This window comes from Puma concolor, chromosome A2, assembly GCF_028749965.1.
Source record: "Puma concolor isolate L17-30 chromosome A2, mPumCon1.1.hap2, whole genome shotgun sequence".
Taxonomy (NCBI): domain Eukaryota; kingdom Metazoa; phylum Chordata; class Mammalia; order Carnivora; family Felidae; genus Puma; species Puma concolor.
Window position 1 is genome coordinate 157,798,715 of NC_141668.1, and position 116,733 is coordinate 157,915,447.

Here is a 116,733-nt window from a genome sequence, read left to right on the forward strand (position 1 = left end):
AAAAAAGGTTTTTAATAAATAAATAAGTAAATAAACTTAAAAAAAAAAAAAGTGGCCCAAATGCCCCTGGTCCTCACCTCTGCTATATGGTCTCCTCTCGCCTGTAGCTGTATCTACGGCCTCATATGAAGTTCATTATGATCAGCTGGCAGAGCAAGTGGTATCGGGTCTGGATTATACAATTTGCAGGCACCACCTAAAGGGGACAGCTGCAACACTACCGTCCCTCTGGGACATCCCTTAAGGACAATGGTGAAGGGCAGTCTGCCCAGTGGCAAGACTTCAAGCAGTGTACTTAGTTGCTCATTTTGCTTGGAAGGGGAAAAGGCCAAACATGCAATTTTATGCTGATTTATGGGCCGTGCGAATGGTTTGCTTGGATGGTCAGAGAATTGGAAGGAAGACAATCGGAAAATTGGTGACAAAGAAATCTGGGAAAGAGGTATGTTAATAGGCCTCTTTGAACAGGGGACATGTGAAGATATTTACGTCCCACGTGAATGTTTACCAAAGGGTGACCTCAGCAGAGGAGGCTTTTATTTTGTTTTAAATGTTTATTTATCTATTTTTGAGAGAAAGAGAGAGTGAGCAGGGGAGGGGCAGAAAGAGAGAGAGGGAAAGAGATTCCTAAGCAGGTTCCACAATGTCAGCACAGAGACTGACGCAGGGCTCGATCTCATGAACCATGAGATGGCGACCCGAGCGGAAATCAAGAGTCAGATGCTTAACTGACTGAGTCACCCAGGAGCCCCAGCAGAGGAGGATTTTAATAATCAAGTGGATAGGATAACCTGTTCTGTGGATGCCAGGCAGCCTCCTTCCCCAGCCACCCCTGCCCGTTATCCAGCGGGCTCATGATCCTTGTGGCCATGTGGCAGGAATGGAGGTTATATATGGGCTCAACATGAACTTCCACTCACCAAGGCCGGTCTGGCTTTAGCCACCGCTGAGTGTCCCATCTGCCAGTAGCAGAGACCAACGCTGAGCCCCCGATATGGCACCATTCCCCGAGGTCATCAGCCAGCTACCTCGTGGTAGGTTGATTACAATGGTTCCATTAGAAAAAGGAGCATTTTGTCCTTACTGCAATGATACTTACTCTGGATACGGAATTGCTTTCCCTGCATGCAACGCTTCTGCCAAAACTACCATCTGTGGGCTTAACAGAATGCCTTATCCACCATCATGGTGTTCCACACAGCATCGCTTCTGACCAAGGAACTCACTTGCCAGCGTACAGAGTGCAGCGATGGACCCATGTGTATGAAATTCGTTGTTTTTTCCCATGCTCCCCACCACCGTGGAACAGCTGGTTTGGCAGAGCAGTAGTGGAACAGCCATTTGAAGACTTGGCGGGGGGGGGGGGGGGGGGGGGGTGCCAGCAAGGTAGCAATACATTTCCGGGCTGGGGCACGGTTCTCCAGGAGGCTGCATATGCTCTGAATCATCACCCAATATGCGGTGCTGCTTTTCCCACAGGCAGGATTCACGGATCTGGAACTCAAGGGGCGGAGATGGGAGTGGCACCACACATTTTCACCCCCGGTGTCACCCTCGCAAAGTTTTTGCTTCCTGTCCCCGTGACCTTCCGCTCTCCTGGCCTAGAGGTCTTCATTTCCCTTTTTTTTCTTTTAATGTATATTTATTTATTTTGAGAGAGAGAGTAGGGGAGGGACAGACAGAGAGAGACAGAGAATCCCAAGCAGGCTCCGTGCTGTCAGTCCAGAGCCTGACGCAGGGCTCGAACTCAGGAACTGCGAGCTCATGACCTTGAGCCGAAGTCGCAAGCTCAACTGACTGAGCCACCCAGGTGCCCCTAGAGGTCTTCATTTCAAAGGGAGGAATGCTTAGACCGGGAGAAACAACAATGATTCCACTGAACTTGAAGTTAAGATGACCACCCAGCCACTTGGGGTTCCCCGTGCCTTGGAGTTAATAGGTGAAGAAGGGAGTTACTCTCCTGGCTGGGTTATTGATCCTGACCACCAAGGGGAAACTGGCCAGCTACCTCACCATGCAGGTAAGGAAAAGTGTATATGGCATGTAGGAGATCGCTGAAGTTTTCTCTAAGTATGACCATGCCCTTAGGATCACCATTAAGGTCCATGGAAAATTACAACAACGCAGTTCAGCCAAGACTACTAATGGCCCAGACCTTTGAGGAATGAAGATTTGGCTCATCCCATGAAGTAAAGAACCATGCCCACTCAGGTGCTTGCTGAGAACAAAGGGAATATGGGATGGGTGGTGGAAGAAGGTAGTATATACCAGCTATGGCCACATGACCAGTTATAGAGATGAGGACTGTCATTGTCATGAGTATTTCTAACTTCTTTTGTTCTGCATGTGTGTGTATAATGTATACAGCAAATATCTTTGTTTTCTTCCTTATCTCCTCATCGTGTGATGTGATGTATTGACTTTATATCATAGTATTTACGTATGGTTAGCTTCGCATCATAGTAATCAACTTACAAGATATCGAGGTCAAGAATAAACATCCCCCAAAGACTTTGCATTCTTTCTGGAGGAAGGATTAGTTCATTCTCAGTTGTACTCAGGAGAATTGTATCATGTTTTGTGGTAACAGCCCAAGCAGACGAAGATAGCACCCTTCTTGAAAATCAACGGATCACGAACTTCAGGCTTTATTTCTGGATTCCCCAGCCTATTGCATTAATATATTTGTTTGTTCTCATGCTAGTACCCCTCCATCCCGATTACCGTGGTTTTTTAGTAATTTCCAAAATCAGGAAGTGTGAGTCCTCCAATTGTTTTTAAGGTTGTTTTCTGGAGGAGAAATGTCTATTCAAGTCCTTCGTCTCTTTTAAATTATTTATATTTTTATTAGCATTGTAAGAGTTCTTTCTGTATTCTGGATACAAGTCCCTTGTCAGACGTGTGCTTTGCAAATGTTTTCTCCCAGTCTGTGGCTTGTCTTTTTCACTCTCCTGACGGTATTTGTCATAGCAGAAATGTTTTAAATTTTGGTAAAGTCTACCCTACCTGTTTTCTGTTTTGTCGACTGTGCTTTTTATAACAACTAAGGGACTATTGCCTCATCCAAGGTCACAGATATCCAAGGTCTATATGGTAGGGGTCCAACCTCATTCTTTAGCATGTGGACATCCGGATGTCCCAGCACCATTTGTTGAAAAGATTGTTCTTTCCCCACTGAATTGTCTTGGCACCCTTATCAATGTTTTTTTTTTTTAGTGTAAGTATACGTGCCATGCAATATTTGGAATACGCTTAGGCTAAAAAAATTATTATATGTTCATCGGAAATTCAGATTTGCCCTGGGCGTCCTGTATTTGTATTTGCTGAGTCTGGCAACTCTATACTGGCATCTAGTGGGTAGAGGCCAGGGATGCTGCTAAGTGTCCTACAACCCACAGGTCAGTCCCCTCAACCTCAACATGAAATCTGGCCCCAAATGTGAAAAGTACTATTCTCCTGCTGTGAAACAAACATGGGGACAGCATCACCTGACGACCAGCGAGTTGGTGGCACTGGCCCGTTTTTCCGGGAGTAGAAACCGAGGCTCAGAGCAGTGAAACACACTGCTTTTGAAATCCAACGCTAGGGGAGTTGGGGGTGGGATTTGCCTGGATAGTCTTAAAAATGGTCCAGGAGAAATTGTCCCAGAAGGGAACCATGAGGCGTTTCAAAGGGGCTGGGTATCCCCCTTGCTGCAGGCATCTCAGATTTGAAGGACTCAATCTCCAAGGAGCCCACCCCCCCCCCACCAGGCACTCAGATTGAGAAGGTTCTGGATGGTCCTAGATACCTGCATTGTTAACACTGACCCCTCCGCGCCACCCCCCCCCACCCTATCTGTGATCTTAGGGACACTTACTCTTTCTCACGTGGTGATTCTATTTCTGAGCTGTGGCCATGTTGGTGCCCATTTCTCAAGGCTTCTGATGGCTTTCTGGTCTCCTCTAATCAGCATTGAGCCATGTTTGCCCAGCTGTGGACACCTCCAACATATCCAGCAACTTCTCTCGGCCAAATTGCAGGGCAGGTGAATATTCCACTGGAAGAGGGGGAACCGGCTCCTGGTTCAGCACGGCCACCGTAACACCAGCAACCCCTTCCGGCCCCATCTGTGAGGTTCCCCAGGACCCCCATTCTCACCACGCTGGGTATCATCTCACTTGGTCATTTTTTCCAAACAGCTGGATGCGAAGTGGTATCTCACTGAGATATTCAGGTTATTCTGACGCAACTTTTTAAAAGATTGAATTGAAAAAATTCACATAACATAAACTTTACCGCCTTAGCAATTCTAAAGTGGACAATTCAGTGGCATTTAGTGCATTCATGACGTTGTGCAACCATCGACTCTATCCAGTTCCAGAACATTTTCGTCACTTTAAAAGGAAACCCTGGGCCTTTCATGCAACTTTCAAGTAAAACTAAGCAGCTGTTCAATTGGCATTCAATCTTTGTTTGTTTTTCCTATTTGGGAGAAAACCAGGTTTGTGTGTATGAGACAGAGGGTCCCTGACTGTGAAAGTAGCATATATTTTTTTTAATTTTAATTTTAATAGTTTAACATTTGTTTGTTTATTTTGAGAGACAGAAAGCGAGCGGACATGTGAGCAGGGGAGGGGCAGAGAGAGAGAGAGGAAGAGAGAGAATCCCAAGCAGGCTCCACGCTGTCAGCACAGAGCCCAATTCAGGGCTCGATCACACACACTTTGAGATCACGACCTGAGCTGAAATCAGGAGTTGGACACTCAGCCGACAGCCACCCAGATGCCCCTAAAAGTCATTCTCAGTATATTCTTTTTTTTTTTTTTAATTTTTTTTTATTTAAGTTTTTTTTTTAACGTTTATTTATTCTTGAGACAGAGAGAGACAGAGCGTGAACGGGGGAGGGGCAGAGAGAGAGGGAGACACAGAATCGGAAACAGGCTCCAGGCTCTGAGCCATCAGCCCAGAGCCCGACACGGGGCTCAAACTCACAGACCGTGAGATCGTGACCCGGGCTGAAGTCGGACGCTCAACCGACTGAGCCACCCAGGCGCCCCTTTTTTTTTAATTTTTAAAAAATGTTTCTTTACTTTTGAGAGAGAGACAGAGCACAAGCAGGGGAGGAGCAGAGAGAGAGGGAGACACAGAATCTGAAACAGGCTCCAGGCTCCGAGCTGTCAGCACAGAGCCCGACGCGGGGCTCAAACTCACGGACCGCGAGATCATGACCTGAGCTGAAGTTGGACGCTTAACCTTCGACCAAACCACCCGGGTGCCTCCATTCTCAGCATGTTCTTGATGCTGACAAAGAAAGAAAAAATCAGACAACACAGAAGAGTGGAATATAAAACCACCTGGAGCCTCACAACCCAGGACACGAGGTCGACCCTGATCTCCTGCCCAGACGGTAACATGAAAAAAGCTGACACAAGGAAGTGATGGCAAGGATGAGGAGAAACCAGAACTCTCTGGCACGCGGGCTGCTAGAAACGCAAAACGGCCCAGTGGCTTGAAAAGGCAGGTTGGCAATTTCCGCAAAAGGTAGTGACGGACCCACCACGGGGCCCGACTCTTCCCTCCTTGGTGTCTCCCTGACAGAAACGAAAGCGGGTGCCCATCAGAGATCTGGGACATGAATGCCCACAGCATCGTCCCCTATGGGAACAAGCCCAATGTCCATCATCCGGGCAATGGATGAACCACAATGAACTAGGGACACTCACCACAGCGCAGATGTGCCTTCAGGGCATTACGCAGAATGAAAGAAGCCAGACCCAAAAGGTCACGTACTGCAAGGTTCCGTTTATTTGCCATTATAGAAAGTGGAACGTGATGTCAACTGCCAGAAAACAGGTCGGAGGTGGCCCGAGGAGAGGCGAGAGAGAGGCACGACAAAGGGCAGGAGGGAACGTTTGGGAGTGACGGCTGGGTTCACTGTCTTCGCCACGGGGACAGCTACGCCAAACGCATCGGATCGTTCACTTTGGCCACGGAGGGCAGCCCGTCGGTGAGCTAGCTAGAGCAGGCCCGGATTCACATCCCTGCCCCGCCACTGGCTTGCTGTGTGTGTGATCTCTCTCCGATGTCTCCGCCTCCCGATGCCTCACCTGTGAAATGGGATTCTAGTGGCCCCAACACCCCACGGAGTATAACTTAGGGCAGCACCCAGCCCGCAGCCATCAAGCACTGGCCCGTGGCGAATGCTCAGCTCTGCTTTGCTTTGTCCACATTTTAACAACTCATCATTGAAATTAAAAAAAAAAAAAAAAAATTCATTTCAGACCATGCCAAAGTCCCATCGGGTTTCCACCACGGGTGCGTATGGTGTCTCTCCCTCTCTTGACCCCTGGCTGGGTCCCCCCCGTAGGTCTTGGCCGGTCCGGGCCCATCCCACTTGGTGACTTAAGCCAGCGTGGGCTGCACTCCTGAATCCACCCGCCAGTCCCGAATTCAGAGCTCTGCCCCATATCCTGGTCCAGCCCCTCCTCGAGTTCCCTGCCAGCCTGCGAGTCCAGGAAACTGGAATTCTTCTCTCGCACCAAGAGAGGTCCCTCAAGGGTAAGCAGCGGCCGTGGCCACAGGGAAGTTCCACAACTCCGGGGGGAAGGCTACTTGGGACTGTAGCCGCTTCTCCCAGCCCAGCCGCCAGCCTTTTTTGCAAGCCCCTCTCGTTGGGGTCCCGGCTTCCGCAGATGTGGCCCTCACCCTGCCCTTGCTGAGACGGGGCCAGCTCCGGCAAACCTGGACCCCAATTAGGGCCCCCCCAAGAACAGTGGGCTCTTGTGGGTTTCTGTGGGCGCCCCTCTGGGGCCCCATTCTTGCTTCAAAGGAGTTCTTTGTGAAACATGGATGTGTGGCCAAGGCCCCAGCGATGCTGGTGGGGAAAATAAAAATAGGCATGTGTGTGTATTTTACAGCTCTTCTCTGCTCCCTGAACGGCCTCTTTGAAGGTGACGATGGGTCACAGCAGGCCTCGGGTGGGAGGACAGCTTGCGGCCACCTTGATTCTAATTTGACCATACGTTGCTTTTTTAGGGGATGTGCTGGGGTGTCTGGAGAGGTGGGTTTTGGCTTGGCCTCGAAGCTCGGTTCCCACAGAGACTCAAGGCTCCGATTGTGGGTGGCAAGGCTCCGAGGAGGAAAGGCAGTCCCTGGGGACCCCCTTCGAGCCTCGCACGAGGCTGCAGGCTGGGAAATGTCTGGGCTGGGATTCCGCTGTGGCCATTTTAGAAGGTGTTGGGGTGGGAAATTAGCCCCTTCTCATGGGTCCCGACGGCATGTCCCTGCCACCGGTCCCCAGAGAGCTGTGTGGCCTCTCCTAGCAGAGAGATGGATAAGCAGAGTCCTCAGAAGCCAGGAGCTGGGGTATTGTGTTTGAGGGGTTACCAAACGAATCAAAAGGAAAACGGACCACATCACACCCACTAGGACGATCATCATCTAAAGCGGAAAAGACCCAGCGTTGCCTCCCGGAAGTTTGTCTGTTGGTTGGTTGGTTTTAACATTTATTTATTTATTTATTTTTTAAAATTTTTTTTTTCAACATTTATTTATTTTTGGGACAGAGAGAGACAGAGCATGAACGGGGGAGGGGCAGAGAGAGAGGGAGACACAGAATCGGAAACAGGCTCCAGGCTCTGAGCCATCAGCCCAGAGCCCGACGCGGGGCTCGAACTCACGGACCGCGAGATCGTGACCTGGCTGAAGTCGGACGCTCAACCGACTGCGCCACCCAGGCGCCCCAAACATTTATTTATTTTTCAGAGACAGAGAGAGACAGAGCACGAGTGGGGGAGGGGCAGGGAGAGAGGGAGACACAGAATCGGAAGCAGGCTCCGGGCTCTGCGCCGTCAGCACAGAGCCCGACGAGGGGCTTGAAGTCACAAACGGTTAGATCATAACCTGAGCCGAACTCGGACGCTCGACCAGCTGGGCCACCCAGGCGCCCCTGAATCTTCTGCTTTAAAATGGTGAATTCTGGGGCGCCTGGGTGGCTCAGTCGGTCGAGCGTCTGACTTCGGCTCAGGTCACGATCTCACAGTTCGTGGGTTCAAGCTCCGCATCGGGCTCTGGGCCGACAGCTCAGAGCCCGGAGCCTGCTTCGGATTCTGTGTCTCCCTCTCTCTCTGCCCCTCCCCCACTCACGCTTTGTCTCACTCTGTTTCTCAAAACTAAATAAATGTAAAATTTAAAAAAAAATTGTAATGGTGAATTGGATGTTGTGTAAATATCATCTCAACAAAAAGAGGACAGAGAGTGCTCGGAGAATCGATAAGGTGTTACCTGCAGGATATGTTGTAAGTGAAAAAAGAGTCACGGCGCATGCCGGAATAGAGGAAGTGGCCCCCCGAGAACCCCATGTGCGCAGGCAGAGGTGTGAGAGGTGGACACGGGTCATTCCGAGAATGGATGATGTCTGTGGAAGGACCTTGTATCCAGATGCACCTAGAAGGGAGTAGATGTGCTAGAGGTTTGTGGGAGCTGATGGAGGCTGGCAGGGCCATCAGACCACTCAGCTGCCACCCCGAGAAGGAGGGGAGGAAGGGGGGTGGGGAGAAGCTTGGGGTGGGAGCCATGAGAAGGTTCAGGCCAGGTTGAAGGAGTGCTCCTATTCCGGCCCTGCTCTCTGTCGCTGATAAGCAGGACTATTCCAGAAGCAGTGGTAGCCGGATCATCATTGTAAGCGGGAGTGCCTGCTGCTGACCTATGCGTCGCCCGTTTCTGCCCCATGACCCCTCCGTTCATGAGCCTCTCACGTGACAAATGATAAAGGCAGCCAACATCACCTGGCTGAGTCATGTGGTCTGTGTGGTTGCTCCGAGCCCCTTCCTGGTGGATGCTTTCCGGAAGGTGTTGATGCTGATACGAAAATCCTCACGCCTGGTCCAGTCCCGTTCGCCCGTGGATGCCTCTACCCCTGACTTCCGTGTCTCTGTCCTTTTCCTTATGGCCCCGGCCCAGGAATCCATGTAAGCTCTCATCCTAGGTCACCTCCCCCTCCCACAAAGTGGGGGGCTCAGGGGCTCCCTCACAGGTCTGCTTACGGGGAAAGGTGACTTTCCACTGTCCTTCAGGCCCCCCTGCACGAGGCTGGACAGCAGCCACTGGCTTGTGCCTATGTGCTCAGAGCAGGCTCCAGGCTCTGAACTGTCAGCACAGGGCCCGACGTGGGGCTTGAACCCACAAACCGCAAGATCATGACCTGAGCCAAAGGCAGACGCTTAACCGACTGAGCCACCCAGAAGCCCCTCAATTTTTTAATTTTTATTTATTTATTTTTTTAATGTGTATTTATTTTTGACAGAGAGAGAGACCGAGTATGAGTCGGGGAGGAGCAGAGAGAGAGGAAGACACAGAATCTGAAGCAGGCTCCAGGCTCCGAGCGGTCAGCACAGAGCCCGACGCGGGGCTTGAACTCACAGACTGCGAGATCATGACCTGAGCCGAAGTCGGACGCGCAACCGACTGACCCACCCAGGCGCCCCTCAATTTTTTAATTTTAAAGGCTGCTCAAGGAACCAGCCCTTTGTTCCAGCAATACCCGAAGGCAAGCCCCGTCTCCCAGCCTCTGGGGGGTGTAGGAGCGAAACTTCAAGAAGCATCCCTTAGCAAACCCAGATGGGTTTCACAAGGACCAAGCCCTCCCTCCTGCCAGCTTTTTGCTCATTTCTCTGTCTATGAAGCCCACTTCCCTGTTCCCCCATTCTCCCTGTGAAAGCCAAATTGATGTTGGGTTCATGCCACACTGGGCCCTTTTCTTACTGCAAGAGTATGTCCTGACTTTAGCTAGGGTCTGGCTTCATCTTGGACAAGAGGGAAACTTCAGTTTTGCCCTTGAGACCTTTCAGCTTACTGGATGAGGCCCACCCCAATTCCTTAGGGCCAACTGGTGTGGATGTTAATCACATCTACCAAAATGTCTCCACGGCGACACCCAGGCCGGTGTTGACGACTTAACAGCTTAGCCACGTTGAGATGTAACAATGTCCATTGCACTGTCTTGGGATCGTCAAGGGCTCTGGCAGGATGAGTCCCTTCTTCTTCTTTTTTTTTTTTTTTAAGTTTATTTTATTTATTTTGAGAGAGAGAGAGGGAGAGAGAGAGAGAGAGAGAGGGAGAGCACAAGTGTGGAAGGGAAAGAGAAAAGGGGGAGAGAGAATCCCAAGCAGGCTCCGCACTGTCAGCGCTGAGACCTATGTGCGGCTCAAACTCCTGAACCATGAGATCGTGACCTTAGCTGAGATCAAGAGTCAGATGCCTAAGAGCCACCCAGGAGTCCCAGGACGGGGCCCTCTTGTTCCCACTGTGTCCCCAGCACCTGACAGGGACCGGTGCACAGCGGGAGAATAGCAGGTGTTTGTTGAGTGAATACACAATGGAAAATACAGCAGCTCCCGGCTTTAGCCCAAGCCTCTAGGGAATTGTTCCCCAGTCTGGGGGACAGGGGTGAGGGGGTTTGCTTAGCTGGAGAATCTGTAGAACCTGGGCCTCCGAGGAGGCCAAAGGAGGGCGGGTGGGGGTCTGAGCCACTCTGCAGAAGGAACAGTGGGGTGACAAGGCCTTTCCACTCTGCGGTCAGACTCCTGGCCTCGAGAGCCATAAAACAGCCCTGCTTGGGCTGGAAACATTTTCCTTTAATACGTTCCTGGAGGCGTTGGCAGGGCCTGCAAGGAAAATTCCAGGGGAATAAGGAGAGAGGTCTTCAGCATCCACTGAGGGCTGAGAGGTGGTGGCTAGACCCGGGGCTTTGGGGGGACCCAACTGGCCTGAGGGGAGTCCAAGGGACCCCGGGCAGAGCCAGGCAGCTGTCGGTGCGTTATCTGGGTTCTGGGAGGATCCCTCGGACTGACGGACCTCCCTGAGCCTTGTGGTGGCGGCGACGGCGGGTGGCCTCACCGGTGGGAGACAGCTCTCCGCAGGAATTTGCATAAGGCTGTTTGGAGATGTTCTCAGCAAGCATGAGCAAGTTGAACCCACAGGGTGCTGAGGTCTGGGGAGGGAGCCTCCCAGGGCCCGGCACAGGGCCACGGGGGTACGGGTCTTATGTGCCTTCTGCTCATTCACCTCCTATGGCTCCCCACTGCCCGGGGATGGAATCCAGACACCGTCATTCCGCGTGCTGCCAGACCATCCGGCTCCACCACCCCAGGCGAGCTGGGCCCCACCAGATCCAAGAACGCCTCCTTGTTCTCTGTCACCTCCAGGCCTCTGCTCACACTGGCGCCTACCACCCCAAGCACCCTCTGTGGCCTCTGACCTGGCTTACCTTTACCCTTCCTTCAAACTGGAGCTTACAGGTGCCTCTTCCTGGCCCCCCACGGCTACCTGTGTATTCCCCATCACAGCTGCACCCACCCTGGCAAGTACTGAGAGCAGTTCTTGGTTATAAATCCTGGGGTGTTGCTGCGGGGAGTGAGGGGACCTCGGAGGGGTAGATGCCTCTCCAACTTTGTCACTGGGACCGGTATGTCCCTTTGTGCCCAGGAAGACACAACCCCACCTACAACGTGCCAGGCACAACGGGATGCACTTGGGTGGGGGCGGTGGGGGGGGGGGACGGTAAAACACAGCGCGTGTCGGCATGAACATACAAAGATGACAATTTCAAAGATTGGAGAGTATTTGGAAGAAAGTTGGGTGGTGGTATTTATGCGCAGGGGTTGGCGGAGACCTCCTGAGGTGGTAACATTTAAGCTAAGATTTGAAGGATGATAGGAAAGTATCTTGTAAACATAGAGGATGAACATTCCAGATAGAAAGGATGACTGGCTCGTGGGGCCCCAGGGGCAGGAAAGGGCTCGGGAGCTGGAGGAACAGGGAGGGGGCTGGAATGGCTGGAGCAGAGTGAGTGAAGGCGGAGGAGACGGGCCAGAGGGATGGGCTGAGGCCACGTCACGTGGGGCCTTGCAGGCCACAGAGAGAAGGTGGGTTTTATTCTGAGAGAAATGGGGAACCATTTCTGTGAGCGGGAGGGAAACACGATCCGATTCATGATTTTGAGACATTCCCTGTGGCTGCTTCGGGGAGGGGGCTGGGGCAGCGTCCAGGCAGGAGTCAGGAGGGCAGACACCGGGGCCGGACGGCAGAGGAGAAGTGGTTGGATTTGTGTATTTTGGAAGCCGAGGGGACGAGAGCTATTGAAGCACTGGACAGAGGGGGCCAGGGAGGAGTCTCAGACGCCACCCAGGTCTCAGGCCCAGCACTGAGTGAATGGTGGGGTCGCTGCCTGAGACAGGAAGACTTGGAGAGGTGACGTCAGGGACCAACAGCCCCACCTTGGCCGTGAGCTTGTGGTGTCTGGTTGGACCCATGTGCCTGGGCTGGCTGGCCAGACTCCAGATGGAACCGTGGGCTTTGCAGGCAAAGAATGGCCTTTGATGTCTGGGCCTGGATGGCGTCCACCGGGGAGAAGCAGGCAGGGGGCACGGGCCAAGCCCTTTACGCCCAACTTTTGTGCAAGCAGGCAGGGCCCGCCCTGGGCCCTTTTATTCCAGCTGGAAACCGGGACCAAATTGAAAAGTCCAGATGTGGAGTTGGACGCAGTCCCGTGACCGTGCGGTCTGGGGAGGCCCAGCGGCCAGGCGTCCAGTGGGTCAGGCCTCCGTGTGGCCTCGCTGGCCACCGCCCGGCCGGGTGTGGGGGGCAGGATGGCTTCGCCCTGAGTCTCTGGCTGCAACAAAGGTTAAAAAAATAATCACCAGGCCCGAGACCTCGCCCCTCCCGTCATCAACCCCAGCGCCGGGTGGAAAACCGGGCCCCGGGACCCCCGCCAGCCCACAAGGCTTGAGACTTGCCCAGGGGCCTGTTCAGGAGCAGGGGCAGGGGTCAAGAGGGCAGAAAGCTGGATCCCAATCTTTCTGTACCCATGAGAGGTGATTCAGTTTTCCATCTGGAAAATGGGGCATTGTTCTAGAACCACATCATCCTCAAGTTCTGAAACACCTACTGTGCACTAAGCCCGGGGCCAAGTGCTGGGGACTTGAATGTTGGACAAGCCAAGGCCAGTTCTGCCCTCACAGCTTCCTAGGTGGGCTGTGGAGGATTCGTTGGGGCACCTGGGGGGCTCAGTCGGTTGAGCGTCCGACTTGGGCTCAGGTCATGATCTCAGGATTCGTGGGTTCGGGCCCCATGTTGGGCTCTGTGCTGACAGCTCAGAGCCTGGAGCCTGCTTTGGATTCTGTGTACCCCACCCCCCCCCCCCGACCCCTCTCTGCCCCTCCCCCACCTCTCAAAAGTAAATAAACATTAAAAAAAATTTTTTTTAAGATGAAGGATTTGCTGGACAAGGGCTGTCACACCCTTGGAACTTGGTTGTTCCATCTCTATGATAGGGATAAGAATAGCCGTCAGTCACCTCTGAGAGCCACCATTATTCCTGGGACAGCTTCTTCTTGCTGGACTGTGTATGACCCAGCTTGGAGCACCACGGTCAAGACCCCCATGGTCCCAAATGTTCCAGGCCAAGGGGGCAAGTTGACTGTTGAAAATCAGGTCTTCTGCGGTGCCCGGCTGGCTCAGTCAGTGAGCATGTGACTCCTGATCTCGGGGTTGTGAGTCCGAGTCCCATGTTAGTTATAACGATTACTTAATTTTTTTTTTTTAATTTTTAATGCTTATTTACTTCGAGAGAGACACAGACAGAGCGTGAGCGGGCAAGGAGCAGAGAGAGAGAGGGAGACACAGAATCCGAAGCAGGCTCCAGGCTCCAAGCTGTCAGTACAGAGCCCGACGCGGGGCTCGAACTCACGGACCGTGAGATCATGACCTGAGCCGAAGTCAGACCCTTAGCCGACTGAGCCACCCAGGCGCCCCAAAGCTAATTTTTTTTAAAAGGGCGGGGTGGGGTGGGGGTGGAAGGTAGAGATTGGAATCAGATCCGCCTCGTGTTGACTGTGTGGTCCTGGGCAAGTGTCTTACCCTCTCTGGGCTCCCTGCCTCCCTCCCTCCCAGCTCTGGATCATGGTCACCAACCTGATCTTAATGATTCCCTTCAATTGCACATTTTCCCATTTCAGCCCTTTGGAGCTTGAGGCAGGGCTGGGAGCAAGGGAGCCAAATATCATTTGAGCTGCCTTGGAACTGGTGATGGTGTGAGAAGGCCCCTCCTGTGGGCTCCTCCACTATTCGCCAGCCATTGGGAAATAACAGGCTGGCGGTGCAGCCGTTCTGGGCGAAGCCCGTTTCCGGTGATGTTCAAGGTTGCCTGGTACCCGGGAGAGGTCAAGAGGCCACCAGAGCAGGGAAGGGCCTTGACGGGGCCTGGAGCCGCCCTCAGCGGCACCCTTCCGGCACCCTTCACGGGTCAGATCTGGGACTGTCCCCCTTCCCAAGGGCAGAGGACAGCAAGAAGGGCCTCTGACAGCGATTGGAGATGGAGGTGGAGGACGAGGACTTGGCACACCGCCAGGGTCGTCCCCATTAAAGCAGGTCAAGGGGCGCCTGGGTGGCGCAGTCGGTTAAGCGTCCGACTTCAGCCAGGTCACGATCTCACGGTCTGTGAGTTCGAGCCCCGCGTCGGGCTCTGGGCTGATGGCTCGGAGCCTGGAGCCTGTTTCCGATTCTGTGTCTCCCTCTCTCTCTGCCCCTCCCCTGTTCATGCTCTGTCTCTCTCTGTCCCAAAAATAAATAAACGTTGAAAAAAAAAAATTAAAAAAAAAAAAAAAGCAGGTCAAGCCTAACAGCTTGGGATCCAGAAAGCCCACGGAGGCAAGAGTGAGGGGTGGGGGATCCAGTCTCTACCGTTTGCCTACTCAGAGTGGCGTCCAGGAGGGCTCACCGCCACCCCTAGGAACACACACTCCCACCTGGAGAGGCCGGCTCAGCCCAGACCACAGTGATTGGCTCGGGGAGGGGCATGGGACGCGAGCTGGGCCAATGAGAGTCAGCCCTGAGACCCGCTGGGCCTATCAGAGGAAAGATGCTCTGTTTCCTCCAGACCTTGGCTGGGACCAATGTAAGCCTGGCCCACCTTGCTGCCCCAAGGGGCCTGAAGAGCACCGACCAGGGAGGTGCAAATCAGAGCTACGAGGAGATACCACCTCACACCCGCTAGGATGGCCATAATCACAAGCCGGAAAGCGAGTGTTGGCAAGGAAGTGGATAAACTGGAACCCTCGCGAATGGCTGGCGGGGCTGGTCAAGTGGCGCGGCCACCGTGGAAAACAGTGTGGCAGCTCCTCAGAAAATTAAGCATCGCGTTGTAGAACCCAGGAAATCTCACGCTCAGGCAGGAGACTCAAGAGAACTGAAAACAGGTATCCAAACAAAACTTTGCACAGACACGTTCCGGGCATTCGTTATTCGCAATTGCAAAAAAAAAAAAAAAAAAAAGTCCAACAAACCCAGACGTCCATCAGCTGGAGAATGGATAAACAAAACGCGGTCTATGCGGAAGATCAAATGCTATTTAGGCATAAAAAGGAATGAGGCTCTGATACCTGCCGCAACACGGATGAATCTTGAGGACGTGCTCAGTGAGAGAAGCCAGACACAAAAGGACACATGTTGTATGATTCTGTTTATAGGAAATGTCTAGAACAGGCAAATCCATAGGGACAGAAAACAGATTAGAGGTTGCCAGGGGCTGGGAGAGGGGTATGGGGGGAGGGGTGCCTGCTAATGGGTACCAGGTTTCCTTTTGGGAGGAAATGAAAATGTTCTGAAATAGATAGAAGGGATTATCGCATGGCATCGTAGAGGTATTGTACACTTTAGAACGTCGAAATGATACATTTTACATCATGTGTATTTTACCGCAATTCTTTTTTTTTTTTTTTTTTTAAGGAAGAAGAAGGCAGCTGGCAGAGAGATCCTGGAGGCTTCGTTTGGGGCTCTAGATCCAGCCATGCCTGAAGGCAGCCCTGCCGTTGAGGTAAGGCAGCAAGAAATGGGCTCTCTCTCTGCCTAAAACTTGGCGTTTCAGAAAGTCGGCTGTGTTTCTTCTTGCCCACGTCCCCATCATGAGGAGAAGAGCCTCACCGAAGGTGCTGGGGGCCTCAGGAAGGGCCAAACCCCACTCCCTGGCCCTCTGCTGTCCCATCTATAAGAGGAGAGAGGGCAAGGTCCCGCCATGCCAGCAACAACAGGTCCCAGTATGGACTCACTATGGGGATGTTTCATTGCCCATCACAGGCCTGTGAGCAAGATGTTCTGAGCTCAGCGAAGGGAAGAAATGGAGGAGGCCCACGTTCCCGACTTCCATGCGGTGCCACTTTTGGAAGCACACTGCTGGGGCCTCAGGAGGAGGGTGGCTGGGGCCCCAAGAGGCAGCCCAGCTGGGTGCTGATGAGCTCGCACCTAGCCTCTGATAGCTGTGGGTTCAAGTCTTGGCTCCGGCCCTCTGTGATCCTGGTCCTGCGGTTTCTACTTCTGGGCCTCAGTTTCCCCTCTCCAAAACAGACTGGCTGTTCTGGGTATCAGGTGCAGCGTCTGCTGGGTGCATAGCTGCTGTCTCAGGGGAGCTCATTAATACATGGATGTGCCTGGTGGAATCCGAGCTGGGCTAGGACTGCTGGCATGGGCAGAGGCGGGTGCCGGGGGGGGGGGGGGGAGGGAGGGGGGACAGCTTACCAGTTTACTGCCACCCGGAGGGGGATGCAGCCAGGGTACAGGGTACAGCCTCCCCTCCGTGCCGTGTTGCTGTTGGCTTCCGAAAGGATATGGATGTAGAAGTCACTCCTTGACTCTTTTTCCACTTGTTGCCCAGCACTCAGCGTTCCGGCGCGCCTGGCCGGAGGCTGGCACTGTTTCTGGGCACCTGGACAGCCTCACTTGGCCCTGAGACAAGCACTCACTGAGTGGCGGCTGGCGGGCTCCGGGCGTCGGCAGTGGCGTGGCCCTTCTCTCCGGTGGCTGCTCCAGAGCTGGGGAAGAAAGGGCCTCGGAGCTCCCGTGGCCTCCCGGGGCATCCTTGGGCAGCCGACAGGTGAGGGTATGGCCAAGAGGGAGGTTCTGTTAGGGTCAACTCGGAGACTCCATCCTGTGGCACCTCAGATGTGGGATGCCCCAGTGCCATGTCTCAGCCTCCCTGGGGTCCTGTGGCTTCCTACGGCTCTGTGTTTTCATTGAATGGTAGCCACGTCACCCTAGGTCTGTGGCTTCGCACCATCATAGCCCCGTGGCTCGAGGGTCCCCACGATCCTACGGCTTTAGCAGACTGTGGTCCCACGGCCCCATCAACCCATGCTGTTGTGACTTCGTCCCTCCTTAGTTCTGTGTTTCCTTGTTCTGTGGTCCATGACTCTTGGATTATTTGCAACTTCATGGCTCTAGGAAAAGGTGAGTTATTCAACCCAGTGGGAAATAGACTCAGGAAGCCTCAAGGGGTGGGTGTTCCAGTGACCCCCCCCCCGCACTTAGCACCATGTGGACCAACAGCAACACTGACATCACCCCTTTTCCAGAGGGCTCCATGTGCTTGTCACCGTTCTACAACTCCCGCTCAGAGTATGCTGACGGTTGCTATGGTCTGGCCGTTCCTGGAGGGTTTTATTAAACCTCAGTCTCCCTCTGGGGCGCAGGAATATGGACACGCAGAGAGCCTGGTCTGGCCTAAAGGAGTGACCTTTAAGTCAGGGTAAGTAGGGGTCAGCCAGGTAAAGGAAGAGTGCTCCAGGCAGAAGGCACAGCCTATGCAAAGGTCCTGAGGTGGGGAAAAGCCTAAAAGTAAGAGGCACAGAGAGGCAGCCAGTGAGCCTGGGCTGAAGGCTAACTGTTCACCTCCCCTTTGTCTCATGTAAGGCAAAGGGGGCAGAGAATGGACAAAAAGCTCCTATTGTGTGCTTCAATTTCATTCTCTCATTGACTCAGAGTGATCTCTGAATGGGGTGGCCACAGAGCCAGAGAGGTTCCCGGGGGTCCAGCCCGCCAGCCACCCACCGACCCATCCAACTATTCACCCACCCACCCACCTATCCACTCACTCCTCCATGCATCTGCCCACCCATCTGTCTGGCAATCTATCCATCCACCCAGTCATTCCATCCATCCATCCATCCATCTACTCATCTACCCGCCCATCCACTCATCATCCTTCTATCTGTCCACCCATCCATCGATCTATCCATCTTTCCATCCATCCACCTATTCACCCATGGACTGCAAACATGGCTCCTGGCTCTGTCCCTGCACAGGGACACCACACCCCTTCCTGTGTTCCAGCCCTCCTCCCCCTCCACTGCTCCCTCACCCCTCTGTTCCAGCCACACCTGCCTCCTCCGTGAACCTCCAGTGCATCAGGCTCGTCCCACCTCTGGGCTTTTGCCTCTGCTGTGCCCTCTGCTGGGTGCCCCTCATCAGCCGGAACCCATTCATCTGCCCCGGCCTTGGCACCAACATCCCCCCACGGTGGCTTCCCTGACCCCTAGGCTCCGTTTCCTCCGGCCCAGCCGGCTCCTACTTCTGTGTGGCAAGCGCTCCGGGCCACTGTATGCACTTGTCCACCCTCAGGCCGCCCACCTCGGGGCCGAGAATCAGAGAGCACCTCCCCCCTGTTGGCTACGAGGCAAAGGGTCTGTATGGTGGATGAAATCATTTGCTTTCACCCCACGGATCGATAATCATTTATTTGGCCCCCATTGTGTGCCAGTCTTCCCACACTGGGGCTGGGGCTCCTCCCCTCCCAATAACCTCCCTCCCCCACTGGCCCATGCCCTGGTCTGGGCCTCTGCCTGCCAGGCAGCCGGTGAGTAAACACACCCCGCCCTCGGCCTCCTGCCCCATCCATCACTGACCTGAACAAGGGCCTCCTGTTAATGAGCTGGGGTGGGGGCCAGAGAGGGGCAGGAGGACGGAGAATGAAGAATCGGGATCAGGGCTCTGGTTCCTGTGCTCCCTGCTGCCCACCCACCCGTCATCCCCAGACAGCTGCAGAAACCTGGGTGGGGGACCCTCTCCCTACAGCCTTCACGGGGAGGGGAGCGTGTGACTTCCTTCTCTGAGCATCCAGTGCCCAAATCGAGGCGACAGGACAAACCTGCCTCTCTGAGCCTCCGTTTGCCCATCTGTAGAGTGGGGGCATTAATGACTGCCACCGTGGAAAAGTCTTCACTTTTTATGGAGTAACTTACTTCTGGTGACGACCCTAAGATGTGGGGGGCTCTTGTCCCCCCATCTCATCTGGGTTTTTACTGCTCCTGTTAAGGTGTGCAAAACTTTAGGTATTTCCATTCGCCACTTCATTAAACAGAGAGAGAGAGAGAAAGAACAAAACTTGTGTAGTTAGCCACACAGGCGGTCTCTCTCCCCGTAACACAGACACAGGTTTGTTTTACTATTACCTGCAAAACTCTCATTAAATGTCAGAGGAAAGGAGAGAAAGGCGGGGGGGTCATTTGCCCCTTCCACAGCTATCTCTGGAAACTTACGAAAATAACGCCTGTATAATTTCATTCTCTAAAATCAATACCCACTGAATGCCGCCATTGGTAAATTCCAGTAGGTTCTTAGTAACGCTCTTTCTCTCTTGTAGCAACTCTTCAGTACGCTGGCTGACCTTGAGACTTAAAAATTTACATTATTATTATTTTTTTTTTAACGTTTATTTATTATTTTGGGGACAGAGAGAGACAGAGCATGAACGGGGGAGGGGCAGAGAGAGAGGGAGACACAGAATCGGAAACAGGCTCCAGGCTCTGAGCCATCAGCCCAGAGCCCGACGCGGGGCTCGAACTCACGGACCGCGAGATCGTGACCTGGGTGAAGTCGGACGCTTAACCGACTGCGCCACCCAGGCGCCCCAAAAATTTACATTATAATAAGCGTTTGAATGTGGCTCTTCTCCCTCTCCCCCACCCCGCCTCCCCCCAAAAAAAGAAAAGGAAAAAGAAGAAACTGAGGCACAGGCAAGTTAAGCAACCTGCCTCAGGCCTCACAGCAGAGCTGGGGTATGAAACTCACGGTCCCCATGCCAGAACACAGGACCTTCATCACTGTGCCCTGCTGCCCCCTATGGTGATGAGTTCCTGCCTCCCGGGGCTGGGAAAGGGGGAGCAGAAAGGGGAACCCCACAAAAGTGGTATGGCAAGGCTTTTGAACGTTTGGCACCTGCTCAATAAAATTGTAGCCACTATGTTTATTGTTCTCTCCTTTCTCTATCGTCACCTTCCTGGGAACCTGGGATGGTATGGGGACAGGGTTGGGGCAGATGGAAAGTGGGAGTGTAGGCAGGGCTTCTTGAAGTTCACAGTGCAAGTCAGGGTGGGTCTGCCCGACTCCAGTGCCTGGATGTCCCCCTGGCGCCCATTCCCACGCCCCCAACTCTTTGGTCCTTCTGGAGAGATGGGTCCAGTGGGGCCGTCCGAGGCAGGCTGGGTCAGGCTCCTCAGTTATGGATGTAGCAGTGGCCAAATGGCTTCCCTCACTGCCCTGATGAATTCCCCAGACCCTGGGCCTGTGGCCGGGCCCGCCCAGGGCAGGGCAGCTGCCTTCCCGACATACTTTCCCTCTGGATTCACGAGGAGAGGCGGCTGGGTGAGCTGGGGGCGCCCGCATGTCTCCTGGCCCGGCAAACCCCCGCCGGGAAGGGCCCCGGGGCCCCATCACACAGGCACCAGCCCCTCTGCCCCAGCCTGGCCAGGCTCCCGGAACCACCGGGTCTGGTGTGATGGGAAGGGGAGCTGGCTGGGGCGCCAGCCAAAGAAAGGCTCGGGCCAGGAGGTCCTGGGCAGCAGAATCTTCACAGCTAATGAGGGGCCTGGGCCAGCATTTCTCGTCTGGATTCTGTGGCCAAGGGCAATGAGGGGGGGTGTGAAGGCCTCAGGGGTCCCGCCTTCCCCAGTTCTAATTCCTGCTGTGTGACCTCGAGCTGTCTCGTCTCTTTTCTACGGAAAATGTGAATAAGGACAATTTGAGGTATAAGTGACAGTGTGTAAGTTCCATAGTGTATGGCAAGGCTAATACCCTGTGCCCAGCCAACGTTTGAACCTAGACCGTGTGTCCCCCAAGTCTGTCCTAAAGTACAGTGGTGGCAGTTATAACTATTATTAATAGTAATGATGTTCCACTAATAAGGAATAAGAACATGATATGCTAATCCTAGTAGGTAACTTCACAGCTCACCAGCCCCTTCTCTCTCTGAACCGGGAGATCCCCAGGCTGTGAGAAACAGAACAAAACACCGTCAATCCCGGGGCGCCTGGGTGGCTCAGTTGGTTACGTGTCCAACTTCGGCTCAGGTCATGATCTCACGGTTCGGGAGTTCGAGCCCCACATTGGGCTCTGTGCTGACAGCTCAGAGCCTGCTTCAGATTCTGTGTCTCCCTGTCTCTCTGCTCCTCCCCAGCTTGGATTCTCTCTCTCTCTCTAAAAAAATAAACACTGAACACACACACACACACACACACACACACACAATCCCAGTTCCCAGAGTCAGGGCATCCCAACCTTCTCTGCCAAGAATAGTCTGCCAGGGGTCCCAGACGGCTGTCATACAGCCAGCCGCCAGCCCCTGAGCCCTGCCCAGGAAGAGCAGGGAGGGCTTCACGGAAGAGGGGGCATCAGAGCCCAGACTTGAAGGATGGAAGAAGGAGCCCAAGTGTCTTTTTTTTTTAATGTTTATTTATTTCTTTTTGAGAATGAGAGAGAGAGAGAGAGAGAGAGAGAGAGACTGAGCGTGAGTGGGGGAGGGGCAGAGAGAGGAGACACAGAATCCAAAGCAGGCTCCGGTCTCTGAGCTGTCAGCCCAGTGTCGGGTTCAAACTCGTGAACTGTGACATCATGACCTGAGCCAAAAGTCTGCCGCTCAACCGACTGAGCCGCCCAGGCGCCCCCGAAGGATGGAAGAAGGTATTTGGGGCCAGGGGGAACAGTAGGTACAAAGACTGGGAAGGACACGTAGAGAAAGTTATTCTGTAATGTGAGGCCGTGTGTGGTGTGCATGAGAGAAGGAGCCACTGCCGGACGGGGGATCTCAGGGTTGGTGAGATCCAGGAGGTAGGAGCACGAACCCAGACTGCTCGTCCCTGGGCCCCTGTTGTTTGATCTGCAGGCTGGGACATCCTCAGGACCTCTGCCTTTGCCGTTCCCCCTGCCCGGAATGCCCTTCCCCGCATTTGCCCGTGGCCTGGCCGTGAACAAGGCCACGTGTGTCCAAGTCTCAGCCCCGTGCCCAGCCTGTGGCAGGGGCCTGGCTTCCATGTGCTCTTGTCTCAGCTGCATGAGGCGCACGCAAGCCCACAGGCCCCGCCGGAGTTTGTGGTTTTCCCAAGAATTCCAGTGCCGGCCGGGAGCGGCCCCCAGGTGTGCTGGACGCCAAGGAAAACAGGAGGTGAGCTCATGGCCCGGCCGCAGGCAGCAGGCAAGGTGGGCACTGTCAGGGCACAGGCTTCACTAGAAATGCCCAGGTTGGGGCTGACTGTTCCCACCCAGCCTCCCCACCAGGCCCGCTCCTCCTCCCTCACCCTCTGTGGCTCCCTATTGCCCTTGAAGACAGCCTGAGCTCCACACCACTGGCACTGCATCTCCTGAGCCCCAACATCTCTCCACCCTGAGATCATTCCTGGTAACGGACCAGACTCCTCTCTGTCTCGGAATCTTCACATATTCTGTTCTACCTGGAATGCCTACCATCATTTTTTTTTTTTTTTTTGGCCTGGCCATGTTCTCCTCACCTTCCTGGTCCCAGTTTAGCATTCCCTCCTCCTCTGAGAAGCCTACCCAGATTCCCCCCCACACCGGGCTGGGTCCAGCACCTTGTTGGAGCTCCCACTGCTCTCTGTGTATCCCCATCACAGCTCTGGCCCCTTTGGGTGATTATGCAAGTGGCCTCCCCACCAACGTGGGTTCCCTTAGAGGAAGGGGCCAACTCTGGCTTGTTTGTCCTGTGTCAAGAGTCCAGCGCAGGACGTGACACACGGTAGGTGTTCACTGTGTGTTTGTGGAGTAAGTAGATGTGTCTGAAACTCCCCCCTCCCCAAGCCACACGTGCTTCACTATGTCAGAACTGTCTTCACTTCGCTCTGCTGATCTGAGTCCTTCTTTTCCTTTAGGCTTCCCTTCCACCTCCTCCGGGAAGCCCTTAGTGACTTCTCTGGAACCTCTCTGATTTCACCCTTGCCCCTTGCGGTGGCCTTGGGCTAGCCACTTCCCCTCTCTGGGCTTCAGTGTTCTGATCCATACGACAGAGGCTTTGAGCACTTGGAAAGCGGGTGGAGAGGGTTAACTCCAGAAAGTCAAAGTGTTTTGTAGCTCAGGAGCGAGGCTGAGCTGGGAGGGACGATTTTCCTGATTAGAAGTAATTTTTATTTTTATTACAGGCTGTTCCCACAGCAGCTGGAGCGGAGCTCGGAAGGTATGGCGAAGTCTCCGCAAACAGAAGTCCTGGCCACCCCCCTCAGACCTCCTCCAGCTGGAGCCCTTTAATTTGCGCACTCCTCTGCTGGGGATGGAAACAGGCACAGAGAGATGTCATTTGCCTCATTTTGAAGCAAGTGAAGAGGGAGTGGAGGGCCAGTCGGCCTGACTGAAAGCAGAGTCGGGGGTGGGGGTCCTAACTTTTAGCGTCTCTTGACTGGTTCCCCAGGTGTGAGCTGAGGGGAGCCGCTGTACAGATTGCTTCGTACTCAGTTAGGTCCCAATCTTGGCATACAGCAGGCACTCAATAGAGAAGTGAGAGAGAGGGCTGGAGGGTGGTCCCACTGGACTCCCTGCCCTATCGACCCCTACCCCGGCTCCCCGTGACTCAGTTTCCCCGCCGTGTCCGGGTTCAGCAATACCGGGCGGGGCCTCGAACGCAGAGGCCAGCGCCATCTGTTTACCTTGCGGCTGGACGCTGGGCAGGGCCGCGGGTGGGCCGTCCCCGGAGCCGACTGAGCCGCCGGGATAAATACGCCCCGCGGGCCTCGTGGGCAGCAGAGAGCGAGCTGCAGTCCAGCTCCCCGCCGCCGCCATGGTTCCTGCCGCCGCCTGCGTTCTCCTGCTCACCCTGGCAGCCCTCCGTGCGTCGGGCCAAGGCCAGATACAGATAGGTAAGCCGCCCCGTCCCCCACGCGTGGCCTCGACCCCCAACCGTACCGGAGGACCCGTGAGGCCTGGGGTCGCGGCTTCTTGGGGGCTCAGGGACTGCTCATCGGGGCATGCAGGTCGGAGAAACCAGGCAGCAGGGCGGACGCTCAAGGAATGAGGGAGTCCCAGGGCCCTGCCGCGGTAAGGACTGGTGTGGCGGGGGTCCCCAAACCCCGACGCCCCACCAGCGCCCCCTGTCGGCGCAGGTGCAGATCTGGGCCCGCAGATGCTTCGGGAACTTCAGGAAACCAACGCGGCTCTGCAGGATGTGCGGGAGCTGTTGCGGCAGCAGGTGCGGACGGGGGGGGGGGGGGGGGGGACGGGGAGTGCGGAGGAGGGGAGTGAGGCCTGGAAGAGAAGGAGAGGCAGGGGGATGGGAGAAGGAGGTGCCGGTGGAGATGGAGAGGATCGTGGGTACCAAGGTTCAGGGAGGAAGTTGTAGAAAAGAGGGAGAAGGGAGTCCCAGGGGTAGAAGGTTCCGCGGGAGATGACAGGGGTCGGGGGGGGGGGGCGGGGAAGGGAGTCCCAAGGAAGGAAGAGAGGTGCTGGGAGGATAGGGAGTCTGAGGGGGTGGAGGGAGGGTCCGAGGGGAGTGGGTGGGTCTGTGGGAAGGGAGTCTGGGGGAGGGGAGAGGAGACTCAAGGGAGGAAAAGAGGGATGGGGCCTCGCTGACTACACCCCGTCTCCCCCTGCACCGCAGGTCAAGGAGATCACGTTTCTGAAAAACACAGTGATGGAGTGTGACGCGTGCGGTGAGCACAGCTGGGGCGGCAGAGGCGCGGCAGGCGGGGAGATCGAGAAGAGTTGGGGAGACAAAGACGGAGACAGCGAAGGAAAGTCCGGGAGGAAAAGGGACAGGAAGAGACGGAGGCTGCCAGATGGAGAGATTGGATGAGGGATGGAGAGAGACGAACAAGGAGGGGGAGACAGAGACTATGGGAAGGGAGAGGGGGACACACGAAAAGAAGCAGAGGCCGTGCGAGAGATGGAGGGAGATGCAGAGACGCTCTGGGAGAAGCAGAAAACTGACGCGCGCGGAAATGCAGAGACTGGAAAAGCCTAGCGGGCTTGGAGCGGGGTCCCGGGCGGGGTCGCAGAAAGCCCGGGATCTCGCCACGCCCCCAGGGGCGGCCCTCCAGGAAGGGGCGTGCTCATGATAGACTCCGCCCCCGGGGCTGGGCCCTGACCAGCCCCACTTCACCACCCGCAGGGATGCAGCCAGCGCGCACCCCAGGTCTGAGCGTGCGGCCCCTCTCCCAGTGCGCGCCCGGCTTCTGCTACCCAGGCGTGGTTTGCACTCAGACGGCAAGCGGCGCGCGCTGTGGACCTTGCCCCGCGGGCTTCACTGGCAATGGCTCGCACTGTGTCGACGTCAACGAGGTGCGCCCGTCCCCCACCCCACCGACGACCCCCCTATAACACCGGTCCCTACAACTACCGACCTCCCCAACGATTTCTTCCCCGGCTGAAAGTGTTCACCCGGAGGCCCTCTTCACCTCCGGGGGCGCCCGTCCGGACGACCCCCTTGACGCCGGGAGGGGGGGGGGCACTCATCCAGACCACTTCCCTTACCACCAGTGACGCCGGTCCCGCCAACCCCCTCCGTAGCCAGTGACGGCCGCCCCGACCACTCTCCTACAGCCGAGAGTGGTCCGCCCCAAAGGCCCCCCTCACCTCCGGGGCTCGGAAGCCCCAACGACCCTTCAACCACCGCGAGGAGCCCGCTCGGACGACCCTCCCACGGCCGGGCACGCACGCCTCGACGGCCACTTCCCCCCTCTGCTGGGGACGCCCGCCCTCACAATTCCTTCCCCCGCCCTTGAGCACCCAGCCCATCGGCTCCCAGGAACAGCCCCTCTCTCCGCCAGGTCGCTCCCCTGCCCCCATCAAGGCGAAGTCGCGTCTGACCCCTGGGATAATGGCCTTTGCCCCACAAGCCCCCCCCCCCCAAGTGCTGGCTAATGGCCCTTGAATTTTCTAAGTTCAAGCCCCCAAAATCTTGAGGCGCCGCTCTCGACGGGGCTCTCCTCCTGCGTCCTCTGACCCTCCGTGGCCTTTCCTCTCCCAGTGCAACGCCCATCCCTGCTTCCCGCGCGTCCGCTGCATCAACACTAGCCCCGGCTTCCGCTGCGAGGCTTGCCCGCCCGGGTTCAGCGGCCCCGCCCACGAGGGCGTGGGGCTGGCCTTCGCCAAAGCCAACAAGCAGGTGAGGGCCGTGGAGGGGTGGGCTTCATCAGGGAAATGGTCCGCTAGCCTTGCGGCTATTTTCCTGCCTGGCTTCAGAGGGAAGGGGTGGAGCCCGGCGCCCGGGGGCCCGGGGGATGGATAGAGGAAGGGTCCTCATCAAGATGGTGGAGGTTGGGGGAGGAATGTAGGTAGGGGAGAGGTAGGGTGCAGAGGAGACGTGAACCGGGTGGGAGGTATGCGGGTTTTCTGCGCAGGGGCGGTGACCTCTGCGCTCCCTGCCATCCAGGTTTGCACGGACATTAACGAGTGTGAGACCGGACAGCATAACTGCGTCCCCAACTCCGTGTGCGTCAATACCCGGGTAAGGCACGGTAGGAGCGGGGAAGGATCGAGACACTGGGGGAGGGTGAGAAGTGGCAGGCAGCCCGAGCTCACTGCCCGCGGCCCGGGTCCAGGGCTCCTTCCAGTGCGGCCCTTGCCAGCCCGGCTTCGTGGGCGATCAGGCATCCGGCTGCCATCGGCGCTCACAGCGCTTCTGCCCCGACGGCACGCCCAGCCCGTGCCACGAGAAGGCCGACTGCATCCTGGAACGCGATGGCTCGAGGTCGTGCGTGGTGAGTGCGGGCGAGCAGAAACGACCTTGGCATGGGGTACGAGGGGTGGGGTGGGTGGCGAACACGCCGGGGCACCTACTCACCACCCCACCCGCAGTGCGCCGTTGGCTGGGCCGGCAACGGGCTCGTCTGCGGCCGAGACACGGATTTGGACGGCTTCCCCGACGAGAAGCTGCGCTGCCCGGAACGCCAGTGCCGCAAGGTGGGCGGGGTCTGAAGGGCCAGCACAGCGCGGTGGTGGGCGGGGCTCCCTAGCCACGCTCCTCACGCCGGCCGTGCCCTCCCCAGGACAACTGCGTGACGGTGCCCAACTCAGGGCAAGAGGACGTGGATCGCGACGGCATCGGAGACGCCTGCGACCCGGATGCCGACGGGGACGGGGTCCTCAACGAGCAGGTGGGGCCAAACGTCGGGGCCTAGGTTAGGCAAGGTGGGGCTGTGGCTTGGGTGAGGGAAGTGGCCTCAGAGGATGTGGACTGGGGGGGGGGGGAAGGGGCGGGGTCCAGGAAGGATGACCGCTGCTCTGCGGAGGAGGCGGGGCCTCGGAGCTGGTCTGGTCTGGGCAGTGACATTTGCCCCTCCAGGCCTGACCGGGCCCCCCCCTCCCCCCGGTAATCGGCCCTGTCCCCCAGGACAACTGTAAACTGGTGCGGAACCCAGACCAGCGCAATGCGGACGGCGATAAGTGGGGTGATGCGTGCGACAACTGCCGGTCCCAGAAGAACGATGACCAAAAGGACACAGATCAGGACGGCAAAGGCGACGCCTGCGACGACGACATCGACGGCGACCGTGAGAGCAGCAGAAGGGAGGGGGGAGGGAAGGGCAAGCACCGAGGGGCGCGGCTTGCCTGAGGGCGGAGCTCGGCTAGTTTTTGAAGCTACTGCGGGTGAGCTCGCTCCAGGGCTCCAGGGACCACCGACTGTGCTCCTGCGGGCAGAAAAATAAGGCAGGGACACGACGCGAAGGGGAAGCGGCAGGAACATTTGGAGGAGGGGAGGGGGGCCCTGTGTCAGATGCTGCAAGGAGTACGTAGTTGAACAGAGACGTGAGCCTGCCGTTTAGGGCCAGGGAGGTGCCAGGTTTTACACCTGGGGCAGACACTCAGCATGGTGCATTCCCAGGGCCAGCGGAGGGTCCAGCTGAGCTTCCTCTGTGAGTGAGAGCCAGTGCCTTCACCCGCCGTCCATCAAGTCTCTGAGGCTTGGGCCAATGCCCTACTTGATTTAACTTTGTAGAGCTGGGAGCCCCGAGAGGCGCACGACTGTGTCCCAGGCTAGCCCCAGGTTTGCTGCTGCCTTGCCGAAGTTAGCCTGGTCCCGCCCCCAACCTGGGATCCTGTGCTGTCCCCCTGCTTCTCGCAGGGATCCGAAATACGGTGGACAACTGCCCAAGGGTGCCGAACTCAGACCAGAAGGACAGCGACGGTGATGGTGTAGGGGATGCCTGTGACAACTGCCCCCAGAAGAGCAACGCAGACCAGGTGAGCGCCGGAGGCACCCCAGCTGGGTCAGATCCCTGAGGTGAGCTCCAGACTAGTTAAGGAGACTGAAGCGCGGTCTAAGCATGGTTCCTTGGGGTCAGGAGGACCTTGGTTCTGGAACTCGGGGTCGGTGGGAGGCTTCTGAATTCCTCTGCCTTGATTTCGGACTCCTGCATCCACCTTCCCTAGAGTGATGTGGACCACGACTTTGTGGGAGACGCTTGCGACAGCGACCAAGACCAGTAAGGAGGCCATCTGGGGTGGGGGTGGGGACCGAGGGTGGGCGACCCCGACGCAGCCCTCTGGGAAATCTCACTGTCTCTCTGTCCCACCCACCAATTCTAGGGATGGGGATGGGCACCAGGACTCACGGGACAACTGCCCTACAGTACCAAATAGTGCCCAGCAGGATTCAGATCACGATGGCCAGGGTGACGCCTGCGACGAGGATGATGACAACGACGGGGTCCCTGACAGTCGGGACAACTGCCGCCTGGTGCCCAACCCAAATCAGGAAGATGTAGACCGTAAGGGCAGGGGGCAGGGCCTGTGGTGGGTTAGAGGCTGTTGTGGAGACCTTGGCACGTATGGGAGGGGCTGGGACGTGGTATGGGCGGGACCTATAGCAGATGTGGGCGTGACTAGGCCCTGGGCGGGGCTGGCGCTGACTCCACCACGGGGGTCTCTCAGGGGACGGAGTGGGCGACGTGTGCCAGGGCGACTTCGACGCGGACAAAGTGGTGGACAAGATCGATGTGTGTCCGGAGAACGCCGAGGTCACCCTCACTGACTTCCGGGCCTTCCAGACGGTCGTGCTGGACCCCGAAGGCGACGCTCAGATAGATCCCAACTGGGTGGTGCTCAACCAGGTGGGGACAGGGCCCCGCGGAAGGTGGTGGGGTTGGGTCCTCAGCTGGGGGCGGGGGAACCGAGGACCCATGCGGCCGACCTGAGGCCCTTCTTCCTTTGACCCCATCAGGGTATGGAGATCGTGCAGACGATGAACAGCGACCCTGGCCTGGCTGTGGGTGAGACACGGAGAGGGGTCCAGGCCGTACAGCTAGCCGAATAGGGGGCGGGGCCAGGGGCGGGTCTGAAGTTAGGAAAGGCGGAGCCAGGTTGAGTCTGGGCTCTGGGGTCCAACAGTTCTGGACTCTGAAGGAGCGTGACCCAAGGCATGTCACAGGCCCAGGGATGTGGTCGTGGCTGGACTCGGCCGGTAGGGATGGGGCGGGTATATGGTTGGGGATCTGGGCCTAGGGGCAAGTTGGACTCCAGAGGGGCGGGGGCGGGGGGGAGGCAGGGCCCCAATGGGGAGAGCCCCACTGCTCCCTTCTCTTCCCCAGGTTACACGGCCTTCAATGGCGTGGACTTTGAAGGCACGTTCCACGTGAACACGGTCACGGATGACGACTACGCAGGCTTCATCTTTGGCTACCAGGACAGCTCCAGCTTTTATGTGGTTATGTGGAAGCAGATGGAACAGACGTACTGGCAGGCGAATCCTTTCCGTGCAGTGGCTGAACCCGGCATTCAGCTCAAGGTGTCCGCGGCCCTGCCTGACCTCCCTCAGTCCTTGAGCTCTCTAGGAGGCCCCAAATCCTCCCAAGGTCTCCCAAAGCCTTTACAGCCCCCTAGTGTCATCCTGTGGACCTTAGAGTCCTTTCAGCACCCCCTGGATTCCTACAGGCCCTCAAACACTCCTCTAGGGCCCCCAAACTTCCTTTGGGCCCCGAAACCTCACAGAGCCCTAAACTTCCCCTCGGGTTCCAAATCCTCCTGCAGAACCCCTAGACCCCAGTAAGTCACTGAAACCCTCCAGCAAATTCCCCAAATCCTATAGAGCCCAGTTTATCCCATGGACACCCAAAACTTTCTATGGGTCACTAAGTCATCTCGCAGACCCCTCCAAATCCTCAGACTCCAAACCTGTCCACGGACTCCCAAATCCTCACATGAGCTCCCAGACCATCCCTGCCCCCCCCCCCATACCCGACCCGCAAATCTCCATGTGGCCCCCAAGAAGGCTTCCTTGCAGGTATCCCATCCAGGCACCCGAGAGCCTCCCACCACTGCCAAAACCTGTCCCACCAGGCAGGGTTCTGCAGGGCTCCGATAGCCTGGGCAGTCTCTGACTCTGTTCCCCTGTCCCTGGGCATGGCAGGCTGTGAAGTCCTCCACAGGCCCCGGGGAGCAGCTGCGGAATGCACTCTGGCACACGGGGGACACAGCGTCGCAGGTGCGGCTGCTGTGGAAGGACCCCCGCAACGTGGGTTGGAAGGACAAGACGTCCTACCGCTGGTTCCTGCAGCACCGGCCTCAAGTGGGCTACATCAGGTGGGGACCTCGCCCCTTGCCAATGGACCAGAAGTCCCTTGCTCTGTCCTGGCTCCTGGAGGTTCAGGGGACCTCGGTACCCTTACCTGTAAAATGGGAATGATACGGGCAGGTAGAATTAACTGTGTTTGGCTCTGGGACATGACACTTCTCCTAGGACGCAGGACACAGCAGGTCCTCAGACGGTGGGGTCCTACTTGTTTCTCAGTCCCCACTGCACTGCCAGGAAGTCCATCCTGTCACGCAGGGAAGCTGAGGCTCAGGTCAGAAGCCCCACCTGCCCTGAGAGTGGCCCAGGCAGGGGGGGGGGGGGGGACACACGGCCTCCACTCCCAGAGAGGAGGGGACTCGTCTTCCAGGGCAGACGCCAAGGCCTCAGAGGGGAGGGCCTAGCCCAGGGCCCCACCTCGCTGTCCCATCCTCCCCCCAGAGTGCGGTTCTACGAGGGCCCTGAGCTGGTGGCTGACAGCAACGTGGTCCTGGACACGACCATGAGGGGTGGCCGCCTGGGGGTCTTTTGCTTCTCCCAAGAGAACATCATCTGGGCCAATCTGCGTTACCGCTGCAATGGTGAGGGGAGAGCCCTGCTTGGGGGGCGGGGGTGGGAGTCCATCCTGCCCAACCTCACCCCCTCTCACTCGCTGGCCCTTTCTCCACAGACACCATCCCTGAGGACTACGAGACTCAGAGGCTGCTGCAGGCCTAGGGGCGGGCGTGGGGATCCACTGCTGGAAGAAGGTCACCCCCAGGGCTGCCCTCAGCACGCCAAGCAGGGAGCTCAGTGCCCGGCTCCGAGGGGTGGCTGGACTGGGGGAGGGAAGGCTGAGGGGCTCAGAGAGGACAAAATAAAGTGTGTGCGGTGGAGTGGCTGGCTGTGGTCTCTGCTTCAGGGAGATCGTGGGGTGGGGCCAGGAAAGGCTGGGCCGGGGACCCCAGACCTGCTAATGACTACCCGTGCCCTTGCCCCGAGTGGCTGGGGACCAGCGGCCTGACTAGGAGTGTCCAACACTGACTGGGGAGGCCCCGGGCCTGCCACTGCATCCTACCCACTTGAGGTCACAGGGCTGGATCCCCACCACTGAGTGCCTGCCCCCCAGGATCCTGGGGTCCTTCCCCTTCCAGGCAATAGGCCCAACTAGCTGGCTAGGGGTGGGGGTGAGGGGCTCACACCTGGGTGTCCACGTTCATGTGTGTGTGTGTGTGTGTGTGTGTGTGTGTGTGTGTGGCGGGGGGCCTGTGTGTGGCTCCCACTTGATACACCTACTGGCCCACGTTCCATCCCCAGTGTAGGGGAAGGGGCAGGAAAAAAGAGGAGGCAGGGACGAAAACATTGGATTTTTATTATGTTTCATTACAAAGGATGCAAAGGTACAAAGACAAAAGCGTCCACGCCAGAGAGGATGGGCAGGGGCCGGCCGAGTGCGCCCTGAGCCGCCCGCCCCCACCCACCGTGGGCACCCGACCCACGGCCCACGGACATCCACAGCAGAGTGTACATGCTGGGGGCAGGGGCAGAGCCAGCCTGGGGACAGAGGGAAACAGGTGGAGCAGGGCTTGGACCGGCAGGTTTGCATATATCAGTGGTGCCGCCCAGCCCCTTGGGGGGCAGTTTCCTATGGGGGGGGGCACAGCGGGGCCAGTGGACCTTGGCTGCCAAAGCCCTCCCTCTCAGGGACTGGTGGCAAAGGCCACAGCTGTGTCCACTTGTCCCGAGTGGACAAGAGGTCAGAAGTGATGGGCTAGGATGGGCTGGGCACTGATTGGCCCCAGAGTCCAGAGCCCTGCTAGATGGGGGCAACACCACGCCCTGCATGTGCCACATGTCCCCGGCATCTTGGGACGGGGTGTTGAGGGCTGGCCAAGAGGGCAGGTGGAAAGAACTATTTGGAGCCAGCATCACTCTGATGTCCAGACCTTAGCCCCCACCCTGTCGGGGAGGACCCTGAGGCCCGAGACCCATGGGTCTGAGTCAGTGACAAGAGGGAAACTGAGGCCCAGGTCACAAGGGTCTTTTTCTCACCGCCGCCCCACCCCCACCCCCACCCCCGCCCCGCCAATGCCTTTGATGAGTATCCCGGCGCCCAGGCCTGGGGATACAGGTTACCCCATCTCCCTCTCCTGGGAGTGGCCACTTTGGAGAGAATGTGTCTGTGGCCAGTTGCCTGTGGCTAAGGGTTCTGAAAGGGCACTGAGCCCCACCCGACCAGGAACCTTGGAGGCCAAAGGCCAAGAGAAACCAAGGAGAGTCAGCTCAGGCTGAGATGGTAGGGCAGGGCCTGATGGAGGAGTGTGCCAGGAGCCCCTAGTCACACACTGTGAGACCCCCAGAAGGTGGAGGCACAGGTTCCAAGGAGAACGGGAGCAGAAAGACCTAGCTGCCCACTCACCCCGGGCAGGCCTCCAGCAGTGGGGGGAGGCGCACAGTCCTCCCCACAGTTCTGCAAGCCAAGTGGGAAGGGCTCAGGGGGCCACAGCTCCCTCTCCTGGAGCATCACCTGCAGGGGTGATGGGTCAAGACCAGGGGCACCGGATACCCTTGACCTTGTGGCCCCCCTACCCTACCCCACCCCCACAATGAGAGCCCCTGTGGCCTCTACCTACAGGTCCATCAGAACCCAGTGAGGGTGGTGGGTGCAGGTGCTGCTTTGTCAGGACTGGGGGTGGGGAGCGGAGGGCTCCCCAATAACTGCCAGGCCTTACCACACCCAGACTGTACCTAGGAGTGGGGATGCTTTCTTTGGAAATGCAGAAAACCCAGAATCCAGATAGGGCTGGGAGTTTGGAAGGATGCTTGGTTATGAACCAGCTCAGGGTCGGCTGAGATGTGGAGGTCTGGGGAGGGGGCACGTTCCCATGTGTCCTCGGCTGCCCTGGGGGCCCCTCTAAGGATAGTCCCTCATGGGGGCTCATTGGGCCCAGGATGCTGGACGGCGGGGAAGGCAGTCTCTACTGCTTGAGCCCCACTCAGCCCCCCAAAGACCCGGCGCCTGCTCCCATCCTGACCGGGCCACAGCTAGCACCTGGCATACAGCTCAAAAACTGGACACCCACCGCTGGACATACGGATGGACACAGAGCCTCTCACCCTCCGTGTGGGGGTCTCAGAGTGCTCGATGTCCATTCTCATCTGCCCCACTATGACACACGGGCCTCACCACAGGGCCCACTTGGCTAGGCGTCCTCCAGGGAGCTCAGCCACCCAAAGAAATCATGCCAAACACACAGACATCAGAACCCTCCTTTCCCAGCCCCCCAAAACCCACAAGTAGACAAGAGCAGAAAGAGGCTGCAAAGGCCAGCCTGAGTGTCTCGGGACCCCTGCGCTCAGTGCACACCCTTGGGGCAGGCAGGTGGCTCAGAAGCCAGCAGGGAGGTCTGGGTGGAGGTGCTGCTGGGGAAAGGCCCCAAACACACACGGCTGCCCTCCCCTTAGGCCTTGCTAGTCCCACGGAGTCCTATGGACAGCAATGGCAGGGGGGACTGGACCCACCACAATTAGGGCTCCTTCTCTGGCTTATCCCCCACAGGAGAGTGTAGACAGTTTTTGGATACTGTCAGCTGTGGCCCCTAAATTTTGCTAAAGGGTCAACTTGCGTCCTGAGCTTTCCACTGAGGGTCTCAGGGCCTCTTGCCCCAAGGGGCCGCCCCACCCCACCCCCACCGCTTCCTGCCCAGAAGTATGTCAGAAGGAAGCAGGGATGTGAGGAGAATGGAGGGGGTGGGGGGAATGCGGGACGCCCCCGAAGAGTGCGCCTCTTTTCTCCCTGGTAAGGACACAGTGGGGAAGGAGGTTGGCATGGGTACCTGTGACAGGGAACACGATCCCGACAAGACCCCTTCTCCTCCCCCACATCAGCCCTGGACACTGTGTGTGGGGGGTGACTTTGATGGGTGGTGGCATAAACCCTCTCTTCTGAAGGACACAGAGAGGGGCTGATCCCGGGCTCTACTTTGGCCCACAAGCCTCTGTGGGGGTAATAAACTCATTGCCCTGGGGGCTTGGAGGACAGAGGGTAAACTGAGGCAGGTGGGAACACACTGTTCGGTTTGTGTTCCTGGGGCAGAAATTCGCACAGCTGTAGGGGACTGAAATCAGGAGCACTCAGGGGGCAGCAGTGGGGGGACAGACAGGCCTAGCCTCTGACTTCATGTGGGCTGAGCATCCAGGCCTGTCCAGAACGAGCGAGCGAGGACACAGGCGGCGGGGTGTATATACAATATTCAGGGGCCCCGGCCCACCCCTCACGGCGCAGCTCGCCTGAAATCACAGTATTTTCACATCACAAGTTAAAGGGCTGGTTCCCTTAGGCTGTCCTGTTTCAGGAAGTCTTGGCAATTCAAGAATATTTAGTAGAGAAGCAATATTTAAGAAATAAACAAAATCCCCTGTTGCAGACCTCAGGAGGCATGCCCAGGCCCAGGCAGGGGTATGAACCCTTTGAGGACACAGGGATGCCTGGCCACTGGCTCCTGGCTGGGACCCCCTCCCTGGGAAAACTGCACCTATGCCCCTCATGAGCCGAAGTGGCCATGTAAATACAATGTTGCCTGTGCCCCTGGCCAAGAGGATGCTGGAAACAGGATGCAGGGGTGGACACCCTCCCTCTCCTGCCCATCTGCACTGAGAACTGGGTGCCGGGCAGACAGGAAATACGGGCTGACGAGGCTCCCACATGGGGTCCACGATGCCTTGTTTGAAAATTGCATCCAGGAAGGTTTATAATTTTATTAAGGCCATTTTTTAAAAAGTTCTACATACAAGTCTAATGGTAATCAAACTCTTCTATGTACATGTAGTTTTCTTAAAAAAAAAAAAAAAAAAAAAAAAATGTCTCACTCTTTGCTCTCAGCCCCTACCTCAGTAAGAGGCTGGGCCCTTGACCTGGACGGACTAACCCCGGACTAACCCCGTGTCCCTTAGCCCAGACGAGGGTATCAGGGGCCAAATGACTGAGGAGGGGGCCTTCTTACACCTGTGGCAGCCCAGTCACTTGGCCACGTGCTAACAGCCCGGCCCAGGAACAAGAGAGATGGATGTCATTAGATCAAATCTGGCTCCCACGGACAGAGGCGAGGGCTCTTGAGACCCAGAGGCAGTGGCTGCGACGCCACAGAGAAGAATCACACCGAGCAGAAGGTGCGGGCCCGGCCTGCAGGCCAAGGAGCCAGCAAGAGCTCAGGATGCGGCTTCGGAGGGACTGCAACAGAAGTTCCTATTTCAGAGCAGCTGACGGAAAACAAAGACAGCCCCGTCACCCCTCCCGGGGCCTGGAGGGTACAGGGACAGCCCCCGGCACGGTGGCCGAGCCCTGATGGTCACCACGGCCTCCGGAGGCACTTCAAGAGGCACCTGGAAACCTCCCGCTACGACAACACTGCTCTTTGCCCCCCGAATCCAGCCCTGCCGGGAGGAACCATGAAAGGGGTAGCTGAAGGGGACGAATGTCAGCTGGCTCTCGGGGTGGGGGGCAAGAGGACAGCCTCATCTTGGGGATGTCAGGACAGAGGGGCTGCAGCTGTCACCAGTCTCGGGGTCTGGGACTAGTCCTCCCTGAAGACCAGCGGGCACCTTGAGGATGGCCAGGCAGAGCTGGGTCTCGGAGAGACCCTTAATAAAAGCCGTGGCTCCCTCCTGGAATTCTGCCTCTCACGTGGCTGGAGCGGAGGCACCTCTAGCCACCTCAAGCTTCTGCCAGAGAGCCTACCAGGCCCAATCCGCCCTCACTCAGCCCTTCCGTTTTGAGAGAATGTGGGCCTTAACTAAAACGGCCAGAGACACAGCTCAGATCCGGGCAGGCAGCAGACTGCTTCCAGTTAGCTTAAAAAATATATAACATGGGATTTCTGGAATAAAAACATGCTCTCAGGCAAGTATTGGATCAAAAGAGTCAGCTACTTGTCTACAACCAAAGTGTAAATACAAACCAAAAGAAACAAACAAACAATAACACAACAAAAATGCCCTGGCCGCCCCCTCCCCACCCCATTCTTTAAATAACAGTGACAGTGACCAAGGTACAGAGAAGAAAAGATGAAAACAGGTTGAGAGATGAAAAGAACCCCCAGAAACAACCCCTGCCTCCACATGCATCCCCTGGAAGGCCCTTTCGTCCTGGCCAGGAGCTTCACTTTCAGGGCAAAGGCGGCCACAGAGGGACCTGGCTGGGGGTGGGCAAAGCGGGAGCAAGGGCCCCAGGAAGATTTAGCTGCTTTGCATGCTCTGTTCACACCTTTTATATTCTACCTCCATGGGATGGATTCTAGCATTCTCTGAATGTGCTCAGAAATATAAAAGACAGCAGTCAAAATAGTGTTTATTTCGCTTTGTGTCTGCCCCTCTCTCTGGTGCCTTCTCCCCTTGGCAGGGTGGGGCTGGCTCTCTACCTAACCTCGGGCTGGGGGTGGCGGGCAGGTCGGGGGACCAGGAACGAAGGAAGGCAGTGAGAGCTGGACAACAGTCGGAAAATGCACCTCAGCCCACCGCCGCCGTGGACCACAGCGCCCCCTCCAGGCCGGCGGCCCTCCCCAACACGCTTTCCGCATTTTACAGGGGGACGGCTCATGGCCCAGGGTGGGGGGCGAGAGAGCACGCGCAGGGAGGATCCGCGGGGGTGACACGCGGCCTCCCAAGGGAGGTGGACAGCTGGGGGGCGGGCGGGTGGGCAGGGGGCGCTTGGCGGCATTGCAAGCTCAGAATCACAAGCTCGGCCGTTTGCGAAGGACGGAGCGCGGCCGTCCCTGGGCTCAGGGAGACGCCGTCGGGACCACTGACCGGCGGGGTGATGGAGCCGGGGGCTGGGCGGCGATGTGCCGGGTGTGCAGCTCACAGACGGTCCATCCGGAAGGTGTCCTCGGTGGCCGGGTCGGCCAGGACCATGTCGGGGTCGTTGAGCATGTGCAGTCCATCCAGGGTCAGGGGGTCAATCTTGAGTTCATCCAGGGGGAACTGGTTGTCCGAGTCGAAGCTGACATCACCGACCCCGGCCAGTGTGCTGGTCAGTTCTTTAGAGAGGCTGGGAGGGGACTCTCCCGTCACTGGAGCCGGGGGTAGCGGGGGGGACACAGGACAAACAAGTCTCAGCGTGGCCCTGGCTCTCTGACCCCATGCCCTGTGCCTCCGCGGCCCTGTCAATGCTCAGGGAAGAGGGGCTTGGGCCACACCAGGGGTGCTTACGTGGGGGGTTGCCCTCTAGGGGACACTGGCAATGTCTAGGGACATTTTTACTTGTCATGACTAGAGAAGAGGGAATGCTACTGGCATCAGGTGGGTGGAGACCAGGGATGCTGCTCAGCACAGGATGGTCCCACCACCCCAGAGAAAGATCTAGCCCCTCGTTATCAGCAGTGCCAAGGCTGGGAAGCCCTGAGCTAAGAGCCAGGTCAAATGTTTAGTGTGACCTGGCAGGAGCAGGGGCCTTTCCTGCTCTGCCAGGAGGTCTCCTCCATGTACGCCACTGAGAAGCAAACCGGGGTGTGTGTGCACGTGTGCATCAGGGACCCTCCCTGTGGGTTGGGGGGATGTCTGAGTTCTCCCCAGAGAGACCCGGATTCAAACCTAGGCTCTCTCCTCTACTTGCAATGAGACCTTAGGCCTTAGTTTCCCAGTCTGAGACAGGGGTATAAAAGTCCTTCTGGGCTGTTGTGGCCATCACAGGAGCCTGATCCTTCTTTCGAGTCTGAAGCTTCCACCCCCAGAGCATCTCCTGCAGACCACTGCTCACACCCCTGGGGTAGGGAGGAAGCACTAGGCCTCTAGGGGTCCTGGCCACGGACTTCTCCGTCCTGGAGATGTCAGTGGGACCACCAGGGGGTGTCACCCTCAATCCTGAGACAGTCCTGGCTTATAAGGAAATTGCTTCTTTCTTCAATAAAACCCACAATCTACAGGGTGGAGCAGAGGCAGCAAAGGGTCTGGGTTCTATGCCACGTGGAGCAGGGACTTACTCACGTGTGCTACGCATGTCCCTAGGAGCCTGGGTGCTGTGCTCGTTGGGATGCTCATTGCTGTGTGGCCTGCCGCGTGTATGTTGGCTGCATGTGACAAGCCCTGCCGTGCAGGGCCCACCCCCTAGTCACCTGCAATCCCACTATTCTCAGCTAATGGGGTTCAGGGACCTGGGGAGCAGATGCGGGGCCAGGTGAGTGACTGGCTCTGTCCTGTTCTTGCTCTGAGCATGGGACACTGGAAGCCTGGTTCAGGGTCCGGCGTGTGTCCCCCTGGCCTGTCCCACAACCCGGCAACGAGTCAAAGTTGGTGGGGTCTGGCCTCCTTTGGCCCAGTCCTGTCACGACTCATCGTGCAGGGCGGGGGTGCCGTCTCTCCCGGGGATGAGGCCTCTCGCAGCTGCCGGGCCCCCCACTCTGCCCAAGACCCCCGCCCGGGATGCCACACACGTGGCCTCACCTGTGAGGATGATGTTGGGGATGCTGCTATGGCTGGGGTAGCCAAGCTGCTGTGTGTCTGGCAGGCTCCCGTGGCTGCCCGTGAGGCCCATCATGGCCGCCTGCGAGTAGTTGAGCGTCGAGCCCGGGCTGTACAGGCTGCTGGAGCTGATGGCGTTCTCCATCATGTTGAACTGCTCCAGCTGCCAGGGGAAGCACACAGGCGTGAGGCCGGCCCTGCTGATCCCCTGGCTATTGCCGGCTGGCCTGCCCTGTGGCAGCCGGGACCACCTCCTCTGCAAGACGCCCAGCACCCACGCTCAGACGCTCGGGGCTGCTGAGCATGAGATTCTGTGCCCAGGGTCTCCCCCTCCGCCCTCTCTGAACCTGCCGAGGCCTGCCTGCACACGGCCCCCTCGGGGCTCACTGGATGGATGGATGGATGGACGGATGGAAGGAGGGACGGGTGCGTGACCTGCTCCAGGAAGCGGCCAACCCTTCTCATGCCCACACGCCCCAGACCCTGGCCTCCACGCGGAGCCAGCTCTACCTCCCGGCAAACCCACATGCACGGCCCACGCTGAGGCACCGATGCTACAGCCACTGCCTGTCCCTGCCAGTGTTCACCGCCCACCCTTCCTCCCCCTCTGCTGTTGGCCTCATTCTGTGGGCCAGGCACAGATGCCTGGGGAGGCAAAGCCAAGCCACCCCTTCCAAGGCCTGGAGACAGGAGGGAGCCTTAAGAGCGAAGCTCACGCCCGAGGGGCGGGCGGGGTCCGGGTAAGCGTCCGGGTAAGCTGTGGGCGCTGTGACCCGGGCACCCGCTCACCTGGTGGGACAGAGCATTGGCCTGCCTGGCCGCCATCTGCTGCTCATAGTACGAGTCCCCAAACACGCTGCCCAAGGTGGAGGAGTGCTGCAGACAGAAGAGAGGCCTGCTGTCATCACGGTCCCCAAGACCAGGTCGGGGGCTTGCTGGGGCTCAGGCTGGTTGTGCCCACAGGGAGGCCCCTGGAACTTCCCGGAGGATGCTCAGGATAAAGAAGGCTGAGTATCTACCTTAGGCCTCTTGGGAAAGCCACAACTTCCAGGATGGAGGGATGCCTGGCTCACTCTGAGCAGGGTGCTCCCCAATCTCAGGATGTTTCTTTCCGCCACCTGCTCCTGGGGGGCCTCAGTACCCCAATAGCCCCCAAAGAGCCATCCCCCATCTCCTCTACTTGAACCCAGGAATGGGTGACCTGGTTTCCATCAGATGGAAGACAGGGGGGCCACAGGGATTGGGAACCCCGCCTGAAGGGCTCCAGAGTAAAATATGTGACCGGGGCCAAGGCAGTAGGTGCTCTGAATTTCAGGATGAGAAGCGTACTTGGCGAACCTTGTCAGGCCCCCAGGGAGACATGGGACATGGTAGCAGGCCATACATGTGGACAGGACAGGCGCACAGAGCCAGATGCTGGCCAAGCGAACATAAGACAGGCACACAGAAAGCCCCGTCTACCTATCTGTCCATGGCTGCCTGCCTGGGGGACCCAAGGACCCATGGGTGGTCAGGCAGCCCAACTCCCATTCTTCCACGGCTAGCCGGGAGACAGGTCTGCTCCCAGCAGAAGAGCAGGGGACTGGGGACCCTCATAGGCAGAAGAGATACCAGAAACAAGAGCTTGGAGCCCCTGCTTATTCCTATGATGCCAGAGAGAGAGAGCAGGATGGAGCCCGGTGGGACATGGACGGGAGGAGGGACAGCCAGTGCATCGTGGCCAGACCTCACATGAGGCACCAGGCCGCAGGAAACAGATCCCCAGCCCGGACACAAGTCTGTTTCCTCATTGGTCAGTGGGCTGAGAGCAGTAAGAAAAACGGCCAATGTGGCAAAAATGCCACCTTTGCCCTAAATATAGCCAGCTTCAGGTTTGGAAAAGGGGGCTGCAAGGTTGTGGATGGGTTTCCCCATAGAAGAAGCAGCAGGTCTGTTCTGGGGTACCTGTTTCCATCCCCGTGGCTTTGGACTCAAAGAGGCCCAACACAAGCAGGGGACCCAGGCTCAGGTTTCGTTTGTGAGGCTGCCATCAGAGTTTGCCAGAAAGGTCTGCTCAGGGTGGAAGGGAGGAGCACAGCACACAGTACCAAAGGCCAGCTGCCTAAGGCCCGAGGTGCAGCCAGACAGACACAATGTCCACTCGAGGCGGGGGAGGAGAGGGGAGGCCCCGGCCCACGGGGCCACTGAGTGCAACCTAGGGATCCAGGTGCAGCATGAAGCCAGGCCTGGCGCCGCCCACCCAGCATGGTCTGCCCCTTAGTGGGCCTCTTGGCCATGTCAGGCCCATGTCTGGCTCGGTCCAGGTAACGTGACAGCCCTGACCTCACAGCCACTGGAGCGGCCCACCTCCCTTGCCAGCACCCAGCGGATGGATGGACAGACCAACACACAGACACGGGCTTCACAAGACGGCAACACGCTTTCTGCCGAGGATGGACCAACCCGCCTTGGTCTAGGCAAATCTCTACTGAGAAATCTGCTCCACCCCCGAATTCCTCTCCTGCCTCCTGTACAAAAAGAGACATTATTCAAGGACCAGCCTCAGGAATAGGCCCCACTCACCATTTCCCCTGCCTGGACCAGCTTCTCCCCGCCCTCGGCATCCCATGACGCCACGTGACCAGACTAGACACTTCTCGGGAGCCACCAGGGCTCAGAACCGGTGTCGATGTATCCAGAGCCCACAGATACCAAACTGACCTCTCACCTGCCCTGAGCTCACTGATGCCCTCCCCACCTGCCTATGGAGCAGGAAGCTGCACACAGATGGTCCCAGCAGGACCCAGGCCCCTGTTGGGTGGTGGAGGAAGGATCCTAGGAGAGCTCCTCCTACAGCAGATGGAACCATGAGAACAGCCTTTCCTGAACAGGACACCTGCCATCTCAACACACAGGGCCCCATGTGGGCGTACTTCTGAGAGCTGGGGAAATGGGGACAGCGGGCCACACGTCCCCCGGACTAGGGAACTCAACACTGTTCTTGCATGGTCCTGCCTGGTGAGGCAGCTCTTCTCCTTCTTTAGGAGGGGAGGAAAATCCTTTCTCTTTTGTGCCCTGAACCAAAAATGAGGCTTCAGGGCCTCAGGCACTGCTAAGAGGCTCCTAGGAGCTTCTCAGCTTGGTGACATTTTGGGGACCGCGTGGCGGGGTCCTGAGGAGGCTCTACAGCCTGGAAATTTCGGGCCCTGATGTCAGCTCTGTGGGCACCTCTTCTCTGGTGGAATGTTGCAGACAGAATTTGGTTATAAGCTGAGAGTTGTGCTAAGGGGACTCCTGAGGAACCCAGATGGGGGTATGTTGCATGTATGTGTGTCACAGGTTGGGGTCCAACCGTGTTGGGGAAAAAACCCAAATCTGATGGATGTGGTCGAGTCCCGCCTGTTGCCTGGGGCAAGCCGCAGTCTCCTCATCTGTGAGATGGGGACATGGACCCCACTCAGAGAAGCTTCCTGTGAGGACACACCCTTCTGTGAGGCAGAGGGAGAAGAGTCTGAGGAGTCAGAGCCCCAGTCACAGGCCGGCCACCGCCTCAGCTGTGCCCCAGAGCAGGTGGAGCCCTCCTCCACTCTGGGGAGCCTCAGGCGGGGGATGTGTGCACAGGCTGTGGGACCCCGGGGTGACCCTGGCAAGAAGCCTGGGGGTGTGGCCAACACCGAGGTCACGAAGGCAGGCGAGGAGCCCACCGCCTCCAGCTCGGGCTCCGCACCGGCCACAAAGACACGGCGGGAACGTGGCAGCTCCTGAGCCGGGCCTGGTGGGGCAGTGCCTTCTCCTCCCCGCCCCAGCGGAGTGGACGAGATGGGATGGAGCGAGGCACAGATGGTGGGGGACGCGGGGGGGGAGGGGGCGCGAAGCAACGCTGGGGCGCGGGGTGCCGGGAGGGGGGAGGCGGTGTCCCTTACTTGCGGGGAGCTCCCGGGGGAGAAGCCTTGATTGGAGACAGGTGAGGTGGGAGACTGGTTAGCCGGGGAGCCGGCACTAGTGCGGTACTGCTGCAGAGCCGGCGCCTGCGACGACAGACAGGTCAGGACGCGCGAGGGGCCCCGGGCCTGGCTTCCTGGGACTGGCCGTTCCCCGCCGAGCATCCCCCCGAAGACCCCCCGCCCAGCGGGTGAGCACGGTACCAGGAGCACCTGCAAGTGGTGCGGGTCCCTGAGCCCTGTCGGAGCCCGGGGCCTTTCGGGCACGTGTCTCCAAACCCAGCTCCTGGAGGCTGGGGGGGGGGGGGGGGGGGGGGCGTGGTCAGAGAACCCAGCTTCACGGAATCGTGCCGGAGGACCGTGGCGGGGGGCGGAGGGGTCCACCTTAGCTTGGCAGGCTTCAGAGCACCCACACGAACACACACCCGCACCCACATACACACGTGTGCACACAGCCATACCTGTGTACACACAGACACACCCACACGCACGTGGGCAACACAAGGCCCAGGGCCGGGCAGGCAGCCACTGCCTTCTGCTGCCGACTCTGGGCAACAGCACATCCTGCCCACCTCGAGGGGTGGTGGGACCGACAAACAAGGCCATGCGGGGCACACCGCAAGACGTCCGGTACCCGGCAGTCACTACACCGGCACCGCTTGGGACGAGCCTGATGCATTTGCTGTCCAGAGACCTCCCAGGGGCGGCCACCTCCTCACCTGAAGGACAGAGGGCCTTAGCTTCTCACCAGGGGCAGGACGGGCTGGGGCAGGACCTGGATTTAGCCCCTGCTCTGGTCCCAGTCCACCCAGGACCTGCTGTGTGCCTCTGGGCAAGCTCCCTGACTTCTCTGGGCCTGTTGTTCACTGAGGCCCGGCTGACCAGCCCAGGGCCCCATAAATGCTCGGTCTCCTCCATTTCCTCAGTGGCCTGTTCTGAGTAGTCTGGAAAAGGGGTTGAGCCTGGGAGGGGCACGGGGGCACAATAGGCAAGGTATCAGTGTGGGAGGCGCCATCACGGTCATTTGGCAATGACCGGTTCGGGCCTTCTTAGAGTTGGAAAGAGGAAACTGTCCAGAGGGATGTTCTCCTTGCTCATTGGAGGCTGCACGAACTCAAGAAAGAGGCAACCAGAGCCCTTGCCCCCAAGGGGCGCAAGGCAACAGAGAGCCCTGGGGGTGGAGGGGTAACATCTGTGCACCTGGCAGACATCCCTGCCTCTATTGTCTGCCCAGCTCAAAAGTGAGGCATCACCGCTGGAGGGCGTCAGGGAATGAGGTACTCCAAGCAGGCTCCACCATCAGAGCTGCCCCCACACCAGCCATGTTTCTGACAAAGAAAAGGCTTGTGCGCATTCTTGTCCGGGGGACCCCTGGGGTTTGCCCTCTGAGGGGTCAGAGCAGCTTGGAAACAGGTCTCTCTTCACCTACCCCACCCAGCTCAGGGGGCCTAGTCTCTGCAGAGCACATCATGTTTTGATGACACTTATCTTGGGGTTGGCAGCCAAGGGCTGAGTGGAGAGGGCTTGCTGTACCCTAAACGTAGTCCCCACTGCTCTAAATATGGTCAAAGATAGCCGAGACCACTCCCTTCCCACCAGGGCAACCAAGGTGAAAGTCTGAACACTCGAGAAGGTTTGGGGGTGCAGAGGTCAAAATCAAGCACCCATTACCCTGAGCCCAGGTCCAGGCAAAGGGTCCCATGGTCTGAGCTGTAGGACCCCAGGCCCCAAGCAGGGAGTCCCATGGTCTAAATTGCACGTCTCTGGCCCAGGGCACTGTGCTGCATGAACCACAGGGCTGGATTCATCCCTTCTCCTCCAAGTTCAACTCTGTCCTCCTAAGTCCCAGCAGTCTGTTCCCCAGGCCCTGAGAGTTCTGTGTCCTCCCTGCCTCCGAGGGAGCGGTTTTTGGACGGGAAGGGTTGAAGTACTGGGCATCAAAGGGCATGGGAGAGGCTTTGCAGTCAGATACAGTATAGTCCCTCTTGGGTGAAGTTTGGGACAAATGATTCCTGCTTGTGTCTCAGCTTCCCCATCAGTACAAGGGATGACAACCTTGGCCCGGCAGTGCTTGCTTCAGCCCTGACCCCTGGCCAAGCTGGTCTTGAAGGGGAGCCGTGAGGAGGCTTCAGCCAGACACACCTGAGTCTTTGGGCCTTGGGAGCCCAATGAGGGTCTCCCACAGCCCCTGGGATCCATGAGCCACCACCCCCCCCCCCGAGCCAGGCCCCACACGACCCCATCTTAGGCTTACCGAGGTGATGTCGATCCCCATTGGCGGCTGGCCCGGGTTCTCTGGGGGGGACTGGGGGAGAGAGGACGGTACCGTGACCGCGAGCGGGGGCAGCTGGGGCCCCCGCGTCAGGCTGGCGCTTGGCATCAGGGGGCCGCCTGGGGGGAGGCCGACGGGCACCTGTGGGGGTGGCGGGGGCGGCTGCTGCTGGGACGCAGGTGGTGGTGGTGGAGGGGGCTGTGGCTGTGGCGGTGGTGGCTGCTGGGAGCCCGCCTGGGTGAAGAAGGCGTAGGGCAGCTGCTGCTCCAGAGACAGGGCATCCATGGCCACAGCCTGGGGGAAGAGGAGGGCGTCACGTGGGAGGCCACTGGGCAGAAGAGGCCAGACTATGAGTACCTGGTCCCCAGGGGGGCCCCATGGCCTGGCATGCTCAGCAAAGATGTTATGGATAAACAAAGGGACATCCAGACCTTGGACCCCCTAGAGAGGACAGGCCTTTCCCAGGGCCACAGAGGGTTAGGCTGCACCTGGACAGGACCTGGGCTTCTAATCCAGCTGTTTGTGCCCTGCACCCAAGGAGCCTTTCCTTTGCCACACGCCGAGAGGTGGGCACTACCTTCCATACCCACTCAGGCTCAGGGCTCCACATTCCGGCAACCCAGCAGGCAGCCTATGCCTAGACCACTCTGGGTGATGGAGATGGTGGTGTGGCCACTCAATAATGATCAGCTCAGGCCTTCTTGGAGTGGAAAGAGAAATTTTTCCTGGTTAGAGGGAAGTTTTCAACATTTGTGAGTCAAATGTTCCTGGGGCAGGCTGGGGCTCCTGCCCTCTGAGGGAGGTTGGATGTGACCAGGAGCTACAGGATATAACACAGAACAGAAGGCCCAGCCTCTAATAAGTGGCAGTTACATGAACAAAAAACAGTTTCCAGAAAAGGCAGGCAGGTCTAAGGGAGAAGGCACAGGGGTCACAGATCGAGAGACTGAGGACACATTGCCAGAAGCTACCCATGGCTCTGTCTGGATCCTGATCTGAACAAGCAGGCGGGAGACACAGAGGGGAACGGGCTGAGGCCAGGCAGTGGAAGGTATGCCTATCAGTTGTGTTATAGGTAGATAGTGCCATTGAGGTTATGTTAAAAAACAGACAACAAAAATATTACCTATTAGGGATTTAAAAAAAAAACAGGCAAAACGGACAAATTCCTGGAAACACACAAACTACCAAAACTGATCCAAGAAGAAATAGAAAATCTGAATAGACCTATATAGCAAGAAAGGAGATTGAATCAGTCATCAAAAACCTCCCAATGGAAAATATTTGGAAATCACATACCCAATAAAGGGTTAGTATCCAGAATATATAAAGAACTTACAAAATTCAACACCCCAAAACCAAATAATCCAATTAAAAAATGGACAGAAGACATGCATAGTTTTCCAAAGACATACAGATGGAAAAAAGACACATGAAAAGATGCCCAACATCACTCATCATCAGCGAAATGCAAATCACCTCACACCTGTCAGAATGGCTAAAATTAACCACACAAGAAACAACAAGTGTTGGCAAGGATGTAGAGAAAGGGGAATCCTCCTGCACTGATGACAGAAATGAAAACTGGTGCAGCCACTCTAGAGAGCAATATGGAGCTTCCTCAAAAAGTTAAAAATAGGGGCGCCTGGGTGGCGCAGTCGGTTAAGCGTCCGACTTCAGCCAGGTCACGATCTCGCGGTCCGTGAGTTCGAGCCCCGCGTCGGGCTCTGGGCTGATGGCTCAGAGCCTGGAGCCTGTTTCCGATTCTGTGTCTCCCTCTCTCTCTGCCCCTCGCCCGTTCATGCTCTGTCTCTCTCTGTCCCAAAAATAAATAAATGTTGAAAAAAAAAAAAAAGTTAAATCTTTAAAAAAAAATTAAAAAAAAAAAAAGTTAAAAATAGAACTAACTACCCTACAATCCAGCAATCCCACTACTAGGAATTTAGCCAAAGGATACACAAATACTAATTCAAAGGGATACGTGCACCCCAGTGTTTACAGCAGCATTATTTACAATAGCCAAATTATGGAAGTGGCCCAAGTATCCATTGATTGATAAATGGATAAAGAAGATGTGCGGGCTCCTCGGTGTCTCAGTGGGTTAAGCATCTGACTCCTGATTTTGGCTCAGGTCATGATCTCACAGTTCGTGGGCTTATGACCCAAGTCATGCTCCAGGCTGACAGTGTGGAGTCTGCTTGGGATTCTCTCTGTCTGTCCCTCTCTCTCAAAATAAATTTAAAAACTTAAAAAAAAAAAAAAAAAAGGAATACTATTCAGTCATAAAAAAGAATGAAATCTTGGGGCACCTGGGTGGCTCAGCTGGTTGAGTGGCCAACTCTTAATTTCGACTCAGGTCATGATCCCAGGGTCACAGGATTGAGCCCTGTGATGCTTAGTATGGAGCCTGCTTGGGATTCTCTCCCCCACCCCCAACCCCCGCTCAAGCAATCTCTCTCTCTCTCAAAAAATGAAATATAAATAAATAAGTAAAAATAAATTTAAAGAAAGAATGAGATCTTGCCATCTGCAATGACACGGATGGAACTAGAGACTATCACGCTAAGTGAAATAAGTCAGAGAAAGACAAATACCATTTGATTTCACTCATACGTGGGATTTAAGAAACAAAACAAACGAGCAAAGGAAAAAAAGAAGAGAGAGAGAAACCAAGAAACCAAGTGTTAGCCACAGAGAACACACTGATGGTTGCCAGAGGGAAGGCAGATGGGGGGACGGGGGAAATAGGTGATGGGGATGAAGACGTGCACTTGTGATGAGGAGCGGGTGATGTACGGAATGCTGGATCACTGTATCATACACCTCAAACTAATATTACACTGTGCGTTACCTACCTGCAATTTAAGTTAAAACTTAAAAAAAAACCCTCAAATTTCCCAACAAGGATAGGCTAAGACCCAGGGGCTTTGCTGGTGAATTCTACCAAATATTTAAAGAATCCGCACCAGCGTTTCTCAAATGCTTCCAAAGAAACAAAAGAGGAGGGAATGCTTCCTAATTTAGGGCCATAAAGGCCCTAAATTGACTAAGTAAAAAAGAGAAGAATCAAATTACTGAAACCAGAAACAAAAGTGGGAACATTACGACCAACTTCAAAGAACAGAATTAGGAGTGCTATGAATGATCATATGACAGCACACTGTACAATCTAGATGAAAGAGACCAATTCCTAGACACATATGAGCTACCAAAAAAAGCAGAGGAAACAAAATTATGGTAAATTGAAAAAACAAAAAACCTCTCTAAACATCTCATTTTGGAGAAATTCAACTAGATCCTCAAGAAGGGAAAGTGACATAAATAAGGACACCCAGTCACACAAATCTGCCCATGACAGCTACAAGAGACTCCAGGCCAGTACTTAATACATTTTCATGTGCTTGAAATTTTGACAAATAGCCAGAAATGTTGGGAACGTTTGTCTTCAAGGTTCTATAGGTCCCTGGAAGGAGAGGGAGGCTTCCCTGAGGGGCAGAGCAGGCCACGCCTCCCCGCCCCACCCCACCACGCCCTCACACCTGAGTGATGGGTGACAGCTGGGAAAGGGTGGGCGACACCTGCTGGGCCTGCTGTCTCCTTGCCTCTGTGTTCAGGGACAACGGGCTGACGCCAGCTGGACGGTGCTGTGGTGAGGAGCCTGGCGTGCTCATTCCTGAAAGGGAGAACAGGAGAGAAGGGTGGGCATGACTCTGGCCTCCAGAGGGCTGCTCACACACCTTGGTCACTGCTGGGAGCAGCCCAGTCACTCAGACAGAATCCATTGTGTCCTAATCACCAAACCCAGGGTGCTCCCCTCCAAGGCCCCAATACCTGTGTAGACTCTGTTCTCTTTCCTGCTCCATCCCCATGCTGGCTAGCACTATCCCACTGATCCTGCCATCCCTCCCAGGGACGTGTCCCACAGGCCCTGCCAATCAGCACTTCCCTGCCTCTGCACCACCACATGATTGGCCCCCAGATGGACATGTGACCAGACTGGCCCAATGAGAGACTGCCCTGGGACTTCTGATGGAACTCCAAGAAGGGAGGTCTGGAGCTGTGTGAGGAGAGCACCATATGGCCGCAAAGGGAAGAGCCAGCTGGAGAATCAGGGGCTGAGGAGAGGCAGCACCTGAGCTCTAGATCCAGCCACAGTGGTGCTTCCTGGTTTTGGGAGATAATCGGTGCCCCTTTTTTGCCTAAACTGGCTTGGGTTTTGGTTAGCTTCAAGGAAGCTGGTCCTGCCCAGAGGCTGCAGTTTCCTCTACAGCCTCATGCTCTCAAAATTGTACCACCCTGTAATGAACTATTCCTTCAGCCAGATCTCCTTTCAGCCCCAGACCCGTGTATCTGGCAGCTCCTCCCCCATCTCATGTCCACAACCTCCTCTCACCTCATGTGCTCTCCATGCTGGACCATCAGCCCTGCTGGGCTGCCCAACCTAGAAACTCAGTTACTCTCTCTCTACTTCCAACACCCTTGCTGCTGATCGAGCTCCTGTCAGGAGGGCTCCGTGTTGCCCCTTCCGTCACCCTGGCCCCCTCCCCCCGGAATCCCATCCCTGGACGTGTCTGTTGTGAAGGAGCTGAGTGAGGTCAAGTTCAGTATGGAAGCAGTTGGGGCCTGCTGGGTTATCCCGGGGCACGGTGCCAGGGAGAGGCCTCCTGATGCTTGCGGGAGCCCTGGGGGATTGGCTTGATCTCCCAGTTGGTCTCCTTGTCCTTGAGATGGAAATGATAACAGCCGCCCTCAAGAGTTCACTGTGAGGCCCTAATGAGGTTGGGAGCAGGCTCTCAAGACAGTCTGGCCTGCAGTCAAGGCCGGTGGTGTAGAAGCCTGACTCACCTGGGGTAGCTGGCCCCATTCTGCCGAGGGCCGTCAGATTAACCTTGTTCCAGCAGGTGAGATGGCAGGTTCACAGGCCAGTGGGAATGCGCCCAGCACACACTGAGGGGAGATGACGGGCGGCCTTCTCTCCGCCCAGGGCAGCTGCTCACTGGCTGTGTCATCTGTGCGAGGCAAGCCTGGTCACGCCTGCACTTCCCCTCAGTCGCCCTGGCAGCTCCACTTAGCCGTGCACTGCAGGAGGGCCTGGCAGAGTGCTCCCAAGGCAGAGCCCCGGGTTCCAAGTTATACACAGAACTTGGGCCCCAGAATCAAGCTGCCGCAAACACAGCAGCATCAAGGGGGGCACGGACAAGAAGCCTGAGCAGGAAGAGTCCGGGAGATGCCTAGTCAGGGAACACAGTCGGGACCACAGGCTGCTCCCTCCTCTTCTCTGAGCATCCACTGCCTCTGACATCCTTCGGGTTGTGAGCACTCAACACCCAGGGAGCAGACGTCAGGGCTCAGTGAGCAGCAGAGGCAAATACCAAGAGAGGGTCAGTGGGGCAACAGGGGCAGGAGGGGCCTGTGGCATACGAACTCGACCCACCACTGCTGGGCCTTCTGATTCTTCAAGAGAAGCCAGAAGTCTAGAGTTTTACACACACTCTCCTGATTTTCAGATGTTGATTCAAAGCATCACGCATGCAACCATGGGCCAGACAAAACACACCGGTAGGCTGGATTTGGTGCTTGGGTTGCCAGCCTCTGTCTATCTTCAGTACAAGGGAGTTTTTAATCCTCCGCTGGGCTGCAGAGTGAGCTCCTGGTCTCACACTGGGCGGCCACCACCCCAGGAGAGGCCAGTTGGGCTGGGAGGGTGGACGGACGCCTTGCTGTTGAATTCCTTTTGGCAACCTGGATCACCTTTGGGAAAAGGAGTGAGGCCAGCTGGAAGGGAAGTCTGGGGCGGGCAGGGAGAGCTGCCAGGGGAGGGCAGGCCAGGTGGCAGGGGCCCAGCCAGAGGCACGCAAGCCTCGTATGCGGGGCTGGCAGGCCTTGGAGCTGTGCCAGGAAGGAGGACCCGGGCCTGCCCTCCTCCAGGTTCTGGCCAACGACCAGGAAAACGACCTCAGCAAATGTTTAAGAGAACGAGAGGGGCCGCTGTCTCCTTGGAGGCAGAAGCCTCCCATTCTTCCTCGAGGGGCTCCCGTTCCAACTGGAGGGTGGGCTGGGGGGGCCATCTCCACGTGTGCCAGGGGCCAGCGGCTCGGCTTGATTTAAAATGCGCCCAGAAAGCAGAGCCCCTGCCAGGCGAGCAGCTAGAGCGGCAGGTTCGCAAACAACCGAACACATGTCAGACATTACTGGGCTGACGCTCCCAGCCAGGCGGGCCAGGGTCTGGGCCCCACGCTCGGGGTCTGCGCTTGTTCCCGCGTCTATGGCTTTCACATGTGTTGTGTTTTCCTGTGCTTGTTTAGACTCGGCATGGGCTGGAGGTGCACAGCTCCTGGGCGGGTGCTGGGGGGCTGCCAAGGACCCTCTGGAGGAGGGGGTGGTGCTCTGGAGGCCACAGCAAGACGTGAGGAGAAAAGGGGGGGCCAGGAAACAGTGGTGCCTACAAAAGGGGGCCCCTCCAGTGTCCCCAGAGCCAACCTGCTGATTTCTTGCTTTGCATAGGCCTGTGTGGACCCTCCTGGCCCACCCACCTCTCAGGGGGCCATGGGTCTCAGGATCCCCTGAATCTGTTCACTTTGTCCCGGGGGTGGGGGGGGGGGACAGTGGAAGCTGACACCCTCTGCCTAGTGGCTGAGCCTCGGTGGGCACGGGGCCAGGTATGTACACGCAAGAACAGAGCCTCAATGCTCTTAGGCCAGGGTCCTGCCCCGCTTTTCACTGTTCTGGCCTCTATTTCCTAGTCTAGAAACCTAGGAACACTTGCACTGTCCTTAACACCCCTCACCTGCCTCTGGTCCTGTCAGCACCAAAGCCCGGAACAACTCCGGCTCAAGTGCCTCTGTTCCCTGTAACGTGGGCCAGACAACTTCACCTGGAAGTCTCTCTACAGTGTTCAGTGGGGCCCTGCCCTGGCACTGGCACCCCTCCTGATAGCCTATTCTCCCTGGGTGGTTAGAAGGGCTGTGGCAAATGTGAATTAGAGCGTGTGATTCTCTCTCAGAAAACCCTGCATGGTGCTGCCCACCACACTTGGGACAGAGGTAAGGCAGGCAGATGGACTGGGCGAGCATCGGCTCCTGGGCAGGATGCAGGGCAGCAAGGTAGCGCTCTCACCGGTCACCAAGTCCTGACATGTGTGGACTCACAGAGGGGTCCACATTCTGCCCATCCCACCATGAGGCTGTTGGGTCTGACTTGTGTCCTCCCTGGATGCAAACCCACACATCCCACAGTCAACATGGGTGCAAGAATCACACTGGGGACATGCGGGTCATAGTGGGAACGTGGGAGAGCCAGGCCTGGCCCAGGGAACAGAGAGAGCAAAGTAGTGACTCAACAGCAGCAGGGTAAATGAACAAAAGCAAGAGTGAGAGGCTGGAGGTAAGAGTGTGGGTAGGGGGCCACAATGGCTCATTGAGAAGAGGTGTGAGCAGGGATGGGGTGGGCGAGGGGTCCTGCAGCCACCTGGAGGAAGAGGACTGTGGAAGAGAGGTGGCACATGCCAAGGCCCCGAGGTGAGCTCGCTGGCCAGAGAGGAGATGGTGTGGGGGGCAGGAGACAAAGTCGGAGGGTGAACTGTAGTTGATCTCCCGGGCCCCAGGGGTCTCAGGTTTTCACTGGGAGGGAACCGAGGACCCGTGCAAGATCCTGAGCAGACGAGAGCCATGAGGTGATGGCCATCCTGGCTAAGAGGCTGAGAGCTGGTGGGGGAGGTGGGCAGGCAGGTGGAGGCCATGTAAGGTAGAGAAGGTCCAGGTTGGCCCGGGTCCCAATGGTGGGGCTGACGGGATGCATCAACAGGTCAGGGCAGGCAAGAGAACAGAAGAGGCAAGCCACTGGGAAACCGTGCTGCTCGTCCCCAGAGAAGCAGGGTTGGGCAGCACTGGGAGATATTAGGAAGGGGAGGGTCCCATGGGATGTCCCCATGAATGTGGCCTGGACTGGAGTGTACCAAGCAGGTGGAGTGTGGGGGGAGCAGGTCAAGACTGGTCCTGGCCCTCCATGAAGAGCTGAGGACGAGGAGAGGTGGGGGGAAAGCCCGGCACACCCCGGCCGGGTCAAACTCTTGGGGGCTCCCCTCCTAGAATGTTCTGGACTCACCCAGACTCTCTGAAGCCCCCAGTACACCCTCAGAACCACTGTCTGATCCCTGGGGACACCGCTGAGTTTTCCCACTCCCAGGCCTTCACCAAAGCCGTGCCCTCTGCCTAGGATGCCTTTCCTGGGCAATACTGGGAAAGCCCAGCCCCTGTGGTAGGTTCTGCCTCCCACTCCATGCCCAGCATTTTGGATGTCACCCTGCTAAATCTTTATCCAAACCCATGTGTTGTCTTCACTAGCTGCTCAGCTCTGCCAGGGAAGGAAGTTCTCCCGCCTTCTGGCCTGGCCTTACCCTGGTTGGCGCCGCCGATGCCCAGATGAGTCAGGTTGGCCGCGAGGTTGCCGGTGCTGCTGGAGCTGCTGAGCGCGGGGAAGGTGGGCTCCTCAGGGTCCAGTGGGGTCGGGAGGGGGGAGGGGAAGTGTATGTTGGTCAGGTCAGGCAGGGAGCCCCCTGTGTTGTGGGTGGCGGGGATCAGGGCTGTAGTGTTTTCCTGGTCAGCGGATGGAAAGATGCTGGGGGGAAGGCCAGACAGAGGGGGGAGGTGAGCTCTCGCCGGCCCATTCTTCCCCAGAAGCTGTGGCGGGGGAGCGAGGTGTCGGGGGAGACTGGTGCGAAAAGATTAGGTGCTGCCATGCTCAGAAAAGGGCTGTCAGCCTACACCTCCAATGGGACCTCAGGAAGCAGCCTACCTATCTATGCAGGATAGGAGGCTGGGGTGAGGGTCCTCCTGCGGCTCAGGGACAGGGGGTGTCTGAGGAGCGGGCAAGCTGGAGCTGAGCAGGGGTGGTGGGGGCGGGGCTCGGCCACCTCAGGCAGGGAAGGGGAGCAGGGCCCCATGTCCCCCCCGCCCCCTGTGAGGCTCGTTGACTGGCGGCCAGCGGCGGGGAGCCCTCTTGTCAGGACTTGCAGCCTGTGAGCTAGCGGACGGGAAGCCCTGGGGTCATCTGAGCGGCCCTAACAGCCCTGGGCATGCAGGGTGGGCCCTGCTGAGACTTACTTGATCCCGGGGACCTCGCAGGACTTGGGCCTGGACCCCGTCTGAAAGAGAAGACAGCGGACACTGAGCGGGCCTCCTGGCGTGCTGTGGCTCCTCAGGGCATGGCTGACCATGCCACAAGGGCCGGAGACGCTCAGCAAGAAGGGAGTTTATCAGGTCCTGGAACGTCTCACAAACCAGAACTAGGCAACCTCAAAGGCAGAGGGGCCTGTCCCAGACATGCCCAGGGGCAAAACCAAGAGTTATGTGCAGAGGGGTCTCTACAGCCCCCACCTCCAGCCCCTGCCCTTGGTGGCAAGCAGGCACATCCAAGCCTAGCTGTCTGCCCATAAGCTGGGCACAGCAGAGGAGTGGCATGGTCCCTTGTCAGCAGGCATTTGGAGAAGACGGTGGTTTGTCCGGTCTATACACCCGAAAACCCCAGGCACCACCTCAGCAGTGGAGCCACTGGAAACGTGGGCACCCCAAAACAATCCCCCATTCCATTCCTGGATCAGAGTGGGAGGGGATCCCGGGGCAGGGGCCACCTCTGCTCAGCATCCACTTGTCTACGGCAGGGAAGTACATCATGTGGGGCAGCATGAAGAGGCTCAGACTGGGCACGATGAACACACAGAGGGCGCTCCCTGCCCCTAGCTGACCCACCTTCCCGTGGTCCCTCAGCTATGGCTCCCACAGGGACCGTGGTGCTGTGCGTGCTCCCACGCACCCACCACCTGAGGATGAAGACTTTGCCTGCCCTGTGGGGCTGGGAAGGGGGTCCCAGGGAAACCCTGTTGGCAGCAGGACCCTGGCTGGTTTCCTCCTCTTCGAGCTGGGGCCACTATGCCAGCCGAGAACTGTAGGCTCTAGGCAGAGCCCCTAGACTCTCATTCAAGGACAAAGGAGGAAACCCGCTGGATGGCGGCAGACATGACCGGACAGAGCCCGCGTGCTGACGGAGGGCTCTGGCTGTGTCACCTTCCCTCATTCTCCATCCACCTCACAGGCCCTCAGGCTGATGTGTTCTTTAGGGATTATCAGATAAGAAGGTGGATGCACTGGCGGAGGGCTGTAGACTCCATGTGCACACCCAGTGTGTGTGTGGGGGGGAGGGGCTGGGGGGGCCCCACAGTGACTGGGGACCCTGAGGGGTGGTGTGCGACCAGCAGCATTAAGCCTCTGCAGAAAATGCCAGAGGGACAGGTTTGTACTTGGCCACTGGCTCCTTAATTCTGTGAGTAAACACTTGCTTCATTACCGGATTTTTTCAAAGCGTGATGACAATGACTTTCTAAAGAACCTTTCAAAAGCATTCCACAAACATTATGGAGATAACAGTGGATTTCTAAACAGTATTAAAAATTCACCCATCGTTGCCCCCCCCCCCCGCCTACCCCACTCCCCACAAATCCAGTGGAATTCCTTTACTGACATCCTTGCAGCCACATCATTTTGCGTGGTAGTTAAAAGTTTAGCCATGATGCTGGGCTCTGCCGCCCTCTTTTCTCACTCCCAGGATGTCGAGTGTGTTTGCACCAACCCCCACCATCTTCCCTGTCTTCATGGTTCAGCAGCACATTCGGCTGCTTGTAACCCTGATGTCTTTCTTTACCCACTCACCTCTCTACGACTAGGTGTTTCAGTGGCTTCCCGATTTTGTGCGGGTTGTCAGAATTCTTTTCGAATTATTTTTTTCTCCCGAATATGAAAATCCTATGCCTTCTTTGTGCAAAACTGGAACATGCAGACATGGATAAAGGGCTGACAATGGCGCCCGCACCTGACACTCGAGGGGACACGCCCCATTTGCACGTCTCCCCTGGGACGGGTCCTATCACACCCAGGCATCTGTGTGTACACCCTGGCATACCTTGGAGATACTGCAGCTTCAGTTCCAGAACACCCCAATAAAGCAAATATCACAGTAAAGCAAGTCAAGTGAATTTTTTGGTTTCCCAGTGCACAAAGAAGTTATGTTTACACTATCCTGCAGTGTAAGTATGCAATGACAGTGTTTTAAAAAAACAAGTTATGTGCCTTTAATTAAAATACTTTACTGCTGGGGCGTCTGGGTGGCTCAGCTGATTAAGTAACGGACTCTTGATTTTGGCTCAGGTCATGATCTCATGGTTTGTGAGATCGAGCCCCACATAGGCCTGACAGCGTAGAGCCTGCTTGGGATTCTCTTTCCTTTCTCTCTGCCCTTCCCCCACTCATGTTTTCTCTCTTTCTCTCTCTCTCTCTCTCTCTCTCTTTCTCTCAAAATAAATAAATAAACTTAAAAAATACTTTATTGGGGTGCCTGGGTGGCTCAGTCAGTTAAGCATCCAACTCTGGGTTTCAGCTCGGGTCATGATCTCACAGTTTATGAGTTTGAGCCCTGCATCAGGCTCTGTGCTGAGACTGGAGTGCCTGCTTGGGATTCTCTCTCTCCCTCTCTCTGCCTCTCCCCTGCTCATGTTCTCTCTCAAAGTGAATAAATTAAAAAACAAAACAAAACAAAACAGTTGGGTGCCTGAGGAGCTCAGTTGTTAAGCATCTGACTTTGGCTCAGGTCATGATCTTACAGTTCATGAGTTGGAGCCCCGGGTGAGCCCCACTTCTCTCTCTCTGCCCCTTGTTCACTTGCACCCTCTCTCTCTCTCTCTCAAAAAAAAAAGAGTTAAAAAAATTATTTCTAAAAATGCTAATCATCTGAACTTTGAGTTGTGATCATTAATCAAACGTCACATAACAAATAATGAAAAAATATGAACAATTCCAAGAATTACCAGAATGTGACACAGAGACACAAAGTGAGCAAATGCTGTTGGAACAATGGTACTGATATTCTTGCTCAACATGGGGTTGCCACAAACCTTCAATTTGTAAAAAAAACGCAACACAATAAAGCAAAGCGCAATAGAATGAGGTGTGCCTATCTCGAAATGTTTTATGCTTTATCCTGTTCTTTCCACAGAACAGTACCATCATGAGTGTCACTCATGCCTTTAAAATTCCTTCAAAAATCCCAACTCACCATGTGCGGAACTTTCCGCATGGGGGACTGAGGATGCTTTCATCCTCAGTTATAAAACCCCCCTACTGTCGAACATTCAAGTTCTTTCCAGTTGATTTCGAAAGTTCTGAACACCTGCCTTTGAGGAACACATCACTGTTTGTTCATTTGTCACCTCCCTACGATTTCCTGGGGGGGGATGAGCAATGCATGTTGCTGCCCCTTTCACCACACCCTGACTAGCAATGGGTTTTAGTTTTTTGTTGTTTTTTTTTTAATATTCAAAATAGATTTGGTGTTAAGTGTATTTTGTTCTATTCAAATTCTTTGAAATTTGTACTCATGGCACAAATTCTATCTTACCACTAGACATTTTATAGGTTGCTGGGAAATTTGTTTCTGGACCTGGAGGTAATACAGAGATTTCAACTCAACTGAAAATTCCAAGTAGACTTAATGGAAGTTTAAGGATGACTGTAACCATGTATAAACAATGACAATTACCCAATACTATGGGTTAGCAGAAAGATCACAGGCTAAGAATTAGGAGGTATAGGTTCTAAACCCTGAGCATCTTCACAGACTTGGACAAATAGGTTCACTATTTGTATGTACTGTGAAATGATCACCACAGTAAGTCTGGTTCATAGCCAACGCCATACATAAAAATAACGGCGCACTTCATGAATCTGCGTGTCATTCTTGTGCAGAGGCCATCCTAAGCTCTCTATGGTTCCAATTTTAGTATAGGTGCTGCCACAGTGAACATGAGTTTTAATTCTTCATGGCTTCTGACCAGTATAGCAGGTCTATTTAACCCTAATGGCAGGCCTGATCAAATCTGAGTGAGGTTCACACTTCAGGGAAGGTGTGCTATTTCTCTACCTTTGGCTAGGCTATTAAAAAAAAGATCAAGAAGGAAAACCATTTTTGAAAGCCCTTAGACTCTTACCTTCTTGGTATCCCATGCTTGCTTGGGAAGATTCTTATCTGTCTCCGATGTGGTTTCCTCCATTCCTGGGACTGTTAATAGTAAGACTGCGGTGGGGTGGGAAGAGAAAGAAAATCAGAACCTTTTCAGTTTGAAGCTATGTGGCACCAAAGTGGGGAGCTTCCCTGACATACACAGGGTCATAACCATGACACAAGTGTAACTGCCCCAACAGTAACTTCTGGGGACTGCACTAGAGCACAAAAAAGGGTTTCATTCAAAACAAAACAAAAAACACTTAAAAACCAAAAAACAAGCCAGAGACCCTGTGATTCAAAAAGAAGTGAAAACAGGAGCTCTGGAGCTGAGGACATGTATTGATTCTGCCTCCCATGGCAGGTCCTGGAGGCCTCAGGTTGCAGAGAACAGCAGAGAATTTCTCCCGGCCTCCTCACCCTACCTGCCTCTTTGTGGTCACCTGCATCCATGCTGCTCAATATGAGCCGGGGCTGGCTGGTCTACTCATGGTAGCTGTGGCCTCATGAATTAGTTGCAATGCCAGCCAGCCCCAGAGGAGGCGCGGAGGGCAGGGAAGGTCTGAAGGACTGGATGGGCATCATTTAAGGCCCTGGAACCAGCTGTGCCTGAAGGCCCCTTTCTTAGGACCTTTTGGTTAAAGTGAGATTAAACACTTTCTTTATGAGACCCAGTTTCTTTACACCTATTGGACGTTCGGTCTTTCACTTTCAATAGAGCCACACTGAACACAGCCAGATGGGTCAACTCCTCCTTCTTAAAAACCAGAGAGACTGAACTGTGGGGGGGGTGGGGGGGGGTGGGAGGGGAGCCAGGCTAACCACCTCCCCCCCCCACCCCCATCACTTCTTGGGCCCCTCGTGGAGAAACAGGGGCAGGTAACATGTCTCCCCTCTCCCCAGGCCAAGGACAACTGGACCCTGAGCTGCCAAGGGCCTCCTGGGTTGCAGCTCCTTTCCATGGTCACAGAGTCCCAAGAGATGACACTTGCCCTGGAGAGCCTACCCTGAAAGCCCCATTTTCCTGGGGAACCCACCAAGGAGACAGCCCCTTCAAGAACAGCTCCCAACATTGGGAACAGGAGTGAAACACCAGATGCCCTGTTCTCTTCACCCCCGGACATTTGAAATCCTCGCTTTTATTATAGAGACAGTTCCTTCTGCAATCTCACCTTTGCTGTCTGATGAACAGGGATCCCAGGAAGATGGCATGCGGAGAGCCCCCCCACCTCCCAAGGGGTGAAATTCTGGTTGATAATCCTTACTCTATAGCAGAAGCTCCCTGGTATGTTTACACGTTCACACAGTGCAATGCTACTCCAAAATGGGTGTTTGGACCTTAACTGTACGTGATCAATTGTCTGGTTTCAGTGCCTCTGGGCAGATCAAGCCTGCTGGGGTTTCCTGAGGCCGGCCACACAGCACTGTCCTTCTCTTTAGGTGATGGTGCCCCAGTTTTTCAGATGGCATGCACCGTCCTAGAAGGTCCTGGGGACACTGCCCCAGTGCCCAGCTCTCCCTGAGGAGAGACCAGGGGCCGAGGCACCGATCTGGCCCAGGGGTGTATGCATGGCTCGGTCAGAGAGGAGCCTGGGGAAGAGGTGGGAAAGCAGCAGCCCCTTTCCCACCCACAGTAGGCAGAATGGGCACATTCTGTGTGAATCAAGAGGGTTCTGAGCAGCAAAGCCAGGAAGTGTGAAGCCCTGGATAGAGCTGCACCTAAAGCCGAACCTCTCTAGCTCCGGACTGCTTGGTCATGAGCTGATAAATGCCTCCTTCTGCTTGGCTTGCTGCCCACTACAACTGACAGAACGTGGAAGGCCCCCATCTGTGGGGCTATGGCCTGAATCCATGAGTGTTTGCAGAGGCTGTTTTCTCTGCCTAGAAAACTCTTTAAAACCCAAATCAAGCAGCACCATCTCTACAAGTTTCCACACCCCTCCCCTTGTCCCATAGCACCCACTGACTCCTCCTTTGCAGGTCTCTCCATCTTTGAGCTTGTGACCTCTGGGAGCATAGGGGCCACCCACTGGACTCGCCTGACCCAAGGAACGATGCCCGTCAATACCTCTTTTCTGGTGTGCATCCTGGGACCCGCCCGTAAAGGGCTCTGGTTGGGTGGGTGTCATTGTGCTCTGGTGCAGGGCAGAGTCAGAATTGGTCCTGAGGAGAGGAGAGAGACAGTGAGCCTTAGCCCCAAAGCGGACGATGGGACAGTCCTGGCTCCACTCTATCCAGGACATGATCAATGGGACAGGGTGGGAATAGTGGGTCATTTTTGTGAGCTGTTGCACCTGCATAAAACCCTAAGGACATTGTTCTCAAAAGAACCACAGGAGTGACCGTTACTTTGATCTGCAAAGCCTGTTGAAGACAAAAGCTGCAGCAGAGATGTCCCTCCGTTCCTAACCAGCTCCTCCCTACCCCCATCCCCTCTGTAGGCTTCTCAGCTTTAGGGAAAGGATAGTGCCTTCCTGCTGATACTCTCTGGAGAGGGGGCCCAACGGTCCCACGGTGGCCCAGTCTTGGGGGTACAAGTCCCCAGGCCATCACTGGGTCTCCTTCTGGTGACAAAGACCAACGGGCAACCCTGCCCCCGAGGATAATCAGTTACAAACCAGGTGTAATAGGCAGGAAGGGGAGGCAGTGATATGAGGCTCAGAGAATGACCCAGAAAGAATGCAGCCTCTGGGGAGGGGAGGTGGCACGAGGCAATACTTGAGGGGCAAGGTCTTGGTTCAACCAGCCCAAAGGCTGCCAGGAGCCCTGCCTTCTGCACTGGGGACAGAGTAACTCAATGTGCTTCCAGCTGCCAGCTGCAGGTGCCTGCAGAGAAAGTCCCAGAAGACCGCCTCAGGCACCCAAGAAAATGTGGGCACCCGCGGGGAGCTGAGCAGATGAGCAAAGGTGGATCCAGCCACATGGCTGGCACTCCGGGGATGAAAGTAAGAGCAGCATGAATCCAAAAGGGACATGCCAGCCGCTGAGAGTGACATGGAGGAAACGATTCAAGGAGAAGAGCAGGCTATAAAGGACTAGGCTGGCTGAGTCTCTGACCCTGGGGCCAGCCCAACAGTGAGAGGCTGGTCTGGATCCTGGCTCCCCTACCGGCTGTGTGTCCCTGAGCAAGTGTTCTGACCTCTCTGTGCTCAGTTTCTCTATACTGAAAATGCGGAGAATAAAAGCTCCCCTACTCCACAGAGCTCTGTGTGTTTTATGTTACTTAATGAATATGATGGTTGAAATATGGCCCGATATATAATACATGCTTGGTAGGAATTTAATTACGTTACTGAATTACACATTACGTTATATATCGTATTGCATACTTTTTTAAACAGTTTGCTTACTTTGGTCTTTGTTTAATGAAATCATTCATATATATTTATATATATATCTATATATATCTACATATATATAGATATATATATCACAAAATCTACCATTTTAACCATTTTTAAGTATACACTTCTCTGGTATAATTGTATTCAGACTGGTGTGCACCTATCACCCATTATTTATTATAGGTATTAACTATGGTACTATTATCCTAGACCTCTGCAGATGAGGACATTATTTTTTTTTCCTCTTTCAGGTACATTTATGTGTATTCCTAATCTTCTGGTAATAAATATAGAATACTTTTATAATCACACTTTCAATGACTGTTCAACAATGTGGGAAACCACTCAATATAGTATGAAATGGAAAAAGGCAAGTTACAACACTGAATATCTAATGTAATCTCAACTCTGTCTATGAAAGAAAAAAAAAAAAGTCATGGAAGGAGGAAAAAAAATTCCTGGAAGACTCCAAAGCTATGACCTTGGTGTTACAGGGATAGAGCTGATTTCTAGAAACTTCTGGATACTTCTTAGTTTTGTCATCTTAAAGTGACTGCATATTGGTTTTCCAAGCACAAGCATGATGTAAGTTTGTTTTTGTTTCCAACAAGAGGGCTGAGGGCCGGCTCTGGGTCACTGACCTTCTCCAGCTGGTGTCCGCGGGCGGCGAGAGGTACACGGTGCCGTATGGGCAGCTGTCCGCTTGAGTGTGAGTTAAGGGGACAGCGCTGTTGGCTCAGGCCCCACCCCGAGCCCCAGGAACCTCGTGGCCAGGCTGCTGGGAGCCTGTGAACAGCTGGGGCCGCAGGGCGGGGGCCTTTCCTGCCTGGCTGCGAGCAGCCCCCGGGGTTCAGCCCTATCCACCTAGCACTCAGCACTCACCCCCTGCAAGCACACGTGCAGGCTGCACCCTTTCCAAGAGGGGCCTCGGCTGTGAAACTGGGGCCCATGGGGGGCAGTGGGGAGTCTGGTTCAGTTGACCTGGGTCTTGACTCTTAATTCTAGGCTGACAGGGCGGCTCCCGGGGCCTGAGGGCTCTGTCTGAGGCCCAGCTGGTCAGGCTGCCCCAGCCATGGAAATGAGAACCGGGAAAGAACAGGCTTCTCTGTTCTAGAATGCTGGGGGTCCCGAGAGCAGCCACTCAGGCTCCAGTGATGGTCGGAGGCGGGGGGCCTGGCTGGCCAAGCACCAAGGGGCGGCCAAGTCTTAGGGGGTGGGGGAGAAACTCCTGACGATCTCTGCTTGGCCAAGGTGCAGAGGCGAATTCTCTGTCTTCAGATGGAGCCTCCCTTGGATGGGTCTGGGTCTGGCTCAGACCCCCCTCAGCCCCACTGCCTGGGCTGGGCTGCCTTCCACATGGCCCCAACATGTGGACACCCTGCTCACAGCCTTTCTGGGTTCCACTGCCCAGACAGACGTCCAACACAGTGTGGTCCGACCTCACGTTACCCAATCCTCGCCTCACGCTGCGTGCTCCAGCAGCCTGTGTCCCCGTTCCCTGTGTGCCCCCCAGCCCCCAGCCACAGGCTCTTCAGCCAGCCACACTGCCTGCCTCCTCCAGGGTGGCCCTGCAACTGCGCCCTCTCCTGGTGCTGCCTGGGAGGGCTGGGACAGCCCTTACTCCATCTCCAGAGCTGGCAGCTCAGTCAGCTAGACTCAGGGTCCTGCAGTCATCCCCCACTCCCGTCCTCTGGGTAAAAGATATCTGCCGTCCATGTTTGTCCACTGACAAGGGCCGGCGATGTGGGGAGCCGAGCCGGCCACGCTCTCGGTATACTCTGTCCACCAGCCCGTGGTGCCGGGTGGTTCGGCTGGTGTCCAGGCCCGAGGACTGGAAGGGTGTCTGGGCGAGGGGAGGGGTAGGGGAGAAGGAGACCAGAAAAGAGAGAGAAACCCAAACAGTTATCAGCTGTGGCCTAAGATCCAACCCAGCTCTGCCCCCAGGATCTGACCTCAGGGCCCCCCGCTCCTGAGACACCCGTTGTCACCACTCTGCAGCCCAGACGGGCTTCCTCCTACAGCCAGGGCCCCCAGCCTTTAGCACTGCCAGGGTAGGGGCGAGCTGGGGATCCTGGGTGCCGGGTGGCAGGCGTGCAGTGCGGCCGGCATGCACGGGCCAGGCAGAGCAGCACAAGCTCGGGGCCCGGTGCCGGCTGGGGTGCCAGGGGTGCAGACGGCCCAAGCGCCCCCCAGCCTCGCCAGGTGCAGACAGGCCTCCGCCTTCTCTCTCTGGGCCCGGCTGGCCTCCTCTCCCCACCTACGTCATCCCCGGAGGGGCCTGCCAAGAGACAGCCCCCAGGGCTTCCAGCCGAGGACGTCAAGGGGCCCACCTGGCCAAGTGCTGGCTCCCCAGAGGCTCCTTATTGAGCCCTGGCCGGTTTTGATTGAGATAAGCCCCCACTCGCCCTCCCCCAGCACCTCATCCCTTTACCACTGGAGCCAAGTGCAAGCACTTTCCGGAGCCCTGGCCCACGGCTTGGTGGAAGGGGCTTCCTTCCAGCACCTGGGGCTGGCACGAGGCCCCCGGCCAGACCCTGCTCTCTCTCCCAGCTCCATGCCCCTGGGGCCCCTGGGAGCCTGCTCCCTGCCTTCCCTGGTGCCATGGGGCTCCTCACCACCTGACTGGGGCGAGACTGGCAATCTTAGCCAGCTCCGGAGGCAGCCGGTCCCCCCACCCGGCCATCTGGCCCTTGAGCCCTTCTGTCTTCTCTGGGCAGCCAGGCAAAAGCAATTTCCTTCCGGAAGACTGCCACTGGCTGGAATCACTGCTCTTCCCTACCCGTCCAAAAGCCTGAGCCAGTGTTCAGGGCTGACTGCTCTCCCTGGAGTCTGGGGCCCCCTGTCTCTCTCTGACCCAGAAAGGACCCTGCCAGCTTGGGTCTTTTTACACTTTTTGCCGCCAAAGGGCCTTGGGCCTGAGAGACTTCAGTGGCCGAAGGAAGGTGGGAACCTTGCCATCCAGGCACAAACAACAGAGGGCAGGGGCTGTTCATCTCCTCCCAGAGACGCCTAGAAGGCCAGAGGGGAAACCAAGACAGCTGAAGCAGAGCCAGAGGCAGAGAGAAGCTCGGGCCCGGCCACAGCCCAGCTCACCAGGCTGCACCTAGGATCCACACACACGTAAGTGTGCATGTGTCACAGGAACGAACCATGCAGCATTGATGCCCATGCTCGGATCCCCCAGGCGGGGGTCTCTCGACGCAACCACACGCACTTCCCCATACGGGGCAGGGGGAGGTGCAGAGTGGATCCACTTCTGTTTGGCGGACAGGACACATCCCGCCAGGCCACTGGGGGACCACGCAGTGATACCCAGCACCCGCGCACGTGCCAGGGACGCCGAGGCCTCAGCCCAGGGGCTCATTTACCAGAGAGACAGGAGCCGCTGCCAGGGCCTCCCCCAGATATCCGCTGGGCTGAAAATGCAAAGAACCGAGACTTTGAGACACTCCTGCCTCATCCGGCCCCCCAGTGGGATGCCCGCCAGGCCCCAGTATACCCTTGGCCCGAGGGGGCTCTATGCCAGCCCTAGGCAGGGCCGTACTGGGGGGCTGCCCAGAGAGATGCTCTCCTTGAGGGAGAAGGGGGTGGGGGAAACAGAGGAAGAGGAGAGGCGGGAAGAGGGGAGAAAACTCGAACTAGGAAGGGCCTTGACAAAGAGGTCAGGCTCCTGGAGCACGTTCAGGATCAGCGCAACGGCTCCACGTGTCTGCTCCAGCGAGGAGGCCATCTGAGGAGGGTCATGCTCCGAGGTGCCCAGGGGAGGCAGAGCTGAGCCAGGTGGACCCAACCTGAGTCCAGGTGCCCTGCTGCACTCCAGCAGCGTTGTGGGAGGAGTAGGAGCTGGGGAGTGACTCGGGTGGGTGGGGGACTGAGCTCCATGAGGGACGAGTCTGGCTACACCTGGCCTGTCAACACATGGACAGACGTGGCTGTTTCTGAGGCCCTGTCCCAGCAAAGGGGCGGGTGTGTGGCCGTCTGATGGACCTGTCCCTACAGAGCCCAGACAAGCTGGGGATGGCCCCGGCTCTTGGCCCTGCTCCCAGGCCCACCTTGCCCCTGCTTCCACCTGCAGACCAGGGTCAGGGCAGAGCTTGGGGTAAGAAGCCAGCCCTGAGCCCAGGCAATGGGCCTTATCTCTCATTATTTATGATAAGGACGTGCACAGCGGCTGTGTGGCCTCCGGGAGCCGCGTTGTGTGCGCCTCTGCCAAGAAACGTTCGCAGACAAGTGGGGTCAGGCCACAGGGCCTCCTTCTGAGAATTGCTGGGCTTGCGGATTAGTGAGGCAGGATGGAGCCAAGCCCCAGAGGCCCCGAGCGGTTCCCGATGCCGCACAGCCGGCCAACAGGTGTAGCGGCTGCCGAAACACTCTCGGCCAGACCACAGCCTTGCTGTGGGCTCTGCTGACAGGGGACAGGCAAGGGCCAGGCCATCTCGGGGACAGGAAAAGAGTAGGTGGGGGCAGGGTGAGGCGGGCTGCGGCAATTATTTGGTGACCCCAGCTATCCACTGCGGCCGACACACATGCTTTCTTGCTCTGTGACCAGGGTGGGGCCCAGATGTGACACGTACCAGGTGGGAGGCTGTGTGGGGGCGTGGGGGCTCACCTGGAAGGGCAGATCCACGGTGCCACTCCCGATCTGGTTCACGTTAGGCAGGGACCCGCCGTAGTACTGGCCACGGCTTGGGCCCAGCTGCAGGTACTGAGACTTCTGGAGCTGGAGCTGCAAAAGAAGCCCGCAGCTACAGTGGGGGCTGGAAGCCCACCCGTGCGAATCATGAAGAGCGCCACCCCAGGGGCCCAGAAAGGAACCAAGCGGTGGGCCAACGGCAGCAGTCACAGAGGGTGCGGGACCCTTTGACTCTGATACTCAAAGGAGCCAGGTGTCTCTCCACCCAAAATGGCAGAATCAGCAACCCAGGATGCCCCAGGCAGCTCTCCCTAGGTAGGGGAGTGTGCCCTGTGGGCGGGGGGCTGCCTCCATGAACTTGGGGAACCTTGCTGGTTCACTCGCACGATTTGTGAATGAGCAAGAGAGTATCGGGCAGATCTGGAGCCTACAGCCTGTGGAGGAGGCCCCTCACCCACCCAGGGGAGCCATTTCTCATCACAGCCAAAGGCTGCATTCCCGGGGCGCGGGCCAGAGGCTGCGAATTGACACCCGGACACAGGAGAAACTGTCTTTCCAATGGCCTGAATCAGAGGGGCCGTCTCAGAAGCACAGCCCTGGCTTTCAAAGCGCAGGATGTGTGATCCCTCCGGCAGCACACACAGGGCAGGCAGGTCTGCCAGACCCCGCCTGAGTTCTAAGGGGTCCTGCCCAAGCCCCCAGGCTCCATCTGCCTGTCTCGCGGGCCTCGCCGGAGCTGGGGCCAGTGGAGGGCCTTCATCTGGGATGGCCGAATGCCTGCACGGGCCTCTACCCATCACTCACGTGGGGATCTGTCCCACTGGGCCACACCTCAGAACCAGCAGCCCAGCCCCCTGGCCGGCCGTGGCTGCCTCGGAGTGAGGCTGGGACCTGGCCTCGTCTCCCTTGAACAGCCGATTCCACTTTCCTGGGAATAACAGCAGATGCCCCTGACATGGTCAGTGCCGCTCATGGCCCCCAGGACTGAAGGCTGAAGGTCCACGACGCCTGTCACGCCCGCTCTGGGAGACAGACGTCATGTCCGAGGGGTGGTGGCTGGGCATGCAGGGAGGGTGGGCGTCTGCTCCGGCCCCGGCTGGGGCGGTTGCTAGGGTCGACACTGTGTACACAACAAGGCCGGCTCACGTTCCTTCACAAACAGCTCCTGGCAGCGCTCCGTGAGCTGGCTGCCCGCGCCGCCCCGCTCTCCCACGCCGGCCCCTGCTTCCTGGGGGGCCTGGGATACTGGAGAGGGAAGCGAGGCTCAGGAACTGGCCGCCCGCCCAGCAGAGCACCTCACCCAGGTAAACAGCTGTTTCCTGCAAGCTGTGGTGGGGTCAGAAGGGAGAATGACCTTGTTCCATCCTTCGCGGGTGGTTCTTGGGGTCTGCGGGGCCCAGCCCAGGGTCTGTCTCCAGTGGCTGGAGACGCTCACCGTGAATACCCCGCTGTGTCCCTCTCACCCCACAGTCATGCAAGATGAAACAGGCCAGCCCCCAGCCAGGGGGAGAGGGAGACTAAATACAGGGGGCCCCCACTCCCGCCTAGGCACAAGTCATCTCAGACCCAAGACACTCCACATGCTTCCTTGTGTCTGAGCCTTATGGCAGAAGCCTGCATTGCACCCACCTCTCAAGAACCATGTAGCCCCCTTCTTGGCCTTGGTTTCCCCCTCCCTCGTTGTCCAAGAGTGTGTAGGAATGCATGGCATGTGACACAGAAGTGCTTACACTACATGCATTTTTGTCACAGGCTGAGCTGCCAGCTCTGGGACCCTAGCATCCTGTCCAAGCACTCCACAAAGCTGCCATGTTCCAGGCCTCTAGAGAGCCTGGCGTTGGGGATGATCTACAGGACTGGGAACTGACAGGATGCTCTTGACTCACATGCTTCTGCAACACCAGCCCTTCCAGGCCCCACCTCTATCTGAGTCTTTCTTTCCAGCAGTGGCCTCCCCACCCAACTCCCCTTTGCTATAGGACTGTCAGGCTTTGGAGTACAGCCTCTGGGTTTGGAGTAGAAGCTGTGTGGGGCCCTGCTCTTCCTTTGGGGGGCCTTGTGCCTGTCCTTGGTTGCATATTGGCTATGTAGAAAAGGCCTAGAGAAGTCTGACCTTTGTCCCCAGCTCCTGGGAGGTGGAAGCCCTCTGAACATCCTGCCTGGCAGGACTATCTTTGTTTGCCTGGGGTCTTGGGCCACACCGGGTGGTCTATGCCAACAGTGTGATGTAGGATCTTGCGCCATGTGGAATCAGCTCGCCCTCTGCGAGGACTAGACGTGGAGGTCACCCATGTGGCAGTCAGCCAGGTCCCTGTGAGTCCAATAAAAACCCTGGACACCAAGGCTCAGGGGAGCACCCGCGGCTGGCAGTACACCATGCGTGTTGTTCACACTTTGGTGCTGGGAAAAGTACAAGCTGTCCACACGACCCCACAGAGAGGGGACGACTGGAAGTTCCATGCATGGAACGCTCCTGGATACCACCCCAGACACCCCTTCCCTCTGCTGACTGTAATCTGTGTCCTTTCACTCGTAATAAACCGTAACTGTGAGTGTTAACAGCTTCCGGTGAATCCTGAGTCCATCCTCCCAGTTGACCTGAGTGTGGTCTTGGGGACCCCCTCACTTTGCAAGAGCTGCCTGCCCTCCTGTGCCTGGCCAGGAACTCCAAGGAGCAGAGTACTGAGGTGAGAAGATGCCAGCCTAGGGCTCTGCCCCAAGGACCTGCTGCCTCAGAGGGTGCAAAGGAAGGAAAAACAGCAGAGTGAAACCATCAGGCAGGACCTGATGAACTGCTGAATGTTAAAGCTCATGCCTCTTCCTGTTGCCAAGCCAGTCTCTCATGCGTCCTTCCACACAGCAGCCCTCACTCCGTGCCCCCACAACGGCACTTGCCCCCGACCTCGCCAAAAGAGCTCTATAAACCCAGCATCCAAGCCAGGGCCTGTCGCTCAGCAGCACCTGCTCATGGAACACACAAGTGTACGAACATGTTAGGGAATCAATGAATACCACTGTTCCTGCTCTCAGGGGCTGCCTTTCACAAGCCAGGGGACAGCCCATCTGGAGGCACATAGGGCTTTTCAGAAGGCCAACACAACTCCCCAAACTATTAGAGGCTCAAGGTCAAAACAGGGCTTGGATGCCTTCTTCTCCCCCCACCTCATCCTCATGGCTGTTGGAAAAGGGCAGTGCAGACAGCGAACTGAGGCCCAGACAAGGCTGTCATACGCTGGAGGCCACCTGCTACAATAGGAGACCTGCATCTCCCAGGGTTCCTCCCTGCTTATGGCCTGTGGGTCAGATAGCCCAGGGTCTGAATCCAGGCTCCCCGATTATGAGTGGACCCCATTCCAGATATAGAGAGCCTGGGCTGAGGGTGTGTGGGTACCCCATTACCCATGCTTTTGCCATAACCTGACCTCTGCTCTCCCCACTCCTTGGTCCCAAAGCACCCTGGGTTTGTACACCCCCAGGGCCTTGGCCTGTGATGGCCCCCCTTCCATGCCCATCCCACAGGGCCTCCCTGACACCCCACTCAAGGAGCTGTCCCCCCTCCCCCCACCCCAGTCACTATCACCTCAGCCTCTGGTTTTTTAAGTTTATTTTGAGAGAGACAGAGTGCAAGTGAGGGTATGTGGGGAGGGAGGGAGGAGAGAGGGAGAGAGAGAGACAGAGAGAGACAGAGAGAGAATCGCAAGCAGGCTCCATGATGCCAGCACAGAGCCCAACATGGAGCTTGAACCCACGGAACCATGAGATCATGACGTAAGCCGAAATCAAGAATCGGACACTTAATTGAGCCACCCAGGTGCCCCTGTTTTTGTTGTTTTTAATAAAGTTTTCATTGTAGAAGCTTTAGATTTACAGAAAACCTGCAAAGATGATACACAGTTCCCCAACATCCCTCACCCAGCTTTCCCTAAAAGCCATCCTCCTGCCTTACTGGGGCAAAATTAAGAAAGTGACAGTGGGGCAGCACCCCTGGATGACCCAGACCCCACTCATGTAAAGCCTCCCAATTCATCTAATAGTGTTTGCTGTATTGGAAATGCCCTTGACCCTGTCCACCACTCCCTCTGGTCTCCACCAGACAGCAGGTACCCAAGACTCATGGTCTGCTGGTCACACTGTGTCCAGTGCCAGGCCTCTGTGTAATCATGCTGGACCTCCAGTAAGTACTGCCACATGTCTGCCTCACCTCCCACCATCACTGGTCCTTCCAGAACAATATTCCAAGACCAGGCCTCTCAAACCCTCTTGCTCTCAGGTTTGAACCAACTGACCAAGCAGCATCAGGCCCTGGGGTCAGAGGTATCTCAGGGCTGAGGCCAGCAGGGCCACGATGGATGGCCAGGAAGCACAGTGCAGACCTCAGCTACCTTGTGCTCAGCCCACTCCAAGCATTTCAGATGGCACCCCAGGGGTTCCTGAGCCCCCCTCATGGGCACAGAGCCCTTCCCAAGTCTCAGCACACTTGCTATCACACGAGTCCTACCTTCCGTGTCCCGGGGCTACCATAACAACTGACCACAAACAAGGTGGCTTGAAACAGGGTAGCTTAGAACAATAGGAATTTACCGTCTCACAGTTTAGGGGGTAGAAGTGCAAAGTCAAGGGGTGGGCAGGGTTGGTTTCTTCTTGAGGCTCTAAGGGAGAGTCTGTCCCAGGCCCTGGTGGCTCTGTTGTTCCTGTGCTTGTGGCCACACATTCCTTCGGTCTCTGCCTTTGTCCCCATGTGGCCTCCCCCGTGTCTGCCTCAAATCTCCCTCTCCTTTCTCTAACATCTGTCACCAGATTCAGGCCCCATCCTAATCAAGAATGATCTCGGGGTGCCTGGGTGACTCATTCGGTTAAGCGTTGGACTCTTGACTTTGGCTCAGGTCATGATCTCATGGTCATGGGATCGAGCCCCACATCTGGCTCTGCCCTGACAGCGTAGAGCCCGCTTGGGATTCTCTCTCTCCCTCTCTGCCCCTCCCCTGCTTGCTTGCATGCCCCCCCCAAATAAATAAATAAACATTAAAAAAAATGATTTCATTTTGAGCCCCTGAATTGCATCTGCAAAGACCCTCCTACCAATAAGGTCACATTCCCAGGTTCTGGGATAAACACACAGACACACCTTTTGGGGGGACACAATTCAGCCCTAAGACAAGTCCTCTGAGGGGAGCACCAGCACACTCCACTTTCCGGATGTGAAAAGTGAGGCTTGGCAGGCAACGGGACTGTCCGAGGTCACCCAGCTTGGAGGCGACTGAGGAGGGCACAGACTCTACTCCTGGAACTTAACCCCTGCATGACCCTGCAGACCAGCAGGTGGCTGGCACCACGGAGTGTCAGAGGCCACGTGGCATCGTGGATGAGAGCACACCAGCTCCTCGAAGCTTCCAGTCAGAGCATGAATCGCAAGTCCACACACTGACTCCGTCAAGGTGGGATCCAGCGCAAACTTCTCTGTAAAAAGCCCCTTTGGGTCCTGCCTCAGCCCAGGGCCCCTCGTTTCCAGGCAGGGCACCCCCACCTCCTGATACAGCCCGGGCCTGGGACACCTCACTCCACTAGCCCACACAAAGTCCTCTCCCCTCTCTCCCACACTGACACCCATTCCCTGTACAGAGCCCTATGTAAACGGTGGCTTCTCCAGCCTCTCCCAGCCCCATCTTGCTGATCCTCGGGCACCGCGCACATCCCCCACCTCCGTCCGTGCCCACACCCCTGCTGGACGCCTCCCCTCAACCCTGGCAGAGTGGAAGCCACAGAGCTGGGGAACGGGGGCGGCCAGGAGCCCTGGGAAGGTGTGCCATGACAAACACAGACACTTCTCCAGGGCAGCCCCCAGGCCTCCAGGGCCCTGCAGACGATGCAGATGCACCCCTACCTGCCAGCCCCTCCCATCCTCTCTCTCTAGATGAAGCTGGCCTTGGCTCCCCCCACCCACCACCCCTCCCAGCAATTGCCATGGCAACAGGCTGGCCTTCTAATGAGATTAAGGGGAGCGGGCATGCTGAAGGCTGAGCCTCTGTCCTCCTGCAAAGCCAAGCAGGCTTGGGGGCCATACTGCCGAGGGCTAGGGAGGAGCTGTGTGCTCTGAGCAGACCTTAGTTTCCCCCTCTCACCAAAAAAAGGCCTGCACAGTCTGGCCCTCTGCTCGCCACCAGCCAAGTAGGACGATGCCTCAGGCTGTTTGCAGTGGCACTTCCTCCTCCACTGGGTCAGCCCAACACTACGCACCTCAGCGCCACCTCCACGGGATCACCTCCTCCACAGTTCACTGTCCAAAACCTCCTGATCGAGCACCGCCTGTCTCCTCTCGTCAGACCGTCAACCCCAAAGGACCCTGGCACAATGGAGGAGCTTGGTATCCACATGAGGAACCTGCTGTCTGGATGAACACGTGAGTATAGAAACAGCTGGTGGATGCACTGAGAGTCCCAGGCAGGGATGATTTTTCTCCTGCATCCACACAGGGAGTACCTGCCCCCTCTCAGGGAAACTGAGGCCCAAGGGAGAAGGGCCAGCTGCCCAAGTGCGCAGGCAAGGAACCACCCACGCGAGGAAGGTAGCGAGTGAACGCCTTCTCGAGTGCAAGACACTTCGGGGACCAGAGCACAGAGCAAGACCCCAGGAGGTACATGCACCTGGCCCAAAGTCCTGCACCTCAAGCCTCCCCTGGTGGAGCCTTCAGAAGGCTGCCAACAGCAGAAAGGCCCCTGAATGGGCCACCTGTAGGGGATGCTCCCTGAGACGAAGGGACCAGAGTTTTGGCAGGTTCTCCCAGCAGCCATGGTGGCATGCGGACGGAGCCCCCGAGAACCCATGAAAGGATGTGATTCTGAGTCATGTGGAGCTGCCAGTGGGTTTTCTGGGGTCACGGCTCCCTGACACGTGTGCACACCCCAGTCTGTGTGGCTATGTCCCTCCAGGTTCCTTCCAAGGCCTGACCCCAAGAGGCTCCCCAGTCTCAGCTCAGGCACGAGGCAGTGAATTTGGGGAGGGCAGACAGCCCCTCCCAGGCTCCACTCATCAACCTGGGCCCTGACGCTGCACAGATGATTTCAAGTGACGTGTGCTGTGGACACCTCATTGAGGCCACAGAGGATGGACTCCAAACACCCCAGGCAGAGTCACCCCACGGAAAGAAGAACCAAGGGCCGCTCGCTCCAACCAAGGACTCTCAGCCCCTGCCCTGTGGCCACTGAGAGACCAGCAGTGTGACCACTCATGTCACATGTCCATGGGACACACCATCTCTCCCACGGCTCCCCACGCCTCCCCAGCCCTCTCTGGAAAGGACCGGAAACCTGGGGTTCTGAGGGAGACAGCTGTGCACGCACAGGTGCCAAACCAAGAAGGCCCACGACTGCTTTTTCTGTCTTCCTGAACTTTTTTATCGAAGTAAAATTAATGTAACGTAAAATAAACCATTTTAACATGTACGATTCAGTGGCACACAGTTATATGTTATATATGAGGTCATTCGCAACCATCACCTCCATCTAGGTCCAGAACACTCCCATCGCCCCGAAAGGAGGCTCCATCCCGTTGCCTGTCATTCCCTCTCCTCCTCTCCCTCCCCCACCCCGTGGCAACCACCAACCCGCCTTCAGTCTCTATGGATTTGCCTGTTCTGGACGTTTCACATAAGTGGAATCACATAACGTGGCTTTTTGTGACTGGCTTCTTTCACTTAACACAACGTTTTTTTTGTTTTTTTGTTTTGTTTTTTAAAAAATAATGTCATACCCAACGTGGGGCTCAAACTCATAACCCCAAGATCAAGAGTCACTCACTCCGCTGGCTGAGCCAGCCAGACGCCCTCACTCAGCCCAGTGTTTCTAAGGTTTATCCATGTTGTAGCACGTGTCAGTGCTCCGTTCATTTTTGTGGCCGAGTTACAGTCCATGATACAGATGGACCCCATTCCGTCCACCAGTTCAGCTGTCGAAGGACATTTGGGTCATTTCTGCCCTTTGGTGATTGTTGACTGGCACTGCTGCGAATTGAACAGGCGAGCACAAGCGTCTATTTGAATCCCTGTATTCAAGTCTCCAGGTATATAGCTAGGAGTGGAGTGCCCGGTTCACATGGTAATTCTGTATCTATCTCGTTCAGGAACTGCCAGACTTGTCCACTGCACCATTTTACATTCCCACCAGTAGTGGTCAAGACTTCCACTTCTCCACATCCTCACCAACACTTGGTTTCTGCCACCTGATGAGTGTGAGGTGGTCTCTTGTAGTGGTTTTGATTTGCATTTCCCCGATGACTAACGGTGTGGAACTTTGCATGCACTTACTGGCCATCTGTGTATCACCTTTGCAGAAACGTCTATTTGAGTCTTTTGCCCATTTTAAAACCGGGCTGTTGGGGTGCCTGGGTGGCTCAGTCAGTTAAGCATCCGACTCTTGATCTTGGCTCAGGTCATGATCTCAAGACTCATGTGTTCGAGCCCAATGCCAGGCTCTGCGCTGACAGTGTGGAGCCTGCTTGGGATTTTCTCTCTCTCTCTCTCTCTCTCTCTGCCCCTCCCTCGCTCATGTTCTATCTCTCTCAAAGTAAATAAATAAGCTTTAAACAAAACAAAACAAAACTAGGCTGTCTGTCTTTTTCTTGTTGAGTTCCAAGAGTTCTATATATATCCTGGATATTAATCTCTCATTGGCTACGTGGTTTGCAAATATTTCCTCCCATTCTGTGGGTTGACTTGTTACTTTCCTCGTGGTCTTCTGACACACAAACATTTTTAATGTTGACAGAATCCAATTGGTCTATTTTTCTTTTGTGGCTTATACTTTCAGTGTCCTGTCTAAAAACCCATCACCTTATCCAGGTCCGGGACTATTTACACCTATGCTCCCTTCTAGGAGTTTTAGAGACTCAGTTCTTACGTTTAGGTCTTTGGTACGCTGAGAGTTAATTCCTGTGTAAGTCTGCTGCTGCCCCACTCTCACCCACTGCCGGCCGAGAGGGCTCTGCAGCAGCGAGGAGCGCCAGGCTGGCCCCGCGGAAGCGTGCTGGTACGCTGGAGTTGCTCATCAAACGTCTGCTGGGCGCGGGAGGGAATGCTGAATGAATGAGGGAATGAATGAAAGCGTCACAGGCGTGTGGCCGAGCGTGGATTCCAGGCTGAGTCACCCCTGCCCCCGGCCCCCTGGCCGACTGAGACACTCCCCAGCTGCCTCCTCACTCGTTCCCAAAGTGTAAATACAGACCCAGATACACAAACACCGAGTGCGCCTCGGAATGCCTTTAATCAGGCTCTTTTGCCGCTGCCAAATTCCCAACCCTGGCTGAATCAGAGGGTCCTCTGTGAGCACGTCTTGTTTCCCTTGTTGGTGGCGGTTGTTGAGCACAGACGTTCCGGCTGGGATGTGTGAAGGGTCTCTCGGGGCCTGCGCGCAGCACAGCTGGCTCACGGGGGCCTCTTTCCCTGTGAAGGAGACCCCGGCCCTGCCAGCCGGCCGCGAGCCAGACCTGGGTGGGGACTTGCAACCGCTCTGAGACGGGGAGACATGGCTTCACCTCCATTTTGCAAGTGGGGGAACTGAAACACTGAAGGAAGCACAACGGGCCTGTCCCGAGGTCACCCAGCGAGAGGAAGGGGCCTCGGTTATAAGCCAGGGTCTTTCTCCTGCAAATCTCAACCTCCCACGGGCAGCCCGCAAGGCCCTCCCCTGCTTTCTGCCCCCGGACCCTTGCACCCAATTCATTCTTTTCTGGAACCTTCCATGGAGCTCCTTCTCATCATTTAGGTTTCAGCTCAAATATCGCTTCCCCCAAGAAGCTCTCCTTGACCCCCGACTTCTAAAATAACCCTCTGTATTAACTCTGACCACCATAACTAAATACCACAGACTGGGCAGCTTAAACAAAAGACACTTATTTCTTCCAGTTCTGGAGGCCAGGAGTCCGAGATCAGGGTGCCGTCTCTGTGAGAGCCCTCTTGCTGGCTTGCAGAAGGCCCCCTTCTCCCCTTCTCCCTGTGTCCTCACGCGGCCTTTCCCTGTGGTGCGTGTGGGTGGAGAGAACTCTCTCTTCCGCTTCTCATAAGGACGCCTGTCCTATTAGATCAGGACCCCACACTTATGACCCCAGTTCACCTTAGTCACTTCCTCCTTGCAGACCCCATCTCCACACACACTCACACTGGAGATGAAGGCTTCTAATAAATGTGAATTTAGGGGACACAATTCAGTCCACAGCACCCTCTCATGGATATGTTGCCTGCCTGTGTCTGTCCGGCGGGCCGGCTTGCCCAGACAGCTGGGGTCCTGCTTGTCAGGACTCTGTGGGCACCTCAGGGATGAGTGCCTACCTCCAGGAAGTGACCGGGGAGAGCTATTATCTGGAACTGGAAAACTCAGCCTGAGTCCTCTGGGAACACCACCGACAGCCAGTCAGTCCCAGGCAAAGCCCAGGGGCCCCAGGAATGACCCAGCAGGAGCCCCAAGGGTCCCGGGTTGGGGGGCCTGTGGGGAGAAACCTTCTCGGGGCCTGGCCCTGGAGAGCCCAAGAGTCAGTGAGATGAGGGTGACAAGCAGTGTGTGCTCCTCCAGGGCTACAGGGCTACCAAGACACGAAGGGTGGAAAGTCGAGGCACCATTTCCAGAATGAGTTGCCCAAATACAAAATAATGCACCTGCTCACCAGGGTTGCGGGCTGGCAGATGGACGACAGTGCTGGACAGCATCTTGGGCGGCTACAAGGGAATGTGACAAAGCAGGAACAGCCCAAGGTGAATCAGCTCAGCCCCTGTACTGGGCTGACCAGTGGCCCCCAAAATTCACACCCACCCGGAACCTCAGAGTGTGATCTTGTTTGGAAATAGTTTTTGCAAATGTAATCAGGTAAGACTCTTGAGATAAGGACACCCTGGATTTAAGGAGGTCCTTAAATCATACTACCAGAGGGGCACCTGGTTGGCTCAGTCGGTAGAGCGTGCGACTCTTGATCTCGGGGTGGTGAGTTCAAGCCCCACATTGTGTGTGGAGATTAGTTTTTTAAAAAGTCTTGAAAAAAGAAGAGGACACAGAAACAGGGAAAAGGCCACATGAGGATGGAGGCGGAGAGTGGGGTGATACAGCCATAGGCCAAGGAACCCCAAGGACTGCTGCAGCCACCAGAAGCTGGAGAGAGGCCTGGGACAGATTCCCCTCCGGGGTCCCCAGGAGGATCCAACCCTGCCCACGCCTTGATCTTGACTTCTAGACTCCAGAACCGTGAGAGAATAAACTTCTGTCGTTTGAAACTTCCCAGTTTGTGGTTCTTTGCTATGGCAGCCCCAGAAAACTAACCCACTGGGGCTCCGGGGGAGGCAGGGCCAATCAGAGTCAAGCCCACGGCAGGTGAGGACCCTAAAATTAAATAGTTGGGGAGGGCCGACCATGGGGACCCTCAAAGAACAAGCTAGTAAGGGTCCGGGTAAAGGGAACAGCAGGGGCAGAAGTGAAGGCCCAGGGAGAGAGGGACAAAAGACAAGGCCAGGTCAGCTCTGGGAGGAAGTCACTGCGGAGGGGCAGGGAGGGCGACACTGGAGCCCAGACCAGGACAGCACAAGGGGTGGTGAATGCCCGGCTGGCGGCTCGGGGGCTGATGATACCACAGTGGGCTCACCAGGCAGGGGTGGCTCACCACAGTGGCAGCTGCAGAAGGGCCCATCCCCAAGACACAGCTCCCTGTCGGCTCGTGGGAGCACTCATCGTGACCTCACACCAACCCCACCCCCCCGAGATCCTAGGGGTCGCACCACGTGGAGCAACTGACCAATACCAGAGCTCAGCCCTGGCTACACATGCCTCCCTCTGGCCTGTGTCTGGGTACCACGTCCTACGGGGCTGGGGTGGGATCCAGCGAGCAGGGCCTGGGCAGCACGACTTGCCCCCCGCCGCAGCCCCTCACCCACATACCGACTGCAGGGCTGCGGCACATCAGTGTCGGACCCACAGGGGGCAAGGCACAGCAGGCCAGGAGGCTCCGGTGCCACTCACCCACCTCTGCCTTGTACGAGGCCAGGCAGGCCCAGGGGAGGCGTGAGGGCCCCAAGTGGGAGACGGGGTGGTACTCTGCGGGGTCCACACACGGCCCAAAAGCAAAGCCCAGTGCGGCCAGCAGAGCCAACTGCACATGCAGGCTGCCTGCTGCCGTCATCTGGTGGAGGCCATGGATGACCCTGGACTGCTGAAGTGGCTTTTTACATTTCAGATTATCTGTTCCCCCTGGTTCCACGTCATGGTGTCCACGGGAGAGGAGGCCGACTGCCCCACGGGGGACAGGATGACCAGCACATGAGAGCCACCCCACACCCCATCTGTCTGAGCGCCAGGTTCCCACAGCACAACGGCGCATGCTCCTTGTTGGCCAGCATCTCCGGAGACAGGCGGCCGACCCTGGCACACATCAAGGCCCCGTCCAAAGGGCCAACAGCAGCTGGCTTCACCTGTGACTTCTGGAAGCTCTCCCGGCCTCCCAGGGCCTGCCCGGCCCTGGCCCAGCAAGAGGTTCCGGGGAGGTCACAGGGCTAGGAGGCTCATGGCCAGAGGGGCTTCGAGAATGAGGCAAACACAATCAAGTCAACTTCTAAAGAAGATCAGGCTTAAATAAGTTACTTGGAGCTGCCAGTTATGACTACGTTCTACTGTTACTTGCTTTCTGGTGCTGATAAGATCTAGATCTCTGATATTTTTAAGTCCAAACCGCTTGGACACTGCAGCTCTTTCCGGGTTTTGCTTACCCACAATTCATTCTGTACAGCTAATTAAGCTGAAGAAGCCTGGGAATAAAGTTTCGAACAAGGTTAATAAAGTTCCTTGCCTAATAACAGAGGGGCGGGGGGGAGAGAGAGAGGTGTCAGGACAATGTGGGTGGCAGGGCACCAGGGGAGGGGGTGCTTCTCCAAGAGCAGAAACCCTGACCCCAGAGGCTCTCTCCATCCACCCCCACTCTTGGACACTGTGCAAGTTTTCTGGGGCTGCCGTAACAAATGACCACAAACCAAAGAGCTTAAAACAACAGGAATTTATTCCCGCACCATTCCAGAGGCCAGATGACTGAAATCAAGGTGTGGGAAGGATTGGATCCTTCTGGAGGCTCTGACGGAGAATCTGCCCCAGGCCTCTTTCATCTGGCTGCTGGTGGCTGCCGCCAGCCCACGGTGTTCCTGGGCTTATAGACACGCCAGTCCAATCCTGACCTCTATCTTCACATGGCCTTCTGCCTGTGTGTCCCTGTTTTGTCTTCTTGTAAGGACACCAGTCTCTGGATTTAGGGCCCATCCTACTCCAGGAGGACCTCATGCTGACTTGATGACATCTGAAAGATCCTATCTCCGTAAAGGTCTCATTCACAGGTTCTGGCTAGACATAAATCGGGGGGGGTGGGGGGGACCCACAGAGGTCCCATGCTAAGAACCTCCCACAATGGCCACACCTTAAACCTCAAGCCCCAGTCTTTCTCCCATAGCCCTTGGGCCCCCCGGGTGGCACTCTCCCCTCCTGAGTCTCCATTTCTCCCACCGTCACCTGAGAGCTGAGGGGTGAAGCCAGGTGGCACATGGATCCACCCAGCACACATCAGCCACAGCAGAAACAACTGGGATCTTGACAGGCAGGTGGTCAGCAGCATCTGCGGAGTCATTTGGCAGGGTCTGTATGGAGCCTGAACAACGTTCCTGCCCTCTGACCCAGTAATCCCACTTCTGGGAAGCTCTCCTGAGGGAGATCGTCCAAATAACAGATTTATGCGCAAAGATGTTCCTGCATCATCAGTCGTCAGAGCAAGGAGCTAAACTGTGCTGCAGGATCAGGCCAAGCCAGGGCGTAGCCTCTACTCTGGAGAAGTGCAGAGGACACGCACCCCCGAGCGGGAGATGGATGGTAGGGAAAGCGCCCTCTGCTGAGATCAGTCCACGCGGGCACAGGCAAACCTAGGATAAGGCTGGGCCGCCCCCATCCCAGGACATCCCCTAGTGGGGCCGGACACTGAAGTACAGGGGGCAAGGCGGGAGAGCAGGGTAGCCAGCAGCCCCATAAATGCCCCCTGTAACAGGAAAGGAATTCTCCAGAACAAAAGAAGGGCTGTGGAGAACCATATAACAGGGGTGACAGAGGCACTTGAGTTCAAAGTGGGGCCCAACACTCCATGTTATCCCCCCAGGACAGAGACTGACACAAACCCAAAAATAAGCCATTGCAATGATCTGGACAGTGAGGGGTCCTGTGAGAATGGAGAAGGCTCCCTAGAGACCATGGGGAGGGACACGCCAGTTGGATGGAGCTGGGAAGGCGGTACTTGGGGTGCAGAGGCCCCACAGAGTTTAGAGAGGAAGTTCTCCCTACTCAGGCTGAGGGGCCTAGGGAGTGGTGGGTGATCTCACATATGGACAACTGCTCACAGACATCTGCCTGGCGTAGTCAGGACAGAGGGGCACCCCACGCTCTGGGTAGCCCTCTCCCCAAAAAGGGCACAGATATCATGGGTTGAAGAAATCTTCCTGTGTTGTGGGGGGGGCACTCAACCAATGACAAGTGTCCTTATACGAGACACACAGGGACAAGGCCATGTGGAGACGGAAGTAGAGACTGGGGTCACATGTCACAAGCCAAGGAACACCAGAGCCCCCAGGAGCTGGAGAGGCCAGGAAGGATCCTCCCCTAGAGCCTTCAGAGACAGCAGGGCCTGCTGACACCCTGACTTCAGGTTTCTGGCCTCCAGAACGGTGGGAGAATAAACTCCTGCTGTTTTAAGCCCCAACGTCCCCACCCCTCCCTCCCCCCCGCCCCCACTCCGGTCTCTGGTCCTTGTCACAGCAAGCCCAGGACGTGCAAACCATGGCTCCCCTGAGCCAGGACAGATGCCACCATCTCCCCTTCCCAGGGGAAGCTGAGGCCAAGTGAGCGGTCTCTGAACCCCAACCTCATACCAGGAAACCCACTCTCCCCACCCTCCCCGCCCCAAGCACAGAGAGCACCTCATTACCTCTTTCTTTTCATGTGAAAATGAAATTGAATTCCAGCAAGCACAAAAAACAACATACCTCCACCCCAGCCCAAGACCTAACAGCTGTCACTACCTCGTCATCTCAGACGCTCCTCCTGCAAAGTGGTGGACAAGGGGGCCCTGAGAATGCCGCCAGAGGCCTGTCTGTGCTTCCCTCCAGGTGATGCTGGATGTCATTACTGTTGATGCACTGACTCATGTCCTGCCTTCCAGGGGTTCTGAGGGGATGGCGGCCAGGTGGCAACCCTCTCACTCCATCTGGGCCCGCATCCTTCCTCCTCAGGAGCCCCTCTGACCATCCAGAGCTCACAGCTCTTTTAGGCATCCCCAACTCCAAAGGACCCTAAGGCAGGAAACACCAAACAGATAAGCACATGCCCCAGGGTTCCCCACAAGGTCCTCTGTGCAGCCGGCACCAAGCCTATTGCTGGGAACGCTGCCCTGCACCTGCCACATCACAAACATCGGACACTTTAAACTGCAGTGTGGTGGCGCTACACGTCCCCAGGGGCCAGACAGCCCCACAGCTGGGTAGAGCTCTACACTTGCTGGCCTTGGTAGGATGGACGCCTGCCCTTCCCAGGGCCTCTTGCATCCATTCCTGGCTCACAGGGGCTCCTGAGGCAGGAGGACTGGGGCAGACAGGGATAGATGTGGGGAGACTGAACGTCAGAACGAAACCAATGTATAAACTGTAGAACCATTCGTAACTGCCCAAAGGCAGAAGCAACCCAACAACGAAGGGGTAAATAAAACATGGTCCATCCATACAGTGGAGTATCACTCGGCCATAAAAAGGAAGGAAGCACTGACTCACGTTACAACACGGGTAAGCCTCAAAAACATCGTGCCGAGTGAAAGAAGCCAGACACAAAAGGCCACGCGGTGTATGATTCATTTATATGAAATGTCCAGAACAGGCAAATCCGTAGGGACAGAAAGTAGATTAGTGGGTGCCAGGGGCTAAGAGCGAAGAGGTAGGGGGAGCGGGGAGTGACTACTAATGGTGACGGGGTTTCCTTTTGGAGTGAAGAAAATCTGTAACTAGCCAGACATGGCTACAACACCATCGTGAATATACTAAATGCCACTGAACTGTTCACTTCAAAATGGTGCATTTTATCTCGGTTTAAACATTGGTGGCTCTTGGCCATCCTTGGTGTTTCTTGGCTTGTGGCTGCATCACTGTAATCTCTGCCTCTGTCCTCATGTGGCCTTCTTAGAAGGACACAAGTCACTGGATTCAGGGCCCGCCCTACTCCAGATGATCTCATCTCCAGATACTCAACTTAGTCACATCCTCAAAGACCTTTTTTCCATCACATATTCTAGGGGTTAGAACCTGGACATATGTTTGGGGGACACCATGCAACCTCCTCCACCGGGGTTGCTGTAAGGCTGTTGGGGAAGGGGGTGCCGAGCGGACACATGGCCCGTGTCTGTGGAGCACAGCCCAGTTCGTAATCACTTGGCCTCAGTTTCCCCAGCTGCAACATGGGGCCGGGAGTGCCTCCCTGGCAAGATGGTGAGGTGGTCAGTAGGATTCTCACACAAGAAGTGTCACACGGTGCCTGGGACATGGAAAGCCTATGCACAGACACCAGGGGCCCACCGTGCATGTCCACAAAACCCACAGCTCTGCGCCCAAACACTAGAGACCCCCACCCACCTTCAGCAGAGCCCCTGGCCTCACCGTGACCCAGGTACACTCGTGTGCCTGAATGTAAGGTGGGGTACGTCACTGCACCTCTAGGGGAGCTGGAGCCTCACTGATGGCCAAGGGACCTGCCTGGCAGAGGGTCTGCAGTGGGCTGAACAGTGTCATCCCAAAATATGCATCCATCTCCTAACCCCTGTACACCTGGGAATGTGACCTTATTTGGAGATGTCTTTGAAGAGGACGTTAAGACAAGATCACGTAGGAGTCGCGTGGGCCCTAATCCTATGACTGACTGGTGTCTGTAGAAGAGGAGGAGAGGCTGACACAGACGCACGGACACACAAGGAGAAGACCATTTGGAGGCGGAGGCAGAGGCAGAGGCAGAGGCAGAGATTGTGGTGGAGCAGCCACAAGCCGAGGAACGCCAGAGCTCCCGGAAGCTGCAAGAGGCAAGGAAGGGTCTTCCCCGAGGGAACCTTCGGAGGGAGTGCGGCCCTGCCAACACCCTGATTTGGGACCTCTGGCCTCCAGAACTGTGAGAGAATACGCTTGTGTGGTTTAAGCCCCCCGCTTTGTGGTTATTTGTTACGGCGGCCCCAGGACACTAAGATGGGCACAAGACCCTACCCATGCACGCGTAAACTCTGAAACGTGTCATTTCTCCGCCCTGACTCTGAACACGCCCCTCGGTGTGCGCAGCCCCTACAGCGGGCGAGCACACATCTCTACCTGTAGCCGAGGGAACAGACCCCTTGCAGCCTGATGCTGAATCTCGCCACCAACTGGGTAACACAAATCACCAGCCAGAATGCCGGTCACGAGAAGCAAGCGGCCCCTCAGCCCAGGCAGGGAGCCGGACAGGGACACCTGCCTCCGTAACAGGTCCTGCATCCCACCTTGAAAACCTCAGGCTGAGTTTCTGACAGGCGCCCGATGTGCCTTGGGGGAGTGGGGTCCCAGACTCGGCAAGGAAGGGGGTCAGAGCCCGCGGGCCTCCGGTATCACAGGTGCCACAGGGCGGTCTGCCAGCAGCTGCCTTGGGCTGATGGCAAACAAATGCCTTTCGACAATGGCATCCACATGCTGACACACGGCCTTGCTCGGGTTCTGGGTTGAAACCACCTCTTGCGAGCAGCTCCTTCAATGCTGCCTCCCCCCAGGATGGCTGGCAGGGGCCCCGGGAAGATAAGACAAAAGCGAGATGCCCTCATTACCATGGGCCCAAAATAGCTTTATGCTCCATTTTTTAGACATAGCACAACTATGGAGTTACATAATAACAATGAGAGCCATTCTGTGGTCCAGACCCACTCTGTGCCCCTTGGGTGCCTGCCCTGAGCCCCCCAAGCCCCCACATATCCTGGGCAGCAACTGCTCCAGGCATGGGGACAGGGCAGGGTTGGCCCTTTCACTGCCTCACCGCCCTCAGACCACATGCTCGGCTTGGTGAGATAGGCCCTGCACAGAACCGTGTGTGGCCCAGTGGACACTTCCCACAATAGGCCTCACCATGGAGTAACTGTGACCTGTCCAGGGCCATGCCTCCCAGGGAAGAGAAAGCAAAGACAAGGATTCAGAAAGGTGAACACCATGGTCTTATGGGGAAGAGACCACTGGTGGCTCCGGTGGCTGGACAGGTGACATGGCAGAGAGACTGTGAAGAGGTCAGGCCACAGGGATAGCCAGGACAGTCTGGAGCAAGGCCTGAGTGCTGGACTGGGCAGCTGAGGCCCTGGCAGGGGGACACTGCAGAGTCTCCTCAGACCCCCCTTTCCCTCTCCCCCTTGTCACTTCTGTGAGAAAATCCCAGCAGCTCAACCTCCAGGGCCGTGTGTGACCCTCTCCCTGGTCCCAGTCCGTGTCATCTCACACCAGGACACCCACACAGCCTCCTCCCCAGTTCTCCTGCCCGAAAGCCTTCTCTGCACACGGCTGCCAGGAACCCTTCCTTTCCTTTTCTCGATTAATTAAGTTCAAGTCATCTCACCCTCCTGTTTTAAACACACCAGTAGGTTGCCATCCTATTTAAAATAAAACCCGACCCCAGTTTGGAGGTTCTGGAACAAGTTAAACTGAGTTACCACAGGACACGGCAATTCCACTCCTCGGTATACATCACAACAAAATAAAGACTAATGTCTACATCCACACTTCCACACACGTGTTCACAGCAGCCAAAAGATGGAAACAACCCAGGGGTCCATCGATGGAAGAACACATAAACAAAACACAGTCCATCCGTACAACGGGACGTATTTATTCAGCCATGAAAAGGAATGAAGCTCTGAGACACGCTACAATGTGGATGAACCTCGAAAACATCGTGCCGAGTGAAAGAAGCCAGTCATAAAAGACCACGTGCTTCATGATCCCATTTATACAAAACATCCAGAACAGGTTAAGTTCATAGAGACAGAAAGCGGATTCGTGGCTGCCAGGGGCTGGGGGTGGGGGGTAAGGAGTGACTGCTCAAGGGGACAGGGTATCCTCTGGGGGTCACAGAAATATTTCAGGATGAGATAGTGGTGACGGTTGCACAACACTGTGAATGTACTGTCATTCAGTTGCTCACTTTAAATGGCTAATTTTCTGTTATCTGAAACTCACCTCCATGATAAATAGATCATCAATGAAAATCAAACCTGACCCCACCGCCAGGCTGGCTGGGCCATGCCATCCTCTCCCTTGCCCCCTGCCCCACCTCCTGGGTCGTCTTCTTGCTCCCGGAGATGGCCAAGTCCCTCTCCCCTCAGGGCCTCTGTCTGTGCCAGCCCCTCCTCCCGCCTGAGCTCCCCCCAGCTCTGGGGATGGCCACACCCCACCTGGGGTGGCATGCCGAGCCCCCTCCTCCAAGAAGCCTTGCCTCACCCCAAAGCCTCATCTGCTCCCTACCCAGTACGCGGCCCTGACCCGTCCCTTGGGCCCAGGAGGACCGGAGCAGTGTCCACAGCTACCTGGGGTCTAATGGGGGATGCCACCGAAAAGAGGAACACGATGTGTTCAGACACACCCAGGTGCCCAATGCAAACACGCACACTCTCGTGTGCACAGCTGCTCACAAATACGTGTGCTCACTCACTCGTGAACACGGACATGCGCGCATTCACGTCCTCCCCCAGGACTGCGTCTCTCACTGTCGCACCCCCAACTGGCTCCCACATCTGCTCTAGCACCAGGCCCAGCTGTCACCCTCTCCCACCTCAGTCCACCTGGTCCAAGCCCCACCATCTCTGGCCCCACAAATGTATAAGCCTCCTGCCTGCGTGCCCAAATCAATTCTGCAGCCTGCAGAGAGTCTCGCCAAACCGCCAACCTGAGTAGGTAGGTCCTACAGCGCCTCTCCTCACTGGACCTTCTGGTCCTCACTTCCCTAGCAGCCTCTACCAACACACAGGCCCTGCTCCCCACCACGCACCCCTGCCCTAGGCTCCAGAGGAGCTGCATCCCAGCACCACCTCCAACAATGATCCTCAGACCAATGATCTGCGGGACCCACGAGGGTGGGCCACGGCTCACCATGGAGTGAATAATCCTCAGAGTCCCCAAGGCTTCTCCCTGCCTGCAGCCCGACACGGGACCTGGCCCTCAGCATCATTCCCCCTCGGTGACCACCCCCCCCCCCATCACACAGCTGCACACATGCCCGGGGTTATGACTGCAAGAATTCAGGTGGCAGTTCCCAAGAGCAGCAAAGCGGAAGCTACAGTAGGAAGGAGTATCAACCAGGGCAAAACCCGACTAAGGAACGCGATCCGGCGCTGAGCAATGCTGGCTTACTCACTCCTCCACTGAGACAAACCTCAAAACCCAGTCCAACTCGGAGAGACGCCAGCCCTGAGGGTCCATGTGAACACAGGCAAACAGCACTCTAGTCTGGGAGACAAAAATACCACGACAGGAGCAAAGGTGCACGGGTATCCTGGGGGGTGTCAGGTGATGGAGGGGGAAGCGGTATCCCCCGTGCTGGGATCAGAGCTTTCACTGAGGTGTTGCCTCTTGCACGTATCTTTCTGTTGTGGGTTGAATTATGTACCCCCAAAACGAGACGTCCAAGTCCTAACCGCTGTACCTGGAATGTAACTTCGAAAACGGGGTTATTTGCAGATGTGATCAAGTTATGACAAAGCCACGATGGAGTGGGGTGAGCACTAACCCAATGATGGGGGTCCTTATAAGACAGGACAGACATGGGGCGCCTGGGTGGCTCAGTCGGTTAAGACTCCAACTCTCGACTTCGACTCAGGTCATGATCTCACGGTTCATGAGATTGAGCCCCACGGCGGGCTCTGTGCTGATGGCATGGAGCCTGCTTGGAGTTCCCTCTCCCTCTCTCTCTCTGCCCCTGCCTTGCTCATGCGCGCGCGCGCGCTCTCTCTCTCTCTCTCTCTCTCTCTCAAGATTAAACAAATAAACTTAAAAACAAAACAAAACAAAAACCAAAAAGGATGATAGGACAAAAAGGAAGGCGGAAACTGGAGAGATGTGGCTACAAGCTGAGGACGCCCAGAGCCACACCAGAAGCTGGAAGACACAAGAAGGCTCCCACCTGGAGTTCCCAAAATGAACCGACCGGCCCTGGCGACACCTTACTTTCAGACTACTGGCCTCCAGAATATGAGACAATAAATTCCTGTTTTAAATCACCGGGTTTGTGGTCATTTGCCGCGGCGGCCCCAGGAAACTAATAAATACAGTGCCTGAACTGTCCCTGAACACTCCCAGGGGACCCTCCGCAAGACTGCCCTCCGCCTGTGTGCCCCAGAGCACAGTGGGAGCAGGAGGGGCCCTGCCCTCAAAAGGCACTGAAGGAGGGTAAGGAAGGTGCAGGCAGCAGGCAGCAAGGTGTGGCCAGGGGGATGGAGACCCCTGAGGTCACCACCACCTCTCAGAGTTGGGAACGATGCCCCAATCGTGCCATCCTGAAAAGCTGAAAACTCTGCAGAAACCCTTCTGATGAGCGTGGTACAAGCCCACCAGCAGTGACATCTGATCTGTGGATGGAAGGCTGCCTCTGTCTGTTCTCAGAGCATCCGTTTTGCTGCAAACAAATTACCAGGTCCATACCATGAGGCTGCCCAAACTCTACTGAGGGTGCTGCCTAACGTCTGCATGTACACTATGCCATTGTCCTAGAGATGGAACCAGTATGATTTCTGGAGCACCCGTGACCCCTTGCTTCAGGAGGTCTGCCCGCGTGAATGGCTTGCCTAGCATCGTGGCCCAGGCTGGAAGCCAGCGGGGAGTCGTGTGGGCCCTGGCGAGCACTTCCACTCTGAGGCCTCTGGGTGGGCCCCAGTGCAAGCAGAGGAAGCCAGCACAGGCCGCCCACAGGAGGCACATGGCTGCTATTTTCAGGGTGGGTTTCCACACTCACAGGCCCTCCCTCTAGGACAAGGAATGGACTGTGTGGGTATGGGGCACAGCTAAGCTGGGGACTCACGGGCAGCCGTGGCACAGGCATCCAGGAGCAACCCCTGGGTACACAAAGGGGTTCCCCACTCTGGTCCATGCCCTGGGGCTCTGCCCTGGGCGTACTCTGCAACGTCCCTGGGCCTTCGCTTCTTAGCACACGAATGGAATATTCCAGATGCACCAGGGCAGAAATCCCAGCCTTCATCGATTCCTTGGACACTGAACTAAGACTAACCAGCAGCGAGCTTTACAGTTACAGGGCCACGAGCAAATGCCACAAACCTCGACAATGTAAAGTAGTAACACGGCCAATAGAATCAGGAGTGAGTGGGGAGTGGAGGGGAGACCCATAAGTGGGCACAGAACCCCAGCTCCCAAGGAGGGATGCAACCAAGAACACGGAAGAAGTGGTTTACAAAACCAGTCTGCTCTTGGAAGACCCTCAAAAAGTGAAAACACAGAATTACCACATGACCCAGCATTTCCACTCCTAGATATAGACCCAAAAGAACTCAGGCATCCAAACAAAAACTTACACACACATGTTCGCAGTTGCACTCGTCACCAATTGTCAAAGAGTGGAAACCCATGGATCAGTGGATAAACAAAACGTAGTTTGGCCATGCAATGGAATATTACTCAGTCATAAAAAAGAATAATGAAGCCCTGACACAGGCTACAATGTGGACAAACCTCAAAAACATCACACTGAAAGAAGCCAGACACAAAAGGCTGTATGTTGTACAATCCCATTTATACGAAATATCCAGAACACACAAGTCCATACAGGCAGCAAGTGGTTTCCAGGAGCTAGGGAAGGGAGGAGGGATGTGACTGCTAACAGGGACCAGGTTCCTTCTGGGGTGATGGAACTGTTCTGGAACCACAGTGAGGTGGTGGTTGTACAACGCTGTGAATGTACTTAATGCCACTAAATTGGGTCACTAAAAAATGGTGAATTTTATGTTACGTGAATTTTACCACAATAAAAAAATACAAACAAGAAACGAAAAGCATCCTCAACGTCCTGGCTCAGGACAAAGCACACATCAGCGTGAAGGTGAGCAGCAGGCAAGGCCCAGAGTGTCTCATCTCAAGTCTGTGCCTTTGGGACAACAGCATAGGTAGGGAACTGCCACTGAGCACCGAGCAGTGTCCCTTCCCTCAGAGCAGTTATCATCAAACTGGGAAGCCACTATGGCCCTATGTGTGTACCCAGAAGAAGAGCATGGCCTGTCAGAGACCCTCGGCCACGTGGCTTCTTGGCCACTGCACATCCCCTCTGCAGGCAGCCCAGGAATGGGCGGATCCACACGGCACCCATCCCAGGGGTGGCGCGGCCGCCTGTCCACTGCAGCCCAGACAGCCTCGGGGTCCAATGGCCCACATCAGAGCCTGCAACCTGGCAGGCAGGAGCACGGTGGCCGCAGCTGCGGCCTTCCTGAGGTCTGAGAAGCATTTTAAAGAATGTGAACTGGTGGCCAACTTTTAAATTTTTTTTTGAAATTAACTTAAACATCAGAACTGCTGGCTTCTCCTGAAACACCAGAAGTGCCAACAACTTAGGGCCTGGATTCCTGGCTGGTGAATTTTTATCAGACAGAGCAGGGCCAGGCATAAAGGCACCATGGGTCCCCTCACACCCCACACCCAACCCCAGGCCTCCAAGAGGGTCGGCACAGCCTGAGGTCACCCAGCTGGCCGCAGACCCAGGGCCTCCAAGCCTAGCTCATCCTGCTGCCCTCACTCCAGCTGCGTGGCCTGACCCAAGGCCTGGAGGGAGGAAGCCCCCACCCCACCCTAAGAAGCAGGCCAACTGGGACGGGAAGGTGTGGAGCTAGGATGCTGCATGTGGGCCAAGCAAGGCCCGGAATGCAGGTCTCACCCTGAGCCAAAACCCCAAAGAAATCCACTGTTGCCTGTTCAGCATTTAACCATTAGCAGCCCAGCCCTGAGTGGATGCCAAGAGGCCTGCAAAGCCCTAAGGAAGGGACAGCAACGAAGGCAGAGGGGTCAGCAGCCAGGCCTAGGCATAGGCTTGCTCAAGAGCCAGAGGTTCCTCAAGGGCAGCCCACACTACACCCACACCAAAGCACCCACCTGAGAATAGCTCAACACAGCCCAGGAGCCCAGGCTGCTCACACCGGCTCCTGTCTTTGCCCTCCAGCAGTCCCTGAAAATCCTGCATGTCTGGCCCAGCCATCAGGGACGCTCCCTTCCAAGGAGGGTCCACAGGGCATTGCCTGGGGCCAGCAGGATGGGAGACCTGGGCAGGCAGTTGGAGACAGAGGGAGCCCATCACCCAAGGGTGCTAGAAAGGAGGCTGGCAGGGGAAGCCAGCAGGCCCATGCTGGCTGGGGATAAGCTCTGCAGGCTCGTGAGCTTGCCCCAAGCATAAAGCACAAACAGGTCCTGGTGTGCTCCAGGCAGAGAGACCAGTGGAAAAGAAAGAAGGCTGAGGATTTCCGAGTGAGAAGGCCTGTGTTGAAAACAAGCAGGAAATGGGGGGGGGGGGCGCGTGGGGGGAGCAGGCAGGTGGCCAAGGAGGGGACACTGGAGCTGGGAAGAGGACTCCAGGCAGGAGGCCCAGCGAGTGCAAAGGCCCTGGGGTCAGAATGAGCACGATGGGGGGAGGACCAACATGGAGGGGACAAGGGGGCCAGACCGCCCACCAGTAAGCAAGGAGGTGGGGGGAGGAGGGCTCAGAGCCTTGTGGGACCTCACTGAGTATGATGAGAAGCCACTGCAAAGATTTAAGCCGAAGTGACCTGAACCACCTTCCCCTGCATAGAGTCCTCTGTGCTGGGAGGAGCTGGATTGAGGGGCCAAGTGGGGTAGGCAACATGGGAGTGGGTGGTCCATCCTTGGCCGATGGGGCACAGACCAGATGGGGATGGGACCCCTGACCCCACCGCCTCCCAGGATGGGGCCCAATGAGACATCTGGACAGGTAGTTCCTGTCTAGGTACAAGGAAGACTGCCTAGGCAGACAACCTGGAGACACTGGTCCCAGAGACTGAGTACTCCCAGGTCGCACCCCTGGATGTACTTTTAGCTTCCCAAAGGGTCCGAGGACGGTGTCCACAGCCTCTCTGAACACAGCCCCTGCCTAGGACACTCTCGTCCCTCTCTCATCCCCCATGCAGGTGCTAGACATCCTTCCTCCTGATGTCTCCCTCCTTCATATCCAGCCCCAACTCAGACCATGTGGCTAGTAGATAATTATGAAAGGTGCTGCAGCTGTTCTCAGTTCCTGTCACTCTACCTGTCCCCTCAACCGGAGGCTGTGCCCACTGCTGTAGGCTTCCCACTGCCACACCCGGATGAAGTCCATCATGCCTGCAGGAACATGAGGCCAAGCCAGGGGCACTCCCAGCATCCTGTCCCCTTGGGCTCTACCTTCTCACGCCCACGCACCCCACAACAAGCCTCTGCAGCTGCCGTGCCCCCTACCAGGTGCACCTTCTCCTACTCCCTGGGCAAACCTCACTCAGGGTACCGCTGTGCTCAATATGGCTGCCCCATGCCCCATCTGGCACCTACTGCTCCAGAAGTGGCTGCCACACCTGAACCTCCAAGCACCAAGCAGGCTCGGAGCAGGTACTGGTCAGACGTTTGTTGACCGGAGGAGCCTCTCCAGCCTGGCACCCGCGGCTGCCCTCATAAGGGACGCCCTCCCTCATCCTGCTGCTCCTCCTCCAGCCTCTGCCTTGTGATCCCCTCCTAGCTCTTTCGAACATGATTCTGCGTGGACTCAGGCCTCTGCGCCCCTCATGTGTCACCCCACCTGGGGAGGCCCCGAATGCCAAATCAGCCAGCAGCTCACGAGCGCCACCTGCCCCTGCCCTCAGAATGCTCTCCAATGCTGAGGAACCTCCTCTATCCCAGCAGTCCCCACCAATCCTCCCCTCCACACTCCTGCTCCTCCTGGCCCGGGCCAGTGGCACCATGGTCTTCCTGTGTCGCAGCCTGTGCCTCCCTCAGGCTTCCCACACTCACTGGCCTGGCAGGCACCTCTCAGCTCCTGAGCCCCCCAGGACCCTATGCCTTCCAAAGCCGGTCTCTTGCTCCCCCTGACCAATCTTTTCTCAAGCTCTGCCTAAGACTCAAAGCTAATCTTGGGTCTGCCCCTCCCTACCCCATCAGCTAGTTTCTGGATCATGTCCAAGCTCCCCAGCTTGGCTCTTGAGGCCCTTCCAGATCTGACTCCCACCCCTCTCTCTCTTCTCTTGCCACTCACCCCCTACCCAGATTCACCTTATAGAACAGTCATGCCCCTGACAATCCCCCTCCAAGCTTCTGTGCCTCCATACATGTCATTCCTCCTCTTCCCAAAGACCCTTCCCCTCTCTACCTACCTCCCTCCTGTCCCACCACAGAGCTCTCCTCTTCCAGGCAGCCCTCCCAGCTTGGCCCCACCCTCCTGCAGCCTCTTCTCTCCTCTAAGTTGGTAGCCTCTGCAGGGCAGTCAGCAGACACAACTTCCTACATAGAGCACCAACTGCACACAGGTATAGTCCTAAGGGCTATCCATGCACTGACACAGATGACCCCCTCCACAAGTGCACCTGAGGAGTCACGATGGGGAATCTGACAGGACCCGGGTATATGCTTGCCCAGGGTCACACAGCTGGGAGGAGGACAGCAGGACTTCATGTTGTTAAGAGGCAATACTGCCCAAAGTAATCTAGAGTCAATGCAACCCCTATCAAAATCCCAACAACGATTTTTGCAGAAAGAGAAAAATCTACCATAAAATTCATATGGATCTCAAAGGACCCTGAATAGCCAAGACAACCTTTAAAAAAAAAAAAAAAAAAGAAAGTTGGCCGACTTACACTTCCTGACTTCTAAACTTACTACAAAGCTACAGTGATAAAGACAGTGTGGTACTGGCATAAAGACAGACATAGAAACCAACGGCATAGAAAGCCCCGAAATAAACTCTCACATACATGGTCAAATGATTTTTGACAAGGGAGCCAAGACCATTCAAAAGAGAAAGGACGGTCTTTTCAACAAGCGGTGCTGGGAAAACTGGATCTCCATAGGTGATGAACGGAGTTGGACCGACACCTTATTCCATATATAAAAATCGACGTGGATTAAAGGCTGAAAGCTAAAACTATAAAACTCAGAAAAAAAAAAAAAAACAGAGGAAAGACTTAATAACATTAGATTTGGCAATGACTTCTTGGCTATAACACCAAAAGCATACTCCACAAAAGGAAAAATACATAAATTGGACTTTATCAAAATTAAAAACACTTGTGTAACAAAGGACACAATCGACACAGTGAAAAGGCCCCGTTCTCATGGAACGCGAGAAAACATTTGCAAATCATAAATCGGATAAGGGATTAATATCCAGAACGTCTACAGAACTCCTAAAACTCAACAACAAAAAAACAAATCAAAAACGGGCAAAAGCCTTGAATAGACATTTCTCCAGAGAAGATCTACAAATGGCCACAGGCACATAACAAGACGCTCAATGTCACTAGTCATTAGGGAAATGCATATCAAACCACAATGAGATACCACCTCACACCCATAACGATAGAATAAAAAACACTATAAAACAACAAGTGGTGAGGATGTGGAGAAACTGGAACCCTTGTACCCTGCTGGTGAAAATACAAAATGGTGCAACTGCTGTGGAAAACGGGGCAGTTCCTCAAAAAAAATTAAACAGGGAACTGCCATATGATCCAGCAATCCCACTTCCGGCTATGTATACCCTGGAAGCAGGGATTTGTTCACCCGTGTTCACAGCAGCCAAAAGGTGGAAGAGACCCAAGTGCCGACCGAAAGGTAAGTGAATAAACAAAATGTGACACATACATACAACGAAATATCATTCAGCCTAAAAAAGAAAGGAAATTCTGACACACTATGACACCGATGCGTCCTATAACACTGAGGACAGCATGCTAAGTGAATTAAGCCCATCACAAAAAGACAAATACTCTGAGTCCACTTATATGAGTGGTCCGATACACAGAGACAGGGAAGTAGAAAAGTAGGAGCCAGGGGCAGGGGGAGAGAGGACGAGGAATTAGTGTTTAATGGGGACAGAGTTTCAGTTTCGCAAGATGAAAAAAGTTCCGGAGATGGGGATGGTAGCACCACCACAATGTGAACGTGTTTTATGCCCCTGAACCACACATTTAAGAATAATTAAGATCAGTAGGCCCCTGGGTGGCTCAGCTGGTTAAGCGTCCAACTATTGATTTTGGCTCAGGTCATGATCTCACAGTTCGTGAGTTCAAGCCCCGCACCCGGCTCTGCACTAACAGTGTGGAGCCTGCTTGGGATTCTCTGTCTCAAAATAAATAAATTGACTTAAAAAATTAAAGTAAGGGGCCCCTGGGTGGCTCAGCTCAGATCATGATCTCACTGCTCATGAGTTTGAGACTCTGCTGACAGTTCACAGCTTGGAGCCCGGAGCCTGCTTCAGATTCTGTCTCTTCTCTTTGCCCCTCCCCCGCGCGTGCTCTGTCTGTCCCCCTCTCTAATATAAATAAACATTAATTTTTTTAATTAAAATAAAATAACAATTTTTAAGATGATAAATTTTATGTATGTTTTAGCACAATTTAAAAAAAGGAAAACTATAAAAAGACAATTGGCACTATGGGATTCCTGCCCAAAACCCACCACCTCAGCTCAACTGCAAGAAAATACCAGAAAACCACCCTGAGCAACAAAAAGATAGAGCAGTTCTCATCAAGGGGTTGAAGGTCACAGATGACACAGAAACCCTAAGCAGTGGCCCTGGATCAGAGACCAAGGACACACGACGACCAAATGCGACATGGGAGCCTGGACGGGATCCTGGGTCAGAAAAAGGTCACACTGGTGGACATCTGGGGAAATCCAAAGGCAGTCCAGAGTCTAGTTAATAGAACCGTGCTGACACCCTCACTGACACGTGACATGTTCAAGGTGGTGAGGAGGTAATGAAATGGTCTGTGCTTCTCGCTGAATCCAAAACTATCTCAAAAGAAAAAGTGAAGAGAAATGAATAAGCCCACTGCCCCCCCCCAAACAAATCTGAACAGCCATGTGGTGGCATCTGTCACATGCCAAACCATGGCCCACGGGTGCAAAGGGTGAGACCCTGCCCTCACAGCTGTCCCACGGGGCACCCTGATGCCAGTCAGGCACAGAGCTATGTCCTAATCTGTACAACTCTACAGATGGGAAACTGAGACACCGAGAAGTGGAGTCATTTGAGGGAAGCCAGCAGAGGCAGGGCTTGAGCCAGAGAGAGCCACTTGGCTAGTCGCTGGGGTGATAGCGGGGGACACAAGTGGTCCCCAGCAGGGCCCTGTTATGGACCCTCAAGGCTCCTCCCTCTGCAAGTGCTGAGCCAGCGGTGAGGGAATTAGCATCTCCTTGCCACCTGCAGGCAAAGACTGAGGCTGCTGGGCCTACAAATCACTCCCGGGGCTGTGCATTGATTCCGTGATGATTTAATGAGCCGCTCCCGTCCTAATTACAGCTATCAAACCCCGCCTGCCTGGGAGGACAGAAGGAATGGAGAAAGCACGATGCTCACAGGTGCAAAAGGACCCATAGAAGAGGGCAGCAGGTTCAGTTACTTGAGAAACACTGAACTTACTGAGAAAAGCTTTTTAGCCAGGCTGGGCGTGGACACAGTGACCCCTTTGCGAGACATGCTCTGCTGCCCCATGTCCCCAGCCCGACTCGGGTCCGAGGACTGGCTGGCCCTGCAGAGCTAGCCCCAGGCACTCTGCCTGGCTGGGCCGACACTTCCTCCCAGAGATTTCCAGGCAAATGACCAGCTGGCAGTCACCCCCCCGCCCCCCCCACCCCTCCTGTGCCCAGGTGAGCCGTGTCAGATGCACGGAAGAAACAGGAAGTGCTTTAGGTTTTCTGTTTTCAATTTTCATCAGTTTTGAGACATAAATGATTTTTTTTTTTTTTTAAGGGAAAAAAAGGTGTGGCGGAGAGCTTCCCTGCAAGCCCAGCAGCAGGGAAGGCAGGCTGCGAAAGTTCTCAAGGGACTCCACCCCTGGACAGGGAGCCCTAGGCAATGAGGGAGAGACCATGGAGCATTTAGGCTGTATCTGGGAATGACTGCTGGTCCACTAGCTGACTCAGGAAGTCTGTCCTTCCAGGCAGAGACTCACCTCTCTGGACAGAATGCCACACCCCAGCTTTGGGTTGAAGCCCCCATGACCAGTGGGGTGTCAAGCTGGGACCACAGAGAAAGAGGAATTTACGTATGAAATTAGGACTCCGGGTCTCTTGCAAAAATGCCTTTCCTCAGTACCGGGGCCCCCAGAGCACAAAGTCAAGGCTATTTAATATACCCCCCCCCCAACCTCATCATCTGCCTGGGGAATCAGATTCCTGATTCTTAGATGAAAGAACATGTGCCAAGTCAGCAAGTCCTGGTTTGTAATGAATCTAGCACCCATGACCTCTGGGGGGCGTGCGTGGAGGGAGGAGACTCCTGCCCCAGTCTCCTCTCATGTCCCTGCAACCCCTCATATGGCAGTCAGAGGAATCTTTGCTAAACCTACATCTCACATCACAGCCCTGCTTAAAACCTTCCTAGAGCACCCCACTACCAGACCCTGACCAGAGCCCACAAGGTAGCATTCCCTGAGCTCGATCAGGTCAGGATTTCCCTCTATGACAAGCTTCAGGGTCTCCATTCCCATGGCTCGTCCTCATCCCCCGGGCTCAGTTCAAACATCGCCTCCCCCAAAGGGTGCCCACCCCATTTCACTCTCTTAGAGCCATGACCTGAGGGCTGGGGACCAGCTGGCCACTGTTTCCAGTGACTTGTTCAGCAAGGCATCCCCACAACACAACACCAGGTAGGTGCTCAATACATACTGACTGGAGCAATGGACCTTCCAGTCCAAACTGTGGCCACTGCAGGGAGACCTCACTGGGCAACCTTGACACTTCTTAATGCTGTTTCCCAGGGCATCATGCTGCCCCAGGCCCACTGGCCCCAAGCCCACATGCATCTGCAGTCCATCCCATAATACACCACGCATGGTCAATACTCAAACCTTCTCCCTGAAGTTGTTCAGGCAGACTGAAGCTCCAGAAAGACCACCATGTTCCCACCTGGGTCCTTGGCCCCTCGGCACCATGTTACGTGTTCCAGATTGATAACAGGAATACACAACACATTCTTGGTATTTAAGGGGTAAGCCTGACTGTGTGGTGGGAAGTTGGCCCTTTTAAAGGACGCTTGCACCTAGGCAATTCCAGAATGACCTGGAGACAGGCCTGCCCTCAAGGAAGTCACAGTCCAGTGTCTGCTTAGCACCTGCTGAATGCCCACTACGTGCCTGCTGAGTATCTGCTGAGCATATCCTGTGTGCCTGCTGAATTCCTGCTGAATGCTTGCTGAACACATACTGTGTGCCTGCTGAATGCTTAAGTACTTATTGTGTGCATGCTAAATGCCTGCTGAGTGTCTGTGGTGTGCCCACCAAGAGTCCACTATGTGCCTGCTGCCAGGTACCTGCTGAGCACCTGCTAAGTACACACAGTGTGCCTGCTGAACACCCGCCACCTGAAAAGTGCCCACTGAGCGCCGCCATGCGTTCACTGTGCACACACCTCCAGGAGCTCAGCAGCAGCGACCACGCAGTGAGCATCTATGTACTGGCCCGATTCTGGATGCCTTACGTGCATTAACCTAAATCTGACCACAGAGTGACCAGAGACCACCGTGACCTCTGCTTCACAGAGAGGAAGTAGAGCACAGAGGAAACTCACCCGGATCTAAGCTCACCCAGAAGGAAGCAAGGAGAAGCCTAGCAGCCATGGCCCTGGGCTTGGCACCAGGTGCTACAGAATCCCCCCACATTTTCTGTACTTTGTTTCCATTTGGCAAATAATAAATATTGACTCTCTCTATGTCCTTGGCCCGTGAGGCAGGCAGTGGCTTCCTTGTTTGTGCACCTGGACCCCCATCTGACCGGCAGCACCATGGCTACGCCCAGCTGGGGCTGGGCACCCACCTCTGGCATTGGGCTGGATGTGGTAGCAGGAGGAAGGAGAGGGGGTCAGAGACACCCCAGCCAGAAACACGGGGCCATTCCATCCCATGAGCTCCAAAGCAAAATAGGACTCTCCCACCCCCACCCCTGGTTCTCTGTGGTTCCCCCATCACAGTGAGCCCCACCTTGCCCTCCTTCCTCTGACCTCCTGATTAACTCTGTCACTATTACCCCCTACATGTCCCAAATCAGCCCTCCCTTTGTCCTCACCATGGCCCACCCTAAGCTGCTGCATACCCCCTCCCTGCTATGGAGCACAAGGACACACAGGTAAGGACACACAGGTGAGGCCACACCTGGTGCGTGCATGCATGGGGACAAATGTGATGAATGTCTGGTTTGCAAAAACCCAGGGACAACCTTCATGATCCTCAACAGATGGATATGAACTAAAGTCCAGCATACAAAAGGGTCCCTCTATGCCTACGTTAAGAAAAACATGAGCCCCAGAATCAGGCATGGGTTCAAACCTGGCCCCTCCACACACAGTAAGCCATATCACCTCTCCCACCAGTTTCTCATATCTGCAACAGGAAAAGCAGCAGCTCTTTCTCGTGGGTTACTGCAACAACCCACTGGCCATACACACGTGGGCTCTAGCAAGTCTGGCTCCTGCCACTCCCTGCATCTTCATGTCACTTATGTTGTCATCCTGCTGGAACCTTCCATGGCTCCCCATGGCCCACATGCAGGGTCTGGCCCAGGGCTCTCCACCACCTGCCCCACCTCCCTCGCCGCTGCTCTGCCCATGAAAGTCTATGCTCCTAGAGCACAGGGTTCTAGGAGCCCGGAAGGCTCTGCTCCACCCTGACCGGCTGGCAAACTCCCAGAGCAGCGTGAAAAGAAAGAAAACATACAGAACACTGGGTTAGTCCAACTCGGATCGAACCCCAACTCACCTGTTTCTAATGCTCTGTGACATTCTCCAAGCCTCAGTCTCCCCCTCTAGAAACTGGGGAGGATACCATCGCTGCCCGGGGGTGTTGTTACCTGTTGCCAGGCTTGACGCTCGTATCTCATGGAACCGGGGCTCCACCCAGCCCTTCTGCGCCTGCACAACCCCAGCATATCGAGGGCTGCAATAGCAGGGTTGCTCAGCCTTAGCACCGCAGACACCTGGAGCCAGGTTATCCTCTGGGAAGGGGCTGTCGGGGTTGGGGGGCACCACAGGTGGGGTGGAGCTGTCAGGGCACTGCAGGGTGTTGAGCAGCATCCCCACTCCACCCACCAGATACCAATAGCATAGCATCCTCCGGCTCTAAGTCCTGACAACCAAAAACATCCCCAGATGCTGCCAAATGCCCCTGGAGGCAGAAATGGATGGGGTGAGCACCCAGTAGGTACCACGCATCTTTGATGCTTCCAGGCCACATCCCACCCCTGACATCACCACGGCATTTTCCAGAGGGTCCCATTTGAAAAACTCCCTAGCACCAAGTTAAGTACTCTGAATCCTGACCGCTGAGCCTGCAAAAACAGAAATCCCCCAGCACCAGAAACCAGAAAGCCCCCAACACAGAAAGCAGCAGAAAAGGGCTGACACTTAGCCTCCCACAATACCTGCAATGGCCCAGCTCTGACCCAGAGAAATCTAATTAATTCCAACCAGGACCAGAAGGCCCCCTGCAAGGACAGGAGTCACTTTGCACTGTACCCCTGGCCAGCTTTAGGAACAATGACAGTGGAACACCTTCCTTGGCTCTATGGACCAACAAATACCACCGTGCCACCAACCTACCGCCAGACAGCTGGTTCACACCCCTGACCAAGGCTGGCCCTCTCCCTCTGCTTGGCACAGCCCTGGTGACCACAGTGCACAGGCCTCTTGGAAAGGCCTGCACGACAAGGTCTTCAGGTCCCCACTCAGAATTCAGGCTCCCACAGTGGATCTTCAGAAGCAGAATCTGGGAGGAGTCCAGGAGTTTGCATCCTTCATCTCCAAGGTGGTTCAGGGGCCCCGGAAAGTGAGAGAACAACCGCCCACCATCTTCCCAACCTTCCCTGTTGCTCTAAGTCAGCAGGTCTCAAACTGCAGGACAAACCCATTGTCCTGGGGCCCGCAAACTCCTTCTACAAAGCGCCAGACGGTACGTATTGTCGCCTCTGCAGACCAGGTGGTCTCCGTCAAAATGACTCAACTCTGCCACAGATGAGACATAAACGAATGGGCGTGGTCGTGTTCTAATAAAACTTTATTTACAAAAACAAGCGCAGCTTACTGATCCCTGGATTGGCAGGTTAAAAAATCAATTCAGCGGGTCCCCACTACCATTCTACGTTAAATAGAAGAAAACTGATTATATCTACTTTCCCCAGGTGTTGACAGGGTCAACAAAGGGAGGGCTGGACTCCTTAGAGAAAGTTGTTTTGATTTTATGTTTGCTGCTGGGCGCTGGGAAGCCACAAAACACAGATTTCTAATCATGAGTCAGTCAAGGAAGTGAGCAGGTATCTTCGGGACTAAGCCCTCAGCTCTCATCCTGTCCCTCAGCCGGTCACACGCTCCTCTTGCCCAGCAAGTGTTTGCTTGAGCCCATTTTCACTGTGTGGGCACATGCTCAGGAGCGGAACTGCCATGTGTATGGATTCAGCAGGTGGTGGCAGGTGGTGACAGGGTGCTGTGGTAGGGTCCACCTGTTCTGGGGAATCCAGGAGGACTTTCTGGACCTGTAGTGTGCATGGAACCAGGGGTGTCTGGGACCGGGCATGAGCTCTGGGAAGGGTTCCCAGGACCTCAGGCTAGTGGGGGACACTCAACAGTCACCTGTGGGAAGCACGCATGGAAAGGCTGGAAACAAGGCTGGGGCTCCCTCCTTTCAAATGACAACTTAGAAGCTAGTCTCTTGCAGGCTGTGGAGACTGCAGCTCCCAGCCTGATCTAGGAAATGACTTTCATAGGGAGAAGAGCCATGGGTCACACACAAAGGGCCATGTGATGCACCCCAGAGCCACCACTTCTGTAACAACAATAGTTAATGACAGAAAACATGTATTCCCGGGTCTAAGCTGGCAGAGGAACGTGGGTTTAGCTGCAGAAACAATCACATCTCAGAGAAGCCAAGACCCAAGTGGGACCAAGCATGCTCTGGCAAGCGATAGAAGGTTCTAGTTTATGGTTTTAATTCCTTGTTTTGGACATGTTCTGTGCGATTGTCTCAGGGCTGAGCAGCAACTCTACTTCCCAGCCAGGACACCACTCTGGGCCTCAGTTTCCCCATCTGCACAATGGGGAAGACGACACCTCCTCTCTGAGGGGGGCTGAGCATCAAGGATCAGGGACTGAGTAAAGGCCACATGGTGCCAGGCAGGGATCAGGAACCAAGGGTGCAGAGGGCAAACTCTACCCACTGCCTTAGGATACAACCCCAAATACTCATCTCGCCCCCCGGGCCTTGCTCCTGGTGTTATCCCTCTGGTTCAGTCACCACTGGCCTGGGGGCCAGCAACGGACTGTGGGTCTCCAGTTCCTGATGACAGACGAATGAAGGGTGCGCTCTAGGCCACACGGCCTGTGCCAGTGGGCCAGAGAAGGACAGATGTGTGCATCTGCAGACAGCCCCCAGGCCCACTGTCCCAAGGTGGTTTCAACAAGGCACCCAGACTCTGCCTTAGCCAGGGGAGAGAGTGACCTGGGGCCGCCGTCACAAACGACCACAAACTGAGAAGTGTAAAACAACAGGACTTTATTCCCTCACAGTTCTGGAGACCACACGTCTGAAACCTAAGTGTCAGCAGGGTCGCATTCCTTCCGGAGGCTCTAGGGGAGGATCTTCCTTGGTCTCTTCCAGCTCCTGGGGGCTCCAGGCATCCTCGGCTCACGGGTGCAGCACTCCCGGCTCTGCCTCCGTCATCACACGGCCTTCTCCCGTATGCGCCTGTGTGTTCTCCTCTTATGAAAACACCAGTCACTAGATTTAGGACCACCCTAAATCCAGTATGATCTCATCTCGAGTTCCTTACCCTGATTTCATCTACGTCTTTTCCAAATAAGGCCACAGCCACAGGTTCTGGGGGGCAGGACGTGGGCAAATCGTTTTAGAGGCCCCTATCCTGTCCAACTCAGTGTGCAGCTCACAACCTGGAGAGCAGGAGACTGCTGGGGCTTTCTGGGGGCGGGAGATGGCTCACTCCATCCTCTCAAACAGAGCAGCTCGGGGAGTCCTGCGTGCGTGTGTGTTGAGGCTGCAGATGGCACCAGACACTTGAAGCAGCCGGCACAGAGGCAAACAGTGCCAAAGCCAGGACTGGGGCCAGGACCGGGGGCGGCCTTCACGCTCAGCTAACCCGAGCCACCGCTGCGCGATGCCTGCCGCCCAGGGACCCGTTTTCCTCCAGCCTGTGCAGAGCCACCCCCATAACAGGGTAGGGCCAGGAGAACACCCTCCTTCGGTGCAGCCATAACTGGCAGCCCTGGCTGGGCCGCCACGGACTGCTTGGCGTGTGGGCTTTCTCTGGCCCAGGTGCTGCTCCCTGGGATGCTCAGTGATCAGTCACACGCAGAGCCTGCTGTGTCCTGAGTCCCGGGCAGGCAGGTGACACACCCCGTTCCTTCCCCTGGCTCCCGCCACGAGATCTACCCGCACATTCAGACGGCTCTGTTGCCGAAATATCACCAAAAGCCACCGATCCTGGTCACTGCCACAGACACCTCCTTGCTCAAGTCACCTCTGCCCGGTCCCCGACGTAGGTGCTTAAGCAGCCTCTCACCAGCTGCCTGCCCTTGCCCGTTCAGCTCACAGCCACCTTTGTGAGACACGAAGAGTCCTCGAATGGTGAAGCGGGGAGTTACTCTTCGGCCTAGCACCTAGTTACTCTCCGGCCAAGCACCTCCGTTCCTTGGTACACACTCAAGGGAGAAGACCCGCAGCCACACAAGCTCCTGGGCGCGTATGTCCGCGACAGCGATACTCACAATGGCCAAAAGGCGGAAACAACCCAAACGTCCCTTGATGGATGAATGGATATATGGAAAGGAGCGGAGCCACAAAATGGAGTATTATTCAGCCTTAAAAAGGAAACGACGCACAGGCCCAACATGGTGGATGTACTTAACGCCGCTGAGCTGTATGCACAAAAAGGGTGAAGGTGGTAAATTTTATGGCCTGTGTATTTTACCACAATTTTTATAAAAGGAACGAAGCACTGACACACACGACGATGTGGATGAACCTTGAAAACATCGTGCAGAGTCAAAGAAGCCAGACACAAAAGGCCACACCTTGTGTGATTCCATTTACATAAAAAGTCCAGAACGCACAAATCCATAGAGACAGAAAGCAGATTAGTGGTTGCCAGGGGCTGGGGGAGGGGGCATGGGGTTTCCTGCTGGAGTGATGGAAATGTTCCCAAGTTGACTGGCGATGGCTGCACAACTCTGTGAACATACCCAAAACCCCTGAATAGTACGCTTTAAGGGAGTAAACTGAATGCACGGGGAATTGCACCTCAATACGCAAAGGCTCGCCATTCACCATCACAAACCCTCCCAGGGCCCCTCCCTTGGTGAAATCCAGGGCTCGACAAGCCACTCCGACCTCACCTCGACTCTTGTTCTCTCTACATGCCAGCCTCACAGTCTTCTCATGTGTTTTCTCAACCTCACCAAGCCCTTCCCACTTGAGGGCCTCTGCACCTGCCTGTCCCCCACCTGGGGAACTCTTCCCCAGTGTGAGGGGCTCCGTCTCACCACCAGGATGTCAGCCCCCCACCCTAGCCAGTACTAGCACATCACTCTGTTGCCTCTCTCCAAGAACATATGTTTTGTTCATTTGCAGGGATTCTCCTATCCCCCCTAAAACCACACTCGCTCCCCCAAGAGCATGGCCCTCACATGCCTCGTATGCTGCCGGCTCCCCAGCACCCGAGATAGTCCCTGAACAGTCCCTGAAATGTGCCGCTGCAACTTTACAGGTCAGGATTCTGAGGCCCAGAGAGGTTAAGAGACCTGCCCAAAGTCACACAGCAGAGCACCACCGCCCTCCTTGCACTTCGGGCTGCCCCAAGTCTGAGGACAAGAATGGAATACTCATGCATCCACCCCTCTACCCTGCGATTTCAAAGTGGTCTCCCTGACATCACACCCCATCCCAATACCAAATCTGGTCCTCGGGGTCCCTGTCCCCGGGTGAGGTGACAGCATGGATTTATACAAAAAGGCTGCATGCCTGCTTTCACACGATACTGACATGCCTACCATCACCAAGGACTGTAGGCTGACACATGGGAACTTAAGTAGCCCTGCTCATTCCAAGAGTGGACATGCTGTCAAAGAATTCACGGGAAGGAGCAGGTACCAAACTGGCCATGTGCCGCCTGTTCACATGTAGAGGTGAAACTTCAGCATCTATCACAGGGGAAGGCGGTGTGGAAGGCTGCAGCCACGGGCGGGCAGAGGGGGTGCCTGAATCAGGCGTGTTCACTTCACCTGCACCAGGCACCGCAGATACGCCACTCATCACATGCAATGGCCAAACGGGGTTGGAAAGACTTTGCTCATCCTGGCCCCAGGTGTGGGAAAAGCCATCAGCCTGTCCAAAATGGCACAGCCATACAGGTGGGTAGAGAGCTTTGAACTCTATCTGCCCAGGTGCAAAGGTTGCACCCCTGCTCATTCAACCTTTCCTCCAAACTGAAGGATTCTTAGCCTAAGCACTGCTGACATTTGGGGCTGGATCACTCTCTGTGGTGGGGGACATCCATGAATTCTGAGGTGCTGAACGGCATCCCTTCTTTACCTACTAGATGCCAGTAGCACCTCCTCCCCCAGACGACACGACCCAAATGTCTCCAGACATTGCCCAATGTCCCTGAGGGACAGAATTGCCCCCAGGACAGAACATTGCTCTGTCTCACAATATCCAGTGTAAGCTCACCTCCACCCAGGGCTCACACCCAACTCCCAATGTAAAAGAAGACAACAGAGAGGGAGGTGGGAGACAGAAATGGTTCCCAGGACCGAGAGAACTCCTATCCACGTATCTCAAAAATCTCTTCTAAATCCATCAATAGATGACAGAAAAATAAATGTGGCCCTCCTAGTCAGTGGAGTATTACTCAGCCACTAAAAGCAATGAAGTTTTTTTGATAATATGCTACAATGTGCATGACCCTTGAAATTATCGTGCTGAGTGAAAAAAGCCAGACACAAAAGGCCACATGTCTTATGATCCCATGTATATGAAATGTCCAGAACAGGCAGATTCATAGAGACAGAAAGCAGACTGGTGGTTGCCAGGGGCTGGGGGAGAGAAAAATGGGGGGGCTGGGGGAGAGAGGAATGGGGAGTGACTGCTGGTGGGGATGGGAATTCTTTTGAGGGTGATGAAAATGTTCTGGAAATCGCCACCGGTGATGGTTGCACAACTCTGTAAATACACTAAAAAACACTGATTTTTACGCTTCCAACAAGTGAATTATATAGTACACGAATCCATAAAGCTGTTATTTTAAAGAAACCTTTTTAACAACAATAATACATTTCCAACCCCGATACAGAACCCAGACCTCCAATCATGAAGACAGACATCAGCCTTGTGTGACCCCCTTCTTCTTCCTGCCACACTACATACAGCTGAATGCGAACACATGCTACATGCTGGAGACACGACAAAGTAGACATTCCTGCCCTCAGAAGCCCTGATTTATGGGGACACTCAAGGCGCAAGCTTGCTTGCTTGCTTGCTTTACTTCATTCATTCATTCATTCATTCACCAATTATCTCTTCTTCGACATCCTAAGCAAAAGCACAGGTGGCTGGAGCAGGAACAGGCAGTACCCGGTCAATGGTGGGCACCCCATCAATAGGTGCCAAACAAATACACAGAAATAGAGATTCGCATTCTAGCCCACACAGTCACGACCTCACAGACAAACAAGCAACTAACTAGTAAATAACGTGACCCGAAAGTTGCACCTGAAGAATCAGAGACTGAGGCTCATGTCACAGAGGTATGTCTGCCTGGGACAGTCAGATCAGAGGCCAAATCCGGACACCGCCTATATAGGGATCCGCAGCTCCCATCCACACCCTCCCCAAGGCCCCAGGGTGCAGGACAGGGGGAGGGTCCCACCACTCTGCAGGAAGCAGCAGAGACTTACTGTCACCTGTGCGAAGCGTGCTCTCCTCCTTGAACCAGAAGGAAGGACTTGCTAGGCACCCTTGACAAAAGAGGATACTGAGGCCCGAGGAGACTGGCACCTCAGTGCGGTCATTGGGCCGGAGAAACGGGCCCAGGAGAAAAGACAGACCTCCAGCTCCAACCCTGCTCAGGGCCCGCAGTGGCTTCCCAGGTGAGGTTAGTAACCTGGTCTGCCCCTGCATGCCAAACACACCCATCAACCTGAGGAAGAACTGTCCCTCCACCCTGGTCCTGACAGGCCAGGAGCCATCCACGGCCAGCTGTCTCTTGTCTCAGTGGGAGGAACACAACCTGGTCCCCACCATATGGGCTACACGGGGAAGGGGTAGCTGTCTCCACTCCAAGCTCTAGAATGGAGCACAATCTGCCTTCCTGACCACCCTCAGGTCCCCACAGGAGAGGACGCCAACAAAACTTTCCCTCGGGTAACCCAAAAGAGAGAGGTACCGATCCCACCTCAAGTCTGCAAATGGGGATATACCTGTCCTTCCTCCAACACCCAGGGAGTGAAGGCACAGGTGACAAAGATGCAGAGACACCTGTCCCTTCAGATAGCAATGATGTCGGGGCAGCTGTTCCCCTCAGGCGGCAATGATGTGGGGGCACTGGTCCCACACCAGGTACCAACGATGTGGGAGCATGTATCCCCCTCCCCAGGTAACAATGATGCGTGCAAGCAGCGCCCAGTTCATACACCTCAGTGTCCTCCTGCCTCCCCTAGGTAGCAGTGATGTGGAGGCACCTGTCCCCCTCAGGTAGCAAGGATGTAGGGACACCTGTCCCTCCTCAGGTAACGATGATGTGGTGGCACCTATTCCCTCCAGGTACTAATGATGTGGAGGCCCCTGTCCCCTCCAGATAATAATGATGTAGTGACACCTAGCCCAACCTCCAGGTAGCATAGATGTGGGGGCACCTGCACCCTTTCAGGTATCGGTGATGTGGGGGCACCTGTCCCGCCCACGATGCCCGGGGCGTAGGGACACCTGTACCCTCCGGCTGTGCCAAGCCCCGCCCCACGGCGCGCGCCCCGCCCCCGCGGCGCGCGCCCCCCGCCCCGTGCACACGCCGGACACGCGCCCCCTCCCTCCCTTCCCGGCCCCGAAGGGTCGACGCGGGCAGCCCCCTTACCCGCGCGGCCCGCGTCAGGCTCAGGTCCTTCATGACCTCCTCGAAGGCCGCCGTCTCCTCTGCCTGCTTCTGGTTGTGCAGCGCGATCTTCTCGCTGAATTTCCGCGGATTGTTCGAAGTCGCCATCTTCTCGCCGCCACCTCCTCCTCCTCCTCCTCCTCCACCTCCTCACCCCCCCCCCCACACTCGCCAGTGGCACCGCGCAAGCGCCGGCTGGGCCCGCGGGCGGCGGGCAGTGCGCAGGCGCCTTAGCGGTCGTGAGTGCGGCGCAGGCGCATGGAAGTAGCGCGCGGCGCGGGGGCGAGAGCGCATGCGCACGCCCCTCCGGCGCGTTCGTGTCCAACAGAGGAGGCGGGGCGGGGGGGGGGTGCGGAAAGAGTAGGATTTGAGCACATGCGTAGTGTGCAGACTCCTGGCCCGCTGGACAGCGGCCGTCTGGCCATCGGACGTGCGTGGTTCGGGGACGGGTCCAGGCGCTGGAGCCCCCAAGAAGGAGACCGCCGAACCCAAACCCTTCCAGTTGACAAGGATGGGGCCAGCAACCCATAAGGACAGATAGCACCCCGAGGCTTGCCGGGGCTCGAACTAGTTCAGCTTTGAGACGAGTTGAAGGAGTTGCTCATTCATGCATTCATTCATTCTACGAATATTTATTGAGAGCCTGTATGTGCCAGGCACACTGGAGAAAAGGCGGGAGCAAGCAGACGTGGTCCCTGACCTGACGGGGTGTGCAGTTGGGGGGAGGGGGGGGCGGGGACAGACATAGCCAATAAATGACCCAAGAACATTTCTGATGGAGATAATTGTGATGTGGAAAATAAAACTAGCGATGGACTGGCAGGATATTGATGTTAGGGAGGGAGACTCCTACCGCCACCACTGTCAGGGAAGTAGGGGGGCGTCTGAACTGAGCCCTAAACCTTGAGCTCAGCCCCCAGCCCCAAATCCCAGGCATCATCTTTAACACGTTGCTTTCCCTATCACCTTACATTTGACCACTCTCTACTCTCTGTATCCTTAAGCCCAAAGAACCAGAACTACAGGGCTTCAGCCTCTCTCTGCAAATTCCTCCAGTCTAGTCTTACTGAAGGAATGCAGCTTTGCCATGGAGTGCTAAAGGCAAGGTCCAGAAATCCCACCCAGACCAGACCCGGCAGTGAAAAGGGTAACGGGATCTTCCCAGTTGGCAGAAGAGTGACCCAGGGAAACGAGAGGTTCTGACATCTAACTGTCCCTTCCCAAGCAGAGGGACGACAACCACCAATATCAAAAGGTTTATATTCGGGAGGCTCCAGGAGTTTCCCATCATGGACAGGGCGGGAGCCAAGAGGGGCAGCTGGAGGAAAGTGGGACAGCTCTCACTGCACAAAAGTACTTTTTACTAGGGCAAGGGATGGCTGAAGGGGATGCTGGTGGTGATCACAGAGGGACATGAGTACTTTCTGAACATGCATTTATTTACACATTACACCAGTTTAGTGAACTGTCCATATTAAATATATATAAAACAGGATTTTTTTAAGTTTATTTATTTTGAGAGAAAGAGAGATAGAGAGTGAGCAGGGGAGGGGCAGAGAGGGAGAGAGAATCCCAAGCAGGCTCTGCACTGTCAGCACAGAGCCTAACTGGGGGCTTGAACCCACGAACCATGAGATCATGACCTGAGCCGAAACCAAGAATCAGACCCTTAACCAACTAAGCCACCCAGGCTCCCCTCTATATAGGTTTTAATTTTGAGTCTCCTGGGCACTGCCACTACTTTATTTTATCCTTTTTGTTCGTATGGTTTTGAGCACTTTCGTGGACTTCTAACCTTTTCCCCTAACAAGCATCCGCCATCCCCTTTTGGGTGCCAACAACCAACTGCCCTTCATGGAACACTCTGTAATTTTCAGTCCATGATGTGGGGATGAATTCACATCATTCAGTCCGTGTGTGGGCTTCACTACCCCCTCTCCCCACAAATACCCCATCCCAATTTGGAAGTCTGCCAATCAACAGAGCACATTGCTTTGCTCTCACGATTGGTTCAGGGCGGGCATGTGATCCTGTTTGTCCAATGAGATCCAGTTCTGGAATTTTTGCCTGAACCACGAGACAGAAAAGCATCCTTTTTGCTTGGATGGCTGGTTTGAAAGAAAACACAAATTTGCCATTCCCGAGGTCACCTGAAGAGAGATGGCCCAAGAGAGTGACCCCACACAGAGCAAAAAGAGCCAAAGGTAGAGAGACACTGAGGTCCTGGATCCGGCCATGCCCGAAGCCAAACACTCTGGCGTTACCATTTATATGAGCCAATAACTTATTCTCCTTTTTGCTGACGTCGATTTGAGGTCCATTTTCTGGTCTCTGGCACTGACTGAGACTACAGCTTCTGTGAATCAGGTGCAGAGCTGGGCGTTCTACAGATATGGTTTCCAGTTCCTGCCACCATCCTGTAAGACTGGAGAGGAAATAGAGACAGAGCAAGATGGCAGCTGTCTGTAGCAAGTTGAGTGCCAGAGCCAAGCCTCAACCCCGGGGGTTTGTAAGGTTTAAATGATGTTAATACATGTCAGGTGCCTGGCTTATAATAAGTGGTCGAAATTGCTGGTTACTCTGATCACTTACATACATGCCTGCACCAAGCCAGTTTCCGGGCAGAGAAAATAAAAAAATCAAAAAGATTTGGTAGGTAGCAGGGGTTATCAGGTCACCGAACCGGGCCATGCCCACAGAACAGAGGTGAAGAGCCAGTGGTCATCCTACTCACCCCCATTCACCCCACACCCAGGCAGTAACTCAATCCGTCCTAAACCCTGGTGATGAGTCAGAGGAAGCTGTGAGCCTGCTTATTGCGCAATGGCCGGACAGTGACCCAAGCCCTCCTCCGGCTCCATTGACCCCCAGCCCCGAGGAAGGCGAGGCTGAGGCGTCTGTTGACCAGGGTAGAACCCAGCCCTGCCGTTTTTGCTTTCCTCCCTCATCAAAAAAAAAAAAAAAAAAAAGCTGCTAACACTAGTGTGGTCTGGATGGGCTTCTCAGAGCAGCCCGGGGTCTCTGTAAATCAGGGCGGATCTCATGCTCCCCATCACACTCATGAAAAAAAATCCACCCTCCTCCTGGAGACTCAGGAGGCCCCCGTGCCCCTTTCCCCCTCCCTGGCTTCTCACTGCAGCCACTCTCTAGCCTCCTTGCTGCACCACCTCCGGGTCTTGATGTGTGCTGTTGCCTCTGCTGGGTGCTTTTTCATGGTTGTGGCACCATCACAGTTGGCGCCTTCTCATCTTTCAGGGCTCTCCTCTGAGAGACCCTCCCTGAGGGTCCATCTGAAATATGCCCCTGTGTGCGTCCCATGACCTAGGAACATCCCACTCTCTGAAGGCAGCTGTTTCTAGGGTCCTATCTGCTCCCTGCTAGACCGACTGAGACCAAAAGCTGAAAGTATGTTCACCCTACCCGAACATTCCTGGGCTCAGGTTCCCTGTGTGATGCACAAAGGACACAGACACACCAATTCCTTACTCATAAGGCCTATTCTCTATCCCTTGAAGGTTCTGAGCACTTCAAGCCTCATTTTATTTTTTTTAAGTTTATTTATTTTGAGAGAGAGTGTGTGCGGGAGGGGCCGAGAGAGAGAGAGAGAGAGAGAGAGAGAGAGAGAGAGAATCCCAAGCAGGCTTTGCACCATCAGCATGGAGCCTGATGAGGGGTTCGAACTCACAAACTGTGATATCATGACCTGAGCCAAAATCAAGAGTCGGACGCTTAACTGACTGAGCCATCCAGGAGCCCTAAGCCTCATTTTATACTTGCCTGTTGATTCTGTTTTCCTGGGTCCCCAGAGCTAACATAAAACTAAGCACAGAGGGAGGATTAGGAAGTGTTTGTTAAATGAATCATTTTCTGCCTGGGAAACTCCTATTCATCCCTCAAAACCCACCCCAAATGCCTCCCCACCACCACCACCACCACCACCACCACCACCACCACCCCGAAAGCCTATCCTCACCCCTAAGGAGAGCTGTATTCCTTGCTCTAGGGTCACCCAGTCCTGGGTCCTTCTCCAGCCAGTCCTGACCTAAAGGGGCTGGGAGTGTCCAACTGTTGGATAGTTTCACTTTATTTACAGAGCACATCCAAGCGTGAGCTAAGAAGTGAGTCCTTTTAAGCCACTTCCTGCTGGCTGCAGGATATAGTTTGCTCTCTCGGCTCTGTCTAGCTCTCTTTGTTCCCAGTCGGCTTCTCCAGCGTCCTCTCCCACCCTTCCCTTCCTCAGGTCCGCTGCTCCAGCCTTGCTGCATTCTGCCTCAGGGCTTTGCTAAGGCTGCCTCCCGGCCTAGAATGCCCTTCCTCTGCACCCAGACCATAGCATCCCTCAACATAAAGCTTCTAAATACAAGCTAAATTAAAACCAGAGGGGCGCCTGGGTGGCGCAGTCGGTTAAGCGTCCGACTTCAGCTCAGGTCTCGATCTCACGGTCCGTGAGTTCGAGCCCCGCGTCGGGCTCTGGGCTGATGGCTCAGAGCCTGGAGCCTGTTTCCGATTCTGTGTCTCCCTCTCTCTCTGCCCCTCCCCCGTTCATGCTCTGTCTCTCTCTGTCCCAAAAATGAATAAACGTTGAAAAAAAAAAAATTTAAAACCTAAACTCTAGGGGCACCTGGCTGGCTCAGTTGGAGGACCACGAGACCTCTGGTCTCAGGGTTGCGAGCCCCGCGTTGGGTGTGGAGATTACTTACATAAATAAAACTTAAAAAAACAAACAAACAAACAAACAAACAAACAAGGGGTGCCCGGGTGGTTCAGTTGGTTAAGTGTCCGACTATTGATTTCGGCTCAGGGCGTGATCTCATGGTTCATGAGTTCGGGCCCCACATAGGGCTCAATACTGACAACGTGGGGCCCGCTTGGGATTCTTTCTCTCTCCCTCTCTATGCCTCTCCCCGTCTTGGCACTCTCTCTCGCTCTCGCTCTCTCTCTCAAAATAAGTAAATAAACTTAAAAAAAAAAAAACAACAACAACTAAACTCCTGAACATTCCTGTGTGGTCCAACCCTTAGGAATTCTCCAGCTCTGTGAAAAGAGGAAGGTAACTTCACCTCTCTGAGCCAGGCTGTCCTGTGTTAAATGTGGATGGTGGAACTCTTTCCCGCAGGCTCTTGGGAAGATTAAATAGATAATGCATGTAAAGCACTTAGCTCAGCGCCTGCTTCCTCGCAAGCATTCAATAACTGTTAGGAAAGAAAACCCTACCTCGAGATGTTAGTTTTCATGCCTTGCTTTTCTGCACTGCCTTATATGGAATCTTAGTCAATCCGGGGTACCCACATCGGGTAGAGGTGAATTCGGGCCATCGGAGCGGGAAGGCAAAGAGAAAAACCATCCAGGGCCCGTCTTTGACTTCCAAGCCAGGCCCCCATGAAAGTTTTGAAAGGCAAAGCAAGAGCCAGGTTCGATTATAAAGCAAGAGGGGGGAACCCGAAGGCAGCCAGAAATGCCAGGCATGGGACTCACCCTTTACCCTTGAATAGGAAGAGGTTAGATGAAGAGCCGGACCCCTTATGGCCCCATCCCGGGCTGAGTTAGGTGAAAGGGGGGGACAAGGTGGGGTTGCCAAAGACCGAAGGAAGAAGCTGGAGCTGAGGGGCAGGAACTCCAGTCCCTCCCTGGTAACCACCCATGCTGAGGGGATGCCTGGTGTAGGTCTTCCGGTGACACCTTAGTGCCCTGCGACTTGGACAAGCTCCCACCGAACTCCCACACAGACCCCCTCGTTGCAGTCCAAAAGAACAGCCCCAACCTACCTGACAAAAACAGGAGGGCTGGCCACCAGGGGGTGGATTGGCTGCAGGAGTCGTAGAGCAGGCTTTTCTTTTTGGTGGCCCAGCATCTGAGTCCCCATCCAAGTCTGGGGAGTCCCCATATGCCAAGGTAGACCCTCCCCCAGCGACACCAGAAGCCTCCGAGCCAACAGTATGACTGATCAAACTACGGGCCTCAGTTCCCCCTCGGTCTCTGTGTCCTGCCCTTTGCAACACTACTTCATAGGTCGTCCTTCTTAAGCCGGAGGCTGTTTCCCCAGTGCTGATTTTGGACTTGGCCATGTCAGTTGCTTTGGCCAGACAACGATTTCCAAATCTGGACCTTAGAAGGCTCCCACGATTCCACTTGTCCTCTGGTACCACTGGAGAACCCATGTTGGCTAGCTGCTGGTCCGGGGATGTGAGACAGGGGGATCTGTGCCTCCTGGATATTCCACAGCCTCGTACCCAGAAGCAGAGCATGCCCAGCCAGCGGCAGCCTAGAACAAGCACCCTTCAGCCGAGTCATAGACCACACGAAAAGTAAACATTCATTTCCGCATGCCATTGAGGCTTGGGGTTGTTTGTTACCCAGCAGTAGCAGCTAATACGCCGACGTACTCTTTTCTCAGGCAGCTAGGGCATACTGACACAGGACGTGGGCTAGGCCAACAGGACGTCTGCGTTCTGGAACAAGTGATACAAAGAAATACCATTGAGCATCTGGTTTTCAGGGGCAGCTACGGCTGAGTGCCAAGGGCAGATGGCAGTACCAGCTGAGGCATCTGGATTCTGTGCTGAAGGCAGAAGTGTCCTCACCAGCCAGTTCCCTGGCATGATTTCAGGTGATCACTCTGGCTGCCACCCCCCTTGATCTCTGCATTTTCTGAGCCTGGTTTTGCGGCCCTCCTGCCACTTCCGTGAACAACCGAATGGTCTTCCAATACACGCTTTTGCTATTTAAATTAGCCAGAGGCAGTTTCTGTTGCTGGCAAATAGAAACCCTGGCTTACATAAGATGGGGAACTCCCAGCATGTTACATTTATAATATAATTTTGAAACTGTTTGGGTTACAACTATCAGAATTACCTGAGCACTAGTATCTTAAGCGACACAAACATCGTGATTTCTCATAAAAAGGAGTCCGGAGGTCAGAAGTTCCAGGGTGGGACAGGTGGCCCTGTGATTTCAGGGCTTTGGGAGGTGGCATCTCTGCACCTCGCTTAACGTGCTCCTCGTGGCCACAAGATGGCTGCAGAAGCTCCTGGCATCATGTCCTCACAGGAAGCAGTAAGGGAGGAAAGGGGGCAATAAGGCCTCTCCCTTGTCCAGAAACCCCCACCCCGACCTCCCCTTAAAGCTGGCTGGCCAGATCTGGGAAATGTGCCCAGATCAAAAACAACCCCGGCAAAAGGCATTGCCAAGAGTGGCTCAGCCAAATCCTAAATTAACCCCCGAGGCTGGGCACGCTGTTGCTGGCACCAAATCAGGGCTCTGTTGGTGAGGCGGGAGAAATGGCTGCCGGAATGGCAATAAACAGGGCCAGCGACAAGACATAAGCTGGGGCCTTGTAGGCAGGAGCACGGCTTCATGGCCCTCTTGCCCTTGGGACCCGCAGGCAGATGGTGCCCGGGGACACTGGAGTGGATGAGGCTCTGCTCCCACCTCCCCATCCCAGGACCTCTCATTTGTGCAGCGAACATTCGGGCTGCGCTTCCAAGGCCAGGTGCCCCTAATAAAACCCGTGCACTGAGGCTCCACCATGAGAAGCAAACTCTCCGGGGCCTGTGAGAACACAGGAGATGGAGCTACGTTCTCGGAGACAAAGCCAGGGGCGGGTTTCCAAGCTGGCCAGGTCCGGGGCAGATTCCCACCTCACAGAGCTCCCTGGAGGCCCCCTTGGCCTCGCTTGCTGCGAGGCCCCAGAAGTCACACTTGGCCTGCCTCTAGCGGGCCTGAATCCCACCATCCCGGGAGACAGCGTTTTCCCACAGCCCGAGCCCAGGTGTGGAGGGAGGCTCCTGCCGGCCGCATCCAGGGCCTTGGTGGGGAAATGGGACATCTGGAAGCAGACGGGCTTTCCCCAGGCTCCGTCCCTACATGCAGTGGCTGGCCATTCATGGCCCAAGCCATCCTGGATGAAAGGTGAAGGGAGGAGATGAGCTGACAGGACCCAGAACCCTTTAGGATACCATGCAGAGAGGCCCGGGCAGGTCCAAGGACAAGTGTGGGTGTATTTGTGTGAGCAAGTGTGTGTGCATGTCACTCAGCATACGAGCAAGGCTACGTGTGAATACCAGTGTGACCATGTCAACGTGCATGTCACAGTGCACGAGTGCAGGTGTGCATGTGAGCTTATATGCATGTGCGTGCATTTGTGCAAGCATGTGTGTGCAAATGCATGTTCCGCCTTTCTCTGAAGGACACAAACGTTCACCAAGTGAAGATTCAAGCCAGTTTCTGCTAAATTAAAAACAGCTTTTTCGTGTTTAAAGTTTACAATACGAAAAATAATTTTCCTTTCTTCCGGGGGGGGGGGGAGGTGGTGAAGAGGGAGGGGCAGGGGGCCCCTGAGAACATTCCATGAACCAGCCCAGACGGTTATGCACAATCGACCCGGTTAGATACGGCGCGCCCCCCCCCCAACCCCACCCCCTGCGCCGGCACCCCTGCCAGCTCATTGGGGACAAGATGTTCTGAGGTGTGAGCTGATCTGGGGGGACTTGCAGCTGGCAAAAGATTCTCACTGCCCCCCTGAAGGGGCCATGCCTCTAGCAGGGAAGGGTTCTCTTTGGGGGAGCTCAGGTTGGGGAGGGGGGTGAAAAGGGACTGGAATGTTCTGGTAAGTCCCCAAGGGCTGCCGCTTTTATTTCAATGCCCCTGGCAGCATGGTCTCCTTCCTGGTTCCCAACCAAGTTTTTATTTCAACACTGCCCCCCACCCACACATCCGGCTTTGCTCTGGGGCCCCGAAGGCTGCTGCACAGGAGCACCAGGCCTGTGGGTGCATTTTGAGGGTGATCCTGGAAGCCTCCCATCTCAGAAAGCTGTCCATGAACAGCACGCATTCTCCACCAACATACAGCCTGGTCCGTGGCGAGGCCAGGCATGAGAGCCGGGGTTGGGGGCGATTCACGGAGCACTCAGGCCCATATGGAATGGTGATGATTTCATGCTTCCTTTAGGACTGCCCTGCGTCTCCCCCATCATGGCCTCCAGGGAGAGGGGCTCCCTGGCTCCCCAGTCTCACACCCCAGGACTGAGCAGATGGAGACAACCTGCCAGGAGCTGGGGGCTGTCTGGTGGCCGGGGACG

At 55.8% G+C, this 116,733-nt stretch overlaps 2 protein-coding genes and 1 non-coding gene across 11 annotated transcripts; 1 reads left to right on the forward strand and 2 right to left on the reverse strand.

Moving 5' to 3' along the window:
* The first annotated feature begins 23,293 nt into the window (after window positions 1-23,293).
* COMP (cartilage oligomeric matrix protein) lies at window positions 23,294-31,467 on the forward strand. The gene is made up of 19 exons (XM_086698532.1): window positions 23,294-23,945; window positions 24,189-24,274; window positions 24,683-24,734; window positions 25,193-25,362; window positions 26,051-26,188; window positions 26,456-26,530; window positions 26,625-26,783; window positions 26,881-26,985; window positions 27,072-27,179; window positions 27,416-27,575; window positions 28,148-28,266; window positions 28,456-28,508; window positions 28,612-28,793; window positions 28,957-29,135; window positions 29,246-29,294; window positions 29,613-29,809; window positions 30,431-30,603; window positions 31,034-31,173; window positions 31,263-31,467. The coding sequence occupies exons 1-19, from the start codon at window positions 23,867-23,869 to the stop codon at window positions 31,307-31,309; spliced, it is 2,271 nt and encodes a 756-aa protein (XP_086554658.1). The 5' UTR covers window positions 23,294-23,866; the 3' UTR covers window positions 31,310-31,467.
* A 456-nt stretch (window positions 31,468-31,923) lies between these two features.
* On the reverse strand, window positions 31,924-107,800 carry CRTC1 (CREB regulated transcription coactivator 1). Of its 9 annotated transcripts, XM_086698538.1 has the most exons (16): window positions 107,639-107,800; window positions 66,218-66,334; window positions 64,977-65,024; window positions 63,314-63,451; window positions 62,250-62,311; window positions 60,333-60,427; window positions 58,251-58,336; window positions 54,319-54,359; window positions 53,613-53,833; window positions 48,757-48,890; window positions 45,359-45,511; window positions 45,200-45,250; window positions 42,928-43,032; window positions 39,815-39,901; window positions 39,008-39,188; window positions 31,924-37,638 (listed from the first exon to the last, which is right to left on the reverse strand). In XM_086698538.1, the coding sequence occupies exons 1-16, from the start codon at window positions 107,762-107,764 to the stop codon at window positions 37,427-37,429; spliced, it is 1,857 nt and encodes a 618-aa protein (XP_086554664.1). In that variant the 5' UTR covers window positions 107,765-107,800; the 3' UTR covers window positions 31,924-37,426. The 9 variants fall into 9 exon arrangements, with proteins under 9 accessions (XP_086554664.1, XP_086554668.1, XP_086554666.1 ...); XM_086698542.1 differs by lacking the exon at window positions 64,977-65,024; XM_086698540.1 differs by lacking the exon at window positions 42,928-43,032.
* Window positions 57,964-58,067, reverse strand: LOC112853077 (U6 spliceosomal RNA). Its single transcript, XR_003222885.2, has one exon. It is a non-coding gene; the product is annotated as a U6 spliceosomal RNA (small nuclear RNA).
* Window positions 107,801-116,733: the final 8,933 nt, after the last annotated feature.

Bases quoted from the DNA above. Each gene is read 5' to 3' on its own strand.
- COMP (XM_086698532.1), top strand. From the start codon at position 23,867: ATGGTTCCTGCCGCCGCCTGCGTTCTCCTGCTCACCCTGGCAGCCCTC. The intron at 24,275-24,682 runs GTGCGGACGGGG...CCTGCACCGCAG, and splicing joins GGGAGCTGTTGCGGCAGCAG to GTCAAGGAGATCACGTTTCT. The intron at 28,267-28,455 runs GTGAGCGCCGGA...CACCTTCCCTAG, and splicing joins AGAAGAGCAACGCAGACCAG to AGTGATGTGGACCACGACTT.
- CRTC1 (XM_086698534.1), bottom strand. From the start codon at position 107,764: ATGGCGACTTCGAACAATCCGCGGAAATTCAGCGAGAAGATCGCGCTG. The intron at 60,428-62,249 runs GTCAGTGACCCA...TCCTCTCCTCAG, and splicing joins GCGGACACCAGCTGGAGAAG to GACCAATTCTGACTCTGCCC. The intron at 58,337-60,332 runs GTATTGACGGGC...ACCCCACCGCAG, and splicing joins GGATGCACACCAGAAAAGAG to TCTTACTATTAACAGTCCCA.